The sequence below is a fragment of the Anabrus simplex genome, chromosome X (assembly GCF_040414725.1).
Source record: "Anabrus simplex isolate iqAnaSimp1 chromosome X, ASM4041472v1, whole genome shotgun sequence".
Classification (NCBI taxonomy): domain Eukaryota; kingdom Metazoa; phylum Arthropoda; class Insecta; order Orthoptera; family Tettigoniidae; genus Anabrus; species Anabrus simplex.
In genome coordinates this window covers 176426014-176570192 of record NC_090279.1, presented here as the reverse complement: position 1 = coordinate 176570192, position 144179 = coordinate 176426014, and the positions used below count along the sequence as shown (strand labels likewise).

Below are 144179 nucleotides of genomic sequence, written 5' to 3'. Positions count from 1 at the left end.
CAAGAGTGTTGAGGGTGATTCATTTGTCGGATGGAGGCGTTAAGCTGTGTGCAGGCTTCTTCGGTAGGAGTAGGCTATGTGCCGGTACCGGGACATCTAGTTATAAAACCCGCTATAACAAAATTTATCACGTATAGTGCGATTTAAAATCCTAGTCAGGAAGGGTAACCGGTCGTAAAACTATGGTGTATGATCTAAGAGGCGGGGTGTGCAAAAAAAAGCCAGCATTAAGTAAGGGCTGTTGATAGGGGGGGGGGCGTTAAACCTTGTGCAGACTCCTTCGAAAATGATTTTGAGTACAAGACGTTGAGGGTGATTCATCTGTCGGATGGAGGCAATAAGCCTTGTGCAGGCTTCTTCGGTAGGAGTAGGCTATGTGCCGGTACCGGGACGTCTAGTTATAAAACCCGCTAGAACAAATTTATCGCGCATACTGCGATTTAAAATCCTAGTCAGGAAGGGTAACCGGCCGTAAAACTGTGGTGTATGATCTAAGAGGCGGGTGTGTAAAAAAGCCAGCATTAAGTAAGGGCTGTTGATAGGGGCGTTAAACCTTGTGCAGACTCCTTCGAAAATGATTTTGAGTACAAGACGTTGAGGGTGATTCATTGTCGGAGGGTGCGCGTTAAGCTGTGTGCAGGCTTCATCGGTAGGAGTAGGCTATGTGCCGGTACCGGGACATCTAGTTATAAAACCCGCTACAACAAATTTATCGCGTATACTGCGATTTAAAATCCTAGTCAGGAAGGGTAACCGGTCGTAAAACTATGGTGTATGATCTAAGAGGCGGGTGTGCAAAAAAAAAGCTAGCGTTAGGTAAGGGCTGTTGATAGAGGGGTGTTAAACCTTGTACAGGCTCCTTCAACAGGAGTACCCTACATGCCGGCGCCGTGCAGGCTCTTTCGATAGGAGGGGGGCTATATGCTAGCACTGTGTGTTTTAACCTCTCCGTACAATCATGATAATTTATGTTAGGAGCTTACACAGGCTACGTGAGTTACAAGTCGCTCATCAGCACACCGTTTCTTCGTTCAAGGTTAGTGCTTCCGGAAGCCGAGTGTACAATTTCAGCTAACACATGCATTCCATACCTCGCTCTGAATGACTGCGCCGATACAACTTCAAAGATAGTGTTATATGCAGTAGAACAAAAAATGTAACCCATAACCCGTTCCTAAAGCTTAAAACTGTAAATGTTTGAAGCTCCTGTTTTTACAGCTAGATGTGGTTCCTAACGTAGCAGGGCCGGAATTAAAAATATGTTTTAAAGCCGAGTGCCTCCTCCTGACGTAGGAGTTTAAATCGCAAGAATTTGTTTTACGACCGGTTGCCCTTCCTGACGCGAGATTTTAAATCACAAGAATCCGTTTTACAACAGGATGCCCTTCTAGGATTTTAAAAAGCAGTATCTAGCCTCTTACATCATACGCTATTGTTTTCGACCGGTTGCCCTTCCTGACGTCAAAGAACTTGGATTAAGAATCTCTTTTACAACTAGATGCTCTTTTTAACACGAGAATCGGTGTTTTACAGCTAGATGCACTTCTTAGATTTGAGATCGCTGTATCACGAACTATTGTTTTACAGCCGGTTGCCCTTCCTGACGCAAAACTAAGATTTTAAATCGCAAGAATTTGTTTGAAGACTAGTTGCCTTCCTGATGCAAAACTGGCAGTATCTAGCCTCTTACATCATACGCTATTGTTTTCGAACGGTTGCCCTTCCTGACGTCAAAGAACTTGGATTAAGAATCTCTTTTACAACTAGATGCTCCTTTTAACACGAGAATCGGGGTTTTACAGCTAGATGCACTTCTTAGATTTTAAATCGCTGTATCGTGAACTATTGTTTTACAGCCGGATGCCCTTCCTGACGCAAAACTAAGATTTTAAATCGCAAGAATTTGTTTTAAGACTAGTTGCCCTTCCTTACGCAAAACTGGCAGTATCTAGCCTCTTACATCATACAATATTGTTTTCGACCGGTTGCCCTTCCTGACGTCAAAGAACTTGGATTAAGAATCTGTTATACAACTTCTAACACGAGAATCGGGGATTTACAGCTAGATGCTCTTCTTAGATTTTAAATCGCTGTATCATGAACTATTGTTTTACAGCCGGATACCCTTCCTGACGCAAAACTAAGATTTTAAATCGCAAGAATTTGTTTTAAGACTAGTTGCCCTTCCTGACGCAAAACTAGCAGTATCTAACCTCTTACATCATACACTATTGTTTTCGACCGGTTGCCCTTCCTGACATCAAAGAACTCGGATTAAGAATCTGTTTTACAACTTCTAACACGAGAATCGGGGATTTACAGCTAGATGCTCTTCTTAGATTTTAAATCGCTGTATCACGAACTATTGTTTTACAGCCGGATGCCCTTCCTGACGCAAAACTAAGATTTTAAATCGCAAGAATTTGTTTTAAGACTAGTTGCCCTTCCTGACGCAAAACTAGCAGTATCTAGCCTCTTACATCATACACTATTGTTTTCGACCGGTTGCCCTTCCTGATGTCAAAGAACTCGGATTAAGAATCTGTTTTGCAACTTCTAACACGAGAATCGGGGATTTACAGCTAGATGCTCTTCTTAGATTTTAAATCGCTGTATCATGAACTATTGTTTTACAGCCGGATGCCCTTCCTGACGCAAAACTAAGATTTTAAATCGCAAGAATTTGTTTTAAGACTAGTTGCCCTTCCTGACGCAAAACTAGCAGTATCTAGCCTCTTACATCATACACTATTGTTTTCGACCGGTTGCCCTTCCTGACGTCAAAGAACTGGGATTAAGAATCTGTTTTACAACTTCTAACATGAGAATCGGGAATTTACAGCTAGATGCTCGCCGGATGCCCTTCCTGACGGCATAAGTTGCCAGGATTTGAATCGCGGTATCCATCATTGTATCTGACTTGCATGTATGCAAGCTCACGCGTATTTTTTTTTTTTTTTTTTGCTGAGATATCATGCTACTTCCGTTCGCCAGCTATAGCGGAAACTCGCAGTACTGCGTCTATTTCGTCTTACAACTTGGAGGAGACAACATGTGTACATATAATTTATGACCTTTCACACACAATATTTTTTTTTAAAAAAAACATGTAAGTATGTAGTTTCTCGCAACATTCTTATCCGTGTGTGTATCAGTGTTCTAGTCGTGTTGCAATTACTAAGCGAGTGACCCGAGCGAGTTGGCTACGCAGTGTGCTTTCTTGATTTTCGTATGACATATATCAGTGTATTTGCAATTACTAAGCGTCTTAGCAGTGCGATGAACGAGTTAGCTACGCGGTATAGATTTTTTTAATTTTCGTACTAAGCAAATCATCTGAAGTGTTGCCGAGTTAGCTATGCGATATGTGCACAGTGTGTTTTTGATTTTCATACTAGGCAAGTGATAGGCGACATAGCTATGCGATATGTGCACAGTGTGTGTTTTACACTAGGTAAATCATTGAAGTTGTACTTTTGCTCTGAACACATCAAACAACGTTCTTACAGTGTTCGATTCTAGTCTTGCTATGCTTCAATCTAATTTTCTTAGAACAAAGGTATCCCCTAACATGTTGTATCGGATCACATGTTAAGGTTAACAACATCGAGTGCAGTGTTCGATTCTAGTCTTGTTATGTTTCAATCTAATTTTCTTAGAACAAAGGTATCCCCTAACATGTTGTACAGTGTTCGGTTCTACTTGTTTAGTGATCTGAACACATCAATCAATGTTCTGATCACATGTTAAGGTTAACGACATCGAGTGCAGTGTTCGATCCTAGTCTTGTTATGTTTCAATCTAATTTTCTTAGAACAAAGGTATCCCCTAACATGTTGTACAGTGTTCGGCTCTACTTGTTTAGTGATCTAAACACATCAATCAATGTTCTGTTCACATGTTAAGGTTAACGACATCGAGTGCAGTGTTCAATTCTAGTCTTGTTATGTTTCAATCTGATCTTCTTAGAACAAAGGTATCCCCTAACATGTTGTACAGCGTTCGATTCTACTTATGTAGTGTTCTGAACACACCAAACAATGTTTTAATCACATGTTGAAGTTAACGACATCGAGTACAGTGTTCGATTCTAGTCTTGATCACTTATTTTGTGTTCTGAACACATCAATCAATGTTCTGATCACATGTTGTATCGAGTACTGGCTGTCTCATAAGGAGCTATGTATAACCGCCATCTTGCGTCCGCCATCTTGCGCAAGCATCCTTAGGGGTGGGGGCGGGGGGGTCTCTAGCCATCTTGTGCAAGGATCCTTAAGCCGCCTCATAAGAGCAACCACCATCTTGCGCAAGCATCCCTAGGGTGTCTCATAAGGAGCCTTGTATAACCAATCTTGTGCAAGCATCCCAAGGGCGTCTCATAAGAAACTATGTATAGCGATCATCTCGCATAAGCACCTTTAAGGAGTCATGTATAGCCACCATCTTGTGCAATTAGCGTCGAGAGATGACTGCTGTAGAATTTTTCTTTTTAAATTATCCGCCACCATTTTTCAACTAAAGAGTGTAGCACTGAGGTTTGCGATGTAAGATGGCGGATGACAGCTGACAAAAAGCGCGTGAGTTTGTTTACTAAACAAGAGCACGTGGAATTTGCCGCCACCACAGTTCAACTAAAGATGGCAACACGGTGCTCTCTTGATTAAAGATGGCGGATGACAGCTAACAGAACTTTTCAAATTACCCGCTACTACAGAGAGCAGCACGGTGCTCTGTGGATTAAAGATGGCGGATGACAGCTGACGAAATTACCCGCAGCACAGTGCTCTATTGATTAAAGATGGCGGACGACAGCTGTCAAAAAAGCACGTGGGTTTGGTTACTAAACAAGAGCACGTGGAATTTGCCGCCATCATATTTCAAAGGTATCTAGCTAAAGAGTACAGCACTGAGGTTTGTGATGCAAGATGGCGGATGACAGCTGTCAAAAAGCACGTGGAATTTGTCACCGGCACAAAGAGGGTAGCACGGTGCTCTCTGGCGGTTGATAGCTGTCAGGAAAGCACATGGGTTTGTTTCCAAACAAGAGCACGTACAATTTATCACCACCACATAGAGGTCAGCACGGTGCTCTCTAGATTAAAGATGGCGGATGATAGCTGCACGTGGCTTTGTTTCCAAACATGAGCATAAAGAATTTTTCAAATTGCCGCCACTACATTTCAAAGGTATCTAGCTAAAGAGTGCAGCACTGAGGTTTGCGATGCAAGATGGCGGATGACAGCTGTGACGTACCACATTTCAAAGGTAAGTAGCTAAAGAGGGCAGCACGGTGCTCTCTGTATTAAAGATGGCGGATGACAGCTGCACGTGGATTTGTTTATCTCACGCTAGTGAGGTTAAGTTGGTAGCACTAAGGTTTAGGCCCGCCAAGATGGCAGCACTGCTGATGACAGGTGACGAATTTTACATCTACTACGATACAGAGGGCAGCACAGTGCTTTGTGGTTTAAATATGGCGGATGACAGCTGTCAAAAAAGCACGTGGCTTTGTTTACTACACGCAAGTTAGGTTAAGTTGGTACTACTGAGGTTTAGGCCCGTCAAGATTGCAGTACGGAGGTTAGCGATGCGTTGTTGTCTGTCAAAAAGCACGTGGCTGTCAAAAAACACGTGGCTTTGTTTATCTCGAGCTAGTTAGGTTGAGTTGGCACTACTGAGGTTTAGGCCCGTCAAGATGGCAGCAGTGAGGTTAGCGATGCGTTGTTGTCTGTCAAAAAGCACATGGCTGTCAAAAAACACGTGGCTTGGTTTACCTCACGCTAGTTAGGTTAAGTTGGCACTACTGAGGTTTAGGCCCGTCAAGATGGCAGCAGTGAGGTTAGCGATGCGTTGTTGTCGATGACAGCTGTCAAAAAGCACGTGGCTTTGTTTACAAATTCAAATCTCCCGCCAAAATTCAAATTTCCCGCCAGAATTCAAATTTCCCGCCAGAATTCAAATTTCCCGCGGGAGGAGGCCGCAGAATCCCTGCATTATACTACTCACGACGCGCAGGTCACCGACGGGAGTCAAATAGAAAGATCTGCACCTGGCGAGCCGAACCCTTCCTGGGATAGCCCTTACTAGAAGCCATACGACATTTCATTTTTGTCAGTAGTGAGCTGGCCCCGTCGTGTAGGGGTAGCGTGCCTGCCTCTTACACGGAGGGCCCGGGTTCGATTCCCGGCCAGGTCAGCGATGTTTATCTGAACCTGAGGGCTGGTTCGAGGTTCACTCAACCTACGTGATTACAATTGAGGAGCTATCTGACGGTGAGATAGCGGCCCCGGTCTACATAGCTAAGAATAATGGCTGAGGGGATTCGTCGTGCTGACCACACGATACCTCTCAATCTGCAGTCCTTGGGGGCTGAGTAGCGGGCGCTTGGTAGGCCAAGGCCCTTCAAATGCTGTAGTGCCATAGGGTGGGTGGGTGGGTGGGTGGGTGGGTTGGTTGGTTGGTTGGTTGGTTGGTTGGTTGGTTGGTTGGTTGGTTGGTTGGTTGGTTGGTTGGTTGGTTGGTTGGTTGGTTGGTTGGTTGGTTGGTTGGTTGGTTGGTTGGTTGGTTGGTTGGTTGGTTGGTTGGTTGGTTGGTTGGTTGGTTGGTTGGTTGGTTGGTTGGTTGGTTGGTTGGTTGGTTGGTTGGTTGGTTGGTTGGTTGGTTGGTTGGTTGGTTGGTTGGTTGGTTGGTTGGTTGGTTGGTTGGTTGGTTGGTTGGTTGGTTGGTTGGTTGGTTGGTTGGTTGGTTGGTTGGTTGGTTGGTTGGTTGGTTGGTTGGTTGGTTGGTTGGTTGGTTGGTTGGTTGGTTGGTTGGTTGGTTGGTTGGTTGGTTGGTTGGTTGGTTGGTTGGTTGGTTGGTTGGTTGGTTGGTTGGTTGGTTGGTTGGTTGGTTGGTTGGTTGGTTGGTTGGTTGGTTGGTTGGTTGGTTGGTTGGTTGGTTGGTTGGTTGGTTGGTTGGTTGGTTGGTTGGTTGGTTGGTTGGTTGGTTGGTTGGTTGGTTGGTTGGTTGGTTGGTTGGTTGGTTGGTTGGTTGGTTGGTTGGTTGGTTGGTTGGTTGGTTGGTTGGTTGGTTGGTTGGTTGGTTGGTTGGTTGGTTGGTTGGTTGGTTGGTTGGTTGGTTGGTTGGTTGGTTGGTTGGTTGGTTGGTTGGTTGGTTGGTTGGTTGGTTGGTTGGTTGGTTGGTTGGTTGGTTGGTTGGTTGGTTGGTTGGTTGGTTGGTTGGTTGGTTGGTTGGTTGGTTGGTTGGTTGGTTGGTTGGTTGGTTGGTTGGTTGGTTGGTTGGTTGGTTGGTTGGTTGGTTGGTTGGTTGGTTGGTTGGTTGGTTGGTTGGTTGGTTGGTTGGTTGGTTGGTTGGTTGGTTGGTTGGTTGGTTGGTTGGTTGGTTGGTTGGTTGGTTGGTTGGTTGGTTGGTTGGTTGGTTGGTTGGTTGGTTGGTTGGTTGGTTGGTTGGTTGGTTGGTTGGTTGGTTGGTTGGTTGGTTGGTTGGTTGGTTGGTTGGTTGGTTGGTTGGTTGGTTGGTTGGTTGGTTGGTTGGTTGGTTGGTTGGTTGGTTGGTTGGTTGGTTGGTTGGTTGGTTGGTTGGTTGGTTGGTTGGTTGGTTGGTTGGTTGGTTGGTTGGTTGGTTGGTTGGTTGGTTGGTTGGTTGGTTGGTTGGTTGGTTGGTTGGTTGGTTGGTTGGTTGGTTGGTTGGTTGGTTGGTTGGTTGGTTGGTTGGTTGGTTGGTTGGTTGGTTGGTTGGTTGGTTGGTTGGTTGGTTGGTTGGTTGGTTGGTTGGTTGGTTGGTTGGTTGGTTGGTTGGTTGGTTGGTTGGTTGGTTGGTTGGTTGGTTGGTTGGTTGGTTGGTTGGTTGGTTGGTTGGTTGGTTGGTTGGTTGGTTGGTTGGTTGGTTGGTTGGTTGGTTGGTTGGTTGGTTGGTTGGTTGGTTGGTTGGTTGGTTGGTTGGTTGGTTGGTTGGTTGGTTGGTTGGTTGGTTGGTTGGTTGGTTGGTTGGTTGGTTGGTTGGTTGGTTGGTTGGTTGGTTGGTTGGTTGGTTGGTTGGTTGGTTGGTTGGTTGGTTGGTTGGTTGGTTGGTTGGTTGGTTGGTTGGTTGGTTGGTTGGTTGGTTGGTTGGTTGGTTGGTTGGTTGGTTGGTTGGTTGGTTGGTTGGTTGGTTGGTTGGTTGGTTGGTTGGTTGGTTGGTTGGTTGGTTGGTTGGTTGGTTGGTTGGTTGGTTGGTTGGTTGGTTGGTTGGTTGGTTGGTTGGTTGGTTGGTTGGTTGGTTGGTTGGTTGGTTGGTTGGTTGGTTGGTTGGTTGGTTGGTTGGTTGGTTGGTTGGTTGGTTGGTTGGTTGGTTGGTTGGTTGGTTGGTTGGTTGGTTGGTTGGTTGGTTGGTTGGTTGGTTGGTTGGTTGGTTGGTTGGTTGGTTGGTTGGTTGGTTGGTTGGTTGGTTGGTTGGTTGGTTGGTTGGTTGGTTGGTTGGTTGGTTGGTTGGTTGGTTGGTTGGTTGGTTGGTTGGTTGGTTGGTTGGTTGGTTGGTTGGTTGGTATTTCATTGGCTGTCGCTTGAAGAGTAGGCCCATTGATCGGCACATCATTTGTTCTTTTCTGCTGAAACCATCCAAGTAAGTATTCTTCAATATCTTCGTGCTCAGCTGATCCGGCTCGCTTCATTTTTAAAGTATTGTCTTTGTAAAGAGACTGCATTTCCTCCCTGCCCTTCCTGTCTGTGCCAGAAGCATGTGTTCGATTAAATGCCAATAACAGAGTTCCTGAGGACTATGGTACATTTAACCTTCTCAACCAAAGGAGACCAGGAATTAATGATTACCTACGGCATTTGAAATGCAAGTATACTACATCCAATACATTTTATATAATTACATGAAATATTTAGCTTCTACAAATTTTATTCCTTTAATGAAGTGGCTCCAAAATTAGAAAATACGTGAGTGATAGCACGCAGACACAATGGACAACACAGGAGAATGGCAGCGCGAGAGCATGGCACATTCACCCTTCCCCACATTGCGCTGTGGCTCTACCTGTTGAACTTCCTACCAACTAAACTAATGACCTCAGGCACATGCACAAGTCACTACCATATGCGGCATGGCTAATACACAAAAAAATAGTATTGTTCATATTTTGACACTTTCGCCGTTTTCCACCCGTGGCCCGCATTTGTAGACATCGTTCAGCGTGATACAGTTCGCTCAGTCATTCCCAATGCTGACATTTGTTTCTCCATTTTCTAATCGACATATTAATGTGTGTGATTTGTCCTTTGCGACATCTTCAGAGCGATATTTCCCCCTGTGGTTGGGGGCGGTAGAATAACATCCACGGTAACTCCTGCCTGTCGTAACAGGCGACTAATAGCGGTCCCGGGGGCTCTGAACTTTGAAGAGTGGATTGGCGACCATGGGACCCTCAACTAAGTCCTGGCATTGCTTCCACTTACTTGTGCCAGGCTCCTCACTTTCATCTATCCTATCCCACCTTCATTGGTCAACTTTCATTCTTTACGATCTCGACGCTATTAGATTTCCTAGGGCCAGCGAGTCTTTCATTTTCACGCCCTTCGTGGCCCTTGACTTTCTTTGGCCGACACCTTCATTTTTCGAAGTGTCGGATCCCTTCCTTTTTTTGTCTCTAATTAGTGTTATATAGAGGGTAGTTGCCTAGTTGTACTTCCTCTTAAAACAATAATCACCACCACCACCACCACCACCACTCGCAGCGACATATAAGCGTGACATTGTTATCAGCAATCCCCAAGTACGTAACAAACAAAAATCAACACTGGACGTTATAGCTGATATATTCTCCGAAAATGTGATCAAAATACGCCGTTTTATAGGCTACGTTATGTCGTTATAAGCGATATCGTACTAAGCGATGTTTGAATACAAAATTGGACGTTATAGCCAATATATTACCCGAAAATGTGATCAAAATACGCCGTTTTATACGATATGTCGTTATAAGCGATATCGTACTAAGCGATGTTTAATACAACACTGGACATTATAGCCGATATGTTCTCCGAAAATGTGATCAAAATACGTTGTATTATACGATATGTCGTAATAAGCGATATCGTACTAAACCATGTTTAATACAACACTGGACGTTATAGCCGATATATTCTCCGAAAATGTGATCAAAATACGTCGCTTTATACTATATGTCGTTATAAGCGATATCTCACTAAGCGATGTTTGAATACAACACTGGACGTTATAGCCGATATGTCGTTAAAAGCGAAGTCGCAATAAACGGTTTCGATTGTGTTATAATTTAACAGTACTCCCAATGACTGTAGAAGAAATTAACAATTAACAAATTTTTAATATTTTCACATGACAATCGTCTCCTGATGTCATGAGGAATGTTTCTTTACTGTGAGATGTCTTTCAACATCACATGAATGAGCACTTTTACTATGTCTTTCGTTGCAAGACCCTGTCAGACTATTCCCTGATAGCGGCTACCTTCCTAGATGTTTAACTTCTTTCTCACTCCTAATAGACCCCGTAAGGGGCATGCCCCTGCTCCCCAACTCTGTGATGGCTCCCCGCAGCCTGCTGAATGCTGAAGTTACCTTCAAGAACGTGGTAGGAGGTGTTTGACAAGGAGTCCCCGAAGAGCTCAACTGCCTATGGGCCCATATAGGGTTCAATCTGGCACTGCTTCTAGCTTATGAATAAGCTATCCTCGGTCCACCCAGCTTTCACTCTCTTACAGAAAAGAATCCGGACAAAAAAATCAGTTTATCTTAGGTATTCCTGAGATCACTGACGCCTCCCAAGCGCTTTTGTGATTTTGACGCCATATATGACTCACTTTTGATTATTGGTGTCTCCGCCCGCAAACTCCCAATTACTCTTCATTAGAAGTGGATGTAAACTAATGCCATTGCTAGAGCCTGGATATGCCTTTGCTGGCGAGATCTAGTGTTTAAGTGCACTATGTCTTCTGGTATGGGCTATATCAAATTTGTTACTTCCATTGACCTGTCTCAGACAGCGGCATCGCTGACGGACTGAACATACATACATACATACATCTCGGAAAACTAAAATGAAAGAAAAAGAACGATTGTCTTCATGTATGCGCAATTCGTACATACTTACCCTTTGGAGATGTTTACGTACAGCTCATGTATGAAGAAATGGTCAAAAATGACTATTCACGCAACTCGAGTAGCCTTAAGGTAGCATAAGATTTCCGCCAAAGCTTCAGCTATTTCATCACATAATTTGTATATTCCCATTATGTATTCAGCAATTCTGTGAAGCAATAGATGGTAACTATTAAAAGGTGATAAACCAGAAGGAGTTATAAGAAATGTCAATTAAAGTTTAGAAGTTATATATCATTTTCTCAGAGAAATAAAGTGCCAAGTATTCAATATTATAATTTCTATTATAATTTCTGTAGTTGTTAAATCAGTCTGGCGTATTGGTGTTACCTCAAGAGTCAACATAACAAAACCCTCAAAGCAGTAAAAGGAAAACGAACAGTTTTATGACTTTCATGAATTATTATTAGACATTCATCATTTTCTTAGTGTTTGTCCCGCAGTAGAGCAAGGTCCGCTCTTTTGCAAGCCAATTTACACATGATTCTATTAAGCGCATCCCTTGGAGCAAGATGAACATAGAGCAAGTCTTCTTAAAGGCAATCAAGCCAGCGTTTCTTGGGCCGACCACGTGGAAAGATGCGAAGTGCCGTCTGTACAATCTATACATTACGTGGCCATACCATCGAAGTCGGGTCTCACGCAACTTGCCTGTGACTGGGGCAACTCCCGTGATTTTCCGGACTTCTAGGTTGGTGATATGATCTAGCCGGGTCAGTCCAAGTGAACAGCAAAGCATGCGCATCTCTATGAGATGAAGTGCTTGTTCGTGCTTGACTGTAGCTGGCCAGCATTCAGAGCCGTACAGAACAAATGGGCGAACAACAGTCCTTTAAACCTTGGACTTCAGGTGGATTGGTATCCGACGATCGCAGAGAACACCAGTATTATTATTAAAGCCCGGATTTTTATGCAGTAACAGGTTAGATTGCAAACTAATTTGGTTAGTATTAAGTGTCGGCCACCCGCTCTTCGATAATGTAGCAAGAGTAACATAAATTATAGGGGTTCCGGTGGGCAGTAGCCCTAATGTTTATGCAAAACCTATAGCATAACTGTTGTGAAGGTAGACTATACTTGCTACTCGCTTCAGTAAGTTAGCATTCTAACCTATTACTGCATAAAATTCCGGGCTCTAATTATTATTGCTAATGACTTAACGCCGCATATTGAATGTTTTCGGCAATAGAAGGATGAGAAAGGATTAGAATTGGAAAGGAAGCGGTCGTAGTCTTGATTAAGAATTTGCTTTGTGTGAAAATGGGAAACCACGGATAACCAACTTCAGGTTTGCCGACAGTGGAGTTCGAACCCACTATCTCCCAATTGCAAGCTCACAGCTGCGCGCATCTAACCGCACGTCCAACTCGCTTGGCGAACTCGAATAGAAATTGAACAGTGTCATCATGGCACTTTTCCGACTTCAATTTCACAGCCATTTGTGAATAAAATTGTATTGAATTTATTATCTACAGCGTTCTTCATTATTTTCACCCACTGACAGAAATGCATTGCACGACGTTGTTACGAAAACCCATCAGATTTAATCCCTCTCCTGAGTCCAGCCATATGTTTTGAGGGAAGTCAAGGGGTAGGCTTATTATGGACTAGCTGATGTACCCGTGCTTCGCTACGGGATTCTCAGAAAGACTGACTTTGTGGTTTTCCTAACCTGAAATCAACATAGGTCATTACAAAAACGTAAGTATGAATGTAGCGATTAAAAGCAATGCTATCATATACAATACTCGATCAAATGGAAAGCCGCACGTTTTATCACTTTTAACGAACAGTGCTGCGGTTAGATTGCGGTGCCAATCTAATAGTCCAAAGTTCTAGAGCTGGGATGACCTGGCCGCAGATTGCCACGAACACTCATCTGCCAGTATTCCGCTAAATATGCACACTGTTCATTCCAATCAGTGCCTCAGAGTAGGGATTGAATAGCCCGAATGCTATGATGATCCAGTGTGTTACGTACCAGTAGCATCAGAAAATTTATAAACCAGGGGAATGGCATGCTAAAGAAGAAAGTTATCTAACTCCTCAGCTACTTCCCATCAATATTCAGACAGGCTGTTACACTCTGTACGACTGGGAGAGTTGACCGTGTGGTTAGCGGTGCATCCGAGAGATAGTGGATTCGAACCCCATTGTCGGCAGCGCTGAAGATGTTATTCCGTGCTTTCCCACTTTCGCACCAGTCAAATGCTGGGCCTGTACCTTAATTAAGGCCTAAGGCACTGGTAGTCCTTTCCTATCCCATCGTCGCCATAAAACCTAATTATGTCGGTGCAACGTAAATCAAATAAAAAATACTCTGTACGCAGCAGTAATCCTGTCTACCGGAGATGAGGGGCAACAGAAGACACAAAGCACATCACGACAAACAATGGTCAATGTAATGTTATTGTTGATCAATGTTATGAGCTTTCTATATTGTAGGCTTTCACATTTAGTTTTCTTTCGACTCTGTGATTTGTAAAATATTTTATAGCATAAACTGTAGTTTCTTATTCTCCGACTTTACATACCGATTTTCATTAAATACTGTTTACCCATTTTCTCGTTACTCGGCGCTTTCCAAATTCATGAATATATTTGTGATCATACCAGTACGGTAACAATGTATAAGACATGAATAATAGGAAAATTAATACTATATAACCTTAGTTATGTAGCATTCATCGATTACACCTCTAATAAGAAATATTTGAGAATTACATTTTAGGCCTTCCCCTAAACTACCATTTCACTCAGCGTGAATAAAATAATTTACAGCCTAGACTATAGCGACTTATTTCCTGACTTTGCATACCGATTTTCATCAAGATAGGACTACTAATAACAACAATATTTGAGAATTAAATTTTAGGCCTTCCCCTAAACTACCATTTTTCTCAGCGCGAATACAATTATTGATAGCTTAGATGGTAGCAACGTATTCCTCAATTTTTCAAACCCATTTTCTTTAAAATACGACCACTAATAACATAAATAGTTAAGAATTCAATTTTAGGCCTTCCCCTAAACTACCATTTCACTCAGCGTGAGCAAAATGATTTATAGCCTAGATTGTAGAGGCTCATCCCCCGACTTCACATACCGATTTTCATTAAATTCTCTTCAACCGTTTTCTCGTGATGCGTGTACATACAGACAGACAGACAGACAGACAGACAGACAGACAGACAGACAGACAGACAGACAGACAGACAGACAGACAGACAGACAGACAGACAGACAGACAGACAGAAATTACGGAAAAATAAAAAATGCATTTTCTTGTTACTATGGACATGACCGATACAGAAATACCATTATTATCAAATTCTGAGCAATGTACAGACAAAACTCTTATTTTATATATATAGACTAGCTGGAGTACGGATTTTTGAGAAAGAAATTAAGTGGTTAATGGCCCCAAATGAAATGTGAATAAATATGAATCCTAAAACATTGTACACAATATTAAAAAAGATAGAAACACGGAATATACGAGTAATACAGTGACGATGGTAATGGACATGGAATAAATGCACTACAGGCCACAGCAGTTCTCAAATATAGATGAGCACGCTTAGTACTCTCAACAATACCATTGTAGCCACCAAAAGCTTTCTGCAGAATGGCGCGCTTGGCCTGTTAACAAAGAATAACGAGTACGCACGAAATGAGTAGCCTGTTCATTAGTGAAAGTGACCTCTGCAAGAAACACAGCAACACTGACTTTTCTCGACAACCGGTATAGCAACAAAGACGTTTCTTCCAGAAAATTTAATTTTAAGGCCACCGAATACACTTCATTTTCCGATAGGGCCAACTGCTTATCCGTTATTTTAGTTCATGTTTAGTTCATTTTCCCATATTTGAGACATACCCCTGTGAAATACCCCACTGGTTCGAAACGGTGAAATATATCAAAATCTAAAGTACCTCTTGCTAGAGTAGGGATATAAAGTTATATCCTTACTATATTTCAGCTCACTCGCTACAGTAGTTTTCGAGCCTAACCCGAACAAACAAACAAACACCATGTCATTTGTATTAGTAGTACTGTAAATAATATGTAGGCTGGAGAAGTTGTGTGGAAATGAAATTAGCTCGGAATAGGGTGTAGTGGATAAAACAGTTCTATGGAATATTGATGCGAACAATAAAAACAACAGGTATACTCTCTAATGTCTAAGGGTATTCAAACTTTTTGTCTGGCGTACCACACAAAATCCAATTTTTTTAAACTTCGTACCCCCAAAGTATGAGTATATTGCAATTATACCAGAAATAAATAAAAACATGATTGTTGTTGGATGCCAAATAATATTTACTATAATTATCATCATCAGCAGCAGCTTATCCCGTTGCTCAGGGTCACTGCGCACGCTGAGGTATGAAAGAGTTGTGGCCAGGAATTTATTTATTTATTTATTTATTTATTTATTTATTTATTTATTTATTTATTTATTTATTTATTTATTTATTTATTTATTTATTTATTTATTTATTTATTTATTTATTTATTTATTTATTTATTTATTTATTTATTTATTTATTTATTTATTTATTTATTTATTTATTTATTTATTTATTTATTTATTTATTTATTTATTTATTTATTTATTTATTTATTTATTTATTTATTTATTTATTTATTTATTTATTTATTTATTTATTTATTTATTTATTTATTTATTTATTTATTTATTTATTTATTTATTTATTTATTTATTTATTTATTTATTTATTTATTTATTTATTTATTTATTTATTTATTTATTTATTTATTTATTTATTTATTTATTTATTTATTTATTTATTTATTTATTTATTTATTTATTTATTTATTTATTTATTTATTTATTTATTTATTTATTTATTTATTTATTTATTTATTTATTTATTTATTTATTTATTTATTTATTTATTTATTTATTTATCAAACCACGTTCGCCGGGATGACAGGCAAGCAGCTAAGCGCTGGACCATCCTGTTCCCCAATAATAACGATAATGTATAAAATCGTTGCTGGGTAAAGGAAACCTCGTAACTCCTTCGGACCAAAGTTTACAGAAGAAGGCCAAAACTGAGCGGTCAGCAATGACCGGAGAACTGCTCCAGGCATTTTCAATTATTCGACCGTTGGAGTTTTCTGTTCCCTTCTCAGGCAACGCGGCGCCACAACGAGGTAGAACCTCTTGCTCACGGCCTCAGTTGCTGTTCGCATGGAAAAGCTCTGCGAAATAATGGGCACCATAAAATATCATCTCCCATTGCTCAAGAGACTCAGGTTTTACAGTCTTCGAGAAGGTTCACGGTGACTCAGTTACAGGCAGCACCCGTCGAATTGACGCGATAGTCTTCAAAGACCATAGAAAGAGCTTTATAACGACGATCAGATTCGAGACATCCGAAACACAACCCAATGGGGTACATGAAGAAAAGAAAACAACATATCAACCAGTGGCGGTGGGCTCTCACGAGCACATGAGCACTTGAACACCCATTTGTAACGCATGCATTCATGGACACCGGCAATTCAAAATTGTTTCTTTTCACGACCTGATTTCGTCAATCGATCCTTACACTGACAGCTGTTCGTTTCGAGTGACAATGTCAGGGAGCACACTAGAGATTTTGCTACGAACCTTAAGACTATACGCATGCTCATGGAGATGACGTCATGGTTTATGCAGAGATATATCCATAAGCGAGGAGCACGGTAAGGAATGTGCCTTTCCGTCTACAACCACCCTCAAACCAGATATAGTATTACAGTTGACCAGAAGTGTCCCCCACCTCCCCTGTTATTGTTGGCCACAGCTCCCAGAAGTTTCTATTGCATTACATCACCGGAAGATTTCGCTAGTAACTAATTCTGAAGAGGTTTCCGTAATCACGGGATCAGAAAGCCTGAGCCAAAGCCTCAGCTACTCAGCCCGGCAGTCGTAATTTTACTTTTCTTGTACACTCACTAAACTAAGTTTGGGAAAATGCATCCTGGTTATAAGGGAGTAGAGTAGAGAAGCAGCCGTACAAGGAACTTTTAGGGAAATGATTTAAGTAAGTAATTTTTTTACTTATTTGCTTTGTATTTTGGCATATTTCAGACGTAAACACTAATTCTGTTGTGAACCTCCTGAAAATTTGGTCACGAGCCGCCGCTGATATCAACCAACCATGCCATTCTATCAGTAAGAATACCGGCTGGATGATATCGAAGTCAAAGGATTAATGGTTGGCGCTAGAGGAACCATTTCTCTCTTTGTTTGGTTCAGTTCTGCAAATCTACCTCAAACAGGCATTAATCGAAGAAATTGCATGACTACCTTGAAATATTCTGACCAAATCCTGAAGAACCATATCTCCCAAACGTTTTAATACAACAGCATGTAATATGTCAAATATGCTAAGAGCTCACACTTAATTTTAATATTCATACTTTTGTATACTTTGTCCTCAGGTGAATCTCCACTTGAGAAAAATCGGAATAAATAAAATATTAATTCAACAATTACTATTTTAATATAAACACTGCTACTAAAAATAATTGAAGTTTGATTTCGAAACAAAATATTTAAAAGGAGCAATGCAGCTTAAGTAAGAATTTTTACATATCTAGCCAATGGGGGAGTACAAAATGACACATATTTTAGAATGAATAGTTGGGAAAGGTGACACTGTGTAGTGGTAGACAAAAACACTACATAAAAACAAGATTTTATTGAAAATGAGTAGGCTCACTGAAAATAGTTAGAAGCTACGATAATTTTTTGTACCCCTGAGACCACCCCGCTGACCCCTAGTGGTACGCGAACCACACTTTGATTACCACTGTCTATCTGGCAAGCTTAGATTCAACCTTGTACAGTATGAGAAAAGGGTAATGTGCGCGTACATCACTTGGATTTACAATTCCAATTTACATGCTAATATACTAAACATGTTAAAAACATGAGGTTTAGACCTCTACTCTGCAATATGTTACTCAATATCCTCCTCCAAACCTTGACCTCAGAGTTAAATAACTACTTGTGGAAAACGAAAGTCACGTGAAGGTGTACGATGCTGTGGAAAAACACCTTCTGGACACGGTTTGTGTTAGCACTAAATTCATGGCTTTCAAGTGACACTGTTATTAATCTTAAGGCAGTGCTGAGAGATTTCTCCTCAGGTTCCGATGTGAAGGTCAGCAAGAACGTGATTACGATGACCTAGATATTTTTAGAACACAGATTAGTGACGTAATAACAGGTTTCTTCTATAGTACCCGCAAAGGAAATAATTAACTTCCACAACTTCCCTATCATCTATTGTTGCTCTCTCTTCTTAATTTATCGGCAGAGCTTGGTGTTTACACGGTGAGAGAACGCAAACTAATTTGACTAGTAGAAGATATAGGCTAGCCCGCTCTTCCATAACGCAGTGACAGTAACATAACTTCTAGGGGTTATAATGAGCCGCGCCCCGAATGTCTATGTAAATCTCATAGCAGAACTATTGTCCGGGCTAACCTATACTTGTTACTAGCTTCAGTTTTCATTCTAACGTATAAATGCCTAAACATCTGTGTTCTAATTATTGGTAACTCCTGAATAAATAAGAACTAATTTTCTTCTGGCCTTTTCCCAATTACCAATTGAATGCTTTACTGCTGGATGCCCTTCCTGATGGCAACTCTATGTGGAGGGATGTACTCAGTATGGCGTGTTTCTGTGATGGTTTGTCGTGAGATGTGTGTTAAAACGAACACAAACAACCCAGTCCCCGGGCTGGAGGAATTAATCAGCCGTGATGAAAATCTCCGGCCCTGTCCAGAATCGAGCCCGTGACCCTTTCAATCGAAGGCCACTACGCTGACTATTTAGCCAAAGCGCAGGACATTAAATTATAAATAATAATAATAATAATAATAATAATAATAATAATAATAATAATAATAATAAATATCTACCGTTTTTCCCATATTTGCTGGGTCATGGATGCGGACTCTGTTGCATATGTGGATTTGGCCCTGTTTTCGGCCGCATGCCCTTCCTGACACCAACCTTAGGTGGAAGGATATAATCACTATTGTGTGATTCTGTGGGGGTTTGTATTGTGGTGCGTTGTCTAAATATGAAGAGGAAAGTGTTTGAGCAAATACAAGTATCCAGTACCCGAGCCAGAAGAATTAGTCAGACGCGATTAAAATCCCCAGCACGGCGGGAAATCAAACCCGAGACACTCTGGACCGAAGGCCTTAACGCTGACAATTAAGCCAAGGATTCGGACAATATTAATAATAATAATAATAATAATAATAATAATAATAATAATAATAATAATAATAAAGATATAACTACAGTAAAATAAACAGGAAAATAGTAACATATTGTGTACCACCAAGATTTTTACCTCCACACGCAACTGGTAATACATTTCTGTTAGAGGAGCATTTGTCTTCTACTTTCACTCACGTTGTCTGCAGTATCCCTTAAATAATATTTGAAGTTAAAGTTTCGATCGTGTGGGTTCCCATTCAATTCTACAGTTCTCTGATTTTCCTCGTTAACGATAGCGACTCAAACGTTAATCAGTTCCAACCCCCCTAACCAGATTTATGACTGTCTACAATTATCTCTGCTGTGACCAATAGCAGATATCTCTTGACCAATAGCATGCTTGCTTTGTCAGTGACAGTGCACGAGGAGTGCTTCAAAAGCGTGCCGATCCTGGAGCCGACTCGCTTGTCAGGTCTTCTTTGTTGCACAGCTGCACGCAGTTCTGTCCAGTCTAGCTGCTCACTCTCAGAGGTTAAGTAGCTAAAACGGAGAACTGACAACGCTGTGTATCGAATTGGGAAATTCCTGGCACTCCATGGACAAGGAATGTAAACGCAGCCAGTCAGCTAGGCTTCAAAAGCGTGCCGGTCGTTAACTAGAAAATTGCAAGTACTATACCTGTATATTTAGGTTGTGAGTAGTAAAGATATTTCACTAAAATGTATAGTTATTTGCGTTATTATGTTGCCATATTATCACTGTTGATGCATAATGCGCGTGGTGTTTTGTTTCAGAGCGTGAGATCTAGGAAGGCACGGGAATTCCGTTCCACGGGAAATTAAACTACTTCGAATGGCTTGTTGCAGAAGGGCAATTGACGCCCTTGCTGTGTGGGCTGCAGTTCCATCTTTCTACACCCGTTGTCGTTACAGTGGCAATTTTTGTTTCATCATACGGAACAAAGCCTACTCGGCCAGTGTATTTGTAAGTAACGGATGTATTTGTTTTGTTTTTTGTTAGAATGCAGGAGACATAAGGCCCTTTATAACTTTCAGTTGTCCTGATGAGTAGGCCTTAGAAAAACAGGAGTGAAAGGCGGATTATTTGAGGTAGGGTAAGATCAATCCTCGGTGAAGTTGTTTTAAATCCGCAATCCAATATCAGAAAGAAATGCATAGAATTCGAGGTAGGCAGACTGGTCACGTTTGTGGGGAATTGACGTAAGAATAGCGGTATTTGGTTTCCCCATGACATTATTTCAAAGACCTCCTAGGAATAAATAGGGAACCAAGAAATCAATAATGTTCAGGGAAAAAGAAAAGTATTTTTTGATTTTTTTTCATGGTATACACTACATGAAACAATTGGATATGTAAGCGTACAAATTAGTTCATCTATAAAAACAATTTCTTATTGGTATAATTGAAAGTTTAAAAATAATGTATGAAATGAAAGTGATTCAATTAAAAAATAATTTGCAAGTATATCTTACGTTTGTATACATCAGAAGAGAAATCCGTGCATATACTTGGAACATTTATACTACATACGGTTATGAGGGTGTTTAGGGGTTGTAGTAAGGATGTAAAGGAGAGGGCATATATGTTCCGAACTGTCTGTGGAGATATGGCGTGGAATGACATTAGTAGAGGAATAAGTTCTGAGCGGTGTCTTTAAAAGTAGGAAAGACCACAGTATGAAGATACAGTTGGAATTCAATAGGAAAAATAGGGGCAAATATTCGTTTATAGAAAGGGGAGTTAGGGATTGGAATAACTTACATACGGAAATGTTCAATACATTTCGAATGTATTTAAAAAACATTTAAGAAAACGCTAGAAAAACAACAGATAGGGAATCTGCTACCTGGGCGACTGCCCTAAATGCAGATCAATATTGATTGTTTGATTAAACACAAATGATAACGAATAATATTAGTGTAATAATAAAAATAACAACGATAACAACAAATTCAAGAAAATACTTCAAAATATGGATGTGATTTCGTCTATGCCCTTTATATAAATGATCTATTACACCTGGTGATGTACCAACACAAGCACCGTGCACCATCTTGACAGATGTTCCATCCTCACACTGCTGAGCATAAAGTTCTACTGGTTCTAAACCAGCTTGACGTTCAAACGTAATACACAAGATGATAATACAGCATAGAGGCGTAATGATACACCCTATTTCCCTGAAATCTGTTGGTTACATCCTTATTCCGGCGAGATCTTCAATTTTTCTAATGGGCAAGTAGTGTGAGAAAATTGCTGTGGACATCCAAAGAATATGTAATCAAGATCTGCAACGGTGACAGGACGACCGTGACGAAATTTCATTCTTATTATTTATCTGATGAATTGGCGCGAGTAGGGACTGTGCCAGATTTCTGGCAACATTGAGTACATTTTCAGAGTACGTTGGTAATTTTAGTATTGTCTGGTGTGTAAGATTATTGTGGTATGTTCATCATTTTGGACAACAAGCCTGGAGGAGGAGCGATCCATTGTGGCTTCACCACTAGTGACATCACCGCGCTGGAGCCTCACTACTCGCTGCACAGCCAACCGTAAGGGAAAGAGCCGGCGCGCATTGGTCAGACCCTGCTACAGTTACTGTTATTAGTCACTACGTCCCTGGAGTCCTTGAGGAGTGCAGAAACGATAAGAACCGTGAACCGAGACCCCTCCATATGCAGAGGTTTCCACGGACTTCTAGTACCCAATGTATCTCAAAGGGCCGCCCAGCTATTTGACCCTCAACTACCCGGGCGCGGTCCTATAGAACGCCCGAGATCCCTAATATTTCGATAACTTCCCTTCCATAGTTAATGGGGACTTGTCCGCCTTGTAATCGGTTGTAATTGCTTAGCTCGGTAATTCAAAATAACAAGAAGTCGAGGGGAAAAATATCACTTGTTATAGCGCTATGTACGTCTCACAGACTGGACCCGGATGTAAGTGTAATACGGTGGGCTACGTGGATGTCGGAAACTTTTACGTTTGGTGACAGTAATTTTGATAAAATAATACAAGAGTGTGTAGATGATGTTCCAGGAAGCGAGGCATCTGGAAAAGAGGACATGTGTTCGACCTCAGATCGTGGCAGTGCTTTGGAACAAGAAGACTGATGTGTAGGAGGAGCAAATTCTGAAAATAACAGTGATGATGGTTCATGTAATTCATCAGATGATACTGGTGGCTTCTGCACACATTTTATAGCAAAAAAATATAAAATTGAGACCCTATCCCTGCGTTAGCCACTCAAGAATAAGGAAACATAACATCTTGGTGAAACTTCCAGGACTGTGATGTAAGTCTGAAAACATGAGAGAGTAAAGCGCTCGTAGTTTTCAAGAAAGCATTGTGTATTTCAAGCTGTCCTTTGCATTGTATTTTATTAATGTATTAGCTTTTCAGATATGCTTAAATGTCGTCTCTACCGTAATGTAAATTTTTATTATGTGCCAGGAGCGTAGGCCAGGGGGTTACTGGGGCGTTAGAACTCCCTGCCCCCATGGAATTTTTCCAAAGAGAAACTGACAATAAGCTGTAACATTGTCAACTCATCTCGACCATATTCATCATTTTCCGTTGCTTTCTTCCCGGAGTTTGACGTTCGCACACTGCCACAGCTACAGTACTACTGTCAGACGATTACCTGTATCAGACTCTGCTGGCGTCATCGGCTCTGGATTCTAAACCTTATACACTCTTTATGGATGTTCTCGGAGTTTCTAGTGCTGTGTGTTATGATTTCCCCTGTACCTCCCCTCTCCAAATGGCCTATATAACTATCTCTCTTTGCCTACTACTTCGAGGCCTTCTTCGGCTGTTGGAGAGAGGGCAACATATTTATGTTATGCTCATGTAAATTTTCGCACTAGTATGGGACTTATTCTTTGACCGTGAGGTATTGTAAACTTTGCATGACTATGTTCTCGAGTGGTTGTACTCGATCATGCATCCATAAGGGAGCAGCTGGATGTCTAATTTCATTGCTTGGAACCTTATTGGAATTTATGTGAAAATGTGAACTTTCTGTGTATCAGTACTCTCGAAAACTTCTGGTACTTCAAAATTTGTTTACATTCTTGTACTGCGTAATACTCTTAACTTGAACGTGTTTATGTTTATCCTGTTAGGCTAAATGCATCTGTGTTACATCCAGTGTTTTCTAGACTTGTTGTTTGAAATAGCTCACAATTTTCTAGTCAGGTGAATTCTTACTCTATGCCCGGACTTTGTAATTTGTAAATTAAAATGCACCGAGCTCGATAGCTGCAGTCGCTTAAGTGCGGCCAGTATCCAGTATTCGGGAGATAGTAGGTTCGAACCCCACTATCGGCAGCCCTGAAAATGGTTTTCCGTGGTTTCCCATTTTCACACCAGGCAAATGCTGGGGCTGTACCTTAATTAAGGCCACGGCAGCTTCCTTCCCACTCCTAGCCCTTCCTTGTCCCATCGTCGCCATAAGAGCTATCTGTGTCGGTGCGACGGTAAGCAACTAGCAACAACAAGAAAAATTAAAATGCTAATATTTAATTAATTCCCTTATTCTATTATTTTTCCTATTTTCCCTAGTGTTTTTTTATTTCACGTTGTACAGTTGGTTGGGAGACATCTCTTCTGTTTAATGAATGTAATTGTAAATGTTATTTGGATGAAATCCAAATTGTCGCATTTACTTATCTTTGTAATATTTCCGCTGTAATTGATGTGAAAAGTCTTCTAATCTTTTGTTATTTTAGTGCTGTACTATTCCTAACTTGTTGTGTCTTGTTGTTTCAAATCTGTCACCGGTGCAGAGTTGATAGAGTCGGTGGAATCATTTAATTCTTGACTTGTAATGAAACCGTCATTGAAAGAAACAAAGGAACTGACATTTTTGAAGAATTTTATTAAATATTTGTTTTTGTTTTGTTGCTGTATATTTATATAAAATTTTATGTGTTTTATTTCTGGTGAAATTTTGTGATTTTAAAGAATTTTCAGGACTCACAAAAGAGACAATTGTTTAATTAATCATTGAGTGTTAAAAGAAAAGACATTCATTTTGTAGTGGAGATCTCCAGTAATATGTTTGTCGCTGAGTTTCGCAATCGAAACCTATAGAATAAATTTCCCACATTACCATATATGGTGCTATAATGCTATTGGCGAAAATAACGATAAACTGTATTGGTGAAACTTCGGGTCGAAACATAGGTAGCTTCCCTGATTGGCTGTTTGAGTATTTCCTTTTGGCTACTCGGTAGTAGCAAGGCTCTGTTCAGCGTCTTTGGTTCTCGTACGTCTTAACGATCGGATGCACAGTCTTACTTACCGCTTAATATAATCTTTGATTTTTTAACATTTATGGTATCTACTCGAAGGGAAGCAAATGCAAGTGCTTTATTATACTAACGAATGTTCCGGAAGTAATATTTGGTTTTAATATAATTATTTTCTTAACTGATAATTATAGCATGTTATAATGTCATAAAATGTGAAGTGAAGTGGACAGCAATGATAGCGCGTATTTTCCTACAGCAACAGTATTTGCAAATCGCACACTTCGTACATTTTTTTAAAAGAAATTATCGATATTTATGAAATGAGAGTGCAATTCGTCACTGATAATGTACATTCTCTTTCTTTTGAATGCTCATTTATCGAGTTCGATAGTTGCAGTCACTCAAGTGCGGCCAGTATCCAGTATTCGGGAGATAGTGGGTTCGAACCCCACTGTCGGCAGCCCTGAAGATGGTTTTCCGTGGTTCCCATTTCCACACCAGGTAAATGCTGGGACTGTACGTTAATTAATCCCACGGCCACTTCCTTTCTACTCCTATCCTTTCCCGTCCCATCGTCACCATAAAACCTATCAGTGTCGGTGCGATGTAAAGCCAATTGTAAAAAAAAAAAGGAATTCTCATTTGTTACGATCGGTGACCTCTGAGCGCGTAGGTTCCTACAGCAACAGTATTTGCAAATCGCACACTTCGTACATTTTAAACTTTTTTTAAAGAAATTATCAATATTTATGAAATGAGAGTGCAATTCGTCACTGCTAATGTCTATTCTCTTTCTTTTTAATGCTCCACAAAAGGGATCTATACTACTGAAATAATATAAATGATACAACGCTACTGAAAAGTTGATGTGAATGAGAGGATTTCGAAACAAAAAATTAAACAAGAGCAATGCAGCATAAGTAAGCATTGTACGTACCTAGTCAATGAGAGGTGCAAACTGATACACATTTTAGAATGAATAGTTCGGAAAACGAACTCTGTATAGTGGTACATTAAAAAACACTAAATCAAGACAACATTTTATTGAAAATGAGCAGGTTCTGCTCTTTTATGAACTACTCACTAAAGACAGTTAGAACCTATGATAATTTGCCGTACCCCTTGAGATGACCTCGCGTACCGCACTTTGAAAACCTTTGTTGTAGAGAGTGTACGTTCCACATGTCTGTCGCCTTGTGTAGATCTCTTGGGCCAGCCGCTGTGTAGACATCGTGTGTGCTGTAGCGGTTTGGAATGGAACACTGGATATCGGCAGAGGACAAGGAACGCCAGAGCATCACAATGCCTTCTGGCTCTCTGAGGAATGTCAAGAGAAAATACTTGGACTTTCTACGACAGGAGAGGTGATGGTGGAATCGTTGAGAATCCAATCTGAGGACTCAACATTGATACAATTCCTATAAACATACACCACATTTATTACAATACTGAATCGAACTTATTTACAAATAGGTTTTGTTTCGAAGTCAATCATTATTAGAGAAATCATTTTTAGGCTTGAATAGATTAGAATGCAAACTATAGTTATTTCGGTGAGTTGCATACATTTCAGAAGTTCTGATAGTTCAGATCCCTGATATATGCTGCTCAAAAAATTTAGATGGACAAGAATTTGATCGCGTGTACCATGTAAGTAGTCTATGTTTAAGATATATACTGTTGCTCTTATTCTACCGACATGTTTTAAGAATGAGAGGAGTCCTCCACATTTCGTTCAAAATCCATGGCTTTGTGGCAGTACTCAAATGTATTGTGGTATTCCACAGAGTGAAATAGATGAGCAATGTCTCACTCTGTCCTCTAGTGAGTGTGAGTAAAGAATGCGTCTCTATTCTACGTAGGTCGAGTCATAAGTCATGGCAACTATTTCTTTTCTCGCGAACAGGAGACAACACGGAAAATCTAAGATATGCATTTGGAAACGTACGGTATGTACTTGCGTATGATGCCACTAGAAGGTGTATGAAAACAACAGTGCGGGTCTAAGCATGCCCCCAAGTTCAGTGTGTGAGTGAGAGCGTCACAAAATGGAAGTCAACAAGCAGGAGCAACGATCGTATATTAAAATAGCAGTTCTCCGCGGAAGAAATGCACGCCAATGCCATGCAGAACTGCGGGAAGCATTAGGTGTGCATTCCATGTCCTATAGGACAGTGGCGAGGTGGGTGGAGACGTTCAAACGGGGTAGAGTATCAACTTCCGATGGACAAAGGTATACCGCTGACAACGCACAGTGGAAACCTTGGGTGATTATTTCGAAGGTCTGTAACCAGTGGAGACCTGTCCTTTGTACGTAGTGTTGTGTATTTGCTGTCTATACCATAATAAAACAATGTTTACCAATGGACTGTGTTCTGTCACTTTCCTACGAGAATCTCCTGAAGTCAGAATTTGTCTTCAAGCACTATGCATAAGTACATGCCCTATATTTCCAAATGCATATCTTAGATTTTCCGTGTTGTCTCCTGTTCGCGAGAAAAAAAATAGTTGCCATGATTTATGACTCGACCCTCCTATTTGTGCACGTTTCATCCGTCGAAATGAGGTATCTGAATGAGACAGAACGTGTTTGGGCAGTGACATTACTGCAGGAAGGTTGGACTATTCGTACAGTGTCTACAGAGCATAATGTAGCTTCATCTGTTGAGTTTGGAAACGATTTCGTGAAACTGGTACATACACATGAAAGCCAGGAGAAGGGAGAAAACGGAAAACATTGGTGAATTGTTCTCTCCGCCGTTGCTGCTAAATGATCAAATTGCAGCAACTGGTCGCAGTGTCAGTTACCAAACAATACGTAACAGACTCCGAGGGGCAGGTTTTAAGACCATGGAGACCTCATCAGGTCCCTTGATTAACTGTTCGGCACGAGAGAGATCAATTTCGATTTACTGAGGACCATAGGAACTGGCAGCTGCGTCACTGGCTCAATGTAATGTTTACAGACGAGTCCCGCTTTCGCCTAACACGGTGCGAAGGACGTACACGTCATTGTGTTGAACAATATAAGGAATCAGCAGTCCAGGAAATGGACAGATTTTGCTGTGGCTCAGTCATGGTGTGGGGTGGCATCACATTTGATGGCTGATGGGACCTTAAGATAATCAGAGGCTGACTTAATGCTCAGAGGTACATCAACGAGATTTTACTTGATCATGTTATGTCTAGAGTTCAGATTATTAGGTACTGATAGGTTAGAATGCAAACTTACTTAAGCCAGTAACAAGTATACCCTACACTGTACAACGGTTATTCTATGAGCTTTGCATAGATATTAGGGGTAAAGGCTATAGAACTCCTTGAATGTATACTACTCTTCCTACATTGTAGTACAACGGGTTGCATCACACTTTCTACAAACCAAATTACTTTGCATTCTAACCTATTACCACCTAAAAATCCGAGGTATAGTTATGTCCATTGCAGTTGTATTGGGTCCCCAGTTTATCCTGCAACACGACAGTGCGAGAGAGCATTCACAACAGCCACCATGGCAACTCGACAGGACTTTGTGATTCATACATACATACATACATACATACATACATACATACATACATACATACATACATACATACATACATACGTACGTACATACATACATACATACATACATACATACATACATACATACATACATACATACATACATACATACATACATACATACATACATACATACATACATACATACATACATACATACATACATACATACATACATACATACATACATACATACATACATACATACATACATACATACATACATACATACATACATACATACATACATACATACATACATACATACATACATACATACATACATACATACATACATACATACATACATACATACATACATACATACATACATACATACATACATACATACATACATACATACATACATACATACATACATACATACATACATACATACATACATACATACATACATACATACATACATTATCAGTATAGATCGTTATGCCTTTCAGCGCTCAGTCTGCAAGCCTCTGTGAATTTACTTAAACGTCGCCACAATCCTCTATTTGCAACAAGTGTTGTGGCCTCATTTAGTTCTATACCTCTTATCTTTAAATTGTTAGAAACTGAGCCTAACCATCGACGTCTTGGTCTCCCTCTACTTCTCTTACCCTCCACAACAGAGTCCATTATTCTCCTACGTAATATATCCTCCTCCATTCGCCTCACATGACCCCACCACCGAAGCCGGCTTATGTGTAAAGCTTCATCCATCGAGTTCATTCCTAAATTAGCCTTTATCTCCTCATTACGAGTACCCTCCTGCCATTGCTCCCATCAAACATTAATAAATAATGCTGTTTGCTTTACGTCCCACTAACTACTTTTTACGGTTCTCGGAGACGGCGAGGTGACGAAATTTAGTCCCGCAGGAGTTCTTTTACGTGCCAGTAAATCTACCGACACGAGGCTGACGTATTTGAGCTCCTCAACCGTGTGAGCGACTCAGTCCGGTGATTCAACATTAGACTGGCCTGCTCTGAATGCTGACTTTGTCCCGTTGAGCATTTATGGGATATGCTGGACAGACAACTTCGGGCCCGTCCTGTAGCACCTCAGACTGTTGAATAACTTGCAGAGGTTTCCACAAGAAACTGTTCGTAGATTTGTCGGGAGTATGCCTCGAAGATGAGAGGCAGTAATGCGGGCACATGGAGGATCTATCAGATATTGAAATGTTTCTTTCTGTGCTCTATGTCACTTAACTGAAGGTCCGACTCATAAGCTGAGTGGTCAGTGTTGAGGCCTTCGATTCAGATGGTCCCGGGTTCGATTCCCGACTGGGTCGGGAATTTTAATCTCCTCTGATTGATTCCTCTAGCCCGGGGTATGGGTGATTGTGTTTGTCCGAACACTTTCCTCTTCGTGTTCAGACAACACACTACACTACCGACCATCACAGAAACACGCAATAGTAATTGTATCCCTCCAAATAGGGTTGGCGTCAGGAAGGGCATCCAGCCGTAAAACACGGACAAATCCATATATGCGACACAGATGTGGGAAAAGCGGTAGAAAAAGAAAGGTGTGACTTAACTGAAGGATTTTCCACTTTGGTTGACGACACTGTGTTGGATTTCTGGTCATAGCACCAAGATGTATGATAAGAAGTGAACGGGATATGTGCATTTCAGTTTTTTTATTTCGTTTTCCAGATAAAATGTCGGTTTCACTCCAACCATTCATGAAAATATACTAATGCAGGTGTTTAAAATGTTGTCTGTCTATTTTTTTAATCAGTGTATATGCAACTCTCACTGCAGATCCGTTATGCGGGTAGAAGACATTTGCGCCTTGGTGAAATGCGTTTGCATTCCACAGTAAATTATACGTGACTAAAAAACTTTCCCTGATCGTCATTGTCTTTTGAAAGTACGCGGCAGTAAGTTGGTTTGCATTCTAACCTATTGCTGCCTAAACACCCGGACTCGAAAGCAGTTGATACTGGGAGGTAGTTGCAAGAAAGTATCAGTCTATATCGAGCTTCTTGAACGATCCTTCCAGACCGAACACTTCTCCTGCACTCTTCGCCTTGCCTGGCCTCTTCGTCTCGTCCACTAGCAGCTTGTCTTGCTCCAAGAACCAGCTCCTGTTCGTCTCCAACCTCTTCACGTTAGCAGCTGAAATAGACGAGAATCAATCTAGATAAAACTAATAAGAAGGAGGCAATTTAACCTTGTATTAGCAGCAAAATCATGGCTGTGGTGTCAAAGACTCTCATCAGGTAGAGCTAGGAACTTTAGGTACAAAATTTGGAATTCAAAGGTGTAATAATATACAGAGTGGCCCAAAAGTCCGTTAACATTTGAGGAGGCATTTTTTCAAGGAATACTGGAGGTAGAGATGTAATAATTGACACACATAATTGGCATGACATGGAGTTTTACTGACACCAAAATAAAGTAAATAAAGCTTCACTAAAAGTGACTTTTCTGGTAATGTCAACACGTCGCAATTGCAGGCGCATCTGATTCCCTCTTTCACGACAACTCCTCTTATACCATACACGGGTCTCATACGGCATCACTGATGTGTTGCTGTCCAGCGCCATCTGTTGGTCGTAAACAATGTGTGTCTGTGGGAGACAATATGTCTAGATGGCTAAATACTGAGATGGGGGTAGCACAGGGTGGGGTGTTATCACCGCTTCTGTTCTCCCTATACATGAATGACCTATCAGAACAACTGACGAACTGTAAATATCACTTATACGCAGACGACATCCAATAGTATATTCATACCAAGCCGAATGACATACAAGAAGCAACCATGAAATTAAACGAAGACCTATTTAACATTAACGAATGGACTAGTAGCCACTGCCTGAAGGTGAACCCATTAAAATCGCAAGCCATCATAATAGGATCTAAAAAAGCGCATGCCAAGTTAGAAAGTATTAATATACCGTTTATCAAGATCAATAAAACACCTATAATACTGAAAGACTCCGTTAAGAACCTTGGAATAATTTTTGATAAGTGTTTAATTTGGTCAGAGCACGTAACAAGAATTTGTCAACGTGTATTCGGCTCATTACACTCACTGCATAAACTGAGGGACTTTCTTCCTGTCAAAACCAGGAAACTGCTCGTTCAAGGACTAACTCTACCAATAGTTGATTATGGTGACGTAGTCTATGATAACATAAGTTATTCACGTGCTTCTAAACTTCAACGGGCGCATAATGCCTGCATTCGATTCATTCTAAATGTTCCGCTCCATTCCCACATCAGCCCATTCCTCCATCAGCTGTCCTGGTTAAGATTATGCGATAGACGTAAGCACCATGCTGTTTCTCTTCTGCACAAAATACTGCGAACAGGTAAACCAGACTACCTGAGAATATATTTCAGCTACCTCTCTCCCTCAGATAGAACACCGCAAGGTCATCAACACGATCCCTGTTGTCCATCCCCATTCACCACAGTAGGATGTATAACAACTCATATATACCGGGGACCATACGTACCTGGAATTCCCTCGCGGCTGAAATTAGAGACATAAGCAACCTAAAGGTATTCAAAAGAATGTGCTGGAACTTTTATCTACATTCAGAATAATTTACTCCAAGAAGTACCCTCAAATGTTAGATTAAGTCAAATGAATAAAATGTAAATTTAAATTAGTAACATTGACAAATTTCGAGGTGTACCGGTATTTTTAATAATAGTAAATACTATAAATTCATTTTAAAATGTTAGAAACAAATTATGATACTTAACATTTCAGTTAAATTACATTTAACTTTAATTTTAAATTATATTAAACTTATTTTAATTTTAAGTAGTTATAATGTTCTGTTTACACAGGTGTACAATTATATGGTTTGGCATAATAGCAGGCTTCATATCCTGAGCCCCGCCATGTACAGAAAGACATTCATAAATAAAATAAATAAAATAAATAAATAAAAGTGGGATTTCATGGAACACACTATCCCCCGAATGCAATCTGGAAGTTACGTAACCCGAACCGCACAGTCCCTTGCTAGATTTCCGCCCAACTGCAGTACGATGAAGCGCAAACTGATCTGTGGAGCTTTTGCCTAATGGGAGTTCATTGAGACTCAAACTAATCTGAAAATTTTCGCTTAACATGACGGCACTGAAGCAAAGGTAATGTGATACCACCCTGAGAAGAGTAAAATTCTAACAAAAACGTACAGAAAGTAGAAGATATTTTCTATTTATAAAACAGTAACGGGAGAAAATGTATTAAGCCACAGACGTTCGGTTTCCTTTTTTGGAATTTATGGGAAAGGAGTTAAAACATGAATTGACAGAGAGTGCGAAAAGGTGCTGACTTTGAGTAAATATGTAAAAAGGTGCGAATAGATGCAACCAAGACAGTGTAAAAATTGCTCCGCGTCTTCAGAAGAAAGTCCCAACTCTTACAATAACGGGGGTTTGAATTTAAGAGTGCTTTACCGTTGGTCTCTGTAAGTGGTGCGCTCATTCGTCACCAGACGGCTCGCCGTATGCTGGCACAGCGCTCCAAGCGGGAGCTGACGATAACATTAAGCCCCAAACACGGCCGGCTGGATCCTTCGCTGCGCTCCGCTAGAGCGACGCATCAAGTCGGCCGTGCTCCAATTGAGACCTTCTATCACACCGTGTGTGCGTGAGGAGTAACAGAGAGGACATCAGTTGAATCAGGGAAGAACGTGGTAGAAAAAATAAATAGAAAATAATGAACACACAACATCCCTCGATCACAAAAATGAAGCTATTCTTGTTGTTTGGATTCCCAGCATGCCTGGCGGCATAGCGCGCACCATTGATACTTGATTGTGTCAAATACTTAACAATTCTTTGATCGATTAGAACATGTTCTAATTCACTTTAAATATTTTTAAAGACTCTTTAATTATTGCAAGCGATTTGACAAGCAAACTTGTGAAGTATTGAAAATTCTTGTGAATTCTTGAATTTGACAGACATTTGTTCGTGTATAACAGACAGGCTTTACACGGTAGAAAAATTCCACCTTCGTATGCCAGTAAGAGATGTTCCTAATTACTTCTGTGCTTGGATTATCGTAGTACCGGTGGGGGAGGGGAGCACACGCCGGGGTCTGAAAAGGCAATCGTAATGGAGAGAATTATCGTTAACGACAGTATTGTTAACCCCTTCCACGAACCTCCTACGCTGACGTAGGAGGGGGAAAGGTGATACTCCCACGTGGCGCGTCCCAGGTGGCGGATAGGGGTTCTAACCGGCTTGCCGGCGGACTTGAGGGAAATAAAGTACCTCTCACGGAGCAAACACACAACCCCCTGTAGGTGGGGGACGCAGACGAAGAATACACCCACGGTATCCCCTGACTGTCGTAAAAGGGGCGACAAAGTGATGATCAAATTAGAACCATGACACTACTTGTGATTTGTAGCACCACGCGGGGAACACCATGGGTCGCTTTTACTTGCGGGTAGTACCACTATGTTAGGTACCAAATAGGTTTGTGATTAGTAGCAATAGAGTGCGTTACCAGCTTCTAAAGTACCTGTGATTCGTACCCCTATATGAGCAACACCCTGAGATGAGCGACACCATGATTCTTCCTTGCCTATGATTAGTACCCACTGTGTGAGGAACACCCCGTGATGGTGCGGGTCCCTGTGGTTAGTCCACTTATGTGAGGTACGCCATACGTTTGCGTTACCTGTAAATAGCTCCGCAGTTTGCGAAACACCATAGGTCTGTGTTACATCTGCGAATTTCATTACCTGTGAGTAGTACCATAATGTGTGGAATACCGCGAGTCTACGCTACTTTTGATTAGTAACGTAACATGACAAATACCATGGTTCTATTTTCCTAGCGATAAGTACCATTATGAGGGTACGAAAACCCGAATTTTGGACCCGTTTCGACTACAAGCATCATCAATTCAGTATTGTGCTTTAGAATCAGTCCCTTGGTCAGTAATACCATTGTTTAACGCTAGTTTCTGGGAATGTGGGGCATTGCGGGTAGGATGCACTGATTGTTTTAACTTCATATCCATCCATTCATTCTTCGTCCTCACGTTTTCGAATCTGGTCAGTGGAGGATTCTGGATTTTAAATTGCCATACCATTTCGTCTCATTTCGTACCATTAGGGGCTGATGACCTAGGCTCCTTTAAACAACAAGCATCATCATCATGTTAACCCCTTAATAGGCAGTGTTCCTCTGAAGCAACATTTCCTAATTTCTGTGTATAATGTAAATAAATGTTTGTAAACACATGAGAAAATTCAGCGAGTCAATTTGGTGCCAGAAATATCCTTTAAAAGTGTTTCTTTGAAAATATATGTGGTTTCCAATCAAAGGGTTAAAAAGAAAGAATGTTACATTCAATTACAGGAATTAGAGCCGGTACCGGAATATTAGATCGTTACAGAGAGTATTGTCGTTATATCGGTATCACTGCTTTGGACTGTCATATAAAAGATGTTACATTATTAGGACCCAGATGTTTATCACATGTCATATTTTATTTCCATAGAAAATACAAATTAAGCAATTTTCACGGGCCATATAAAATCATAATTTGGCTCTTTTAACGTGTTTTGCCATTTTCCGGCAATTGTTCATATTATGGTCATATTTGCCCGTGAATTGTCGTGTTTTTGTGATATTTTTATATTTTTATTCCACTTCGCATATCTGCTTTCAGTCTTGTCAAAGACGGATTTTTCACATGTCCTAATTGTTGTCTGTAATTTCTTATAATTATCTTTCTTAGAAATATACACTTAAATGAATTAGGAGGTTAGGCTGTATAGAAAGAGACAGATGCGTATAAAGTGACGGAATAGTGAGCCTCAATTGAACTCTAATGGTTTGACGTATTTCAAATATTTCCCAACAACATCCTGCGATATTGAGTGGTCCTTTACCCGTTACAAGTCAATGTTGCGTAAAAATAGAAGATAGTTTATATTTGAATACTTTAAAATATATGTAATTTGCTATTGTGATTCTTTCTGATCACCCATCAAAATGTGATATTTCATTCTGTGCAGAGTCGATAGTTACCTCTGGATTGAGTAATTAAATAAATTCGAAACATAGTAATACAATTAATATTAATACTTATTTATGATTATTATTGAATATTGTAGGTTTTAAAGGTATATGTTCAATATCAAGTTAAATTGAAAGAGCGGCAAGATTTTTGAAAATTTCGAAAATGTGAGCAAAACACTTTCGTCATATTTATTGTTATATTTTAATAAATGTTTAGGTCATAAACATCCGAGCTCTATATATTATACTCTACCATGTATCTCCTTCAGGTCACTTAGTTCTCCTTCGAAGTCCTTGGGTAGGATATCCTTGGGAAATATCTTGTAGAACGCTTCCATTTCCCCAGAATGCAAATGAATCTGAAACAATGTGAAATAAATATCACTAGCTGACAACAGCTGCTGTAGGAAATACAATATCATTGCATTCTTGCATTTACTTGAATATTTCGATAACAAGACACATAACAAAATATTTCCATTTGAAGATATTCAATTTTAAGTTAGTTCACGCTTTCAAAGTACCCTTTTTTTATTTATTAAATACTTCCTCTCATGCAGAGGCTGTCTTGCGAAGAAGTATACTTTTACATTCATTTTTATAAAAGAAATAGATACAGTTGAGAAAATTAGATGGTAACCAAATTGTAACAATGATTTCTTACAATTATTAATGGACCCCTTAAGGCAATGATAGCAATTTCCCCTAACGTTGTTACTGGCAGTTTCCAGAAATTAGCGGAAAAAATGGGAATTGTTCCCCTCCGTCCAATCATCAGCAAAAAATTGTCGGTAGGCTGTCACTATTATAACGACCGCAGGGTTTTGAGTGGTAGGTACACTTACTTATTAGAAATAAAAGACGAATATTATTTGGATAATATATTTTAGTCATTAGAACATGGTACACTTGGAATGTGAGTAATAACTGGGTGTAGTATGGGTCTGTGATATGAAAAATAACAGACATAATTTAAGAGTTTGAGAGTAATATTACGAGCAATATACAGCTGACCACGATGTATTCACAACGACAACTGACCTCCAACTTAGTACGCGATTTTTTTTCGGGAGGCCCCCAAAGCTCACTCCCCCCGCGTGGCAATCAGCTCAATCTAAATTTCTAAGAAAAAAGAAATAGCAGGGAAGAGTGGGAAGTGATATAAGGAGTACCTGCCGTTTTCCGAGTTAGACTCGCTACCACGGCGAGAGTTCGTGTTTGGTAAGGTGGTGTTAAGGTGTGGTATTAAGGGTCAGGGAAAACCACAGGGGCAGAAAAGAGAAAGAGCCTACATTTAAAACCTGAGTTAACACAGCGCCATCTTATAACAGAGTATGCGTGTGACGTCACATTTTAGCGCAAATTGTGCCTTAATTTAAAGCGCTATTTCATGAAAACTACGATTCAGATTTTTTTAAATCTACAAATTGAGATGTTAAACATAATCGTAAGTTAGATACTCTCGGGGATATACGCGTTCTAACCAAACACTGTAAGTCATAAATGTTTTGTTTCCAAGTACCAGTTGTCGAGGAAGGTAAGTCTACATTAAAAGTGTACAGATACAGCATAATGAGGTAATTATGGTCACTTTTGTATTTAGTATATAACGTATGTCCTTTCTGAAAAGTAAGATTTCTTTAAACATTCAATTTGAGATAAAGTATTGAAATCAACCTTGTAAACTGACACAAACGGTTATTAACTTTAGATCATAATCTCGAATAGATGTAACCACAGAACACATAATATAAATTGACGAATTTGTCATAAGTAAAGCCCCAATTTTTATGCAGTAACAGGTTAGATTGAAAGCTAAGTTTTTTAGTAGGAAGTGTCGGCCGCCCGCTCTTAAATAATGTAACAAGAGTAACATAAATTATAGGGGTTCTGATGGGCGTACCCCTAATGTTAATGCAAACCCCGTGGCACAGTCGTTGTGAAGGTGGACTGTACTTACTACTCGCTTCATTAAGTTTGCATTATAACCTATTAATGCATAAAAATCCGGGCTCTAGTCATAAGTCTGTACAGAGTTCTCCTCCATATTAAAAAAACAATATGAATATGGCTACATGAAGGCATGAATGAGATAATTAATGAATTATTCCATGACTGCATTGTCATGCATGCATGAATGAGTGAGTAAATACTTCTCTCCCAGTCACAGATAACCACCGACTGAGGAGAGAGCATTCGAGTAGATGGATAAATGCATGGGTGGATTTATGAATGAATGCATGAATAACTCTATAATCTACCCTAATTTGTGACTGTTTACACGGGCGGAAAACCATTCCACATGCAAGGGCCACGCTTATAACTACTGCCTGGTCGTGTTATCCACCCCTGTTGAGGAAAGGAGCCACCTTCCCAGGGATAACACGCTCGGCCCTTTCTCCTGAGACCCAAAAGGAAGACCCCCACCTAATCTAGCAGCTGTCAAACACTTTCTCACCATTACATATTTCAGCAGAGCACATGTAAGCGGAAATCCTGCTCCCCATGTGCTCCCCTCTCTTTCCTCTATCTCGACATTTTCCCTGGTGCATTTACTGACACCTACCCCATTCGTTTGGGATAGGCCCGTCCTATCCCGTCCTCCCTCGGTTATGTCCTTACGATTTTATATGACTACATGAAAGCATGAATTAATTAATTAATGGTTCCCTGACTGAATTGTGGATAAAAGTATGGATGGATTTATGAATGAATGCATGAATAGATGGATTATTGCACTCATCCTGTAACTACAGACCGCCAGCAGTTACGGAGAGATTATTACCTTCAGAGTGGATGAGTGGCATTCATGCACGCATGAAAAGCTAATGAAGCTATTCAGTCCCAGTAACGGATAACCAGTAACTGCGGAGGGAGCCCTTATTATCGAATAAATGAATGACTGAATGAATAATGAATGGGTGAATGAGTAATGAATGAGTGAATGAATGTTCTCACCCTACAGCTACGGAACGCCAGCAGACGAGAAAGAAACATTCCAACTATATAAATTGACAAATACTAATAATAATAATAATATGTATTATCAACAGACTCAAAGCTCAGGCACTTCAATGCTGCGCTGAGGAACGTGGTACTGTACGCGGCCGAAACGATGACGCTATCAAAGTATGGCGCAGAGCAATTAGAGATAGAAGAAAGTAAGATTCTGAGAAAGATACTGGGACCAGCAAGAGGTGGGGAAAGGTGGGAACAAGAAGATAAAGAGAGGAACTGTACCGAAATATGAGGACGATCTCCGAAGAAATAAGACTCCAAAGAGAAAGATTTATTTGACATGTGATTAGCATGGACATGGATAGTACGGGAGACAAGAGGTAGGACGAGAGGGAGGACTGGACTGAGATGAGGATCAAGGTGGAAACGACAGAGAACTGGAGAATATGTCAGAGCTCAATGACAGAGAAAGTTAGAAGAATATGATAGAAAAACACCAGTGAGGGAGGCAAGAGATGAGGATACTGAAAACATCAGTTGAAGAACGGAAGAGAAGGTGAGAGAGAGTGAAGAGATTCTGGGAGGAGAAAAAGAAAGCACAAATCATGACAAAGCTGCCTGTGGTACTACAGAGGCCGTAACGAAAGAAGAAGAAGAAAAAATAAAAAGATAATGTAAAATGTGAATATAAAGTTATTGAAGGAGCATGTTGAAAATAAGTAATCAGTAGAGCCCAGATTTTTATGCATTAATAGGTTGGAATGCAAACTTACTGAAGCAAATAACAAGTATAGTCCACCTTCACACCGATTATGCTATGAGGTTTACATAAACATTAGGGGTACTACCCATCAGAAACCCTATAATTTATGTTACTCTTGGTACGTTATTGAAGAGCGGGTGGCCTATACTTCCCACTAACCAAATTAGTTTGCAGTCTAACCTGTCACTGCAAAAAAATCTAGGCTTTAGTAATCAGTCACTCTCTTGTCCTTCATTAAACCCCATTTCCCCCATCGTTTTTGTTGGCCAATTTAACATAATGTTGTAGAACCTGCTGCATCCTGCAAGTTTCTGTGTATTGGGACTAGCGCCAGTGGCGTATGGTTTCTCAAGGGGTAGACTTGGAGGATCAATGTAGGATTGAAGGCTGAATATGTTTCATTTATTCATCAATATACTCAGCAGAAACAATCCTCCCTTTCATATCTGATTTGTATTCAATGTGTTTCATTTTGGTCAGTTAAAAATACATCTTATCTTTCATCTGAATGCCTCTTCCAGATGTCTCATTCGACAGACATACTTAAAATAATTCACAGAAAAGAGAATGCATGAAATATAACGTGAAAATTAGCATCTAAAATAGGAACGCTTTGCGGAATATGTATCAAAGAAATATTAGCAGCAGTTCACATTCATTACACCTATTCCCAAGAAATCAGGTGCTGACAAGTGTGGAAACTACTGCAGCATATCTCAGGACTGCAAAATTTCAACACGTATTATTTTCAGAACAATGGAAAGACGAGTTGAAACTGAGTTGGGATTAGATCAGCTTGGCTTCAGAAGAAATGTAGGGACAGGCGAAGCAATTCTGGCTTTACGTATGATCTTAGAGGACCAAATTCAGAAGAACAAGCTCACGTACATGGCATTCATAGATCTAGAAAAGACATTCGATAATGTTGATTGGACGAAGCATTTTGAGATTCTGAAGGTGATTGGGATCGGATATCGAGAAAGAAGGATGATCTACAATCTGTACAAAAATCAGTCTGCAGTGATAAGAATCGAGAACGTTGAACAAGAAGGAGAAATCCAGAAAGGAATGAGACAAAGCTGCAGTTTTCCCCCTTCTCCTTTTCAGTGTTTATATTGAACAGGTGGCAAAGGAAATCAAAGGGGAATTTGGAAAGGGAATCACAATCCAAGGAAAGGAAATTAAAACTCTAAGATTTGCCGAAGATATTGTTATTTTATCTGAGCCTGCAGAAGATCTCGAGAATTTGCTGAATCTTGGGGGAGGAGTACAAGGTGAAAATTAATCATTCCGAAACAAAAGTAATGGAGTGCAGTCGAACGAAGGCATGTGATGCAGTAAATATTAGATTAGGATACGAAGTTTTAAAGGAAGTAGATCGATATTGTTACATGGGTAGAGAAACGACTAACGATGGCAGAAGAAAGGGGGACATAGAATGCAGACTAGCAAGGAAGGTCTTTCTTAAGAAAAGAAATTTGCTTACTTCAATCATTGATATAGGAATTAGAAAGACGTTTTTTAAGACTTTCGTCTGGAGCGTGGCATTGTAAGGAAGTGAAATATGGACCATAACTAGCTCAGAAAGACAGAGAATAGAAGCTTTTAAAATATGGTGTTACAGAAGAGGGCTAAAGGTGAGATTAGTAGACTGAATCATGAAAGAAGAGATCCGGAATCGAATTCGCGAGGGAAGACCGATTTGTCTAAATTATACGGGAAGAAGGGATAGAACGACAGGACATATCTTAAGACAACCGGGACTTGTTCAGTAGTTTTTTAGGGAAGTTTAGGCTGTAAAAACGGTAGGGGTAGACCAAGGTGTGATTATCACAAGAAGATTAGAGGAGATTCAGTAGTTACGTAGAAATTAAAACATTAGCACAGGACAGGGTAGCATAGACGGTTGCATCAAACCAACCTATAGACTGATGACTCAAACAACAACACATTATTTTTATGGTTGTAGTTAAATGTACATAACATTTAGCTTTTAACTCATGTACATGGATCACTCTTTATTGCGATACTTGCTTTTCCGTCACTTTTATTATGTATTGCGTTCTGTTTAAGAATTATTTATATTTTCCGTTTCGTATTTTACTTTTTTTTATTTTATTTTATGTTCACTTTTTCGCTCCGGATTATTTTTTTTTTTGAGTTTTGGTTTACTTCATTATATGTTTTTAAAATATGTTATTTGGCTAAACTGTCTCTGATTTTATATAGAATAGTATATTTCTCCTATATGTGTATTATCATGTAATTTAGGTGGGTAAGTGTGGGAGCAGGCCATGAGTCCTAACAACGCCACTGCTTAAGTCAAACATGTACTTTGTTGACAAGGATGATTGCAATCACAGAAGCCGTCAGTGATTATCCAGAAATTAATTTTTCCTATTTATTTTCTTGTAAACTTATATAGCCCAAGAATATGAGCATGCGCGACAGATCTATGACGTAGTAATCATATACTGGCCGGACATGTTCCACCTGGTGTCAGTAGCGCAGCAGCAGTGGCCCGTATTCTTTCTCCCGCCGCCTCAAGAAGTACCTATCCTCTTGTCATCATTTTCACACGGACGAAGAACTGAAGACAATAGTCACATGGTGGTTCTACCCCCAGGTGGCAGACTTCTACGACACCGGCATACAAAAGTTGACCCTATGATACGAAAAGTGTCTCAATTCTGGTGATGATCATGTCGAAAAGTACACGGTGTATTATTTAAGACTTCGTAGTGGAATACTGAGGCATAGAAAAGCAGAGAAGGGGTGACTGCGAGCGGAGTACTCGCAATTTGTGAACGGACGTAGTATAGAAACTAAACGAAACTGAACTCACCAGCTATATACATGCTTATGATAAATATATAAAAAATAAATAAATAAACTACAAAATGAAACTGAACTCACCACTGAACGAGTCCGGTAGGATCGTAAATGTAATTATTTTATTTGCAATACGTGCCAACGAATGTGAAATACCACTTTCTTGAGCTACGCTCCGAAGCGATTTATGTCAAATCAAATCAAAATCTCTTTATTTGCAAATGAGGTGTCTACCTCGGTGCCAAATGGTATATTAAAATACATTATTGTCAAGCACTAAATTTTAAATTAACAAGAGATGAAGAAAATATTCCTAGAATACAATATTATACAATTTACGCTAATAATTGTTTCTATTAAACACACACATCATCCTTAATTAATTTATATTGTTTACAAAATTCTACTTATAATATATCCTGTACTTACAAACATAGTCAACTCATATACAGTACGTGAAATTACTACAAATAATACTATACAACTGGTATAAGATTAAAATTAACATTGTATTTATTTACATATTTATGTTTTACCCATTTTGGAACCTAAGTAGCATAACAACCTGCTGCGTCTTAACCAAAGCCCCTTTGGCCACCACTTTTCAGAGTTCCTATGTTGATTGTTTACTTTCTAAGCTCTCTTGTGTGAGAGCTGTTTACCATCGCTGTTTTTCTTCTTAGTTAAGGCACGAGTAATGCGCCATTTATGAACGAATTGTTGCACGTAACGTTTTGGTGGTACTGTAGATGTGAAAAACAGTCTACGGGATTTTCGAAAGCATATTTTAACTGGTTTATTTTTGTTGTGTAAATAACACTCGACCAAATGTGTTTTCTGCGCTGTAGTGTACTTAATCACCGCGATAACAACCTCACAACACGCCTTAAAAGTGCAATAGTTTCTAACGAATTTCTGCGTCAGTTGTCAAGATTTCCTATCACGAGAACCTTGACACAAGCAATATGACGCTCGCTTGAGGATTCCCGCGGCCTGTGAGCAGAAGTGCGAAGTCTTAAATTACATTCCCCGTACGTCTAGCATTGCTCATCGGGTGTCAATCAAGTTTCCATGTAACTTTGTCTTTTCTAAAAAATAGGGAAACTTAATTTCTGGATGACCATCGTATATAGATTTTTTTACTTACCATACTCATAAGTTCTTTGTGCAAGAACGGTTTGATAATCCTCAATATCGTGTCCATTAACGCACTGCAATAAATGACGTGGAGTTCCTTTATTCGGCACGGTGTCGCTTCCTGTAAATGAAAGGACGTATTTTATATAGCTAATTTAATAAATAGTAATAAATACAAAACATTTAAAAATTAATACAATCATATGCGCTCTACAGGAAGGGAATCATATTAGTAAAATGATCCAAAGCAAAGCAGCATATTTATTCTGGGTGTTTTCCGAAAAAGCAGCATATTTATTCTGGGTGTTTTCCGAAAAAACAGCATATTTATTCTGGGTGATTTCCGAAAAAACAACATATTTATTCTGGGTGATTTCCGAAAAAGCAGCATATTTATTCTGGGTGATTTCTGAAAAGGCAGCATATTTATTCGGGGTGATTTCCGAAAAAGCAGCATATTTATTCTGGGTGATTTCCGAAAAGCAGCATATTTATTCTGGGTGATTTCCGAAAAAGCAGCATATTTATTCTGGGTGATTTCCGAAAAAGCAGCATATTTATTCTGGGTGATTTCCGAAAAAGCAGCATATTTATTCTGGGTGATTTCCTAAAAAGCAGCATATTTATTCTGGATGATTTCCGAAAATGCAGCATATTTATTCTGGGTGATTTCCGAAAAGCAGCATATTTATTCTGGGTGATTTCCAAAAGAGCAGCATATTTATTCTGGGTGATTTCCGAAAAAGCAGCATATTTATTCTGGGTGATTTCCGAAAAAGCAGCATATTTATTCTGGGTGATTTCCTAAAAAGCAGCATATTTATTCTGGGTGATTTCCGAAAAAGCAGCATATTTATTCTGGGTGATTTCCGAAAAGCAGCATATTCATTCTGGGTGATTTCCGAAAAAGCAGCATATTTATTCTGGGTGATTTCCGAAAAAGCAGCACTATTTATTCTGGGTGATTTCCGAAAAAGCAGCATATTTATTCTGGGTGATTTCCGAAAAAGCAGCATATTTATTCTGGGTGATTTCCGACAAAAGAGTAATGTTACGGAAATTATGCAAACTTTGCACTGAAAAGACTTGGGAGAAAGGAGACGAGCTGCCCGACAATGTGGTATGTTCCGAGCTGTCAGTGAAAAAAAATTGAATGGAATTTTTAAAAGAAGGAGAGAAATAGATGAATTTAAAACTGGGATTCAGGAGGGAGAAACTGGGGAAAATATTCGTTTATGGGAAGAGGATTTAGGGACTGCAGTAATTTACCAAGGGGTTATGCTAGATAAGTATTCAACCACTTCGAAATCGTTTAAGAAAAGACTAGTAAACAATTGATTGGGAATCTCCCACCTAGACGACAGTCCTAATGTGGATTAGTGGCTGCTGATTGAACGTTGACGTAACAATAGCAAGATAAATGTCGGTTTGGAAGGAGCACCAAATATGAAATATAATTTACTCCTCAGTTTTGTTTTTCAGTTATAAATTCGTTGCTTTTCTTTATTGAATGTATTAAAATGATTTCCACTGTGATTGGATGCACCGTACACAGGGGAGAGTGATTTGTTCTTTTTCCCCAGAAAATTATGCTCCCGCCATGTTGAATTTATGCCCTTTCTTTGCTCTCCCAAAGGAACACGATTGTATACAGAATGGGAGGGGTTTGTTTTGGAAGTTGAAGCGTACGATTCCCCAGGCTGGAACGAGCCGAAAGACGGTAATAGTTACAGTAAAAGTCAGTGGCGTGCCCTGAACCATAACTACTCCGCGGCTGCTGGGGCAAATAATGTTTTCATTTCCATTTTCTTATCATTCCCAAGAACGTTCCTTCATCGAGGTAAAAAATGCAAACAGCTAAGTGAAGGCAAGTACAGCTGTCTCGATAACCCGTTCGCTCTACTACAGTCCAGATCTTTCCAGCGAGCTCGGGTTTCTTTGCCGGCACGAAAGAGAGTTCTCTGGGTAAAATCTGTATAGCGAAATTCAAATCGCTTGGTTGACGGATGCGCTTTAAGCCTCTTTCTCTTGGGGAGGTGGGGCGATAGCTGTTGGCCTCGCTTGAGATTCCTAGAGTCTACGGCGGCCGAGCAGGTAAAGTGTTCAGCGCCTACAAGAAGAAATGCTATAGCCACTTGAGCATAGTCCTGTTAATAAAAATAGCCATTTTATGAAATCAATTGTAATAAAATTATCTCGGTCATTTACTTTTTTTTGTACCCTTTCTCAACACCTATGCCGAACGGGACTGAACTTGTACTTCAAGAAAAAATCTGGAGTGTCACTATTCATCTCTGCGACCCCGAAAACTATGAATTTCGCACTATTTTTTAACATTTTTATATCTCACTCTCCTCCCTTAAGGGTGTCTTACCCCCAAGCAATTAGTCTTCTGATAGTCAAGGAAAAAATATAGGCATTTACTTAAAATTCGCTGTCTAGTGATGAGTCAACGATATGCAGATAAGATGGGCGCACCTGCCGGCCAATCGATGAGACAGACTCTCTGTATATTCCAGCGGTATTAAAGATGGCGTTATGGAAAATCTCATTAGGGGATTTGAAATTGAGGAATTTTTAACCCTGCAGTACCCACGTCAAAATAGCGAACGTGAGTTACCACATGGAGTGTTGACAGACCCCAATACATTCCTGGTATTTAAGAAGTCTAAAATGAAACGTAGACTTGTGCAAATATATTTTATTATTAATACCACTTACATTATATTACAAAACAGTGTTGGTTCGTGCATGAAGGCTCTTTTGAGCGCCGCCCCACCGCCTTTTCAAAAACATTTACCCTTATTTCACTCTGTAATTGATTACGTAAAGAGATGGGCAAATATAGCGAAGTGCAACTTATAGTGGTGTGCTGTTCATTACACAATGTTATCTTTATTATTTCGGCTGTAAGCATTTTGCTTTTCTGTTGTCAAGAAAATGGCAACGGCTTTCAGACCGTAGCTGGTGCCCAGCACGCTCGATGTTTTCTCTTTAGTCGTGAGGCGTTCAGACTGTGGCAGCAGAGCCCTGAATACAGGGAGTAAAGAATACAGGGAGCTGCCCGCTACACTACTCTCTGTGGCTATCGCTTGAAGCCAACGGCCACGCCCCCCATGGTTACCAAAACATGGCAGTTCTTACGTTGGGGATATATAAAAACTAAGACATTTTCTCGGGAGTAGGGAAACTTCGAATCGCTCAATGTGCAGGTCTTTCTATTTGACATCCGTAGGTGACCTGCGCGTCGTGATGAGGATGAAATGATGATGAAAACAACACATACACCCAGCCCCCGTGCCATTGGAATTAACCAATTAAGGTTAAAATCCCCGACCCGGCCGGGAATCGAACCCGGGACCCTCTGAACCGAAGGCCAGTACGCTGACCGTTCAGCCAACGAGTCGGACAACAGACCTATTAATGCTTTTTTACTAAGCTCTAATAAAGCTTTTCTCATGACCCGCAGCCTTAAATCTACCCTCTCGCTAGTTGAATATCGGTACTACAAATCCAGTATATTAAAAACAGTAGATGCAAATCTTCACCAGATATCAGTATAGATAAGGAGTAGGCTATTAATAATGGCATACCGCAGTCTGAATGCTTTAGGGGAATGCGCAATAAATCACCAAACTGGACTCAGCAACATTGCTTAGGCCTACTACATACTTTGGAGTGGTGGTGGTGATGAATGTTTTAATAGGAAATAAACCCATGAAGTAAACCATTCTCTGACACAAGTGGAAACAACGCAGGACTCAGTTAAGGCCCCCTTGGACGCCAACCCACACTCCGAAGTTAAGACACCTTTAGGCCTTTAATCGCCTTTTACGACACGTGGTGGTGATTATTGTTTTAAGAGGGAGTACAACTAGGCAACCATCCTCTATTAACACTAATCAGAGAGAAATGAAGATATCGGCCAAAGAAAGACAAGGGCCATGGAGGCCGAGAAAATGAAAGACTCCCTAGCCCTCGAATCCTCTTATAGGCTTGGGGTCGGAAAAGAACAAGACTTGACCATCGGAGGTCGGACATGCTAGATTAAAATTAGCCTGGCAAAAGTAAGTGGAAGGAATGACATGACTCAGCTAAGGGTCCCGTGTTTGTCAACCCATGTTCCCAAACTGAGAGCTCCTGGGGCCCCTTGCAGTCGCCTCTTGCGAAAAGCAGGGGATACCGTGGGTTTTGTACTTCTACCCACACCTCCCCAGGGACTTTTACGACAGGCAGGGGATACCTTGGGCCTTATTCTACCGTGCAGGAAGTACAACCGGGCAATCATCCTCTATTACACTAATTAGGAAGAAAAATGGAAGGGATCCCATACTTCGAAAAATGAAGGTATCGGCCAAAGGAAGATGCGGGCCATGAAGGGCGTGAAAATGAAAAATCCCTGGGCCTCGAGTGCTCTAATTCTGTAGGTAAGAAGGGAACGCTTCAAAAATAGTAGGTACTGCATTCACCTACAAAAAAACTTTCTTCATAGACCGATAAAATGATTCCGGTTTGAAATGTGCTGAACATATTCTGGTGTAAGGAGAAGGTATCCAACTTTCCCTTCTAATGGCCTTAATCCACTCTGCTCTCCTTTCTTCATGAACAGGAAACCTCAGGAAGAATTGACGATAAACAACAAGTCTAACCTAAAAATTCTTACAAAAGTGGACGGTGCTTCTGAGACTCCGAAATACAATGGAGGTAGTATAATGTACATATTAAAAGCCATACTTAGAATCTTACCCGTGAAATGTTATTCCAGGAATATTTTTGGATTTCCGATTCTTGCAACCGTATGCACAACACGACATTGTAAGAGCTACAACATCAACTAAATATTAGTATCTCTTTTACATTTTTGCGTGTCGTACAGTGTTTGCATCTGAAAATTCCCGCAAATACAATTTGCGTACACCGTATTCACTCCAATGAGCTGTAACAGATTTGACTATCAAGAAAGAGCATGCGTTCTCGCGCCTATTTACGACCACGCCCCCTATGTAGACCACTGTCATTGGGCTTCACTCTCAGAGCTCCAAGGCATCTCCCTGTATTCTTTACTCCCTGCCTGAATAGGTCGCACTCTTTGCAAGTGTGCGGGGTGCGGGAGGAGCCTGGTGTTGGTGGTGGTGGTGATTATTGTTTTAAGATGAAGTACAACTAGGCAACCATCCTCTATATAACACTAATCAGAGAGAAAAACTGGAAGGGATCCGACAATTCGAAAAATGAAGATATCGGCCAAAGGAAGACAAGGGCCACGAAGGGCGTGAAAATGAAAGACTCCCTAGCCCTCGCAAACCTAATAGCGTCGGGGTCGGAAAAGAACAAGAGTTGACCAAGAGAGGTCGGATAGAATAGATGAAAGTGAGGAGCCTGGCACAAGTAAGTGGAAGCAATGCCAGGACTCAGCTAAGGGTCCCGTGGTCGCCAATCCACGCTCTTAATTTCAGAGCCCGTGGGCCCCTTTTAGTCGCCTCTTACGACAGGCAGGGGATACCGTGGGTGTTATTCTACCGCCCCCACCCACAGGGGGGCCTGGCCAGGAATCGAACCCGGGTTCTCCAGGTAAGAGGCAGGCACGCTACTCCTACACCACGGGGCCGGCATCTCAATATACAACACACTAATATAATCACGCCGTACAAACACGCAAGTGTGGCCACGTGTTGTCGTCAAGTTGGTGAAAAACACGCAAAAATCCAGCGTGAACAAACCGCAAGTGTGGCCACCCCCCTCGCAGGTCGTCCAGCTGCGTGAAAAACACGCCAGTGTGGCCGTAGCCTTAGTCGTGTGGCCTTCAGACTGGGGCAGCAGAGCCCTGAATAGGTCCCACTCTTTGCAAGTGTGCGGGGTGCGGGAGGAGCCTGGAAGAATGACGTGGGCTTGTCAGGGGAAGGAAGAGTACAGGCGGGTGTGTGGTCTGTCTGGCAAAGCCCTCAGTAGGTTCCTAGAATTCAGCAAGGGTGCGGGGCGCGGGAGGAGCCTGGAAGAATTGACGTGGGCTTGTCAGGGGAAGGAAGAGCTCAGGCGGGTGTAAGTGCTGAACGGCGGAGTCCTCAGCACATCGCCAACACTTTACAATGTACCTAGGCTTCCCCCCCCCCCCCCCCCACGTCTTATATTAACTGTTGTTTGCGATTCATTCCAAAACATTTTGCAAAACAATGAATTTCATTATAGTGACCATTTAAACAATTCAGTTCTATAAAAAAAAGCTAAAATAAAGGTTCAAAATGTAACGATAACGTGACGGCACTATTCGTAGTGTGATTAAATTGTTAAATACGTTGTCATGCTTTGAAATTTGAGTAAGGAGAGAGAAATTCGGGAGTGCACTGTTTATTTGCTTTCATGAATGTTGTTATTATCACTTGTGATTGTGATCAGTGAAACAGTGCAGTTCCATAATAGTCGGGATGGCATTAGCTGTTAGAACAGGGCCTCTCAAACGCCCAAAATCTCACGCGTGCAGAGCGAGGCGCAAGAGCTCCGTGCACTGTGCATCGGTGCCGCTCGGTGCCGCTCGGTATGGCTCGGATCAACGCTTCGTCTCTGGGCTACTCGGCTATGCTCGGCTCTACTCGGCTATACTCGGCTCAACTCAGCCCGGATTTGGAGCGCTACGGCGGAGCGAGCGAGACAGGCGTGAGGAAAGAGAGAGACAGCGCTATTGCTCCAAATCGAGGAGTGGGGGGTCTGCACTCTGGTCAACCAAGCCAAGTCGTCTTTTGCACCGTGCACAGTGCATGCACCACGCGCATGCACCCTGAGAGGCCCTGTGTTAGACTATTAATGTGTGTGCATAAATGCCATTGTAGTGTAGTTAATTCATTCATTAATATTGTAATGCAAACAGATTTCTATTCAGCTAGTGCCATCAGATTATTATTATTATTATTATTATTATTATTATTATTATTATTATTATTATTATTATTCGTTCGTTCGTTCGTAATCTGTTTACCCTCCAGGGTCGGTTTTTCCCACGGACTCAGCGAGGGATCCCACCTCTACCGCGTCAAGGGCAGTGTCCCGGAGATTCAGACTTTAGGTCGGGGATACAACCGGGGAGAATGACCAGTAACTCGACCAGGCGGCCTCACCAGCTATGCTGAACAGGGGCCTAGTGGAGGGATGGCAAGATGGGATGGGACAGGCAAGGAAGAGGGAAGGAAGCGGCCGTGGCCTTAAGTTAGGTATCATCCCGGCATTTGCCTGGAGGAGAAGTGAGAAACCACGGAAAAACCACTTCCAGGATGGCTGAGGTGGGAATCGAACCCACCTCTACTCAGTTGACCTCCCGAGGCTGAGTGGACCCCGTTCCAGCCCTCGTACCACTTTTCAAATTTCGTGGCAGAGCCGGGAATCGAACCCGGACCTCCGGGGGTGGCAGCTAATCACGCTAACCACTACACCACAGACGCGGCATTATTATTATTATTATTATTATTATTATTATTATTATTATTATTATTATTATTATTATTATTCATCTAAAAGTATCGTGGTGCTGGTCAGTGAAAATTCGACCGATTGGGGAGGGGGAAGAGATGGCGGCATAGCCCTGTCAGAGTAAAATATCACGAACCGCCACTGCTACAACATTTTTAAAAATGCAGTTATCACCCCACAATACCAGTACCACATAACATAGTTCAGAAAAATTCACATTCATTCGCTATCACTTTCCATCTCATGGGTGGCTTTCAAACAATCATCACATATTATTTTCATGTGCTTCAGGCACATTTTTCTGTAGCATTTGCAACAATATGTCTTGGTTTCTATATCATTCTTTCTTGAGCAGACAGTGCATCTTCATTTAGAAACAATTTATATTGTTGAAGCGATCCCAGCTGTTTCACTGCTAAGTGTAAGCTGATATAAAAGTGTTTATAAACAGAGTCTAATTGAAATGACTCATAACAGGGTATCTTGTAAAAAATCAGAACCAACAGGCAGTAAGTAACGCCATTTCTTACCTAATAATAATATGATGTGCTGAGTGAGAAATGTTGCGTCTGTTACCACGTGTGGATCTACTTGAATCTTGAATTTATTGCCAATAATGCGCTTTGAACACGTCAACAATGGACAAGGACAAGTAAAGCACTGTTGAGTCACGCTATTTCAGGAAGCTACCTAGAGTCACAGCTCTACTGGCAACTTTTGAACGGTAATAAGCGTGGGGGTGTGTGAGAACCCCACGTGGTCTTTACAGGGGTAAGGTAAAAATAGAAAATTTGGACTTTTTGGTCCAAAATCGCTACATTTCAGTCACGAACCGGCCGGGAATCGAACCAAGGACTACCTGAACCAAAGGCCAGCACGCTAACCATCTAGCAACGATGATATCAGAGATGTTACTCACCTGAATGTAAGTTAGTATGACCTTTATTGAGGACACACTTGATTTAGCAATGTGTCCCATGGACGTCTCTCTCTGGTCCATTATGATAATGAACCCTGGACACGTTGGGTCTTCCCTCAGTTCCTGCTCGATCGTCATCAGAACTACTTTTATCGATGTCTCGAATTCCATCTCGTTTGGATCAGGATTGTTCCAGCGTGTAGTTATGATCTTATATCCCCGGGAATCTCTCTTGCTTAAACGACCGAGATTTCTAGAAACAGAAAACATATCGATTGATTAACCTATTACATAATGGTACATTCAACTTAACTGCAGACTGTTATGTATTTCAGCTCTTGTTAATTAACTAAGCAACTCCACAGACCTCTATTTGTAACTAGCGCTCTGGCCTGTTTTGCTCGCAACGATCTTATCTTAAAATAAGATTTAAAACTGAGCCATAACCGTCGTTGTCTTCTCCTCCATCTATTTATCATCGCGAAGTCGGTTATTGTCGGTAACCCTAAATTACACTAACGACGGTGAAGAAAGAGAGGTTAGAAATCTAACATGGCACGGCTCGTATGACGTCACAGTAGGCTGCGTATGACTACTAACTTCGGCGTTGCAAAACAAGCGCCTTGGTTTGGTTAGCCCATTGGCTAGCAACAAGATTATTGGTCTGCTTTGGTTATCCCATTGGTTAGCAACAATATAACTGACCTGGTTTGGTTAACCCACGGGCTAGCAACAATATAACTGACCTGGTTTGGTTAACCCACGGGCTAGCAACAATATAACTGACCTGGTTTGGTTAGCCCAATGATTGGCGACAGGACTATTGGTCTGGTTTGATTAGCCCACTAGCTAGCAACAAGATTATTGGTCTGGTTTGGTTAACCCACTGGATAGCAACAAGACAGTTGGTCTGGTTTGATTAGCCCACTAGCTAGTGACAAGATTATTGGTCTGGTTTGATTAGCCCATTAGCTAGCAACAAGATTATTGGTCTGGTTTGGTTAACCCACTGGATAGCAACAAGACAGTTGGTCTGGTTTGATTAGCCCACTAGCTAGTGACAAGATTATTGGTCTGGTTTGATTAGCCCATTAGCTAGCAACAAGATTATTGGTCTGGTTGTGTTAGCCCATTGGTTAGCAACAAGATTATTGGTCTGGTTTGATTAGCCCACTAGCTAGTGACAAGATTATTGGTCTGGTTTGATTAGCCCATTAGCTAGCAACAAGATTATTGGTCTGGTTGTGTTAGCCCATTGGTTAGCAACAAGATTATTGGTCTGGTTTGATTAGCCCACTAGCTAGTGACAAGATTATTGGTCTGGTTTGATTAGCCCATTAGCTAGCAACAAGATTATTGGTCTGGTTGTGTTAGCCCATTGGTTAGCAACAAGATTATTGGTCTGGTTTGATTAGCCCACTAGCTAGTGACAAGATTATTGGTCTGGTTTGATTAGCCCATTAGCTAGCAACAAGATTATTGGTCTGGTTTGATTAGCCCATTAGCTAGCAACAAGATTATTGGTCTGGTTTGGTTAACCCACTGGATAGCAACAAGACAGTTGGTCTGGTTTGATTAGCCCACTAGCTAGTGACAAGATTATTGGTCTGGTTTGATTAGCCCATTAGCTAGCAACAAGATTATTGGTCTGGTTGTGTTAGCCCATTGGTTAGCAACAAGATTATTGGTCTGGTTTGATTAGCCCATTAGCTAGCAACAAGATTATTGGTCTGCTTTGGTTAACCCACTGGATAGCAACAAGACAGTTGGTCTGGTTTGATTAGCCCACTAGCTAGTGACAAGATTATTGGTCTGGTTGTGTTAGCCCATTGGTTAGCAACAAGACTATTGACCTGGTTTGGTTAGCCCAGTGGCTAGCAACAAGATTATTGGTCTGGTTGTGTTAGCCCATTGGTTAGCAACAAGACTATTGACCTGGTTTGGTTAACCCACTGGATAGCAACAAGACAGTTGGTCTGGTTTGATTAGCCCACTAGCTAGTGACAAGATTATTGGTCTGGTTGTGTTAGCCCATTGGTTAGCAACAAGACTATTGACCTGGTTTGGTTAGCCCAGTGGCTAGCAACAAGATTATTGGTCTGGTTGTGTTAGCCCATTGGTTAGCAACAAGACTATTGACCTGGTTTGGTTAGCCCAGTGGCTAGCAACAAGATTATTGGTCTGGTTGTGTTAGCCCATTGGTTAGCAACAAGACTATTGACCTGGTTTGGTTAACGCACTGGATAGCAACAAGACAGTTGGTCTGGTTTGATTAGCCCACTAGCCAGTGACAAGATTATTGGTCTGGTTGTGTTAGCCCATTGGTTAGCAACAAGACTATTGACCTGGTTTGGTTAGCCCAGTGGCTAGCAACAAGATTATTGGTCTGGTTGTGTTAGCCCATGGGTTATCAACAAGACTATTGACCTGGTTTGGTTAACCCACTGGATAGCAACAAGACAGTTGGTCTGGTTTGATTAGCCCACTAGCTAGTGACAAGATTATTGGTCTGGTTGTGTTAGCCCATTGGTTAGCAACAAGACAATTGACCTGGTTTGGTTAGCCCACTAGCTAGTGACAAGATTATTGGTCTGGTTGTGTTAGCCCATGGGTTAGCAACAAGACTATTGACCTGGTTTGGTTAACCCACTGGATAGCAACAAGACAGTTGGTCTGGTTTGATTAGCCCACTAGCTAGTGACAAGATTATTGGTCTGGTTGTGTTAGCCCATTGGTTAGCAACAAGACTATTGACCTGGTTTGGTTAGCCCAGTGGCTAGCAACAAGATTATTGGTCTGCTTTGGTTAGCCCATTGGTTAGCAACAGGACTATTGACCTGGTTTGGTTAGCCCATTGGTTAGCAACGAGACTATTGGTCTGGATTGGTTAGCCCATTGACTAGCAATAAGACTATTGATCTGGTTTGGTTAGCCCATTGGTTAGCAACAAGACTATTGACCTGGTTTGGTTAGCCCATTGGTTAGCAACAGGACTGTTGATCTGGTTTGGTTAGCCCATTGGTTATCAACAAGACTATTGACCTGGTTTGGGTAGCCCATTGGTTAGCAACGAGACTATTGGTCTGGATTGGTTCCCCCATTGGCTAGCAACAAGATTATTGGTCTGCTTTGGTTAGCCCATTGGTTAACAACAAGACTATTGGTCTACTTTGGTTAGCCCATTGGTTAGCAACAAGACTATTGATCTGGTTTGGTTAGCCTATTGGTTAGCAACAAGACTATTGACCCGTACTTAGTCATATCCCACCACCCGACCTGAGGAGAAAGGAAGCTCTGCTGAGAGAAGCAAAGAAGATCTGGTCATCTCCCCTATTACCAGTTAACCAACAATTTTGTTACCCATCGCCACAACAACTTCGATCTAGGAGACAGCAAGTGTATTGGCCGACCGACTCTTGAGGGATAATTTTAATCTAAATCAGAGCTTGCGGGATGAGTGCCAAATTCAGTATATGGAACTAATGCTCATGAGCTAAATCCAACTCGGAAAGTAAAGGGATTCGATCTCCCAAGAAAACTATGGTGTCGCCTCAACAGACTGAAAACAGGACATGAACGCTGCAATTTCTTACGCCATAAGTGGGGTTGGATGTATTCTCCAAGTGTGAATGCAGTGAGGAGGATCAGGTCATGGTCCATGTCATCCTGCGCTGCCCTCTTCATGCCTACTCTGGAAGTCCCAATGATCTGTTTGATCTTTCAGAAAGTGCTATTGAGCGGATGAAAAACTTGGACCTGGACTTATGAATTTATTGTTATAATTACCCCACGATTATTTAAATAGGTGGATGAATTTTAGAATTTTAAATTGTCGTTATATTTCGTACCATTAGGGGCCGATGACCTAGATGTTAGGCCCCTTTAAACAACAAGCATCATAACCATCATCATCACAAATTGCAATCAAGATTTCCAAATATCATGCCAGCATTGAGGATTTACTAAATACTAAAACTGTAAACCTAAATTAACTTACATAATACTGAGGTGCTTCTTCACCGCTGGATCCAGAGCATCTCTGTTCAGGAACATATCTGGAGCGTGTGTTCGAATCGTGAAGTAGTTCTCAATCGTAGTCTTCGTCTTTTCCAGAGAATAGTAATTGCTGTGCAGGAATGGTACCAACTGTTCATCTGGAACATACAAAGCTACAACGTCGTCGTCGGCATATACGGATGTCCTGTCTGGACAGGCAGGGGTTTCCAACTTGTGAGGCTCGAGGGCCGCACTGGAAACCTTACGCAGGCCGCGCTTTAATAAGAGGCCAATATTCGTAAAATTCCGCAAATAGAACAGAGGTACCAGTTATGCATACTTCAATTGAAACAGGGTACAGGACCGTTTGGACTGCAGTTTATTGAAACCAAACTTCACCAGCACTCAGTTTCTTTCGGGTCACAGAAAATTTAAATTTTATTTATATAAATTCAAAATTAGTATTAATAACAGTTGTGTTTGTGAAGATAAAGAAACTTCAACTCACCTTATTTTTGACTGTCCATTCTTCACCAAAGCTAGATATATTTTGGAACAACATTTAAATTGTTGTACAGTAATATTAGTCAAGCCTATTTTTAGCATATTTCACAAGATCTGTAGTTTGAATGAATTTTTTAAGTTCATGCAGTTTATTTTACAAAAAAATTAAGTATAGTTTTTCTTTTTCTCCCAGTTTAGTTAATGTGTGTGTAATTACGAACTTCAAAAAAATTATTATATGTTTGCAGTATTTAAGGTAACTAGTTATAACCTACAGCCCTAATATGCTAGACAAACTAAGGCTTTTTCATGGATAGTAAATAAATAAATAAATAATCTGAATAGCTTAAAACAATATTTTACAGTTCTATAAAAAAGTGAATACTTAGGACAATTTAATTTCGAGTAAGAACACCCAGAAATACCAGTTCATTTGAATTAATATTTTGACAAATGAATCGTTTATTTCAGAAACAACCCAAGTTACATTTTCTTGGCTTTGTGAATAACCAAAAAGTGTCCCTTTTGAGTGAAACTTAAGCACCACTCTGAGTGTTAATATGAATCAATGCAGAGTTCCACTTAAGCCCTTGTAATTACATTTGGTGTGGACATTTTAAACAGCCTGAGTGTATTGAACCAAGGATTACGTTACAGAAAGAATTACGAAAATAAGTTCAATTGGCTGGGATTTGAATAAAAAAGAAGACGAATAAAGAAATAAGCGATTGTAGGCTGTTTTTCCGGAACTGCATTTAGGCCGGAAGTGATTTTCCATTCTTAAGTTTGATAGTTCTATCCAGGACTCACAATTTGAAAACTTAATTTTACGTTTTTCGTAGTATGGTGACCCCTACTTTGTGTGCTACGAACTACTTTCAGTATTAAAAGTATAAATTTGTGTGTGGTTTTTGGAGGATAGGTTACCTGGGAGAATGAAGAACTCGGTCATGAAGGGTAAGGGAAACAGAGGTAAGCGAAGACAATGGTTAGACTCAGTTTCTAATGATTTAAAGGTACAGGTGATTAGAGTCGGGATATTTAAGCAGTAATAGTTTAGAACACAAACTAATTTCACTAGTAGGAAATGTAGTCTAGTCCGCTGTTCCGTAATGTAGCGATACCAACATAACTCCTGGGGTTCTAATAAGTTATGCAAATCTCATAACAGCCTCAGAGCTACTTTCAAATAGGGGCTTCTCCAAGCGTTTAGAAGATTCACCAAGACCGAACGCTGGAAGGCATAACAGTCTATAATGAATATGTATCATTCCAAAATCGAATATGTTGAGGACGTACCAGGAGCGGAAATTCATAGAAGACTTTCAACATAATACGGGGCCAATGTTTTACCACAGCGAAGTGTTTACCAGTGGATTGAACGGTTCAAAAGGGATCGCACGAGCGTGAAGGATGAGGAAAGATCCGGGCCGTAACTGATGCCAATATTGAACAAGTGTGTGATATGATCCTGAATAAGAGATGAGCGACTGTTCTATGAATTTCCGCTCCTGGTACATCCTCAGGGCACCAAAAACAAAACGGATTACGAAGCGCTATTCTTTCTTGATGCAAACAGAGATGGCGCGGCCATCTTTACGTCGCAGCAGTGCAAGCTGTACTGATCTGATATCGCTGAAACATACCACAGACGTAGACAACAGTGCTATCTAGCGGCTGGTGAGCACACAACGCCATAGAGACAACCTAAATACAATTACAACAAATTTCCATATACTTATAAACTTGCCCTCGTATATATAAATAATACAGTGATATAGTAAACAATGTGTATTGATTAGAAGGATCAACCCCTTACCACAGTCATCCAACATATTATCACTAAGTGTCCGCAAAGAAAGTACAGTGGCTACATCAGTCATAACACGCACGCATTTCCAGAGACAATTAGTTACATAAACAACCTGGATATAAATGATGTATGTATGTATTGTACCCGTAAATACATACGCTAAATAAAACCCCAGAACACTGGGTGCAAATGATCAAATCATCAAAGTGGGAGAATTCTGATTTTAAATTGATCAAGATGAGACGGGAATTCTAACACACAAAGGCTTTGGACGAAGCAATAAACAATAGAAAAGTGATTGCTAATGGACAGACCTTCAATTGGCTAAAAAATAAAGTGGTTAAGACTGGTGAAAGATTCCCCTTTGAAAATATTTTTCAGACAAACTCTGAATCAAGATATGTCTTTCTTGGAGATAATTATTACGCAAAACAAGAGTGCAGGATCATTAGTATCATTGTCACCTGTCATTCAAGAGACACTGTGTGGAATTCATGACATGTCCTCTTTAAATTGGAACATAACGGAAATTGCTAACTTGTACAGAAATTCTGATCATAGTTCCCACAATGAAGAAATGCTAATTTCTTAGGTCATTTTCGTTATTTTTTGCCATTTTGTTTCTTAGGTCATTATTTGGCAATTTTATGGAATTTATTACACTATTTTTATATTTTTCAGTCATTTTCTTACATGTTTGAGGATTTTGAAGTATTTACGCGTGTGGTATTGGATATTATTAAGAGAGGATGAATACGAAAACTTGAGAATCTTCACAACGCTTTGTCAATCTGGGAACTAAAGAAACTGTGTTCATTACTTACTTGTTGGAAATGTCCACATTCCAGGAGAAACACCTCCAACTGGAGAAGTCTCCCTCTTGAACAGTCGAGATTTTCTTTTGGAACAAAGTTCTCTGCGAAATGTAAAGAATTTCACCCTGTTTTCTTGACATGGCATAAGCTTATTATAATGGCTGTAAAAGAAATATAGGCTATACCAACTCGATTAGGAAATTGATACAACATTTCATCTAAAATTTATGCCATGTTTTCGGATCATTTCACTGGATTTTGCCATCATTTTATAGATCTTTTTCAAACATTTTTAAGTCATCAAAATCCTGGCCCTGGTCGTGATGCTCTTGCCCTACATACCTCCAATCCATTCTCATTGTCACTTCTTCAAGAATCTACCTTTTGAGATTACTACAAGGTCAACTGATATTGTCAATAACGCGGAAGATCACAATGATGAATTTGTATACACCGACTGAGTTAAATTGTGCTGATGTGGTTGTGTGAAAAACAATCAAAAATTTATATTTTTGTATTAAATTATGTTACAAGAGCAAATAATGGTCTGACTGTGATGGCTATTAGAAAGGAAATTGAACATTGCAATACACTGCTTAAATTATAGTTTTAATGTTGAAAAACGTAAAATTAACGTATTTCCTCAGTTGTGCCGAAGGTTGAAGGACTAAAGGGCCCGGAAAGGTTTTAAATTGTGGGTCTTAGATATCTCTAACAAACTGAAAAACAAACACATTTTGAAAATCACTTCCGGCCTAAATTCAGTTCCGGAAAACAGCCTAAAATCGAATGTTTCTTTACTCATTTTCTTTTTTATTAAATTCCTAGCCAAATCAACATATTTACATAATTTTTTCTGGAATATGTTCCTTTGTTCAATACCCTCAGGCTTCTTTTGATGTTTTGAAACGTATCCACGCCGAATGCCGTTGTTGTTGTTGTTGAGTCATCAGTCCATAGACTGGTTTGATGCAGCTCTCCATGCCACCCTATCCTGTGCTAACCTTTTCATTTCTACGTAACTATTGCATCCTACACCTGCTCTAATCTGTTTGTTATATTCATACCTTGGTCTACACCTACCGTTCTTGCCACCTACACTTCCTTCAAAAACCAACTGAACAAGTCCTGGGTGTCTTAAGATGTGTCCTATCATTCTATCTCTTCTTCTCGTCAAATTTAGCCAAATCGATCTCCTCTCACCAATTCGATTCAGTATCTCTTCATTCGTGATTCGATCTATCCATCTCACCTTCAGCATTCTTCTGTAACACCACATTTCAAAAGCTTCTATTCTCTTTCTTTCTGAGCTAGTTATCGTCCATGTTTCACTTCCATACAATGCCACGCTCCACACAAAAGTCTTCAAAAACATATTTCTAATTCCGATATCAATGTTTGAAGTGAGCAAATTTCTTTTCTTAAGAAAGCTCTTCCTTGCTTGTGCTAGTCTGCATTTTATGTCCTCCTTACTTCTGCCATCGTTGGTTATTTTACTACCCAAGTAACAATATTCATCTACTTCCTTTAAGACTTCGTTTCCTAATCTAATATTTCCTACATCACCTGCCTTCGTTCGACTGCACTCCATTACTTTTGTTTTGGACTTATTTATTTTCATCTTGTACTCCTTACCTAAGACTTCATCCATACCATTCAGCAACTTCTCGAGATCTTCTGCAGTCTCAGATAAAATAACAATATCATCGGCAAATCTCAAGGTTTTGATTTCCTCTCCTTGGACTGTGATTCCCTTTCCAAATTTCTCTTTGATTTCCTTTACTGTTTGTTCTATGTAAACATTGAAAAGGAGAGGGGACAAACTGCAGCTTTGCCTCACTCCTTTCTGGATTGCTGCTTCTTTTTCAAAGCCCTCGATTCTTATCACTGCAGACTGATTTTTATACAGGTTGTAGATAATTCTTCGTTCTCGGTATCTGATCCCTATCATCTTCAGAATCATAAATAGCCTGGTCCAATCAACATTGTCAAATGCCTTTTCTAGATCTACGAATGCCATGTACGTGGGCTTGTCCTTCTTGATTCGATCCTCTAAGATCAGACGTAAAGTCAGGATTGCTTCACGTGTTCCTACATTTCTTCTGAAGCCAAATTGATCTTCCCCCAACTCAGCTTCAACTTGTTTTTCCATTCTTCTGTAAATAATACGTGTTAAAATTTTGCAGGCATGAGATACTAAACTGATAGTGCGGTAGTTTTCACACCTGTCAGCACCGGCTTTCTTGGGAATAGGTATAACAACATTCTGCCGAAAATCGGATGGGACTTCTCCTGTCTCATACATCTTGCACACTAAATGAAATAACCTTACCATGCTGGTTTCTCCTAAGGCAGTCAGTAATTCAGAGGGAATATCATCAATTCCAGGTGCCTTGTTCCTATTTAGGTCACTCACAGCTCTGTCAAACTCTGACCTCAAAATTGGGTCTCCCATTTCATCAGCATCAACAGCCTCTTCATGTTCCAGAAATAAATTATCTACATCGTTACCTTGATACAACTGTTGGATATGCTCCTGCCATCTTTCTGCTTTGTCTTCTTTTCCTAGAAGTGGCTTTCCATCTGAGCTCTTAATATTCATGCACCTAGATTTCCTTTCTCCAAAGGTTTCCTTGATTTTCCTGTATGCAGCATCTACCTTTCCCAGGACCATACAGCCTTCGACATCTTTGCACTTCTCCTTCAGCCATTCTTCCTTAGCTACCTTGCACTTTCTATCCACTTCATTCTTTAATCGCCTGTATTCTTTTCTGCCTTCTTCATTTCTAGCATTCTTGTATTTTCGTCGTTCATCAATCAGGTCTAGTATCTCCTGAGTTATCCACTGATTCTTAGTTGATCTTTTCTTCCTTCCTAACATTTCTTCAGCAGCCCTACTGACTTCATTTTTCATGACTCTCCACTCTTCCTCTACTGTGTTTCCTTCGGCCTTTTCATTTAGTCCTTGTGCAACATGTTCCTTGAAACAATCCATCACACTCTTTTCTTTCAACTTGTCTAGATCCCATCTTTTTGCATTCTTTCCTTTCTTCAATTTCTTCAACTTCAGATGGCATTTCATGACCAACAAGTTGTGGTCAGAGTCCACGTCTGCTCCTGGGAAAGTTTTGCAATCCAACACCTGGTTTCTGAATCTCTGCCTAATCATAATGAAGTCTATTTGATACCTTCCAGTGTCTCCAGGTCTCGTCCACGTATACAGCCGTCGTTTGTGGTGTTTGAACCAAGTATTGGCGAGGACTAAATTATGGTCAATGCAGAATTCAACCAGCCGACTTCCTCTTTCGTTCCTTTGTCCCAATCCAAATTCTCCTACTGTGCTACCTTCTCTTCCTTGGCCTACCACTGCGTTCCAGTCTCCCATCACAATTAGATTCTCGTCACCTTTGACATATTGTATTAAATCTTCTATCTCCTCATATATTCTTTCAATTTCTTCATCATCCGCTGAACTAGTAGGCATATAGACCTGCACTATTGTGGTGGGCATTGGTTTGGTGTCTATCTTGGCGACAATAATTCTTTCACTATGCTGGTCGTAGTAGCTTATCCGCTGCCCTATTTTCTTATTCATTATTAAACCAACTCCTGCATTACCCCTGTTTGATTTCGTGTTGATAATTCGGTAGTCACCTGACCAAAAATCCTGTTCTTCCTGCCAACGTACTTCACTTATACCAACTACATCTAACTTTAGCCTATCCATCTCCCTTTTCAGATTCTCTAACCTACCACAACGATTCAAACTTCTAACATTCCACGCTCCGACTCGCAGAATGTCAGTATTCATCTTCCTGATGATCGCCCCCTCTCGTGTAGTCCCCACCCGGAGATCCGAATGGGGGACTAGTTTACCTCCGGAATATTTTACCCGGGAGGAAGCCATCATCAGTACATCATTCATACAGAGAGAGCTGCATGTCCTCGGGAGGTGGTTACGGCTGTAGTTTCCCGTTGCTTTCAGCCGTGTAGCAGTATCAACACAGCTAAGCCATGTTGAGTATTATTACAAGGCCGTATCAGTCAATCATCTAGACTGCCGCCCTTGCAACTACCGAAAGGCTGCTACCCCCCTTTCGATGAACCATTCGTTAGTCTGGTCTCTCAACAGATACCCATCCGATATGGTTGCACCTGCGGCTCGGCTATCTGCATCATTGGGACATGCAAGCCTCCCCACCGCGGCAAGGTCACATGGTTCGCAGAGGAGGAATGCCGTTATGAGGGCTTAAGTGAAACTATGCATTGACTCACATTAGCGCTCGTAGTGGTGCTTAAGTGAAACAATGTTTTGACTCACATTAGCGCTCGTAGTGGTGCTTAAGTGAAACTCTGCATTGACTCACATTAGCGCTCGTAGTGGTAGAAAAAAAAAGCAAACTGCTAATCTAATCAACCGGATAACAATGATTAAGAAAAGGATTCTAATTTTATGGAATAAATAGAGAATATATTATCATACTTTAATATATTTTATTTACCTAAAATTCGTAAGTCATGTCCCTAGCATGTTTTCAACATTGAGTTGCTTGTCTGAAGAGCTAGAACTGTGGATTTTTGTTTCATCCAATAAAATCACAACCAGAGTGAACCAAGTCCATTTGTTTTTAATGAAATGAAATTGTTCACAAGGGTTAATATCACTTGTCGTTTTATATGTATGGAAAAAATAAATTAGAAAATACCTTAGCTATTAAGCATTTTTAAAAATTAATTTAAATTTTCAGGAATTAATTATGAACCATAAACGTTAGAACTCAATTTCTCTAACTATTCCAAACGGACTTGGTTCACTGTGGCTGTGAACCTCCCATACATGGAGTTGTTGGCCGGGATGTACTGAGGCATTAAGCCCCTTACACACAGTAACTATATTACTTTATTACCTGTTAGTTTTGGTAAATGTGGTTGCTTTCTCATCCAGTCTTGCAGGTATTCCAGATCCGTTCTTGACAACTCAAGGTTTTTCTTCAACATCTCCTCCAAGGTTGGGGGTGACGAAATCGTTCCCGAATCAGGAGTAGGTGCCATGGTGATACTGTGTAAAGAGAACACGACTTTACTCTAAGAACTGAAAATGAAACCACCCTACAGACTCACTCCACTCTCCGGAAATATATATTAAGGGGACAGTTGTTGTTCATTTTTTGTATATTTATTTATTTATTTATTTATTTATTTATTTATTTATTTATTTATTTATTTATTTATTTTATCGTTTCAAAGATCCCATGAGCTGATGCTCGTATTGGGACTGTACATTAAAGAGCTGGCACCGTTACAACATTAAAGAAAGAAGGAATTCTTCATAACTAGCCAATTTACCCGTGCTTCGCTACGGTATTCTACATTGTATATGGATATCGAAGAAAATTACTGTTCACGCAGTGAATAGAATTTTTGAAAATTGCATGTATCTTAGCGTTATCCAAGAAACAGCATGGGGAGGTCCCCATACGTTGTTTCCAATGTAAAGTGCTAGCTGCGGAGTTGTGTTCATAACGGCAGGCTCACTTGCTTACTGCCATTCACAATCGGTTTGGGAAGTTTTTATTGTAATAGAAGGCCCTCTTGTCCACTGTGCGGTCATGACTTATACGTGTATAAACTGAAAAATTTACGTACAATCGAGAAACACAGCCAAATCTAACGCATAGGGTATAGAGATATGAGAAAAGTTATAAGACCAAAGTTGTAGATCACTCCAAATTGAACGGAGATTGTGCCGTCCGTTCTGTGATACGACGTACCGTTTAGCCACGAAATACATCGAAACAAAGGTCTGCACCGTCATTAAAATTGCCTCCATATTTCGATATTTTCCGGGGGTAAAAAGTGAAAAATTTAAAGCTCTTAGAATTTTCCCTCGGTTACAGGCTGAAACCTATAATTTTGGCAAATTTTCAATTTTCTTGCTCGTCTGGCACATTGTGCTGCTATCTTGAATTCGGGGAGAGGGCTTTCAGAAAAGGAAAGCTAAAATATATGCAGATGGTCATTATTACACCTGAAACGGATAACTGTACGATAATTTCGACAAAATAGTCAATGTACAGACACATGGTCGTTACGATTTTATTTATATAGATACAAACCTGTTAAAAAATATAATAATTGAAATCTAAAATACAATATTCTTCAAGGATACAATTGTTTTTTTTTAACTTTTTACATCAACAAAACCATATATTTCTAAATAAAGCCTGATAAGAAGTTCATTTAAACAGATCAAATCCTAGAACATTAAATTTTATCCATAAATGTATCTTAATATTTCTTTTGAATTTATTAAAATTCTGACAAGTTTTCATCGATTCCGGAATGGAATTAAATGCTATTATAGCCCCGTACAATACACTATTTTTTCCATACTTTACTGTATTCATTTTATGGACAAGAAAGTTTCCAGATTGCCGAGTTGTATGATCGAGAAACAGTATGCCTAATCTTCTTGAAACTTAGCAGTCTGTTATACAACATTTACTTGTGGCTGCAGGAGAAAATTCATGTTAGTTAGTGGAAATCAACTTAGGAGGCGCTGGAAATTTCTGAAAAATATTTCATGTATCAAGATAAGACTGCGAAGAAATATATTTCTCCACTTCTGAATACAATAAGATAATAGATTTGCTTAAGTAATTCATTAATCATCTTTTAAGGGGACGCAGCAACGTTCCCTCAGTATATTTTACGTAATTCACCAGAATTAAATGGGGCATTTCATACAGTAGATCATGGGAGACTACTGGCAAAAATGAGTGCAATTGGACTTGACAAAAGAACGACTGAATGGGTGACTGTATTTCCAGAAAATACAACTCAGATAATTAGAGTAGGTGAAGTATTATCTGATCGTGTAATCATTAACAGGGGTGATCCCCAAGGAAGTATTATTCGACCTCTATCTTTTCTTACATACATACAACCTGTGACAATAAAGTTCGGTGAATTAAGTCAGAACGGTCGATCCTGCAACACTGGCGACACGCGACGCTGCACCTGTGTAGCAGCAGGTTTTGACCACCTGCTCCCAACGTTGTTCAGTTGAACATCGTGTGTGTGCCGTGTAAGACCTGTTTGACACAGTGCGTGTTTAGTGCGTTGGTTCTGAACTGCGAACAGGAACATGAACGACCAAAAGGTCAATGTACAGTTTTGTTTTAAGCTTGGCAGGACACCGAAAGAAACGCATGCGATGCTGGAACGTGTTTATGAAGATCAATCACTCTCCTTGAAGCGTGTGTACGAGTGATTCACCCGTTTTCGAGGAGGCTGGGAAAGTGTTTCTGACAACCCCCGTAGCGGAAGACCGGCTACCGCCGTCAGTGACGAAAACATTGAGAAAGTGAGGATATTAATCACGAACGATCGGCGATTAACTGTGCGCATGATAGTGGATGAACTGCAGATTAACCGTGAATCCGTGCGACAAATCGTTACCCACAATTTAGGGAAGAGGAAAACGTGTTCTCGTCTTGTGCCACATCACTTGACGGACAATCTGACGCAGGCACGTTTAGAGGCATCACAGAGTTTTGTCGAAACGGCGGATGCGACAGCAAATTTCTTGAACTGTATCGTCACTGAGGATGAAACCTGGTGTCTCAGGTACGACCCTGAAAGGAAACGGCAAAGCATGGAATGGCGTTCTACGGGATCCCCTCGTCCCCTTTTTTGACGATATTCCTGACATCCAACGAAACGGGACGAGGCTTTTGAACACCATCCCGAAGGGAGCCTTCTTGCAATGTTTCCAGGACATGCATCGTCGATCTCAGCAACACATAGTTATGGGAGGGGACTATTTTAAAGGACAGTAAGGTCACTGTCGTGCACTGTTCAACTATGTTGATAGTACAGGACTATTCGCCAAACTTTATTGTCACAGGTTGTATATATGAATGATATGAGTAAAGACCTGGTGAATCACAGACAAGCCTTTTTTGCGGATGATATTATTCTTTATAAAGTAATAAATAAGTTACAAGATTGTGAACGACTGCGGAAAGACCTCGACAATGTTGTGAGATGGTATGATGATAAATGCGGTTAAAAGTCAGGTTGTGAGTTTGACTAATTGGAAAAGTCCTCTCAGATTTAATTACTGCGTCAATAGCGTGGAAGTTCCGTATGGGGATCAATGTAATTACCCACTGTAGGTGTTAATATAAGGAAAGGTCTTCATTGGGGTCATCACATAAATGGTATTGTGAATAAAGGGTACAAATTTTTGCACATGGTTATGAGTAGGGCCCGGATGTTTATGCAGTAATAGGTTAGAATGCAAACTTAGTGAAGCGAGTAACAAGTAGAGTCTACCCGCACGGCGGTAATGCTATTAGGATTGCATAAACATTAGGGGTTCAGCACATAAAACCCCTAATGTTTATGCAAACCTCACAACATTACCGTCGTGCAGGTAGACTCTACTTGTTACTCGCTTCAGTAAACTTGCATTCTAACCTATTACTGCATAAACATTCGGGCCCTAGTTATGAGGGTATTTAGGGGTTGGATTAAGGATGTAAAGGAGAGAGCATTTAAGTCTCTGGTAAGACCCCAACTGTAGTACGGTTCCAGTATACGGAACCCATATCAGGATTACTTGATTTGAGAAATGGAAAAATTCCAAAGAAAAGCAGCTCGGTTTTATATGGGTTATTGATAGGTTTTATACAATTACTTTGTGGAGGCCCTATTTTGTTTCCAGCAGGCGCGCCTGTATTATACTTATGTAACGCCTCAGTTTCCGCCGAAGAAGGACGAGCCATACATTATACTGTCTTAGCTAAAGCCAGTAACTTTCATCATAACATGTTGATATAATTATATTCCCCTCCACTTGACCTTCCTTCCAGGTAAATTTTCTCCCACTTTACCTCCGTGGCCGCAGTGAAGGAGATTTTTCATAGTTACATCAGCACACTCTCAAAGAATATCGCTCGCGTGAATTGTAAAATTTGTCCTTAGATCAGAGCCCAAACCAGTACAACATTTATTTATTTGTTTATTTTTATTTATGTATTTACTTATTATCATCATTCACACTTTCACGGCCCGTGTAACTATTCATGATAACGTTTTTGGGATTATGCCGTGTAATGAAGTATATAAACACACTCAACACGCGTTTCGAAAGGTGTCTTTCTTCATCAGAAGTAGGAAACGTAAACACGACGATCAATGGTTGCTAAGAGAAATCAACAAAGAACTTAAAATGGTGCCCTAAGTTGTAATGGGGACGCCATTTTAGCCCCACGCTAGGGACAACGAATGGCATCAGTAAAGCATCACTTTGTGATGGTTTTGATAATACGTACCCATGATTCACTGAGGTTGCAGCCTGTATCGCGGTTGAAACTATCTGGGTGTTCACGTATTTCAACCGCCTCCCTAAAATCTTACATGGGTACAATATACGAACTGTATTTGGAACTTCAGTTAAAATTAGGCAACTCCTGCGACCAGCTAAGAAGAGTTTCCCTAAACTGCAACAACGGGTATCTACAGAGTTCCCTGTACTTGTGGCAAGGTTTGTATGGGGCAGACTTCGAAAACGATATATACTCGCATTAAGGAATGTAATAGGAGCATCAGACTCAACCAGCATGATAAATCAGCTGTTGCTGATCATGCTTTGACTGGTCATGATGTCATGTTCCAAGGAGTGGATGTTCTTATGATTTGATACAAAAATTTCATATCGCATAACATAGTTGTAATAAGATGCAGTAAAAAAATGAAATGGCGTATGGCTTTTAGTGCCGGGAGTGCCCGAGGACAAGTTCGGCTCGCCAGATGCAGGTCTTTTGATTTGACACCCGTAGGTGACCTGCGCGTCGGGATGAGGATGACATGATGATGAAGACGACACATACACCCAGCCCCCGTGCCAGCGAAATTAACCAATTAAGGTAAAAATTCCCAACCCTGCCGGGAATCGAACCCGCGATCCCTGCTACCAAAGGCCAGCACAACTAACAATTTAGCCATGGAGCCGGACAGATGCAGTAGAAGCACAAAACAAAGAACAAAAGAGTCAGAAAAACAGCATTAACCAAAACTTGGCACTTGTGATTTAAGATATTGAGTACCGGGCGAGTTGGCCGTGCGGTTAGGTGCGCGCAGCTGTGAGCTTGCATCCGGGAGATAATGGGTTCGAACTGCACTGTCGGCAGCCGTGTAGATGGTTTTCTGTGAATATTTAATTTTCACAACGGCATTGCAATCGAAACCGACTTTCAACCTATTAGGTCGTATTACGTACATTTAGTACGCGTTGAAGAGATGTTTTAAGTACAGAACAAAAATGGCCAACCGGACACCATTGGGATCCGAACCCACAACTTCCCGATTTCAGTACGACGTAAAACAAATTGTAAAAATAAAAATAAAAGATGTCCGCCTCTGCGGTGTAGTGGTTAGTGTGATTAGCTGCCACCCCCAGAGGCCCGTGTTCGATTCCCGGCTCTGCCTAGAAATTTGAGAAGTGGTACGAGGGCTGGAACGGGATCCACTCAGCCTCAGGAGGTCAGCTGAGTAAAGGTGGGTTCGATTCCCACCTCAGCCACCCTGGCAGTGGTTTTCCGTGATTTCCCACTTCTCCTCCTGGCAAATGCCGGGATGGTACCTAACTTAGACCACGGCCGCTTCCTTCTCTCTTCCTTGTCTCTCCCTTCCAATCCTCCCATCCCCCACAACGCCCCTGTTCAGCATAGCAGGTGAGACCGCCTGGACGAGGTACTGGTCATTCTCCCCAGTTGTATCCTCCGACCTCATGTCTCACGCTCCAGGACACTGCCTTTGAGGCGGTAGAGGTATGATCCCTCGCTGAGTCCGAGGGAAAAGCCAAACCTGGAGTGTAAACAGATGAAGAAAGAAGGAAAAATAAAAGATATTGAGTAGAGAATGAACAGTCTGAAAGGAGTGTTAGAAATATTACTCTAAGAAATGAAACTTATCGGCATACTATAGCGGTCCATCGGTACTCCATAAACGTGACCCCCCCCCCACTCCACCACCACCACCATGCCATCAGCCGTAGCCGTGTTGAAACACCGGATCCCGTGAGGTCTACTAAGTTAAGAAACATTGGGCGTGGTCAAGATTTGGATGGGTTGCCACGCGCTGTTGGTGGGGTGTAAGGGAATTGAGGAGCGGACAGGAACCGGCCACCCTATCGTACGTAAACTCCGGCTCAGACACACCTCTGCGGAGGTTCGGACCTGTCTTCAAGCTGAATGCACCCTTACCTTACCTTGCCCCCACCATCGTAGTCGTCCTCAATCACTCCATACTATGTCCGACATCTAAAATGAATGTATGAGTATTAACTGTCAACACTAGACTACGATGGTAAGTTAATTACAGAGTGGGTAAAATAAAAAAGCCAGAAAAATATTTATAACACTGACGTGGAATTGAACCATGTTAATGAACAGAACTACTCAACACAGAAAATGCTGAAAACAGCGATTTCGATGCAGGGCCCTGGAAAATAACCTGTGGGAGGGGGGTCTCGCAAATCTGGAGACCTCGACAAATGGGAGTGTGATGCGATGATGCAGGCCAACAGCATCAATAACGTACGAATTCAGAAGAAGAGAAACCTCATAGCCTACCCACTCCAACTCCAAGCACTGACCTGCCCGGGGTATCCTCTGCTAAGCCGAGCAACCGAGTGGAAGGTTGGGTATCTAACCCCAGCGGGAAGCTGGGTCTGTGAACAGACTAGTGTTTAGAGGACTGGGAGTTTCTTTTCTCAGCTAATTCTGTTTTCCCAAACGGTTTCGTACAAACCCCCAGTCAGTTTAGGGATTTAGAAACAATATTGGCCCTAAAACCTACCCAAGGACAGGTCGATTTTAAATATAAAGTTTGGTAGAAGTTTATCCAGTAGTTTTCAAGTTATAAGAACTCAAACAAACAGACAAACAGGCAGGTGCCAAAGCTAAGAAATATGCAGATGGTCATTATTACACCTGAAACGGTTAACTGAACGAAGCTTTCGCCAAAATAATCATTGTACTGATACACGGTCGTTACAATGTTACTGTATTTATATAGATTACCGGGTGAACTGGCCGTGCAGTTACGGGCGCACAGCTGTGAGCTTCATCCGGGAGATAGTGGGCTCGAACTCCACTGTCGGCAGCCCTGAAGATGGTTTTCCTTGGTTTCCCATTTTTACACCAGGCAAATGCTTGGGCTGTACCTTAGTGAGGACACGGCCGCTTCCTTCCCATTCCTAGGCCTTTCCTATCCCATCATCGCCATAAGACCTATCCGTGTCTCTGCGTCGTAAAACAAGTAGCAAATACATATATAGATTATGAAAGAAAGAAAAAGAATGAGGCAATTTTTCGCCCGTGAGTTATTTAAATAAGTACTTAATATTCTCTACTTCATAAATATATTCGCAGGGAGGAAGCACAATGGTGGAAACAGCAATCTCTTTGTAGCCTTCCTCCATTCTCCTTCGGAGTTGCTCTGGTACATGTAAGGCGTAATTCGTTACAATTGCCTGCAGCTTATTACTGTTGAAGAAAAGTCATCTATTTATTACTGTGAGTGTGTTGTAATATTCTCGTACGGTACATCAGTTGCTACTGAAGACTTTGATGCAGCAATACATCACGGCACGACTTGAACTGATACAGGAATTCGCTATGATTAAAGCCCGGACTTTTATGAAGTAACGGGTTAGATTGCAAACTAATTTTTTTAGTAGGTGTCGGCCACCCGCTCTTCCGTATTGTGGCAAGAGTAACATAAATTCTAGGGGTTCGGATGGGGCCGTACCCCTAATGTTTATGCAAACCTCATAGCATAGTCGATGTGAAGGTAGACTATACTTGCTACTCGCTTCAGTAAGTTTGCATTCTAACCTATTACTGCATACAAATCCAGGCTCTAGCTATGATTTTTATCTGTGCTTGTTTTGTTATTTACTGTAGTTGTTCTTTCTATATTTACCACTTCTCTTTTACCACTTTTTTCGCAAGTGCATTTCATTTTTACCATTCTTTTCGTGGGGCAATACGATGGCACAGTACTGTAGTAATCATCGTTGCCTGGGTAATTTCATGAAATGCAATTAACTGCCTCCCCCAGCCCTAAGCCTATGGACATTATTTGTCTATTTTCTCCCCCAGTTTGCCTTGAGATTTTGTATGTGCAGGAGTTTACCCTTGTTGCTGTAAAAACCTTAAACCCTTGTATCCTAGATTTCATAAAATTAATTTGCAGCTTAGTTTCTTCCCCCTTGTATCTTAAAAAAATCCACAAATTTACATGCCGCCGTTTTCCCGTGATACTGTTGAGCAGAGACGTCCGGTATGGCAACCTTCTTATCATAAGAACAGCACTGGTTTCTTAACATAGAATGATCCATAATGGGGGGATTCATTCATTCCATTCCTGATCCGTTCCAATGACTGAAAACAGGCTGAAGATTTTCATTTCCATATACAGAAATTGTTGTAGAAAAAATAATTGATAACGTTACATGGGCGCAAAAGATACGGTTCAAATAATTCCTACCACACGATATAATTTTGCTTTTTCTCTCTAATACTAATTAAGAGTACGCGCGTTACGGCGAAAGTAAAGTAATCGTGATCATTGCAAATCAGTTTTGTTAAGATGTGCAATAAATTTTAAAACCTGGAGGCCACTGTTAGACGGCAGGCATGCGATGGAGCATCAGTAATTGCTCTATTTCCTTTCTTGTTGCAAAATGTAATAAGTATAATAGGTATTTTACTTTTTCCGAGCAAGTAGAGTTGTAACTGGCAAGTATTTATCTCATTTCAGGTTAAAAAAAATTGCAGAAAGTAGTTATGAAGTCAAAGAAATATGCCATTACTAGCAGTTTCCCGCGGGCTCCGCACGCAATATGTCATGTTGTTCCTTAACATATTCACGGATGTACGTGCAAAGTTTCATGGTAACGAAAGTATACTCATGAACTGTTGTTGTAATATTTAATATTACATCAACGAACACATAAACGTACATCACAAATAGAAATTGAATTCCATTTCGGCAGTTTGGCAGCTTCTTGAAGTTATTGAACTGCGAAAACATTCATGGAGTTGAGGTGAAATATTCAGAACAAACTTTACAATTGCTGCAATGCACGGCTGTGGTAAATATATTATCAAGAGGAAATACTTGTAGGATTGCTTTGAAAATTACTTACGTGTGTTCAGAATTCAATATACCCTATACCCGAATAAAACTCACGTTATTATTATCGGTACCAGTAAAAGCCTATATTCCCACCAGCAACGGAACATCTCTCCAATAATTTTAAACAATAAAATCGTACCCTACTCTACTTCAGTTACTGACTTAGGAATTATTATGACTGAGACCCTAAATTGGGCTCAACAGGTGATAAGCAAAATCCTGTAATAAAGTACACAAATGCTTATATTCTCTGAAGTGATTCTGTAATGTATTCTCGGTTCAACTTAAAGTACAACTAATTCACTCTCTGATACTACCTATACTTGACAGTTGTGACACTGTGTTGACGAAATAACCTACGACAGCAATAAGAAACTGGACCTGAGCCTAAATAGCTGCGTAATATATATATTTAATCTGCGATATGATCCCCATGTATCACCTTATTATAGAGAGCTGCCTTGGCCCCGAGTGCACGAGCGCCGTGGACTTCACATGTTATCACTTCTGCACAAAATACTTTCCACTAATACTCCCAACTATCTTTCTGCACCTTTTTCTTACCTCTCGTCCTATCATGACCAGAATTCAAGATCTGGCTCCTCTCTTGCAATACCTGTAAACCGCACTGCTGATTACAACCGCTCCTTCTTAATTTCTGCGTACAGGTCATAGAATCTGCTACCTGCGAACATCTCTGTCATCGCAAGTTTAAAGTGGTTTGCCACGAGTATTTGCTGAGTAGATCCCACGGACCTGCTGGATAATTGTTCAGTGAATGAAAGAATGAATGGATTACTGTAGTTACGTCATTTAAGTGTACTTTACTTAGAGTATTTTCAAATTAAGGACTCCATTATTATTAATATTATTACTATTGTTATTGCTATTAACATTATATGTATTATTTGTGTTTGTAATTATAAGTTATGTACATGTATATTCTTCTAGTGGTTAAGTGTAAGAGAGGACCTTGAGCCCTAACTTCGCCACCAATAAAGGCATTATCTATCTATACATTTATTCCGAGAATAAACATTTCCCCCATAAGGAGGTTGCCCATGAGGACAAAGTACAGTATAATAAATACATTTATGACTATAAAAATGATTTCTCACTATTGACAAGGAACCTTTCAAGGCTTTCAGGATCAAATACAACCTGTGACAATAACGTTCGGTGAATAGTCCTGTATTATCAACATAGCTGAACAATGCACAACAGTGACCTTACTGTCCTTCGAAATAGTCCCCTCCCATAACTATGCACTGCTGAGATCGGCGATACATGTCCTGGAAACTTTGCAAGAAGGCTTCCTTTGGGATGGTGTTCAAAAGCCTCGTCACGTTTCGTTGGATATCAGAAATATTGTCAAATCTCGTTCCTTTCAAAGCGAGTTTGAGTCGTGGGAATAGGAAGAAATCTGGAGGATTGAGATCTAGCGAGTATGGGGGATGTTCAAGTTGCACCACCCCCTATTTTGCCATAAACTGTTTGACGATGTTGGCAGGTTTCATCCTCAGTGACAATACAGTTCAAGAAATTTGGTGTCGCATCCGCCGTTTCGACAAAATCCTGTGAAGCCTCTAAACGTACCTGCTTCTGATCGTCAGTCAAGTGATGTGGCACAAGACGAGAACACGTTTTCCTCTTCCCTAACTTCTGGGTAACGATTTGTCGCACGGATTCACGGTTAATCTGCAGTTAATCCGCTATCATGCGCACAGTTAATCGCCGATCGTTCGTGATTAATATCCTCACCTTCTCAATGTTTTCGTTACTGACGGCGGTCGCCGGTCTTCCGCTACGGGGGTTATCAGAAATACTTTCCCGGCCTCCTCGAAAACGGGTGAACCACTCGTACACACACTTCAAGGACAGTGCTTGATCTTCATAAGCACGTACCAGCATCGCATGCGTTTCTTTCAGTGTCTCGCCAAGCTTAAAACAAAACTGTACATTGGTCTTTTGGTCGTTCATGTTCCTGTTCGCAGTTCAGAACCAACGCACTAAACACGCACTGTGTCAAACAGGTCTTACACGACACACACACGATGCTCAACTGAACAACGTTGGCAGCAGGTGGTCAAAACCTGCTGCTACGCAGGTGCAGCATTGTGTGTCGCCAGTGTTGTCGGATCGACCGAACTTTGTTGTCACAGGTTGTGTTTTGTCAACGACTCTGACAGTTTGAATCTTGAGCGGAATTCCTCGAATAACTTAGGAATTGTTCCTTTTGCACCGATCATGAGGCTTATAACCTCGATGTTATCCAGTCCGTATTCACGTCGGTGGAAGGGGGTAGTTGGTTCGTAAATGCTTTTTTTCCCTCTTGTACGTCACTGGGCTGGTTAGCTTGCGATTCAGACCGAACCTTAGGATCAATAATATATGCATAGTTTTATTTTTGGAGGCTACCATATCAATCCTACGGGTTCTGCCGTACTCCGACACTCCATGGACCTCTTCGTGCACTGCGTAACCAGCATCTCGCAATGACTGAACGATGGTGGTTCGTATCGCATGGTGTCTAGTAAGCCGCAGGGTGCGGTCTGTAGATGCAGAGTGGGTCTCGGCCCTCAAGTGGCCACGGTTGCTCCGTGGTCCAACAGCTCTGCACTCTGACCGGCCAACCGAACAGAGGAGGGGTGGTCACGGCTCTACCGTGGCTTTACGCCTTTGCATTCGGGAGACGGGACAGAGCTAGACCTCACGACTAGCCCCAACCGTCGGCTGTTCCCAGAATGGTTTACCGTGGTTTTCCATTCTCTTGCACTAAGGCGAATGCCGGAACATTTCCTAGTATAGACCACGGCCGCTAACACCCTTACCTTTTCCGTGCATCTCCTTCACCGTAACAAATCCCCCAGCCTGAGAGACGGCGTCACCGTCTAAGAGGCCCGCCTCCCCCTTCAGGGGAGGAATGAATACATTGTTGTAGTAGTAGCAGTGGTGTCGCTACCGGCGTGCTAGCCGGCCAGTGTCTTTGGAAGGGCGGTATCCAACTGATGAGCCCATGCAGCACAGGGGCGAAACACTGGGAATTTTTGACGATTGAGTTTATTATTTAGCTATCTCAATCGGATGCCATACTTTTGGTGATAAATATAAGGTATACCAATTCGATTAGTAAACTGATTGTAAAATTTCATTTAAAATCTATGTCATTTTTTAAGTTTGGCCCTGGTAATAAAGAAAGGTATCGTTTTAGAACTAAGAAACAAAAATGAATGCCACTCTATGATTGAACAAAGTACAGATTTATTTATAGGATTGAGGTTAATTTTCCAGATAGTTTCTAGATAGGGGCCGATGACCTAGATGTTAGGCACCTTTAAACAACAAGCATTATCATCATCAGTTTTCCAGATAATAAATCACTAGACTGTATCGTAGAGCAAAATGCAGGGAAGTACCAATGACGAGGTTTGATCATATTCCTTGCTGTTCCAAGTTCCATGCTTCGTCGGCAGATGCAGAGCGAGTCTCGGCCCTCAGCTCGCAGGTTGGTCCGTGGTCCGACAGCTCTGCACTCTGATTGGCCAACCGAGCAGCCTCTCTGTATTCAGGAGTCTGAGAGGCGCTGGTCACCACCGTCGGCTGTCCTGAAAATGGTTTTCCGTGGTTTTCCATTCTCCTGCATTAAGGCGAATGCCCGAACAGTTCCTAGCATTGATAGGCCACAGCTGCCAACCCTCTCACTTTCTCCTCCCCTCTTCTTCTCCGATACAAATCACCTGACCTGGGAGATGGCGTCACTATCTAGGAGGCCCGCCTCCCCCTTCAGGAGAGGAATGAAAAGATTAAGTAGTAGTAGTAGTTCCATGCTTTTCCTGTGTCCAGTCTATTCCTTACGAGCTTTGGTATAAAAATTTGTGTCAGTACATAAAACCTTCTACTTGCATATCACATAAAATAACAAATTTTACTTGATTATTTATTTATTTATTTATTTATTTAGGATCGTTTCAAACTCCTATGGGTTACGATTACACAACTTCCTTGACTGTTGATGTTCTTTCTTTTTACGCCAATACTCCATCATTCTCTGGCTCGCTTTTGCTCGTTCCTCATCCAAGAACTCCCTTCTTGTTCTCCTGTGTTTCTCTACGAACAAATCCGTCACCTCCGCGATTTTCCTTCTGAACACTGTTCTGTTCTCCCTTCTCAATGTCACATTTTTTTAAGATCCTGATGAACTTCTTTCAGCCATAGTATTTGGGTCTTTCTTCTTTCCTAAAAGATGACGATCTTATATAATAGACATTCCGGTCCCATTCTTCTCAGGTGTCCATAGAAAGTGAGTAGTCTTTTCCTTATCGAGGTTGTAATGTTCTCACATTTTGCATACAGCTCTTGATTTAATCTCAAATGAAAAGTAAACTCATTTCCTGTTCCTTTCTTGGGTCGCAAAATTTTCCTCAGAAAAATACGCTCTTTCTTTTCTATTTCGGCATTCCCCTTTCTGGCAATTGTCTCTGCTGCTTAGAGGCATTCAGGTTTTACCACGGAATTATAGTGTCTGAGTTTGGCTTGATAGGAGAGGGATCTGTACTTATAAGTTTCCTGGCATGATCTGAATGCAATCTCCGTCTTCTTTGCTCTTTCTTCGATAGCTGGCTTCTCGTTGTTGTTAAGAGTCAGAATCTTCCTTAGATATATGAATTTGTGGACTCTCTTTATATCATCATACTTGGTCCTCACTGTCCATGTTGGTTCTTTGGGATCTATATTCATGTACTTAGTTTTATCAAAGGATATTTACAATCCTGCCTTTTCTGCTGTTTCTTTGAAAAAACCTATATTTGTGTAATGGCAGTCACTAGATTTTCAGGGAAGAACACCAAGTCGTCTGCAAATATAAAACATTCAAATTTAAGTTCAGCCTTTTTGTGTCCTATCTTGATTCCATTCGGGATATTTTGCTAACTCATTTCTTTTCGCCGTTCCCTTATCACCTTCTCCAAGATGCAGTTCAAAAGGACTGGGGAGAGGCCATCTCCTTGCCTCACACCTGTCTTGATTTCGAACGGTTCCGATAGCTCTCCAAGCAATTTTACTTGTGCCCAAGTGTTTGTTAATGTTTGTTGTATTATATTAGTTGTTTTGTCATCAATTCCAAATACTTTCAGCACTTTTATTTTATTTTATTTTATTAAATGTTTGACGACCCGTCCAAGCGCCTCAGGACGCGAGTTTGCATGAGACTTGGCGCAAATGTTGGCCCTGATAAGTACATATCTAACAAAAAAACAAACTTATTTTTGATGTTATAGATATAAAGGCTCCATTCGACACACAATATCATATACACTCACTCTATATCAGCGCCGCGGAGAGGTTTGGAATTTAACTCAGGCCCTTGGCACGTACTGCATTGATTAGAAATTTATACCGCCACCTATAGTACTCCACCGAATAATATTTAGATGGTAAAAAAGTATTCAACCAAAGGGACTCAACCAATATAAAACGCTGTGGCAGGGTGACATGACATGACACCGTAACGACCATGACTTGTAAATAACCGTGTCTAAGATTCGTTTGTGTGCAAATCATGTGGTTATTGGGAACAACTTGCTAGTTCGGAAAGTCATTAACAACCGCTTTTTGTCCTGTTATCAGAAGGTTGGAACTATACCAGGTGTATGCATAAATATTTTCCAGTTTCACTAAGAGATGGCGCCAGCGAACAGTACGCAGCGTATGAATTTGACACATACGTCAGTTTGTTCGTCTTACATCAACCTACGAACACACACAAATTGAGTTCGCCAAACACTAGCGTCTGTGTTGTGTCGTTCAGTGGTCATGTCAAGCTTTGTGCCTGAAAAAAATTGCGGCACGCATTGATTTCCTTATTTGATCAAAAGAAAAAGGCTGTGGGAAGTCATCGTTTGCAGGTAGAAACATATGGTGAACCCGCTCCATCGATTAGAACGTGTGAGACACGGTTTCGACTATTTAAACGTGGTGAATTCAATGTGAAAGACCAGAGCGGTATTGTGCACTCTTGAAGCGCGGGGAAACCATTAGTACACAACGCTATCGCCAACAAATAATTAATTTAAATGACGCATTGATTGAAAGACGACCTGAATGGGCCAGAAGACATGACAAAGTTATTTTGTTACACGACAACGCACCGTCTCACACAACAAAACCAGTGAAAGACACATCGCTTGGAAGGGACATCTTTCCGCAGCCGCCGTACTCTCCCGACCTGGCGCCAACAGATTGTCATCTCTTCGCATCAATGGGGCACGCAGAGCAGCACTTCGGCAATTCCAAAGAAGTTGGAAAATGGCTCGACGAATAGTTTGCGCAAAAGACAAGCAGTTTTTCTGGCATGGTATTCATAACTTACGTGAAAGATGGGCGAAGTGTGTAGAGCCGACAGCCAAACAAAATATTAATTTTTCTTGAAAATTACGTGTTTTCTTTACCACAAAAACCAGTAAAAACGTATGCTTACACCTGGTACACACACTAGCTGTCGTACACGGCTTCGCTCGGTCTAACGATTACAAAGGCCCTGAATTTTCTAAATTCCGTCATCTTATTTCAGAGCACATACTGTATGTTGTCAAATTTTATTGTACCAATTTCAAAATGACATGTCACAGGATCATAATTATGGAAATAATTAAAGTAGAAATGATCTAACAGAGAGAAGAAGATCATTACAGGCTGAGGCAATGAATTGTATCATCAGAGACTAAAACTCCTATTCATACACCAGTGTCTATGACGGATGAATTCCTTCTATATCTCGGCCTTGTAAACAGCAAAAGTAATACTTTGATGCTATTCACAATCATTATCGTGATAAGAATTTGATCCAGAATCCTTCCTGTGGATGGTAGAATAACACCCACGGTATCCCCTCCCTGTCGTAACAGACGACTGAAAGGGGCCCCAGGGGCTATGAACTTTGGAGCGTAGGTTGGCGACCACAGGGTCTTTAGCTGAGTCCTGGTATTGCTTCCACTTACTTGTGCCAGGCTCGCTTTCATCTATGCTATTAAACTTCCTTGGTCAACTCTTGCTCTTTTCCGACTCCGACGCTATTAGGTTTGCGAGGGCTAGAGAATCTTTCATTTTCACGCCCTTTGTGGCCTTTGCCTTTCTTTGGTCGATACCTTCATTTTTCGAAGTGTCGGATCCCCTTCCCTTTTTCTTCTCTAATTAGTGTTATAGAGAAGATGGTTGCCCAGTTGTACTTCCTCTTAGAACAGTAATCCCCACCACCACCTGTCTGCACTCACGCACGTGCCTAGTTCAGACACCAGGCCTGTATTCCAATACTTTGCGGTGACGTTGCCATGGTTACAGCGGGAGTGCTGTGGTGCCAATACCTCAAAAACGGTTTCTATTAGCGACATAGCGAGTTTTGCTCTTCGCATCGTGAGGCTTAAAATGAGCTTTGTCGGGTCCTTGTATGAAAAATTCGATATTTCGCCTACATTAACCTTAATATGCCAAAGGGCTTAAAACTATGTAGTGGATAGGGCTGTTCGAATGTCTTGTAGACAGGGTTACCCGCAGAGTCCTAAAAGGGAATTACGCTAAATTTACTTCAGACTGGTGGAATAGTGTAGATTTGTATAAGGAACGGACAGACAGACATTCTGCTTTATTCATTCATGTCATTTCGGCCAAGTAAAGACCAACTGTCTCCTTCCCCGGGCTTTAACATTTGCCCAGTACTACCACATTCGTTTGTGATGTTGTTCCTTTCTTTCTTCGGTCCACGCCTTCCCGTTTTCAGCTTTGGCTTTTCTTGGAAGCTCTTGTGGTCTTGAAGTTTCTTCTTCAGTGGGTTACGCTCCAGGTTATCATCATGTCTGATCCCCACAGTAGACCTTTTCCTACCTCACTGAACCAAGCTACTTTTGTCTTCTTATCTTGGAAGTAGGAGAAGATCCGCTTGGTTGACCTTGCAGGACTCATTCTTGTCACAAGACCATAGAATATAATCCTCTTCCGCATCACATCGGTTATTTTTTCTACGTGGAAATAGAGCTCGTGGTTATGTCACCTTCTATATTCACCTTTATCTTTGATGGGACCCAAGATTTTCCTTAAAATCTTTCTTCATTTCTTTCTTTCTTTCTTTCTTTCTTTCTTTCTTTCTTTCTTTCTGTCTTTCTTTCTTTGATCAGACGCTTTGCTTTATTATGAAGACATTATATTATCGTATAGCATCTTGCAGATGCAGATTCATCACGATGTGCAGCCATCTCGATTCCTACAGATAAGTGCCAGATAAGAGCTTCATCTACCGCTCTATCTTCAGAATACCTTAACTAGAGAATATTCCTCTAGATTGCATATAAACGAAAGACACAGTACGCGTTTTCAACTCAACTTAGGGTTAAATGTCCAATCTGTCGAATAAATTTAAACTGCGCATTTATCTGGCTATCGTAGTACTGGCCTTAAGGAAAGTAAAAGGAATGTTTTCCTACTGTAAAACCCATTATAGTCAATATTAAGATCATGCAGAGCGTTCTTCAGGTATAGTATACTTTCATCCGTTAATGAGTACCTTAATGACTTTTGAACGATGTTTACGAAGTAATATCTCCCTGGAAGCAATTTGTCCTCACTCTCACTGAAACGTGGGATGCATTCGATAGCTTTAGAATGATACGGACTAGAGATTAACTCAACGATATCAAAAGACAAAAGGTCGAAATATATATATATATATATATATATATATATATATATATATATATATATATATATATATATATATATATATAAAATAAGATTTTTGTCTGTACATTGCTCAGGATTTTTTTTTTTTTGCTAGGGGCTTTACGTTGCTCCGACACAGATACGTCTTATGGCGACGATGGGATAGGAAAGGCCTAGGAGTTGGAAGGAAGCGGCCGTGGCCTTAATTAAGGTACAGCCCCAGCATTTGCCTGGTGTGAAAATGGGGAAACCACGGAAAACCATATTCAGGGATATCGACAGTGGTGTTCGAACCCACTATCTCCCGAATGCAAACTGATAGCTACATGATCCAAACCGCGTAGCACTTGCTCGATTATTATTATTATTATTATTATTATTATTATCATTATTATTATTATTATTATTAGCCAGTCATGTGGTGTAAAGGTAGCGTGTCTGTCTCTTATTCCAAACCTTGGGTTAGTTTTTTGGTAAGTTCAAGGATTTTAATTCTCACTGTGGACACCCCTATATCCTGGACACCCCTTTTGATTGGACATATATTGCAAGCACCGTTAATTCCCTGTACATTCACATGTTAATAATCCTCTGTACATTGGACACCCCTCAATTCTGGACATAGGACAGCCATTAAATGGTGACCGAGCTCGATAGCTGCAGTCACTTAAGTGCGGCCAGTATCCAGTATTCGGGAGACAGTAGGTTCGAACCCCACTATCGGCAGCCCTGAAGATGGTTTTCCATGGTTTCCCATTTTCACACAAGGCGAATGCTGGGGCTGTACCTTAATTAAGTTCACGGCCGATTCCTTCCCACTCCTAGCCCTTTCCTGTCCCATCGTCGCCATAAGACCTATCTGTGTCGGTGCGACGTAAAGCAACTAGCAAAAAAAGCCATTAAATGACAGTTTGGACAACTTTTATTTTCTTGTTTTCTTTTGCTGTTTTGTAATGGTTTAAGTGCAAACAATTTTAACATTGTCATTGGAAATGCCGCCTGTCCCAGAACATTTAAAAACAACAATGTAATTTGAATGATAAGTGTAACAATGTAATAACATTTACACGGAGTGTGACGTTCCGCGATGCTTGGATGGACGTACCTAAAGAAACAGTTGTGAAATGTATTTACTGTGGAATTGAGGCGTCTTCCTGAACTCCTTCGCAGTGAATTATGTGACGTTGGTAATTTTAGTCCTAAGGGAGCCGCACATTCGTTAAAAAGCTGTACAGTGACTTAAAGTCCGACTCCATGGCTAAATGGTTAGTGTGCCGGCCTTTGGTCACAGGGGTTCCCGGGTTCAATTCCAGGCAGGGTCGGGAATTTTAACCATCATTGGTTGATTTCACTGGCACGGGGGCTGGGTGTACATGTCATCTTCATCATCATTTCATCCTCATCAAGATGCGCAGGTTGCCTACGGATGTCAAATCAAAAGACCTGCACTTGGCGAGCAGAACTTATCCTCGGACACTCCCCACACTAGAAGCCATACGCCATTTCATTTTTTTTCAGTGTATTAATGAGTTGGAACGTTATGCGTTTGTGTATAACAAATGATTGGAACTCTGTTTGCATTATGTAGGAAAATTGAATCAGAATGAGCACGCACAAAAGTTGAAAAACAAAACAGTCTTGATACTATTTTTATTTTTCGTTAAGCAGTAAACGGTGGGTACTGTACAGTACAATATGCAAAATATATCATAAGGCAATATGCTACTGTTCCTTTTTTATACTTTTAGTACTCATGAAATTCAATGTACTGTACTGTATATAAACTCAAAGAACCACTGTTTATTTATACAGTTCACACTAGCTCAGAAATTCTCCTTTCCTCCACTATCAGTGTACTTTTCAAATACTGTACACCAGTGGCGGCGCGTGGATAAAACGTCTGGGGGTTCAGTGCTGTGGAAAATTAGGTGTTCAGATTATTATTGTTACTTGATGTTTACATATATGTAAAATAGTGACATTGCTTGATTAGAAACATGACTTTGCTTTGCAGAGACACGGCTACAGCTTGAAGAAGTTACCAAAACAATGAAGAATGAAAGTCAGAGGATATGAGGTGCAATTACTTTAAGCTGATCCAATTTCCCCTCATTTTGAAGACGTTGCTTACGTAGGAATAACTTCAAGAACGTGTTAGGCAGACTGCTGTTATTTATTTGTTGACGTATTTTGCTGTTTACTTTTCATAAACACGTATTACTAATGAAAAGTTTCATTTGATTACATAAACTTATGCTACTTACGCCTATTGATGCTACACAAACTGTAGTTAGCAAAATATTCTGGCTCATTGCGGTTAATTACATCAGAATGGCAAAATCGCCAAATTAAAATCCCTTCGAAACCTAGCACATACGGCAAATTTTAACCGCGCGCTCTGACAATGCTTCGGCTAATTTCGGAACTGCTCGATGTAACTCGTGTCTATCGCTGGTCCAGTTGCCAGCGATTCCTGGGCTATGTTTTCCCTGCTCCTCACAGCCCCTCGCCATGCGCACCTTCCACGTCTCACAGCCCCGCGCGTTCAGACCTGAAATTGAACCTCTTCGCTGGTTCCGGAGAGCAACCGAGTGTTGATGTCAAAAATACCGCTACGCGCGCTGATATACAGAGCAAATTTAAGGAATAGGCTCTGATAAATCATTTTACCTAGACTTATCTATTTCTAGGGGGTTCACTGAACCACTGAACATATAGAACGCGCCGCCACTGCTGTACACCCACCCTGTAGACTGGATACCCCTATATGTTGGACACATTTTTAACGAACCGTAGGTGTCCAACTAAGAGGAGTTTCACTGTACCTTCATTTTTTTGAAGTGTCGGATCCATTTCATATTTTCCCTGACATTAGTGTTAATGGAGGATGGCTGCCTGGTAGTACTTCGTCTTAAAACAATAATCACCACCATCACAAACACTGTTGTTTGCCATAGTTTCCGACGCTAAATTAAGACAGATCCCAATTCCAAAGAATAAACTGAAATGGCGTATGATGATGAAATGATGATGAAGACGGCACATACATCCAGCCCCCGTGCCAGAGAAGTTAACCAATGATGGTTAAAATTCCCGACACTGCAGGGATCGAACCCAGGACCCCTGTGACCAAAGGCCAGACAATTCCAAAGAATATCCATGTCAAGAAGCTCACAAACTTCCACTCATTATAATCCAAAAGAGATATTTAAAATACTTGCAATTCAAAACAAAGCCTGTAATTATCCACATATAGCACACAATGAACGTTTGCTAAATTTTGAAATAGAAAAATTGGAACTGAGACGACAAAAAGATGGCATGAAGTTTCTGTACAAAACTGTACATTCTGATATTGACAGCCCCCACTTTTTATGCCTCTTGAGCTTCCACGTGTTCCGCTTTAATGCGAGGACAAATGTAACTTTTCAGAATTTTTTAAAAAAAGTCAGAATAACCGTTCACAAAAATTCTCCACTCCACAGACTATCCAATGTCTACAAGAGTGCAGTTCAGAAAAATAATTCTTTAGACTTCTGTGAATCTCTAGACCTGTTTTTATAACAATTCACTATCCCCGTGAAAACTCTTTAAACTTGTAATGATGATTTGAATCACAAAACGTACATCAAACCTTTTACATTAAGCCCTATTCCATGAACATAATTGCAAGTGTTAGGACTAGAAGAAAATAATAGTTTAGATATGAAATTACGTTTTTTATTTTACTCTTTCTTGTAAAGATTAAATTAGATTAGATATCAAATATTGTTTGAGCCTCCGTGGCTCAGACGGCAGCGTGTCGGCCTCTTACCGCTGGATACCGTGGTTCAAATCCCGGTCACTCCATGCGAGATCTGTGCTGGACAAAGCGGAGGCGGGACAAGTTTTTCTCCGGGTACTCCGGTTTTCCCTGTCATCTTTCATTCCAGCAACACTCTCCATTCTCATGTCATAACATCTATCAGCCATTAATAAATCACTTTGGGAGTGACGACCCCATCGTACTAATAGCCTATATCTGCTTCATTCATCCATCCCTGACCCGTTCAATGACTGGAAAACAGGGTGTAGGTTTTCATTTTCATCAAATATTGTTTCTTTCTGATTGTAAATATAATAGTAGAATAGTTCAGATATTAGGTTATTAGACTAGCTTGGATACGAAAGTGTGTTTTTTATCTACTTGTTTCTTATAAGGATTCGATATGAAATATTGTTACTTTCTCATTGTAAATATATTACAATAGTTTAGATGTTAGGTTATTAGACTGATTTCAATCATTGAAAAAATAAACACATGTAAACAATTGCCACCGTAACTGGAATTAGAAATCCTGTACCAAATAAATAAATAAATAAATATGAATATATGTAAATTAGGCATTTTTGTACTTACGTGCTGGAGTGGTACCTAGCGAGATATATGCTTCACTGACGTTGGATCACTACTCAGCATGTCGACAAGGTCGTCTGGGAGCTTGTTTGTCTGCTGGAGAGGGGATCATGCTGGCTAACCAGCAGTAATCATCAAGGTCATAAAGGTCCCTCACAAACACTACGATAGGATATGCGATTTAATTTAATTGTATATCCTTAAAATGTATTTATTTATTTATTTATTTATTTATTTATTTATTTATTTATTTATTTATTTATTTATTTATTTATTTATTTATTTATTTATTTATTTATTTATACATACATACATTTTCAGATAGCTTGGTGAGATAGTGCAGATGAAAACTACTGAGAAAGAAGCTAACAACAGCAGGCGAGAGAAGATGACCGCAGCTTTTCGTAGGATGCATGTCCTATACAAGAAAACTAATATCTAAGAAAAAGCTAAACCCAGGCACTATAACACAGTGATCAAACCCCAGTGTCTGTTCGCAAGTGAATGCCTCAGAATGACAGGTAAGGCGGGACTGAGAGAAGCAGAGAAGAATAAACGCAAGATCCTTCGCAAAATAATGAGTCGTAAGATAACAGATGGACAGTATGGAGTCCGAGCAAGAGAAGAAGTATTCAGAGATAATGAACGGATGATGGAGTCTATAAGGAAACGACTCAAGTTCTACCGAAGCAGATTTTTAATGTGTTCGACAACAGACCTAACGTCTCGGATAAATGGTTCAAGGAAGTAAGGAAGGAGCTCAAGAGCATGGGACTGAATCAGGAGGACATCTCTAACCGATCAAAATACAGATCAGTGATCAACAACTTAAGGGCTACCACGATGAGCAAAAGCAGAACCGCGGCAGAAGAGAGAAGAGAAAGAATGCAACGTTTATTGACTGCAATAAAGACTTCCAGATATGCCTTACAGTTACTGGACGTGCTCTCTAAAAATGAAATGGCGTATGGCTTTTAGTGCCGGGATATCCCAGGACGGGTTCGGCTCGCCAGGTGCAGGTCTTTCTATTTGACTCCCGTAGACGACCTGCGCGTCATGATGAGGATGAAATGATGATGAAGACAACACATACACCCAGCCCCCGTGCCATTGGAATTAACCAATTAAGGTTAAAATCCCCGACCCGGCCGGGAATCGAACCCGGGACCCTCTGAACCGAAGGCCAGTACGCTGACCCTTCAGCCAACGAGTCGGACGACGTGGTCTCTAATGGCCCTAAACGAGAATAATATTTATTTATTTATTTATTTATTTATTTATTTATTTATTTATTTATTTATTTCTTCTTCTTCTTCTTCTTCTTCTTCGTTTAGGCCTACGATGGACCACGTGGTTCTTAACTCTGGTGAGCTCTTTTCTTCCTCTTAGCCCAGTATTCTTTCATTCTAGCGCTATGGATGTCTTTTCTTTCTTGAGTCCATTTCACTCCTACTCCTGGACGCAGTGATTTAGTTGTTAGTGACTGGAGAGAGTCAGATGTCTTGACTAACTTTCTGAATTTATCTCGGTTGTAAATGTCAATGTGATCAATGTTTAGGTATTGTAGGTCTTTCCGTACTAAATTCGTCCATTTGGCATTTGTTGCTTTCCCTCTAGATACAGTGTTGAAGATTCTTGAAGTGAGTCTCTGGCTGTCCATCCTGACTACATGACCATAGAAGATTAGTCTTCTCTTCCTCATAGCTGTTGTAATGCTCTCTATTTTACTGTACAATTCCTTGTTGTGCCTGATTCTGTAGCCATCTCCTTCTTTAATGGGACCCATAATCCTTCTGAGGATCTTTCGCTCTTTCAGTTCTAGTTTTCTGAGTTGTCCTTTCCGGGTCATGTTTAGGCATTCTGAGGCGTACAGTACAGATGGTCTTACTACGGTGTATTTATTTATTTATTTATTTATTTATTTATTTATTTATTTATTTATTTATTTATTTATTTATTTATTTATTTATTTATTTATTTATTTATTTATTTATTTATTTATTTATTTATTTATTTATTAGTGTCTTTGTAAAGTGGTAAAGTTGGGGGTCTTGGCCCTTTCTTGCACTTAACCACATATAATTTTTACAATTGTATAGTATTAATTTAAAATATCATGGTAAGCAATTACTTTTATGAGATAAGACCAGTAGGTCAGGAAAGGAATGGCAATAGTTCAGAGAAATGAGGTGTCGTGTGGTCAGCATGATGAATCCTGTCGGCCGTTATACTTGGCTTCCTAGATCGGGCCCGCCATGTGACCCTCATATAGTTCTTCAGTTGTAATCACGTAGGCTGAGTGGACCTCGAACCAGCCCACAGATCCAGGTAAAAATACCTGATCTGCCCTGGAATCGAACCCTGGGGCTCCGGGTGAGCCACGCTACACTTACACCATGCGGCAGGCAATAGTCCTTCATACTGAACGTTACATTCAGGTGCCAGTTTTTCTATTAAAGAAAGCGCTAGCTTCGTTCCTTGTAGTATAACCAGATGCGTCTATATTCATAAAAAAAAGTAAGTTTATTAGGCTAATAAAAATATTATTTTCGGTAAAATTTAATAAATACAAACTGTTCAAATATCGATGTAATTCGTTGGAAATTCAATATATTGCATGCTATGAGCAGCAGAGTTAATTTCAGAGATCATTATGAATTCAGTTTGCAACGTGTAGAAATGTTCGACAAGGATTTGCAAGCGGATGAAAACCTATAACCTGTGTTCCAGTCTTTGAATGTAATGAATGAATCAGATATAGGCTGTTATTACGATGGGGTCGCCACTCCCAAAGTGATTTATATTAATGAGTGATAGATGCTATGAAATGAGACTGGAGAGTGTTGCTGGAATGAAAGATGACAGGGAAAACCGGAGTACCCGGAGAAAAACCTGTCCCGCCTCCGCTTTGTGCAGCACAAATCTCACATGGAGTGACCGGGATTTGAACCACGGTATCCAGCGGTGAGAGGCCGACGCGCTTGCAAGCGGATGAATGACGTAAAATGTAAGAATTTACGGACAATAATTTACGAGAGTGTTAATGCTGGCGAGACCTAGTGTTTTTACTGCACTACGCTTTCTGGTATGAGCTAAAGAAAGTTTATTACTTGTATTGGTCTGCATGTCTCATCCTTGGCTTTGACGATATGAAAGTGACTCAGGTATGAGTGATGCTATATAGCCAGTCCCTGTTATGAATGGTGTGCGGTGATGGGAAAAGTACAAGGAAAAAAAGTAATTGGGCTGAGTTACAATTCGTTCGTTCGTTCGTAATCTGTTTACCCTCCAGGGTTGGTTTTTCCCTCGGACTCAGCGAGGGATCCCACCTCTACCGCCTCAAGGGCACTATCCTGGAGCTTCAGACTCTGGGTCGGGGATACAACTGGGGAGGATGGCCAGTACCTCGCCCAGGTGGCCTCACTGCTATGCTGAACAGGGGCCTTGCGGGGGGATGGGAGGTTTGGAAGGGATAGACAAAGAAGAGGGAAGTAAGCGGCCGTGGCCTTAAGTTAGGTACCATCCAGGCACTTGCCTGGAGGAGAAGTGGGAAACCACGGAAATCCACTTCCAGTATAGCTGAGGAGGGAATCGAAACCCCTCTACTCAGTTGTCCTCCCGAGGCTGAGTGGACCCCGTTCCAGCACTCCTACCAATATTTTTTAAATTTCGTGGCAGAGCCGGGAGTTGAACCCGGACCTCTGGGGGTGACAGCTAATCACACTAACCACTACACCACAGAGGCGGACTGAGTTACAATTACCTGTGAAATATTTTATCAGTTTCAAGTAAAAATTACATTTTCAACTAGTAAGCAGTAAAATTACAGTTACTTTACTGAACGCTAGTCTTAAGGAAATAACTGGCACCCCCAGTGCATAGTACAGAGTCTGTAATACTTCATTTTATGTGTGTTTCTTTAGCATAGAGACATTGACTGGCTATCTCACTAGGCGATACTAAACTTCATACATTGGAACATTCGAAATGTCCGTTCTCCGTCATTTTTATTTTAGTTAATGACTTTCAGTGTTTCAAATAATTTGACATTTACTTTGCAAATAAATTAATTGATTCTTAAAATTCTCACCGCTAAGTGTCGACGTTTTTCGAGGAAAGGAAATTTTGCATACCCGTGGAGGAATACCCGTGTTATTTTTTTTTCAATTTGCTTTACGTCGCACCAACACAGGTATAGTACCTGTGAAAAGTTCAGGACCACATTAAATAAATCATGAAGTTCCACCTAGAACTTAAAATACTGTGAGCTTGCATCCGGGGGATAGTAGGTTCCAATCCCACTATGGGCAGCCCTGAAAATTTTTTCCGTGGTTTCCCATTTTCACACCAGGCAAATGCTGGGGCTGTACCTTAATTAAGGCCACGGCCGCTTCCTTCTAACTCCTAGGCCTTTCCTATCCCATCGTCGCCATAAGACCTATCTGTGTCGGTGCGACGTAAACCACCTAGCAAAAAAAAAACTTAAAATAGTGTTACTAGACCTCTGTATTTTTTTTTTTTGACCTCTTGCATCTAATACGATATACGTCGCCTGATTTCATTGATTTACGCCAAGTATTGTATAGGTTATACATTTTTAACAGTTGGAAGGTCACGTCAGAAAGTCAACATTTTTTAAAAATATTATGTACTATGTATTCCTACTGGTTTCATGTATCAGCACCAAGATTCTTTTATAGACTTAACAATAGTTGGGGGCCATTTTAGTATAAATATGAAAATTCCGAAAAAATTCGGCACCGATTTTTGTGCGTCTTATTTTCAAAGCAGCGCTACAATGGTCAATTATTCCTTGTTCTTGCCATAGGTCTCAGTGTGAGCTATGGCATCAGAAATGTGTTCTTGTCATAGGTCTCAGTGTGAGCTATGGCATCAGAAATGTGTTCTTGCCATAGGTCTCAGTGTGAGCTATGGCATCAGAAATGTGTTCTTGTCATAGGTCTCAGTGTGAGCTATCGGTATCAGAAATGTGTTCTTGTCATAGGTCTCAGTGTGAGCTATGGCATCAGAAATGTGTTCTTGTCATAGGTCTCAGTGTGAGCTATCGGTATCAGAAATGTGTTCTTGCCACAGGTCTCAGTGTGAGCTATGGCATCAGAAATGTGTTCTTGTCATAGGTCTCAGTGTGAGCTATGGCATCAGAAATGTGTTCTTGTCATAGGTCTCAGTGTGAGCTATGACATCAGAAATGTGTTCTTGTCATAGGTCTCGGTGTGAGCTATCAGTATCAGAAATGTGTTCTTGTCATAGGTCTCAGTGTGAGCTATCAGTATCAGAAATGTGTTCTTGTCATAGGTCTCAGTGTGAGCTATCAGTATCAGAAATGTGTTCTTGCCATAGGTCTCAGTGTGAGCTATGGCATCAGAAATGTGTTCTTGTCATAGGTCTCAGTGTGAGCTATCGACACCAGAAATGTGTTCTTGTCATAGGTCTCAGTGTGAGCTATCGACACCAGAAATGTGTTCTTGTCATAGGTCTCAGTGTGAGCTATCAGCATCAGAAATGTGTTCTTGTAATAGACCTCAGTGTGAGCTATCGGTATCAGAAATGTGTTCTTGTCATAGGTCTCAGTGTGAGCTATCAGTATCAGAAATGTGTTCTTGTCATAGGTCTCAGTGTGAGCTATCAGCATCAGAAATGTGTTCTTGTCATAGACCTCAGTGTGAGCTATCGGTATCAGAAATGTGTTCTTGTCATAGGTCTCAGTGTGAGCTATCAGTATCAGAAATGTGTTCTTGTCATAGGTCTCAGTGTGAGCTATCAGTATCAGAAATGTGTTCTTGTCATAGGTCTCAGTGTGAGCTATCAGTATCAGAAATGTGTTCTTGTCATAGGTCTCAGTGTGAGCTATCAGTATCAGAAATGTGTTCTTGTCATAGGTCTCAGTAAGAGCTATCGGCATCAGAAATGTGTTCTTGTCATAGGTCTTAGTGTGAGCTATCAGCATCAGAAATGTGTTCTTGTCATAGGTCTCAGTAAGAGCTATCAGTATCAGAAATGTGTTCTTGTTATAGGTCTCAGTGTGAGCTATCGGTATCAGACATGTGTTCTTGTCATAGGTCTCAGTGTGGGCTATCAGCATCAGAAATGTGTTCTTGTCATAGGTCTCAGTGTGAGCTATGGCATCGGAAATGTGTTCTTGTCATAGGTCTCAGTGTGGGCTATCAGTATCAGAAATGTGTTCTTGTCATTGGTCTCAGTGTGAGCTATGGCATCGGAAATGTGTTCTTGTCATAGGTCTCAGTGTGAGCTATCAGCATCAGAAATGTGTTCTTGTCATAGGTCTCAGTGTAAGCTATCAGCATCAGAAATGTGTTCTTGTCATAGGTCTCAGTGTGAGCTATCAGCATCAGAAATGTGTTCTTGTCATAGGTCTCAGTGTGAGCTATCAGCATCAGAAATGTGTTCTTGTCATAGGTCTCAGTGTGAGCTATTAGCATCAGAAATGTGTTCTTGTCATAGGTCTCAGTGTGAGCTATCAGCATCAGAAATGTGTTCTTGTCATAGGTCTCAGTGTGAGCTATCGATATCAGAATGTGTTCTTGTCATAGGTCTCAGTGTGAACTATCAGCATCAGGAATGTGTTCTTGTCATAGGTCTCAATGTGAGCTATCAGCATCAGAAATGTGTTCTTGTCATAGGTCTCAGTGTGAGCTATGGCATCAGAAATGTGTTCTTGTCATAGGTCTCAGTGTGAGCTATCAGCATCAGAAATGTGTTCTTGTCATAGGTCTCAATGTGAGCTATTAGCATCAGAAATGTGTTCTTGTCATAGGTCTCAGTGTGAGCTATCAGCATCAGAAATGTGTTCTTGTCATAGGTCTCAGTGTGAGCTATCAGTATCAGAAATGTGTTCTTGTCATAGGTCTCAGTGTAAGCTATCAGCATCAGAAATGTGTTCTTGTCATAGGTCTCAGTGTGAGCTATCAGCATCAGAAATGTGTTCTTGTCATAGGTCTCAGTGTGAGCTATCAGCATCAGAAGTGTGTTCTTGCCATAGGTCTCAGTGTGAGCTATGGCATCAGAAATGTGTTCTTGTCATAGGTCTCAGTGTGAGCTATCAGCATCAGAAATGTGTTCTTGCCATAGGACTCAGTGTGAGCTTTCGGTATCAGAATGTGTTCTTGTCATAGGTCTCAGTGTGAGCTATCAGTATCAGAAATGTGTTCTTGTCATAGGTCTCAGTGTAAGCTATCAGCATCAGAAATGTGTTCTTGTCATAGGTCTCAGTGTGAGCTATCAGCATCAGAAGTGTGTTCTTGCCATAGGACTCAGTGTGAGCTTTCGGTATCAGAATGTGTTCTTGCCATAGGTCTCAGTGTGAGCTATGGCATCAGAAATGTGTTCTTGTCATAGGTCTCAGTGTGAGCTATCAGCATCAGAAATGTGTTCTTGTCATAGGTCTCAGTGTGAGCTATCAGTATCAGAAATGTGTTCTTGTCATAGGTCTCAGTGTGAGCTATCAGCATCAGAAATGTGTTCTTGTCATAGGTCTCAGTGTGAGCTATCAGCATCAGAAATGTGTTCTTGCCATAGGACTCAGTGTGAGCTTTCGGTATCAGAATGTGTTCTTGTCATAGGTCTCAGTGTGAACTATCAGTATCAGAATGTGTTCTTGTCATAGGTCTCAGTGTGAGCTATCAGTATCAGAAATGTGTTCTTGTCATAGGTCTCAGTGTGAGCTATCAGTATCAGAAATGTGTTCTTGTCATAGGTCTCAGTGTGAGCTATGGCATCAGAAATGTGTTCTTGTCATAGACCTCAGTGTGAGCTATCAGTATCAGAAATGTGTTCTTGTCATAGGTCTCAGTGTGAGCTATTAGCATCAGAAATGTGTTCTTGTCATAGGTCTCAGTGTGAGCTATCAGCATCAGAAATGTGTTCTTGTCATAGGTCTCAGTGTGAGCTATGGCATCAGAAATGTGTTCTTGTCATAGGTCTCAGTGTGAGCTTTCGGTATCAGAAATGTGTTCTTGCCATAGGTCTCAGTGTGAGCTATGGCATCAGAAATGTGTTCTTGTCATAGGTCTCAGTGTGATCTTTCGGTATCAGAAATGTGTTCTTGTCATAGGTCTCAGTGTGAGCTATGGCATCAGAAATGTGTTCTTGTCATAGGTCTCAGTGTGAGCTATGGCATCAGAAATGTGTTCTTGTCATAGGTCTCAGTGTGAGCTTTCGGTATCAGAAATGTGTTCTTGCCATAGGTCTCAGTGTGAGCTTTCGGTATCAGAAATGTGTTCTTGTCATAGGTCTCAGTGTGATCTTTCGGTATCAGAAATGTGTTCTTGTCATAGGTCTCAGTGTGAGCTATGGCATCAGAAATGTGTTCTTGTCATAGGTCTCAGTGTGAGCTTTCGGTATCAGAAATGTGTTCTTGTCATAGGTCTCAGTGTGAGCTTTCGGTATCAGAAATGTGTTCTTGCCATAGGTCTCAGTGTGAGCTATGGCATCAGAAATGTGTTCTTGTCATAGGTCTCAGTGTGATCTTTCGGTATCAGAAATGTGTTCTTGCCATAGGTCTCAGTGTGAGCTATGGCATCAGAAATGTGTTCTTGTCATAGGTCTCAGTGTGAGCTTTCGGTATCAGAAATGTGTTCTTGCCATAGGTCTCAGTGTGAGCTATCAGCATCAGAAATGTGTTCTTGTCATAGGTCTCAGTGTGAGCTATGGCATCAGAAATGTGTTCTTGTCATAGGTCTCAGTGTGATCTTTCGGTATCAGAAATGTGTTCTTGCCATAGGTCTCAGTGTGAGCTATGGCATCAGAAATGCGTTCTTGTCATAGGTCTCAGTGTGAGCTATCAGCATCAGAAATGTGTTCTTCTCATAGGTCTCAGTGTGAGCTATCAGCATCAGAACTGTGTTCTTGTCATAGGTCTCAGTGTGAGCTATCAGCATCAGAAATGTGTTCTTGTCATAGGTCTCAGTGTGAGCTATGGCATCAGAAATGTGTTCTTGTCATAGGTCTCAGTGTGATCTTTCGGTATCAGAAATGTGTTCTTGCCATAGGTCTCAGTGTGAGCTATCAGCATCAGAAATGTGTTCTTGTCATAGGTCTCAGTGTGAGCTTTCGGTATCAGAAATGTGTTCTTGTCATAGGTCTCAGTGTGAGCTTTCGGTATCAGAAATGTGTTCTTGCCATAGGTCTCAGTGTGAGCTATGGCATCAGAAATGTGTTCTTGTCATAGGTCTCAGTGTGATCTTTCGGTATCAGAAATGTGTTCTTGCCATAGGTCTCAGTGTGAGCTATGGCATCAGAAATGTGTTCTTGTCATAGGTCTCAGTGTGAGCTTTCGGTATCAGAAATGTGTTCTTGCCATAGGTCTCAGTGTGAGCTATCAGCATCAGAAATGTGTTCTTGTCATAGGTCTCAGTGTGAGCTATGGCATCAGAAATGTGTTCTTGTCATAGGTCTCAGTGTGATCTTTCGGTATCAGAAATGTGTTCTTGCCATAGGTCTCAGTGTGAGCTATCGATATCAGAAATGTGTTCTTGCCATAGGACTCAGTGTGAGCTTTCGGAATCAGAAATGTGTTCTTGTCATAGGTCTCAGTGTGAGCTATCAGCATCAGAAATGTGTTCTTGTCATAGGTCTCAGTGTGAGCTATCAGCATCAGAAATGTGTTCTTGTCATAGGTCTCAGTGTGAGCTTTCGGTATCAGAAATGTGTTCTTGCCATAGGTCTCAGTGTGAGCTATCAGCATCAGAAATGTGTTCTTGTCATAGGTCTCAGTGTGAGCTATCAGCATCAGAAATGTGTTCTTGCCATAGGTCTCAGTGTGAGCTATCAGCATCAGAAATGTGTTCTTGTCATAGGTCTCAGTGTGAGCTATCAGCATCAGAAATGTGTTCTTGTCATAGGTCTCAGTGTGAGCTATCAGCATCAGAAATGTGTTCTTGTCATAGGTCTCAGTGTGAGCTATCAGCATCAGAAATGTGTTCTTGTCATAGGTCTCAGTGTGAGCTATCGGAATCAGAAATGTGTTCTTGCCATAGGTCTCAGTGTGAGCTTTCGGAATCAGAAATGTGTTCTTGTCATAGGTCTCAGTGTGAGCTATGGCATCAGAAATGCGTTCTTGTCATAGGTCTCAGTGTGAGCTATCAGCATCAGAAATGTGTTCTTGTCATAGGTCTCAGTGTGAGCTATCGGAATCAGAAATGTGTTCTTGCCATAGGTCTCAGTGTGAGCTTTCGGAATCAGAAATGTGTTCTTGTCATAGGTCTCAGTGTGAGCTTTCGGAATCAGAAATGTGTTCTTGTCATAGGTCTCAGTGTGAGCTTTCGGAATCAGAAATGTGTTCTTGTCATAGGTCTCAGTGTGAGCTTTCGGAATCAGAAATGTGTTCTTGTCATAGGTCTCAGTGTGAGCTTTCGGAATCAGAAATGTGTTCTTGTCATAGAAATGTGTTCTTGGATGCCATCCGCAAAGTGCAAATGAAACTATCAGGGCAGATAAGTCTGACGCCGATAGCTCGTCCTGAGACCTGGAGACATACATGACAAAGGCAAAGAAAAATCAACCCTTTTGGCCCTGGTTCGGAAAAATAAAACACGCAAAAAACGGTGCCACATATTTTCGGAATTTTTATACTTATACTAAAATGGCCCCCACCTATTGCTAAGACTACAAAAATATCTTGGTGGTGATTCTTGTAACCAATTAGCGCATACAGTACATTATATTACCATTATTTTTTTTTTTTTTTTTTTTTTGGTGTGGCCTTCCAAGAGTTAAAAGTTCATACCTTCTACAGTATTTGGACTAACTCAATGAAATCAAGCGACATATATCCTATTAAATGTGAGAGCTTCCACCTCGGTGGTGTAGTGGTTAGTGTGATTAGCTGCCACACCCGGACGCACGGGTTCGATTCCCGGCTCTGCCACAAAGTTTGAAAAATTGGTTCGAGGGCTGGAACGGGGTTCACTCAGCCTCGGGAGGTCAAATGAGTAGAGGTGGGTTTGATTCCCCCCTCAGCCATCCTGGAAATGGTTTTCCGTGGTTTCCCACTTCTCCTCCAGGCAAATGCCGGGATGGTACCTAACTTAAGGCCACGGCCGCTTCCTTCCCTCTTCCTTGTCTATCCCTTCCAATCTTCCTATCCTCGCAAGGCCCCTGTTCAGCATAGCAGGCGAGACTAACTGGGCGAGGTACTGGTCCTCCTCCTCAGTTGTATCCCCGACCCAATGTCTCACGCTCCATGACACGTCCCTTGAGGCGGTAGAGGTGGGATCCTTCGCAGAGTCTGAGAGAAAAACCAACCCTGGAGGGTAAACAGATAAAGAAGAAGAGAAAGAAATGTGAGAGCTCAGAAAGAAAATTACGGGGGTCTAGTGGCACAATTTGAGGTTCTAGATGATATTCCGTGATTTCATTATGTGGTTCTAAAATTTGACCGGTACTGCAGGTCTTATGGCGACGATGGGATAGGAAAGGTGTAGTAGAGGGAAGGAAGCGGCTCTTGCCTTAATTAAGGTGCAGCCCCAGCATTTGCCTAATGTGAAAAGGCGAAGCCACGGAAAACCATTTTCAGAGCTGCCGACATTGGGGTTCATACCCACTATCTCCCGAATACTGGATACTGGTCGCAGTTAAGCGACTGCAGGTATCGAGCTCGCTGTTTAATTTTAATAAAAACGTTGGTAAAAGAATGATTTCTCTGGAAGTGCCGGAGAGGTAATAAAGTAGGCCTACCTCATCCAGAACTGGTGAAGTTACTGGTTCTTCTGTAATAGAACTGATAAATGAATCATCATTTATTTCTCCCCGTCTCTGATTCCGCATGATGTACATGAGTTACTAGAATGTAACTCTTCCCGGAATATAACCATTACAATTTTCTTTCAGTGACAAGTAAAAAATTACATTATGTAAAATGTAACAATTACAAGTAAAAATTACTAAGAATATAATCATTATAAATAATTCGATTATTTTTACTCAATTACTTCCCAACTCTGATGGTGTGTAAATGTCGCTCATAGGACCAGTTGGTAATTAATAATAAGAATAAGAAGAAGAAGAAAGGTGTTGCAATAAATTGCCTAGCATTTGCAGATGACTTTGCCATACTTTCAGAAAGCCTTACAGATGCAGCAATGCAAGTCAATCTCCTTGAAAAGACAGCCATCATGACAGGCTTGAGAATCTCTGCCGAGAAAACAAAATTTTTGACGAATATAAAAAGTGCCCCAAAGTTTTTAGTAACAGATATTGGTCAAATAGAAAAGGTAAAGAAATTCAAATATTTGGGTGAGACAATTCAAGAAAATGGTTTAGAAAAATCTGCTATAGAGGAGAGGATACAAAAGATGGAAAGAGCTTACGGTATAACTAAGAATACTTATAACAAAAAGTGCTTATCAAGAAAACTTAAAATAAAGCACTACAGCACAGTAGTAAAACCAGAATGCCTTTATGCCAGCGAATGTCTCGCACTGAACTACAAGCTCGATAAATTAAGAATATTAGAAAGAAGAATTTTAAGGAAAATATTAGGTCCTCTAAGAATTGCAGAGTTTTGGAAATTAAGAAGTAACAATGAAATTTACCAGAACATAGAAAACATATCAGAAACAATAAGAAAAAGGAGATTGCTATTTCTTGGACACATTTATAGAATGGATGACAATAGACTAACTAAACGAATCTTCAAGTACCTTTCGGAAAAGAAATCAAATATCACCTGGATTCAAGAAGTCAAGAATGACCTGGAAAGGAACAACATACGAGAAGAAGAATTATTGGAAAGAAAGATTTTTACGGAAGAAAGTTTTACAAATGGAAGGACTACAAGGGAGGAAGGAAAAGAAAACAGGCACAAAGTGGACTGAAGACAGGAAAAAGAAGCACAGTGAAACAATGAAAGAATACTGGAAGAAAAGGAAAGAACTAAGGAGGAAGAATTGAAATTGTAACGTGGTCCTTAGAAGGCCGGAACGCAAGAAGAAGAAGAAGAAGAAGAAGAAGAAGAAGAAGAAGAAGAAGAAGAAGAAGAAGAAGAATAGGCCTCAGATGCCGTGTGCAGACATTCCAATTTGGCTCTATCTGGCTGTCTGCTCGTCCATTTCGACGTTCCGTTTTACTCTAGGCCTACTAGATGGCAGACAGAGTGAACCGAATCTCTGTTGGGCGTCTATGGCTGAGATTTAATTCATTTTCTCGGGTAAACACCAAATGTGTCACCAGAGATCTTTTACATGCCGGCATCGTACGACATGGAGTGGGATCCGAAGGCTGACACTCTACCACTGATCCATAGAGGCAGCTTATAATTATTTTCAGGAGACTTTAATCCTGATGTAAACATGGTATGGCTAGCCTCCGCCAGAGAAAGAGTTGTGATTCGCTGAGCGTGTAGTACCGACCTCCACCCCGTCAACGTCTCGTTCGTGCAGTGCTACGCATCGCATACGACAACAGTGCGAAGATCTGAACTTCTGAATAAACGACTAAACCTGGATTCTGTTCATTTAGTTGATTGAACACATTTACAATGCACTGCCTATGGTCACTTCTGAGCGGTTTTCTTCTTTTATGCTTTCCTACACGCGATGGTCGTACCTCTTGATCCATTTCTATCACTATGAATACTGACTCACTGACTGCTGGAAGATGAAACACCTTATCTCCACACTGTACAGCTTGGACTTTCCACCACTACGAGAAGATTTTCTGTATTACACCACTCCTCGTGTCTTCATTTCTCGTTATTTAATCACTGCTTTATAAACAAGCATATGTATACACCGTTTTATATGATACCCATATTTTAATTTTATGACGTACTCTTCCAAACTCTCTAAATGTAATAAAATAAAATAAAATTAATGCGACGTACTATTTTTCTTCAAGCTCGCATACAGTCGAGTGAGTGCGACACTTGCTTCTCCAATGAGTTATGACGTGTAAAGGCAAGGTGTTCCGCCTATATGTTTACATCAGGATTAATCTCTTGTGAAAAGAAGTATAGTTCGTAGATTGATATGTAATAGCAACTTCTGGCTCGATGAGGAAATTTGTTAAGAAGGAAGCCTGACTTTCCAGTGTCGACTTTAACGTAAAATCTCTGCAGTCTATCGAACACACAAGTTAAATATTATACCACAACATACCTGTAAAAAACACATTATTAAACAAGGGATAAAAATCCACACTATTAAGAAAGAATGAAATGTTTCGTTCTTAAAGAGGACATCATCAGCTTCAATAAAGTCACACTATAGCAATTTTGTTATTTCTGTTAATGCTGGAGTGGAGACAAAGCAGGACATTATTTAGATAAGTACTAGAATTTATGTTCTTAAATATTAAACAGAGATTAACGTAAATATTATTTCTAACTATCTGAGTGAGACTTGATAGAAACTGATGATGTCCTTTTAAGAACGAAACAAGTCATTCTTTGCTTAGTAGTGTATATTCCTATCCCTTGTATAATAATAATAATTTTTTACAGGTATGTTGTAGTATAAGTTACATTCGGTGAGGAAAGCAACGGGAAGCTACCTCACTCCTCATTTCTTTAGTATGCCTCTTCATAAACGCCTAAGCTACCTTTGCCAGCTTATGGTGAAGCTGTTGAGGATGAAACTTGCCTTCGGGATGAATACGCAACATATACAATTTATGAGAAAAGAATGTCAGTACATTGTGCTGAATGTTCACACACGACCAACTGGCTTAAAGGGTTGAGGGTCATACGTTGAGAAACACATTCCTGGTCAGTTCAGGGCAATATTAAGTGTTAATTGATTGCGCTAAATAGTTCCTTGCTGATTACATTTTTATTGGTACTTAGTCATCCATAGTTTCTCAGATTGATGACTGTGAATCTCTCAGTCTATAATTGGACGTTCAGGATGTGCCCTCCGTGATTATTGACAGTTATTGACGTCATGTTAACTGCATGCGGTAACTTCAATGCTAGGTTAGCAAAGGAACTCTAATGACAAGAGTCAATATTCCCTGGCGCCTTTATAACAGTCGTAAAATATGTGTCCTCCTTGCATAACTCATGAATGTGCATTTCCTTCAGTAAGTCTGCACACCGAGATCAGCAATATTAATGTTTTATATGTCATAACTAGGGTTCGAATCTTTAGGACCTAAGAAAATCCCCAAATATGCTCTTAAAGAAACAAATATAATACAAAAAGGATAAATATGACCAAACATATGTACAGGGTGTCCATAGTTAAACTGACGGTGTTCAGTGTGGCACAGCACAGACTGTAATGATCGTAGGAGTCTGAAATTTTCATACATATGCTAACTATACAATGCGCTCGCGAACTATGCCACAAAAATTATTTGTTCCAAGTCTTGCCACCAGGTGAAAAGAGAGAAGTGAGGTGTATGATGGAGACAGGGATAATGCTCCGCGCGTATGAACAACGTTCGATTCGCACAGAATTGTCCTTGTCTCTTACAGGCAATATTCACAATTCGTTTATTAAACATCCGCGCACACAGTACAAGAATACACTGTAATTAAGACACACTTGTCAGTCAAGGAATGCACCAGATCATTTCTCCTCTCGTCTCTTGGTCTCAGTAACGTTCTTTACTATTTAACATGCTCGAAGATGCAACGCTGCCGCACAACGATTGTGTATTCCTTCACTTACAACATTGTAAATGGAATGAAATACTCACCGAAGCAAACAATATGCCCAATTGTTTGATTACAGTAGATGTTCAATATGCCCCCTTCTATTTCGATACACAGTTCACAAAGGTGTAGTAGAGACCTTTGAACACTGTTCAGGATGTGTGGTATGTCGCGTACGACCTGGAAAGCTGCCTGTATTCTTGGTACTAGTTCATCTCCTCCTTCTACGGGATTCGCATAGCAGTCAATTTGTGCAGAACAAACTGTACACTGCGCAATTGGGCTGGGAAGAAACAATGTGAAACGAACTAGAAACTTGTGCATTCGCACCAAGCATTACCTCTGTCTCCCACTTCCCACTTCCCCTCCCTTCCCTTCCCTGCTCTGATGCCCAGCAACAGGCAGTGGCTGGCTCTCTGGCATAGCAAACAGGGCAAGTTCGTCAATTTGAATCGCGCGCCCGGAAATAAAAAAGTAACCTCATTTTCTAGAAAAGAAGCATATTCTCCACCAATCCGATTACACCGTCGTTCTTAAATGACATGAAGAGTATCCCTGATTTTTTGGTCGGTATAGTTCTGAAACACCCTGTATAATATTGATGCGCGATATGCAATGCGTATTACACAATAATTCTAAAACTGCATGTTAAGTGGCGTCTATCAACTGCATCTTAGTATGGATTCCTGAAAGCGTAAACAATTATCGAGGTTTCACTCATGGGATCAATTAGTATCATTTGTGACGCAATAAATGAACTCAGTTCTATAGGTGAACAAATCATGGAAATATGCAAAGCCTTCCTTCAAAGGAATCCGGTTTATACTAAAGCATTTACTAAACTCGTTGTCTGTATAATCCGGGCTTATAGGCCGTTGTCCAGGAGCAAATGATAGTCCCGAAGCTTCATCGAAGAACCAGTGACAAAGAAAACGAGTAGCCGGCAGGCTGAAGCCTTTCTTCTGTAAATTCGGAAGATAACTGACAGAATAGAGAAAATCCAGGAATTCCTAAATTCCTACTAAATTCCTACTAAAGACAAGCGCCATCCTCTTTCTATAGCAGGTGTCTATTAAACCCCGTGTACCTGCGGCCAGGTTTATGCACGAACTATGAAACACAGCATTGCCACCAGACTGAAGGAGCGCAAACGACAAAGCCGGCTGGGACAAGCAGAACGGTCATCAGTCGTTCAACACTCGCTGCTAACTAGCCATGACATACAGTACAGCAACACCGAAGTACTGTCAACTACTGTGTTTTATCACGTCCGGCTACAAAGGGAAGCACTTGCAATACTGAAGCACACCAACAGCTTAACCGGTAAGGAAGAATCCGAACGAGTCAACAAACTCTGGCTTCCAGTCCTGAAAAATTTAAATCCTAAAGCACACGGTGGCGGATGGTGACCAGAAAAAGCAACGGGCAGTCAGGAGGCTGTCTCTGCCAAGAGAAGTCGACCAATGCTGAGCTCCAAATTTCTTCAATCATTGGTTAAGGGGAGTTTGAAAGGCCTATCCTGCCAATGTTAAATAAGCCAAGATTATGTTCCTATATTTTTGGAACCAAGGAAGATACGACTCTGAATTTTTACAGATGATATTTCTATATTATTTATGTGGACTGAAGCAGAATTAAAATATAGAAACCAAAAGAAAAAGGTGCCATTTTTTACAAAAAATATTTGTAGATGGACACTCCTTACTTCATGTCTATGGAAACTTTGCTATGATTCTGGTTCAGTAAGGACAGAAAGATATAATAAAGCATCTCACAAAGTTGCAAGTATGTATCACAAGTAGTTTTTCAGATAGAGGAACATTAATTGTAAAAAAAGTCATTTTGAGAAAATCAGGTTTAAAACTTGAAATTATAAGAACTCACTCAGATGTTTAAATTAAGGTTCAAAAGCACCCCGCAGCATAGTCAGTATCCTCTTCCTGGTACCCCTCCTTCTCTAAAAACCTTTTACTTCACGATGACTATGATGCTTTGGTGTTGAACTCTGCTGCACGCTGTGCCTTGGCAATTCTTAATTTGTCTAAATATTGCAGTCCCTTCATAGTATGATGGCCAGGGTTGATGTTGAGATGCAATAACACTCTTACTCTTCCCATGTTCCCACCATTGAATGTTAATACAGCATCACTCACTCCCCATTTCAAAGTTCTTAACCCCACAAATTAGTACATTGTTGGGCACTCGAGTCCAGATAATATTCTTGAACAACTCGTTGGGATTCTGAGTGCGAAGGTCTGGATGAGCTAGGTCTCTGTAGATTGGCTTGATAGCTTCCATAACTGCTACAGGTATAGAATTATTGTGCTCAAAATACTCTCCTGAAACTCCAGCCTTCCAGATCCCAGTTCTTCAAAATGTTTACCTAATTTAGATTCACTTGCATTGGTAGGGGGCGTGTCTGTCTTCTTGTTTGGTGTCATATTTTGACAAGCTGTTTCTACACTGTCGGCGGATTCTACCTCTTGTGAACCCAATGTCTTGCGTTTTTAGTATGCTGGTTGCCACAAAACTTACGTTTCCGAAATATACTATCACTTCTAGGCATATTTATACTTTGTTTACCAAAATAAGTGCAATCAACACGGAAGCACTTCCAGTGACACTAATTCACACAAAATTCAACATTCATTACACAAAAGCAAGCATAGCTGCAGATATATTTGAACCAGAAGAGTAACAAAAATTGAGCGCCGAGTATTCTCTATCGATAGGCGAAAACCACGGCCTTCCACGTTCAATAGTTTCAGAGATATTCGTAAATAAAAAGATGCATGTCCAAAATCAATCAGCCTGACGGATATGCAAGCAATGTAATAAAATTAAAAATTAAATACTTCTAGTGCTCACACAGAGATAAATTATATACCATTTTAATCACGAAACACTAAATAATATTGTAGGACTTATTTTGAAAAATGTCAAAATATTCACATTTTTGCCTTTCAAACTCCCCTTAAAGAACAGCCAATCAGTGACCCATACCCTCCCTCACCATGGTGGACCATAGACCGCACTATATGATGAGATGGAAATCGACACCATTCCAATTGAGATACTTCCATAGTATCACATTTCCCAATCCTCCCTGCTGTCTCTTTGTTCTTAGAACTAACGGCATGTCGTAGACAATGTAGATTTGAGCTGATCGCCATGCGGAGGGTGCGAACTTCCGCGGCTCACCGAAAAAAGAAGGAAAAAAGGGATATCACTCCATCCTACTGGGAGCTTTGTAGCCATCGAAGTCATTCGGAACCCTTGAAGATGCCGAACGTCGGGACTATCACATGCTCCTGGACCACGGTCTTCAAGCTCGGAAAATGCAAACATTGTTTATAACGCCGGACATGAAAACTTCAACTGCTATAATTAATCTACTGTTAGTTACTTCCTGAGCGGAGTGACGCGGACACCTCCAGATTCTGTCCGCCACGTATACTGATGTTAGCACCTGTGACCGTTTAAAAAGTCCGCATTCCGCGTTTACGGTCGGTCGAACGAAGGTAGTCGTGTAGTTAAGTCCTGCTCCGCTAGTGAGCGTCGACTATCCGACCGCTTGGCGCTCGACAGTCCGAACAAACGCATCACATTCGGTCCGACTGATTCATATTCGCAGTCACTATGACATTAGTTGCGAACATGGAACCGGAGTCCAAAAACAGGGTGAAAGTAAAACTTGGGAGGAGGGAATATGGATCACTAAAGTAAGAAAGGATGAAGAGCAAAGTGTGGGAATACTTCTTGCTGTTATTAACTGCAAATGGTCAATATGTAGGATATGTGCCATGTAAATGTTGTGCTTCCTTATTGACATTGCGTAAAGTGTGGCCAAATACAATACCACATGCTATCAAACAAAACATTGCACAGAAGTGCGTCAAAATGTGTGCGATAGATCTCCGTCCCTTTACGGTTGTTTCCGGAATAAGATCTATGTCGAAAACGAGTTAATATTTCCTCAGACTATAGACCAACAATCGTTGCCGATATTCTTACCACAATTTATTTATTGAAAGATCATATTTCTGATGACGATCCCTATGCACAGTAAAGAAATAATAGCTCATAATATCCAAGACTTGCGCTGCTAGCTAAGAAAATATTGTCTATTACAAAACGGCAAGTGAAAGAAATTTCAGTTCGGCTGGTAACTTAATTAGTGGCAAAAGGAACTCCCTTATCCAGGATATAGTAAATGATGCTCTCTTGATTCATTCTGTACTAAAACAAAGACAAAGACACCTCCGTACAGGCCATGAAGGCCCTTGGAGGAGTGAAAGGCTTCCACCATTGTTAACCACGGTACGTGATGGGGTAGAGTGGTTAGCTCTACACCCGGCCGCCTTTGCCCCCAGGAATTAAGCTAGTACTCATTTTTGGTGTAGGCTGAGTGAACCTCAGGAACATATGCACCTCCGGAAGTGGAAATCTCGTTTCTTAAATTTTACGACTTCCTGACGGGGATTCGAACCCACGTCCTTCCGGGCGAACCGAGCACGCCTTTACCGCCTCGGCCAGGCAGCCCCTATTGTACTAAAACAAATAACACAATAACGATGAATGTTTGTGACGATGTGAAATACAGGACAGGTTAATGTTCCGTGTCTACTAACGTGACAAGTTGATCTCATAGTGTTTATAGTAAGTTTGTAAATGCATTTAGTGTACCTGATCCAACAATTGTACTCTTCGAACACTGCGACAGTGAGAGTTAATGGCGACCTCTCAGACGTCTTTTCTACTTGTGCTGGTGTGCGACAAGGTTGCATTCTTTCCCCCCTCTTATTTAATGTATACAGTGAGTATATTATGAGGGAGATCCTCGAGGACTGGAGTGACGGCATCACAGTTGGTGGCAGGAAAATTAACAACCTCAGATATGCAGATGACACCGTGATTATTGCAACAGATGATCATGAATTAGAAACCATCATGCGGAGGCTAGACGAGCGAAGCAGAGAATATGGTCTTGAAATCAACAACAAAAAGACCAAAGTGATGATTGTAGACCGTTTTAATAACAACAGACCTGCCATCACAAGAATTGCGGATTATGAGGTTGTCATTCGCTTCGAGTATCTAGGATCTATTGTCACAAATACTGGAGACTGTGAGCCTGAGATCCGCAAGCGCATTGCAATTGCGAGAAATTCAACAGCAAAAGTTACTCGCATCTGGAAGGACACCTCCATCACTTCCAAGACAAAGCTCACCCTCATGCGAACTCTGATCTTCCCTGTCGCGACCTATGCAGCAGAAACTTGGACGATGAAGACGGCGGATCGCCGCAGGATTGATGCTCTAGAAATGTGGTGCTATAGGCGATTACTGCGAATACCATGGACAGCACACCGTACTAATGAATCGATCCTGCAACAGCTCGGCATGAGAACAAGACTGTCGACCCTTATCAACCAAAAACAGCTCAGATATTTTGGTCATATTGCCAGAAGACAGGAGGCAATGGAAATACTTATCATAGAGGGAAAAGTCGAAGGCCGAAGACCTAGAGGACGTGCGCCGTTACGATGGATAGACCAGGTCAAGAACTTGACCAGGATGAGCTTACAGCAAGCAAGTCACCATGCCCAAAGCAGAGACTCCTGGAGGAAGATCACCAAAAGGATTGTCGCGTGATGCCACTACACCCTTACGAAGGGTTGGACTAAGAGAGAGAGATGAGTTTCCGTTCGACAACCGTGTAGTCCTGAATCGGGATGCCAATCAGGCAAAATCGCCATAGCATTGAGACACTCATCCCATCGACGCACCTGGTTGAATATCCCCATGTGTCCTGCTGCGTGAAGAAGTCCGTAACCGCCTGCTGCACATCCTCGTCCCACAGGAAGCGTCCATCCTTCAAGACATTTGAGGGGAGCGAAGGCGTGATAATCGCATGGGGAGAGATCAACTATAGGCCTCATCCACCACCCGCTTGTCATCGTCCGTAATGGATGAGGTTGGCCCCCAGAAGGATCGACGTCTTGTGTCGAAACGCGACCCGCACGGAACTTGGTGCACCATTCCACTACGATGGTTTTCGAAAGAAATGCTGCCCCATTCACAGGTTTCATTATCCTATGGATGTCCGTCCTTCAGCAACCAAGAATAGAATAACAGCACATTGGTCCTGTTTGGACGCATTTGGTAATAACGTCGCCATACAGTAGTTGACGTGGCCGCATTTAACGCACGACACGACTGCCACACTAATCCTTTTGCCTTTTTTTACGGGGGGCCCCCGTAGCCCGCTCCCCCGCCGTGACCATCGACTCAATCTACATGGCTTCCGACATGCTATTAGTTTCTAAGAAGAAAAGAGATAGCTGGGTAGAGTGGGAAGTGATACTACAGGAGTATCTGCCTGTCCCCATGCTCAGCATATTACCAGGCCAGATGTGGTGGTGGGTATCAATAGTGGTGTAATCGGGTGGTAAGGGTCAGGAAAAAACCACATAGGCGGAAATAGAAAGATGCCTACATGTAAAACCTGACATTTTGTAGATAGCACATGCAAGGATGTGGGTTGGAATTTTTCCAGGTTGTGTTAGTGAGGGGTAGGTATCATGCACAAGTCATGTCCATTATCCAGAAATGTTTGTTTGTTATATGGGGATCTGCCTTCTTGGCACTGCGGGATTTCGTGCGCGGGTCCAATGGCTTCTGGGCTTTGGAACCACAGGAAAGGTCCCATTGTCCAGCCGCCACTGTTCCCTGGTGCCAAGCCTCCATTTATGGAGAAGGGATAAGCCAAGCCAGCTGTATTGCTGGGGCTAGCGTCTTCTTCCTTTCTCATCCCTTGGGTGTGTCCCTGCGTTGCGGTGGTGGCCACTCATGTCCCTTTGCCTACATGTCCGTGCCTTATATATCCGCATCGGAGTCGTGCTGCGTTGTATGTCCGCTGCAACAACGTCCTCCAACGGATTCTTTTCATCACGCCTTATTTGCATGGTGTCCAGTATGGTGTCTAATAGTGTATAGTCGGCCACTCTCCTTCCTCGCACCTTTTAAGTCTGTTGTTCATTAACTTCGTTGTCAGGCTCCAGGGCTAAATGATTAGCGTGCTGGCCTTTGGTCACAGGGGTCCCGGGTTCGTTTCTTGTCAGGGTCGGGAATTTTAACCATCATTAGTTAATTCCGCTGGCTGGGGAGCAGGGTGTATGTGTCCTCTTCATCATCATTTCATTCCCATCATGTCGTGCAGCTGCCAACGGGAGTCAAATCAAAAGACCTGTACCTGGCAAGCCGAACATGTCCTCCGACTCTCCCGAAACTAAAAGCCATGCGCCATTTCATTTTCATCAACCGCCTTACTTCAGACTACATGTCGCTAGTCAACCCGCTTAAGGTGACCGTACGAGGTTCGAATGAGCGTAAGCGAACGAAGTAGGTCGTTTGCAGACCTCTAGTGATTGCGTGCAATGTTTAGAGATCATCTATGTTGTTTCCGTACATACTACCTGATCGTCAATAAAACTTACAGTATTTGCCCTGAAAACATGGAAGAATTATCTTGGTAAATTAAATTTCAAGGCTTAATATCATTGAGAATTACACCAATAACTAATTTGACTTCTTGGAAAGTGCAATTTAAATTAAATTAATTTTCTTAAACTATCTTGAATAATTAACAACAATGTTTAACTGCGGATGCTATTTTGATATTACATATTTATAGGGAGTGAAAAATCTCTCATTTTGCGATAGCCGCCAATTGTAATGCGAATAATGCGAAATTAGCAAATACTTGTGATGTTGTAGGTAATTCGTTATAAATGCGTTATTTTTTTACCTACATAATTATGTAAACGTCCAAAACTTGATTTTCAACATTATTATCGATTAGTAGATACTAATTGAATTGATCGATTAATAATCTATTTATACAATGGTCTTACGACTTTTTTTATCGATTATTATTGAAGAGCTATCTTGGCATGAGATAAGTCGTGAGATGCGAGTTTCCACGTCCCGTCATTCCAGTATGAACTTCGTTGCGCACAAGGTGAAGAGAATAAATCTGCATTAATCGTTGAAGTTCTGGGACGCACGGATATAAATGCCTGTGAGATGGCTCAGCAGGATTCAAATGAAGGTTTAGATGCCACAGATTCATTGACAGTGCGTGGGTAAAAAAGGAGAATATTGTAAAACATGTTTTAGTTGAAAAACACGTAACAAAGCGATTTGATTATTTTGATTTGTTGTGGACCCTAACAAACGGTGATGACTGGGGGAGTGTTTTATCTCATTGGGAAAACCTAATTTTCAGAAAATTTGTGCTAATTTAAAAAATAGATACTAATTTTGGTAAAATTAGATGCTAATGTTAACGAAAATAGATGCCTATTTTCATAAAAATAAATGATAATTTTTCCAGTCCCTACATATTTGGTCCATATTTTGAGGTATTTTATTACATATTTACGTACATATTTTTTGGATGAATTTACGCACAGTACGTAGAGTAATAAGTAATTTCTAGATATGACTCAATTATATTAGTCAAACCTAGAATTTTCTAAAGAGGTTTATCTGAACTGGAATGTGCCCGTAAGTTCGGACTTTTATGGATTGTGCGTTCTGTCTGTAATGCATGGATATGCAAGGGGCCCAGTTTCAGGGAGACTGAAACAAATTTATATAACATTAATTAATTCGTAATATTATAGACTAATGTAGAAATTATCCATATAAATAGGAATCTTCGTGTTTGGAATTATGTTGACTTTGTTCCCCCTTCCCTCCTGTAATAATATTCTTAGCGACGTCCCTGCTGTAACGAACATAATGAAGTTGTTACCATTGACGTCAGAGCTTCTGTTCTGGACTGTCGTTGAAGTCACTGAAGTGGAAAGTTTCGCCGGCCAGTTTAAGAAATAACTGCGTAATTACAAACAGCCTTCGGTCTGACATTTGCGTTGGGTACATGAAATGGCTCATGCAATGTCACCCCTCAGAAAGAATGTCAAGCAAGAAGGATGGCTAATTATTCCATTATTTGTTAGTAAATTATGTTAACGTTACGATCCAATACTTTTTACGACATTGTCACTGGAAAAGGCCCCGTCATAGCATGGGTGAAATGTCTGACAGTATATAGTAAGGAATGTGACACGGACCCGACTGCCAAAATAAAAATTCGGGCCCCTTCAAATAAAATGTAAAAGCTACGAATAACAAATAGGCCTATAAATGTAAATGCAGCAGATTGATAATATGCAATATATTGTCAACTTATATAAACAAAGTTATTATTGACTATTGTAAGATTATTAAAAAATAAGTTGAATATGTTTTATTTGGCTGCCTTCGTGGATTAAGGGCTAAGCTGCTGAACCATTCAATACTTAGTTGTTCGTAATTAAAATTGGTTTCACTTTACGATAACTATGGAACTATACTCTGTAACCGATACGGAAGTCTCAATTATAATAATTTATTCGATTACAACATAGGAAAACATACGATCAGAATTAAATCACAACTGTTCAAGTGAAATTTGAACAATATCATACAGCACAACCGATAAGACTTCGTTCAAAGAAAGCTCGTTCGAAACTGAATTGACCGAGTGTTGCTACACCTAATTCTTATTAGCATTGTACAATATTGTCGAATAAATGAGTGATAAAAATTAAATGTTCTGCAAAATTTGTGCCGTATACGTTCTCAGATGGAGAAAGTATCATTTTATAACTAAAATATGATATTATCTTATCAATTCTCATTGCCGCAATTATTTTTAAATAACTTGTTGCAGTTCTCTTGCGAGGACCGTGCCGTGGTGTTGCGAGAGAAACGGCATGGGCAAGAGCTGTGTTATAATAACTACTGCTAGGTACAACCAAATAGCAATTCCTCTACGTACAAATTGTAAAACATTTAGAATGATTCTGTAAAGCTAGCCTCACCATTTGCGTGGAAAGTGACGTTAGGCTATTTATTTATTTATTTATTTATTTATTTATTTATTTATTTATTTATTTATTTATTTATTTATTTATTTATTTATTTATTTATTTTGCGTGGAGTCTGCGGGGCCCCTTAAAGGCCTAGGCCCACCTGTATTGCAGGACCTTCAAGCCCTAATGTTACGTACCTGAATTGACGGGATGTACATTGGAGGATAGTAATGGGATTAGACTCATCAACCACTGAGGGCACTGTCACGTCGATCCAATCCTTCTTCTTCTCGGTTGTGTACTGTCCTCCTCTGTTCAAGACCACGCTATAGATGAAAATCTTCAAAAACATTTTTCCAATATCTATGCTGGAGCCGGGTTGAGTGGCTCAGACGGTTGAGGCGCTGGTCTTCTGACCCCGACTTGGCAGGTTCGTTCCTGGCTCAGTCCAGTGCTATTGGTAAATACGTCAGCTTCGAGTTGGTAGACTTACTCACGCGCAAAAGAACTTATGCGGGACTAAATTCCGGCACCTCGGCGTATATGAAAACCGTAAAAGTAGTTAGTGAAACGTAGAGCAAATAACATGATTATTATCTATATTCGAAGTGAGCAAATTTCGTTTATTAAGAACGGCTTTCCTTCTTTGTGCTAGTCTGCATTTTATATCCTCCTTACTTCTGCCATAGTTATTCTACTACCCAGGTAACAATATTCATCTGCTTTGAGACTTCATTTCCTAACCTAATGTTTCGTGCATAAGCTCACTTCGTTCGACTGAACTCCAATACTTTTGTTCTGGATTTATTTATTTTTATCCTGTACTCCTTCTGCAAGACGTAGTACATACCATTCAGCAATTTCTCCAGATCTTCTGCAGACAGGTAAAATAACAATAGCTTATACAAACCTCAGTTTTGATTTCCTCACCTTGCATTGTATTTCCTTTCCAAATTCTTCTTTAATTTCCTTTACTGCCTGTTCTATATAAACGTTGAAATGGAGTGGGGACAAACTGCAATCAGCTGAACACATATTCTTTGAATGTGAGGCGCTGGGAGGAATCAGAATCTCCACACTGGGATTACCTGGCGAAGAGAGAAGAAATATCCGAGAAGACCCAATAAGGAGAACCGGCAACTGGGCCCGCTTGCATTTCAGGCCCTTCAGGCCCTAATGTTACGCCCCTGAATTGACGAGATGCGCATTGGAAGATAGTAATGGGTTAGACTCATCAACCACTGAGGGCACTTTCCCGTCTATCCAACCCTTCTTCTTCTCGGTTGTGTATTATCCGCCTCTGTTCAACGCCACTGCAAGGGAGCAGGGATAACTAGATGGGAATGAAGGAAAACACATGGTAGTACAAGGTCTTTGAGGTCGACGCTAAAAAGTAAATCGTAAAGAGACCACATGAATAAAGGAATGAGAAGAAGAAGAAGAACTTAAAGCCACAGCCGCTTCCTTCCTCGTTCCACGCCCATCCCATCCAAACTTCGCATTCCCCACAAGGCTACTTTTCAGCATAGGAGGTGAGACTACCTGGGCGAGGTACTGGCCCTCCTCCCATGTTGTATCCCCCGATCCAACTTCTCACGGTCCAGGACACTGCCATTGAGGTGGTAGAGGTGGGATCCCTCGCTTAGTCCGAGGGAAAAACCAACCCTGGAGGGTAAATGGATTAAGAAAGAAAGAAAGAAAGAAAGAAAGAAAGAAAGATGATGGTGATTATTATTATTATTATTATTATTATTATTATTATTATTATTATTATTATTATGTCCGACTCGTTGTCTGAATGGTCAGCGTACTGGCCTTCGGTTCAGAGGGTCCCGGGTTCGATCCCCGGCCGGGTCGGGGATTTTAACCTTTATTGGTTAATTCCAATGGCTCGGGGGCTGGGTGTTTGTGCTATCCCCAACATCCCTGCAACTCACACACCACACATAACACTATCCTCCATCACAACAACACGCAGTTACCTACACATGGCAGATGCCGCCCACCCTCATCGGAGAGTCTGCCTTACAAGGGCTTCACCCGGTTAGAAATAGTCACACGAAATAAAATTATTCTTCTTCTTCTTTCGAATGGGCCACCAGAGGACCACGTGCCAATTTCAATTCCTTCTTCTTTGTTCTTTCCTTTTCTTCCAGTACGCTTTCATCTGTTCACTATGTTTCTTCTTTCTGTCTTCAGACCACTTTGAACCAGTCGTTTTTACTTTCCTACCTTGGAATCCTTCTATTTTCAATACTTTTAACCGAAAGCCTTCTCTATTATTTATTTCTTCTGTTGTTATATTGTTTTTTTCTAAATCCTTTCTTACTTCGTTGACCCAGCTTGTCGTTGATTTCTTACTCCACAAATATCTGAAAATCTTACTGGTTATTATTATTATTATTATTATTTAGCGTCTAAGTGCTTGATTCGCGTACGGCTGGTTCTTTCTTGTCCTGTCGACTGTGTTCTGGCTGTGCAGTATGCTGGTGAATTCGTAACGAAGTCAAGGAGAACCAGAAATGCACACACCTATGGTCACGATATACGTCACAACAACTGACCAAAAAATAACTGAATATTATTATTATTATTATTATTATTATTATTATTATTATTATTATTATTATTATTATTATTTGTTCCACCTCTGTGGTGTAGTGGTTAGCATGATTAGCTGCCACCCTCGGAGGCCCGTGTTTCGATTCCCGGCTCTGCCACGAAATTTTAAAAGAGGAACGAGTGCTGGAACGGGATCCACTCAGCTTCGGGAGGTCAACTGAGTAGAGGTGGGTTCGATTCCCACCTCAGCAATCCTGGAAGTGGTTTTCTGTGGTTTCCCACTTCTCCTCCAGGCAAAAGCCGGGATGGTACCTAACTTAAGGCCACAGCCGCTTTCTTCCCCCTTCTTTGTCTATCCCTTCCGACCTCCCCCCTCCCCAGAAGGCCTCTGTTCACCATAGCAGGTGAAGGCGCCTGGGGAGGTACTGGTTTTCCTCCCCAGTGTTATACCCGATCCAAAGTCTCGTACTCCAGGACACTGCCCTTGAGGCGGTAGAGGTAGGATTCCTCCCTGAGTCCGAGGGAAAACCAACCCTGCAGGGTAAACAGATTAAGGAAGAAGGAAGCTTATTATTATTATTATTATTATTATTATTATTATTATTATTATTATTATTATTATTATTATTATTATTTAGCGTCTAAGTGCTTGATTCGCGTACGGCTGGTTCTTTCTTGTCCTGTCGACTGTGTTCTGGCTGTGCAGTATGCTGGTGAATTCGTAACGAAGTCAAGGAGAACCAGAAATGCACACACCTATGGTCACGATATACGTCACAACAACTGACCAAAAAATAACTGAATAATTGTTGTGTTTTTATATCGATGTGCGAACACGAGAAGTTGTTACTATGTCGAACAACAGAGCAAAAAGAATATAAGTTGTTGTTGTTGTTGTTGTTGTTGTTGTTGTTGTGTGAATATTCCGACAAGATGTACAAATAACTCGAAAACAGCACACTTTCAGTCAATGAGTAATGAATGAACTGTATTTACAGCTTTCGCCCAGGTGGCAGATTCTCTGTTTACCGAATCATTTCATACTTTTTTTCTCAAAGAATATTGAAACTAACATTTCTCTTAATAAATTTTTCTAATCCCATACTTCTCGTCCTATAAATCAATAACTAGCGCTAGCACCCGTCATTGATGGCCAATTCACACTATAGTCTACGTGACGCAGTTGAGCCGACCTACGCTCGATCCCAGTCTATCCCAGCAGGTCCGCTAGTAAACAGTAGTGCCAAAAATTAAAATGCCTTTTTCAATCAAATTATTAATTAAAATTTTCTTAATTTTGGACGAAGATGAGGAGAATAGGCCCAGTCGGAGGTTCAGGGTGCATCGAATGCTGACAAAGCGAAAAAGAGAAGGAGAAATTTTCACCTTATTTCAAGATTTAGTTGACGATGAATCAAAATTCTACCAGTACTTCCGTATGTCCAGTGGCGTATGCTGGGATGAAGACCTGGGCTACTAGACTTACGTTACCCCTTCCCCTTTTCGATGGCTGGTTTAGTGAACGTCAAGCCTTCAGCTTTTCGAGCTGCAACCAACAGCCAACGGATAAGCCTACTGTGTCGTCAAGGCTGCTTCATAAGCTACAACCCTGGCCTCTACTATTGCCAATGCTCAACCCCTGATCAGTGGAGATGGTAGCCTATGGTTTAGCAAATGAAAGTCCGGCTTTGTGCCTAAATGGATAGAATGCTTGCCGTTGGTCCGATGGCCCCGGTTCAACTCTCAGAATCAAACCCCTCATACTGTTAAATCCCCTGGCTTGGTGATTGAGTGTTTATGACATCTTCGCCATTCATTGTATCCTCATTAATACACCACCAAGCCTGTACAGATGCCATGCACCATTATTATTATTATTATTATTATTATTATTATTATTATTATTATTATTATTATTCAATAAAAACGTTGAGTTTTACAGCGGTCGTACCCATCCTTCACTGGTTAATTAGCTTCCTCGGGAGATCAGTGGTGGTGTCCGACCCATGATCACGACGGGTCCCGGATTTTCTGGAAACGGTTGCTCGAAAATAATTCACACTGTTTCATTCTTTGTAAGTGATCCTGTGTTTTTGAAGCGTTTTCGTAACATTTCACCCTTAACATTGACTAGCTAAAATCTATATGATTAAGTGTTGTTCCATGTGCTCTACTAATGATCAAGAAGACGTATAGATCATTTAGCTGTGGGAAAACATAATCAATGTAATGACGCAAGTAACCCGCCAATTGGTTATTGTTTTCTCCATTGTTTGGCGAATGTTGTCTTTCTCTTGTGCGAATTGTGCTAATGTTCATACTTTCTTTCCAAAATTCCGAAACGGAACTGTAAGTTTCCGAAAGAATGTCCGTTTTTCAACACACAAACTTTGGGGAAGTGAAAAGAAGTGGTGTAAAATATGTGTACAATCAGCTGAATAATGAATTTGACAGAGACCTTTTGGATATTGGCTGTGCTGCCCATATAGTGCACAATTGTCTTCAAACAGCAGTGGAAGCTCTTCCTATTGACGCCAGAAAAGTTGGATGGCGCAGCCACGCGGAAGAATGTTGAAACTGCAACATAGTGACTGGTGAGCTTTATTTACATGGCGAAGCATTGACGTCGTGATGGAAATAGAAAGAAAATTGTCAAATTTGAGGAGGTACTGCTCTGTATACGGTTGCAAATCGTATAAAACGGATGCGAAATCTCTTCACTGCTTTCCTGTACAAAAAGTTCAGAGAGAAAGATGGGCTTCCGCGCTGTCAATTGGAAAAGGCGTTACGCGATACATGACAGTGTGCAGTCTGCATTCTCGTGAAGACGACTTCTTTCCACAGCGTAGGTACCGGTACTGTTTATTGTACTCATTGATAGTTATTGTCTCTAATTTGTATTCACAAAGATTTAGCTACATCAAAAATACTGATAAAGTTGTAGCCTAATACTTCTGTGCCGCACATAGAATGATGTAATCCGCTCTTTGTAAACTTCTTCATATGTGTAACAGCAGACAGTAAATTAACTATCTACGTGTGAGTAATATCTTTAACTGGTAGTAATTAAACACTGCATTTAAACTGTCTATAAAATACTTCTTTCAATGAAAGAAAATACGTAGTATTTTGCCATCATAAATTAGCTTTTTTTGCTATTTGTTTTACGTCACACCGACACAGATAGGTCCTATGGCGACGATGGGACAGGAAAGGTCTAGGAATGGGAAGGAAGCAGCCGTGGCCTTAATTAAGGTACAGCCCCAGCATTTGGGAAACCACGGAAAACCATCTTCAGGGCTGCCGACAGTGGGGTTCGAACCCACTATCTCCCGGATGCGAGCTCACAGCTGCACGCTCCTAACCGCACGGCCAACTCGCCCGATCATCATAAATTAGAAGCCATAACCTAATTATTTGGTAGAATTGGACAAACCAAGTATTCTTCAACCCCAAACAGCTGTGACTGTAGAGGTTATAGTATTCTTTAATTATAATTTTCAAACTTTGCTCTGTATATTCTGTGGGTAGTTATAATTTTTATACTTATTATTGTCGGTTCTAAGTTCTAACTTTTGTGCTGATGGTAAAAATGGAAGAATATTAAGATTCGGATGTGGGCTGTTCCAACACAAGCCTGTATAAAGCCTAGGATTTATTTGCTTTACAACATTTACTTAGTAGAATTATTATTTTATTTCTTCCCCAAGATTACAGCTTACAAGACAGGTACCTCCGTCACCTGGCTAAGGCTTTGGCATGGACCTAATCAACAAGAAATTACTCCATAACCTGTAATAGTGGAAAATTATAGCATAACTAAGGTGCATTAGCGTGTCAACGGTAACATTTCTCTGACAAACCCGCTTTACATGTACAGTTGCACTTCACATTTTCACTCCCTTTGTTCAAGACAACATTAACTTTGTGGGGTTTTGAATCGATGTGGGATGACTGTGAACACAACGCTACAACACCAGTTTCATCTTCTGTTTCAAACTTTTTACCTACACATATCAAGTAATTACGCTTGAATATTTCTTCCCCTTCCACTAATGGACGCGTGAAATCTCCGACAACTCTCAACAGTTGCGCACATGACACCAAAGACATTTTGAATGCTTAATAAATCCTACAGACGCACACCCGATCACTGTCGTGTTTATTTCCCGTCACTATCTCGCCGCCATATTGGAAACAGCTGACCGTAGGCTCCTCCCCCGTTTCGGACGTCAATAGATGTTGAAGTTCTGGTAGTGAAAATTCAATTTCAATTTCACCTGCAGGGAATTTGATGAGAAAATCGAAACAAACGCAAGTGTTGTTAGGAATGTTCATTCCAGTGAGAAATATATCTGGTCCTGTAAGAAGACTGAGGCTACCCCTACTAGTTAGAAACTTGACACTGATGGTAATCACAGAAACTATCTTACAAAGTTAACATAGTGAAGTGATCATTAATGGGAACGTCGAACAATCAGCTTTTGTCCCACATGTTTTATTTCTGGATTATTTTCTAACGCCGGAAACTTAATTAATTAAACATCCAACTAGGCCTTCGGAATCGAGGATCTCGGAAAAGGTCTACGCCAAGAAAAGTAAACAAATTCTCATCAATTTTAAAATACCCAAGAAACACAACTTAGTTAGGAAGTTTGTTTATCTTCCCTAAACCGGTACTTTGGTATTAGTTGAGTTACAGTGTTTATTTAAAATGAAATGTTTCAACTGATGATAATGTAATGATGGTGATTAATGAAATTTGTCCTTCGTTCGTTCGTTCGTAATCTGTTTACCCTCCAGGTTCGGTTTATCCCTCGAACTCAGCGAGGGATCCCACTTCTACCGCCTCAAGGGCAGTGTCCTGGAGCTTCAGACTCTGGGTCGGGGGATACAACTGGGGAGGATGACCAGTACCTCGCCCAGGCGGCCTCACCTGCTATGCTGAACAGGGGCCTTGTAGAGGGATGGGAAGGTTGGAAGGGATAGACAAGGAAGAGGGAAGGAAGTGGCCGTGGCCTTAAGTTAGGTACCATCCCGGCATTTGCCTGGAAGAGAAGTGGGAAACCAAGGAAAACCACTTTCAGGATGGCTGAGGTGGGAATCGAACCCACCTCTACTGAGTTGACCTCCCGAGGCTGAGTGGACCCCGTTCCAGCACTCGTACCACTTTTCAAATTTCGTGGCAGAGCCGGGAATCTACCCCGGGCCTCTGAGGTTGGCAGCTAATCACACTAACCACTACACCACAGAGGCAGGAATTTTGTCCTTACGTTTCAAAATTCAAAGTGTCCCGGTTTGTGGAAAAACATATATGGTAACCCTATTTAAGCGGACACCTCGAATTGGGGACAGCGGGCATCTTATCCACTTGTCTTAACCGGATACTTTTCTTACACAGGATTAAGTCATTCTTTCTCTGAAAATCATTCTGCAGGCATACGGAAATTCCTTTTGAATGTTTGTACTATTTCATGTCCAAATGAAAAGAAATGGCGTATGGCTTTTAGTGCCGGGATGTGTCCGCGGACTTGGGCTCTCCAGGTGCAGGTCTTTTGATTTGACTCCCGTAGGCGATCTGCGCATCGTGATCAGGATGAAATGATGATGAAGACGACACATACACCCAGTCCCCCTGTCAGGGGAATTAACCAATTATGGTTAAAATTCCCGACCCTGCCGGGAATCGAACGCGGGACCCCTGTGACCAAAGGCCAGCACGCTAACCATTTAGCCATCATTTCATGTCCAAGAAAAACAGAAAGAAAAGTGGATGACCTGCATAGAAATGCTGAAGTAGCCATGAAATTAATTGCTCTGTACAGAGCTTTTTCCAAACATTTCGTTAGGGTTGTCTTGTGTTTTAATTAGTGTACATTCTGAGAATTCTAGTTATCTGGGAATGTGCAAGTGGCTATTTACTCACAAGTTATTAATGGATTTTCCAACATTTCGGTATTTGAGTGGTTCAAATGTGTTCGAGCAAAGAAAGTATGAGTGAGTGGACCAATGTTACAAGGAAAAGCGCGAGAAATTGTAAATAACCTGAAAGTTGAGGTTAATAAATTAAATGAAGAATTTGTTTGTCATGCCGCGTCGTTTTTCCCTTTTTCGAGAATATTATAGTAAAGAAAAATCTGCTAAATTTGGGCACCCAACTGAATGATTACTTGCCGACGCTATAATGGATGTGGAGGCTATAAAATCATTTGTAATACCTCCCAGGCAAATATTTACTTAGAAACTGTGTAGAATAATCAAAATAAAGATGTATGTAAGGTGGATGTTCTTTGCCTTTAAGATGTTCGACTAATTTTTACAACCTTGTTTTAGCGGACACTTCTCGTAACGGACATTTTTCCACGGAACCTAATAATAATGTTATTTGCTTTACGTCCCACTAACTACTTTCTCACCGAGCTCGATAGCTGCAGTCGCTTAAGTGCGGCCAGTATCCAGTAATCGGGAGATAGTAGGTTCGAACCCCACAGTCGGCAGCCCTGAAAATGGTTTTCCGTGGTTTCCCATTTTCACACCAGGCAAATGCTGGGGCTGTACCTTAATTAAGGCCACGGCCGCTTCCTTCCCACTCCTAGCCCTTTCCTGTCCCATCGTCGCCGTAAGACCTATCTGTGTCGGTGCGACGTAAAACAACTAGCAAAAAAAAACATACTTTCTCGGTCTTCGGAGACGCTGAGGTGCCGGAATTTAGTCCCGCGGGAGTAAATCAACCGACACGAGGCTGACGTATTTGAGCACCTTCAAATACCACCGGACTGAGCCAGGATCGAACCTGCCACGTTGGGGTCAGAAGGCCAGCGCCCTAACCGTCTGAGCCACTCAGCCCGGCTTCCGCGGAACGGACGGTGTCCGCAGAAGACAGGTTCAACTGTAACTAACTGTAATAGCAGTTTCGCTTCCTCCAAGTAGCGGTATGACACGATGCTGCAGTTTTGTTGCACAGTGCTATTACAGTATATTTAAAATAGTGACTTAAAGACTGCTTTACAGAACGAGTTTACGCAGAAATAAATTAAACTAAAATATTCTTGCCAGTCAAGGCTGTACCCAGGCGGGGGGGGGGGGTGAGTTAGGGGGTGAGTTCAAATTCCCCACCCCCCGAAATAAAAAATGACTTGACAAATTTAAACGTCCGCCTCTGTGGTGTAGTGGTTAGTGTAATTAGCTTTCACCCCCGGAGGCCCGGGTTCGATTTCCGGCTCTGCCACGACATTTGAAAAATGGTACGAGGGCTGGAATGGGGTCCACTCAGCCTCATGAAGTCAAACGAGTAGAGGTGGGTTCGATTGCCACCTCAGCTATCCTGGAAGTGGTTTTTCGTGATTTCCCACTTCTCTTCCAGGCAAATGCCGGGATGGTACCTAATTTAAGGCCACGACCGCTTCCTTCCCTCTTCCTAGTCTATCCCTTCCAATCTTCCCATCCCTCCACAAGGACCCTGTTCAGCATAGCAGGTGAGGCCGCCTGGGCGAAGTACTGGTCATTCTCCCCATTTGTATCCCCGACCTAGAATCTGAAGCTCCAGGACATTGCCCTTGAGGCGGTAGAGATGGGATCCCTCGCTGATTCCGAGGGGAAAACCGAACCTGGAGGGTAAACAGATTAAGAAGAAGAAGGAGAAGAAAATCAAGACTTGGGAAAATGAAACAACTTAATTTAACCTACAAAACTGCAAAGGTTTCTTTATGAATAGTTTACAAATTTATTGAAAATATAAATGAATATGTTAATTTTGGGGAGATTTGCTTGTACTTAATGATGTTAATATATTTTGCACTATCATTTAATTATCTACACTCCAGACCAAGTAATTTTTGTCAAAAATGTTTTGCTTAGACCTTTTATTAGGGTCATATGAATACATAAAACGAAAAACATCACGTAAATAGGCTACATATTGTAAGTGCGGAAATACCTATATATTTGAATGCTTATATGCCTAGGAACTTACGATAATCTTCACCTACTACTGCTAAAATGTTATCATTCAGTCCCTGAAGGGGACGGTGGGCCTCCTAGATGATCACGCCGTCTCTGAGGCCAGGGAGATGTGATACGGTGCAGGAGAATGGAAAACCACGGAAAACCATTCTCAGGACAGCCCCTTAGCCTCCGGAATGTAGAACTGCAAGCCTAACCCATGCTAACCGCTGTACCGAAACAAGACCATCTACAGTAATATCAGACCTTAATAAAATAAAAACATGGCCGACGTATCGGTTCAAAGTAAACATGCCTGTGATAAATAACATAACCTTTTGATTATCGTATTGAGTTGCTAAGCTGTCAATAATAACGAACAGAATACTTTACTTTGGGTAAATAGACCAACACTACCTAGAAATAGCGTATATTTAGATAAGCAATATGTGGATAATTCAAAATATAAATATATTCTATGAACTGGTATGGTGAAGGAAATGGGTGATATATCATTGTATTCTAAAATAACAGTCCTGGGGGAATATTTGATGCGTTTCAATTCAGTCAATTACGGTAATTAATCAATCGCCAATGATCCGAATTTAGGGCTGTCGTCCAACTGGCAGCTTACATATCAATTGTTGGAAATTTATCTAATTGGTGTAGATATAGTAAGGGGCACCCTTGGTAAATTATTCCAGACCGTAATTCTTCTTCCTATAAATCAGAACATGTTTTAGAAATACATTTGTTTCAATGACCTTTCTATTACCATACGCTTTTAAGTACGGTATAATAGCCTACCTCGTTCAAGAAATTTGTTAGAAACTTAACCTTATCGCGAGATTCAATTCTCTCATAATAATGTTTATGATAATGGTCCACCAAACTGCTACATCTGTTTCACTTCAGATAATCAATAGGAGAAACTATTTGAAATTCTTCGGTAGCATATGCATTTTTGCATACAGCACTCCAACACCCAAATCGTTGGCAACGTAAATACAGTACTGTAAGTAGCAGTACAGTATATCAGTTGATACCTTGTCCTCTAATTTAACTAGGAGAATATAATATTCATTAATAGATAAAATAAATAGCTTTATCACTTTTTATAACCTCACTTTTAAAATCCTTAAAAGGTATAGTATTTGAGAAATGTACTAGGATTGGCACCAACACAGAGTTTTGGCCTTATGCGGAAAACACAACTCATCAAGTACAAGGAAGACATCCTCTCTATTGACAAATGTATCCTCGAATGTTTTAATGCACCCTAATAAATTACTTGTAACTACGAAATCGACACAATGCATTAAGTACACTTGATCTGAATGTAAGTGCATCTGCTGTCATATGACTTACATCCAGGCGTGCAATACGATCGACACGTCCTAATGTATCAAAATAGTTTTAAAACCAAATTTCAATAAAAACATGACTACACTAACGTTTCCTAATCAACCCCCCCCCCCTCACCCAAAAAAACCGAAAGAACTAAACATATGCTTCGCACATGCTCATGTTTACATTTAAACAAACCGATCGGGGCGCCATTTTAGCTAATACTAGCTGATGTACCCGTGCTTCGCTACGGGATTCTCAGAAAGACTGACTTTGTAGTTTTCCTAACTGAAATCAACATAGGTCATTACAAAAACGTAAGTATGAATGTAGCGATTAAAAGCAATGCTATCATATACATTTTTTTTTGCTAGTTGTTCTACGTCACACCGACACAGATATGTCTTATGGCGACGGTGGGATTGGAAAGGCCTAGGAATGGGAAGGAAGCGGCCGTGGCCTTAATTAAGGTACAGCCCCAGCATTTGCCTGGTGTGAAAATGGGAAACCACGGAAAACCATCTTCAGGGCTGCCGACAGTGGGGTTCGAACCCACTATCTCCCGATTACTGGATACTAGCCGCACTTAAGCGACTGCAGCTATCGAGCTCGGTATCATATATTTTAAAAAATACTCGATCAAATGGAAAGCCGCATGTTTTATCACTTCTAACGAACAGTGCTGCGGTTAGATTGCGGTGCCAATCTAATAGTCCAAAGTTCCAGAGCTGGAATGACCAGGCCGCAGATTGCCATGAACACTCATCTGTCATTATTCCGCTAAATATGCACTCTGTTCATTCCAATCAATGCCTCAGAGTAGGGATTGAATAGCCCGAATGCTATGATGATCCAGTGTGTTACGTACCAGTAGTATCAGAAAATTTATAAACCAGGGGAATGGCATGCGAAAGAAGAAACTTATCTAACTCCCCAGCTACTTATCAATATTCAGGCAGGCTGTTACACTCTGTACGACTGGGCGAGTTGACCGTGTGGTTAGCGGTGCGCAGCTGTGAGCTTGCATCCGAGAGATAGTGGTTTCGAACCCCATTGTCGGCAGCGCTGAAGATGGTATTCCGTGGTTTCCCCACTTTCACACCAGTCAAATGCTGGGCCTGTACCTTAATTAAGGCCTAAGTCACTGCTACCCTTTCCTATCCCATCGTCGCCATAAAACCTATATATGCCGGTGCGACGGAAATCAAATAAAAAATATACTGTACGCAGCAGTAATCCTATCTACCGGAGATGAGGGGCAACAGAAGACACAAAGCACAAAGCACACATCACGACAAACAATGGTCAATGTAATGTTATTGTTGATCAATGTTATGAGCTTTCTATATTGTAGGCCTACACATTTAGTTTTCTTTCGACTCTGTGATTTGCAAAATATTTTATACCGTAAACTGTAGTTTCTTATTCTCCGACTTTATATACCGATTTTCATTAAATACTGTTTACCCATTTTCTCGTTACTCGGCGCTGATATGGACTTAGTAACAAAAATCCAAATTCATGAATATCTTTGTGAACATAGCCAGTACGGTAACAATGTATAAGACATGAATAACAGGAAATTTAATACTATATAACCTTAGTTATGTAGCATTCATCGATTACACTTCTAATAAGAAATATTTGAGAATTACATTTTAGGCCTTCCCCTAAACTACCATGTCACTCAGCGTGAATAAAATAATTTAGAGCCTAGACTATAGCGACTTATTTCCTGACTTTGCATACCGATTTTCATCAAGATAGGACTGTATTAATAACAATATTTGAGAATTAAATTTTAGGCTTTCCTCTAAACTACAATTTTTCTCAGCGGGAATACAATTATTGATAGCCTAGATTGTAGCAATTTATTCCCCAACTTTGCATACCCATTTTCTTTAAAATACGACCACTAATAACATAAATAGTTGAGAATTCAATTTTAGGCCTTCCCCTAAACTACCATTTCACTCAGCGAGAGTAAAATGATTTATAGCCTAGATTGTAGAGGCTCATCCCCCGACTTCACATACCGATTTTCATTAAATTCTCTTCAACCGTTTTCTCGTGATGCGTGTACATACATACATACATACAGACAGAAATTACGGAAAAGTAAAAAGTGCATTTTCTTGTTACTGCGGACATGACCGATACAGAAATACTATTATTTTCAAATTCTGAGCAATGTACAGACAAAACTCTTATTTTATATATATAGATTGATAGCCGCATTAAGGTCAGATATGTTGTAGTTGGTCTCGACCGAAGCCCACTCTAATAGGTCAAGTATTCACGAAATCAAGGCCACATTCCAGTACTCGAGCGCTAAGCATGTTTTATAACCACTCTTTTATTGGTTGAGAATATTGATTGTAAAAAGTATTACAATATTCGATCACTTCATGAACAAATTGTAGCAATACTCGACAAAAGCAGCGAGCGAAGAATAAAATTCCGTACCATAGTTAAAACGCCCGCCTCTGTGGTGTAGTGGTTAGTGTGATTAGCTGCCACCCCCGGAGGTCCGGGTTTGATTCCCGGCTTCGCCATGAAATTTGAAAAGTTGTACGAGGGCTGGAACGGTCCACTCAGACTCGGTGGTTCAACTGAGTATAGGGGTGTTCGATTCCCACCTCAGCCATCCTCGAAATGTTTTTCCATGGTTTCCCACTTCTCCATGTAAATGCCAAGATGGTTCCAAACTTAAGGCCAGGGCCGCTTCATCTTCCTTGCCTATCCCTTCCGATCTTCCCATCCCCCTCCCCCGCAAGGCCCCTGTTCAGCATAGCAGCTGAGGCCGCCTGGGCAACGTACTGGACCTATACCCCAGTGGTATCCCTCCGACCCAAAGTCTTATGACCGGGCGAGTTGGCCGTGCGGTTAGATGGTTAGATGGTTTTTCGTGGTTTCCCATTTTCACACCAGGCAAATTTCCAGCTCCATGGCTAATTGGTTAGCGTGCTGGCCTTTAGTTATAGGAGTCCCTGGTTCGATTCTCGGCAAGGTCGGGAATTTTAACCATAATAGGTTAATTTCGCTGGCACGGGGGCTGGGTGTATGTGTCGTCTTTATCGTCATTTCATCCTCATCATGACGTACAGGTCGCCTACGGGCGTCAAATCAAAAGACCTGCATCTGGCGAGCCGAACTTGTCCTCGGACACTCCTAGCACTAAAAGCCATACGCCATTTCATTTTTTACCAGGCAAATGCTGGGGATGTACCTTAATTAAGGCCACGTGCCACTTCCTTACAACTCCTAGACCTTTCCTATACCATCGTCGCCATAAGATCTATCTGTGTCAGTCTCACGTAAAGCCACCAGCAAAAAAAAAAAAAAAAAAAAAAAAATGAAAGAAAGAAAAGAAAAAACCCAGTCTTACGCTCCAGGGCACTACTGCCCGTAAGGCGGTAGAGCTGGACTCTCTCGCTGAGTCTGAGAGAGAAACCAACCTTGGAGGGTAAACGGATAGAAAGAAAGAAAGAAAGAAAGAAAGAAAGAAAGAAAGAAAGAAAGAAAGAAAGAAAGACACTGGAGTTTCGAAACGGTGCGCAGATACTTGATGAATCCTTGCTGTTATAGTACCACGCTTGGCCGATTCAAGCATCGCAAGCGCTCTGTGTAGCTGTACGGTCAAGGTAAATCCTCGTCCATGCTCTCATTAATACCGCCAGATAGCGCTGCTGTTCTCAGTGTCTCTACTGGTCAACTTCTAGCGTTTGCGCATAGATGTCACATGCTGGCAGGAATGCTAAGGGTATAGCCTACTGCTTTCTGTACATTATTGTAGAGAGCACCGACAATATCCATTCATAATAGGGATGTACTGAAACACTACCGATAGATGTCTCACGTGTAGTACCCGGTATGCGCTTGTCGATCGTCACTTGTTTGTATGTGTTTTTAATGGAAGTTACCTAGTTATATGCTAAAGTTAAAGATTTAATATATCGTTACGACAACAAAGACGACGAGAAAATTGTGATGCCTGACAATTGTTGTGTCCCAATGTCCTAAAATCAAGGTCGACCGTATTCATACCATCAATTTCCTAAGCAAGATGCTTTCCGTAAAAAGTGGTTGCATGCGATTCGTAGGCAAGACCTACGAAATAAAAATATGATTCCTAATATCAAAGTCTGCTCGAAACATTTTACAGTTGAAGATTATGTCATTACTGAAACTGGTAAGTAAGCTAATTGGTACTAATTGAGAAATAATTTTATAATAAGGTAGTACATTCTTAAAAGTTAATATGACCTGTTTCAATAATTTTGGGCGAAAGACGAAGACTTAAGGAGAACGCTGTACCTTCGATATTTTCATGGTGTGCCACCGGTACCTTGGAAATAACTCCGAGAGCAAGAAGATATAGAAGTAGGAAAACAGCCATAACACCATGTGCAGTACGGTACCCTGAATCACACAGTGACCTATAATCTGACACTGGAGCATCATCAATTTCAGACTTCCTGAACAGGAAATAACTCATTACTTCCAAATTTGAAAGTTTTATACCGGTATTTGCCTTATGGTCCGAAACAAGATCCTGAAACTCGTGCGCTACACGGAAATGAAGTTCAGTCGTACTGGATGTAGCCCCAGGCACTGCTGTCACACAAATGTCGTGCCTTATGTACGCCTATAACCGGCAAAGAAGAGAAAAAAAAGCATATTAGGAATGTTTTCAAAATGCTATTTGTACTTTAAAAATTCAATGTAAAAAAACGCTAAAAGAAGGAGTTGCTGCATTTATTCCTTACTGGTACCTTTCAATCAACTCTTGCATTTTTCCGGATACTTTTTCGCCCCTTTTCTTTAATTCTGCTTCCAAATCCGCAATCGCCATTGCACCTATACCATTTCCCGTCTTGTAGAAAACATTAGCAGAATATGGTAACTCCATTTTAGTGCATTTAAAGCAAAAGTTTCGTTTCGATGATCGCAAATGTAGGAATACTCCATATAAGTCTCATGTAAAACAATCGAGCAGCGGAAAGCGCATACCGGGTATTACCATTACGCTGCCTAGCGGACAAGTTTTGCGTGATACATCCCTATACGAACACCGTAGTCGGCCGGGTAGGTGGGTCGCTCAACGTCTCAGCTGGGGTAGGGGCTAGTCCGTATCTTCCAGTAACGGCGATTGCGAATTACAAGTGGGAGTCACAAAAAAAGTAAAATAAAGTACAGACAACTAAAACGTACCCGAGTTTGATTGTAAAAGCACAAAATATGTAAATTGTAACCCAACTGTACAAACTGAAAAGATCAATAAAATACTTAGCCAAGCGGTCGAGACCCCCTCCCCACTCCTTCACCGTATCGAAGCTCCATCCCCCCCCCCCCCCCCCACACACAAACCCCAACAATCCTCCAAACCCGCCGCATCTCCTGGCCAGAGAGAAGGCGTTACCCTCTAGGTGGCTCGCCCCTCCCCTTCGCGGAGGGGTATGTATACATGTATCTAAACTGAATCGTCCACATTTCTAGCCCTTCAAACAAGAAACTCAATGTTGAAAACATCCTGGGGATATGAGGTACGAATTTCAGGTAAATAAAATATAATAAATAGGGCAAGGCATTTGATGATTTTGCATCTTTTTTTATGAAGGCCAAAATATAGCTTAAGTATATGTACATGTGTTTCATGAATTGACTGATTAAATAAGGGCAATTTGTTTTCTTTTCTTTTTGCCGTTTACAAGAGATAGGTCATTTTTGGAGCAATTTATGGTCATTTTTGGCATTTTTAATTGTTTTCTGGGAAGTGTTATATTTCGTTATATTTGGATATTTAATTAATATTATTTATGTTTACAATACTTGTCTATTATGTTTAACTTAGACAAATAACTTGCTCAAGAAAGAACGTAGACTTGCAACATACCCTGCTGCCACTAGTTTTCAAGGAAAGAGTATTTTCAACTCAATTGCACTTCCAAGAAAACATACTATAAGCAGTACCTGCCTCCCCTATATGTAGGACGCATAATGGACTCGCCCAAGCTGGGCATTGCTCCTTATCTTCAGCTAGATAAGAAGGAAGTCAGTCGCCCGCGTGCTGAGAGTCGAGTGAATTCTTTGTTGACAAGTACTGTAAGATGCCCAAAGTTAAAGGAAGTACAATTATTAAATTAAAACAATTTGTTACACAATATGGAGAAAATATATTTTCCGCTGATGGGAAAATATTATTTTGCAAAGTGTGTGATGTGCGAGTTTCAGCAGAAAAGAAGTTTACAGTTGAACAACATGTGTCGCGAGAAAAACATAAACGTGGTGTGTAGCGACTTGAAGATAAAAGAAACCGTGGCCTACACCAGACACTACTGGGTGAATCTTCAACATTTTCTCCATTTTGTGAGAAACTGTGTACAGCATTTTTCTGCGCCTATATTCCACTGAACAAACTGAACCATCCAAAGCTGCGTACATTCTTAAAAGAGGAGACTGGAAAATCTGTACCAGATCCCAGAACATTAAGAAGAACCTACGTTGGAAGATGCTATGACAAAACGTTACAAGAAATAAGGATAAGGGTAGGAGACGGAAACATATGGGTATGCATAGATGAAACAACAGACAGTATGGGACGATATATAGCCAACGTTATTGTAGGCGTCCTGGAAGCAGGGAATGCTGGAGAACCATTTCTACTACATTGTGAGCAACTGGACAAAGCTAACTGGTCAACAATTAGCAAACTGTTTGACCAGTCTTTGAGGCTATTGTGGCCCGATGGCATTCGGAATGACAATGTGCTGCTTTTAGTAACAGCTGCAGCACCCTACATGGTAAAGGCTGCAAATTCGTTACAAGCGCTTACATCGGACCGCGGAAGAGGTACGACATAATTTTCCTGAAGTTGACAAGTTAATTGGGTGCATAAAGAAAGTGTTTTTGAAAGCCCCATCTAGAGTTCTAGCATTCAAAACAGAAGCTCTTGAAATTCCCGTGCCCTTTTCACCTGTTTTGACTAGATGGGGAACGTGGATTGAGGCTTGTTGTTATTACTGCGAGAACTTTGAAGTTGTAAAGAAAGTGGTCGATTCCTTCGACAAAACTGAGGCTGGATCAATAAAAACAGCCAAGGAACTCTTGGCTGACAAAGAAATTGCATGTAAACTTTCCTACATAAAAACAAATTTCGGATCCCTTCCTAATGCAATAAGTGCTCTAGAAAAATCCCAAGTGCCACTAGTGGAGCAGCTGCAAATTGTGTATAAAGTTGTGAATGATCTGAATCGTGTGTGTGGTAAAGTGGGTGAAGTTGTATCCATGAAATTGAAGAAGGTGTTGCAAAAGAACAGTGGGTATAAAACTTTGTGTTCTATTGGCAAAGCATTGTCGGGTGAAAATGTTTCTCTTACCGACTGTGAATTGAATCCGGGAGATATTGCTTGTTTTCAGTATGCACCAATTGTTTCAGTTGACGTAGAGAGAAGCTTTTCCATGTACAAATCGTTACCTGCAGACAATAGGCAATCGTTTTCATTTGAGAACCTACGCAAAGTTTTTATTGTGCATTTCAATTCGAATTTATTGTAAACAGCCACTGAAGTTTGTTTTCTTAAATATTCTTGGTTAATTAAATGACACCTATTTGCTAGGAGAGTATTTGAAGAATATGCCAGTTCTAAAATATTTCATTTTTTTCACCAGGGGTGCAAAGTGGTATTTACTTTGTTAGTAACAAAAATAATTTAAACTTAATGCATTGTCATCCATTAAAATTCTCTCTTAAATCAGCTAATTGTTTCTTAAAGGATTAATAAATAAGTGACTTACGATTAATTTATTGGTCATTTTTTTCAAATTTTGTGTCTTTTTAACCATTTTTTGGTCATAAATGCATTTTTTATTTTGCATTTTATTCCTATTTTTTGGCCATTAAATGCCTTGCCCTAATAATAAAGTGTGAGAAACTTCTTTCTTTCTTTCTTTCTTTCTTTCTTTCTTTCTTTCTTTCTTAATCTGTTTACACTCCAGGGTTGGCTTTTCCCTCGGACTCAGCGAGGGATCCCACCTCTACCGCCCAAAAGGGCAGTGCCCTGGAGCTTGAGACATAGGGTCGGGGGATACAACTGGGGAGGATGACCAGTACCTCGCACAGACGGCCTCACCTGCTATGCTGAACAGGGGCCTTGTGGTGGGGAATGGGAAGTTAGGAAGGGATAGACAAGGAAGAGGGAAGGAAGCGGCCGTGGCCTTAAGTTAGCTACCATCCCGGCATTTGCCTGGAGGTGAAGTGGGAAACCACGGAAAACCACTTCCAGAATGGCTGAAGTGGGAATCGAACCCACCTTCACTCATTTGACCTTCCGAGGCTGAGTGGACCCCGTTCCAGCCCTCGTACCACTTTTCAAATTGCGAGGCCTAGGGAGTCTTTCATTTTCACGCCCTTCATCGTCTTTCCTTTGTTTGGCCGATATCTTCATTTTTGAAGTATCGAACCTTTTCTATTTTCCTTCTGATCAGTGTTAGTAGAGTCCGACTTGTTGGCTGAATGGTCAGCGTACTGCCCTTCGGTTCAGAGAGTCTCGGGTTCTATTCTCGGTCAGGTCGGAGATTTTAACCTTCATTGGTTAATTCCATGGCTTGGAGGCTGGGTGTTTGTGCTGTCCTCAACATCCCTGCAACTCACATATCATACTATCCTCCACCACAATGACACGCAGTTACTTACTCGCCGCCCAACCTCATCGCAGGGTCTGCCTTACAAAGGCTGCACTAGACTAGAAATAGGCACACGAAATTATGTATAGTATTAATAGAGGATGGTTACCTCTTATCTCTTAAGACAGTAATCATCACCAGCACTAAATTTTACGTACGGTAACAAGAACGAGACCTGGCAACACTCTTGACCATTTGGCTTGTGTAAATGATATCTTTTATCTATTAAGTTCAAATGATTTTTCTTTATTAGTACTTACTTAATCTGTTTACCCTCCAGGGTTGACTTTTCCCTCGTGCTCAGTGAGGGATCCCACCTCTACCACCACAGGGGAAGAGTCCTGGAGCGTGAGATATTGGGTCGGGGTATACAACTGGGGAGGAGGACCAGCACCTCGCCCAGCCGGCCTCACCTGCTATGCTGTTGTGGGGGGGGGGGGGTTGAATGATTGGAAGAGGGAAGGAAGCTGCCGTGGCCTTAAGTTAGGTACCATCCCGGTATTTGCCTGGAGGAGAAGTGGAAAACCACTTCGAAGATGGCTGAGGTGGGTATGAATTCCCCTATACTCAGATGACCTCCAGAGGCTGAGTGGACCCCGTTCCAGCCCTCGTTCCACTATTCAAATTTCGTGGCAGAGCCGGAAATCGAACCCGGGTCTCCGGGGGTGGCAGCTAATCACACTAACCACTACACCACAGAGGCGGACTTCTTTATTAATACTCCGGTTTTCCCTGTCATATTTCATTCCAGCAACACTCTGCATTAACATTTCATTTCCTCTGTCAGTCATTAATAGAGATGGGAATTATAGGCACGAATAGGTTAGAATGCAAACGTATTTGAACAAGGCGCAAGTGAAATCTAGCCGCTCTACAGATATGTCGGGGAGTTGCATAAATTTTAGGGGTTCTGATAATTCAGATCGATAATATTTATGCAAATCTCACCGCAGAACCGTCATGCGGGTAACATACACTTGCGCCTTGTTCAAATACATTTGCATTCTAACCTATTCGTGCCTATAATTCCCATCTCTAGTCATTAATCAGTGCCCCAGAGGAGTGCGACAGGCTTCGGCAGCCGGCGCAATTCCTACACTCACCGCTAGATGTGGGCTTCATTCATTCTATTCCTGACCCGGTCGAATGACTGAAAACAGGCTGGTTCGATTCCCGGCAAGGTCGGGAATTTTAACCATAATAGGTTAATTTCGCTGGCACGGGGGCTGAGTGTGTGTGTCGTCTTTATCGTCATTTGATCCTTATCACGACGTGCAGGTTGTCTACGGGAGTCAAATCAAAATACCTGCATCTGGCGAGCCGAACTTGTCCTCGGACACTCCCAGCACTAAAAGCCATACGCCACTTCATTTTTTTACCAGGCAAATGCTGGGGCTGTACCTTAATTAAGCCCACGTGCCGCTTCCTTACAACTTCTAGACCTTTCCTATACCATCGTTGCCATAAGACCTACCTGTGTCGGTCCCACCAAGGACCGAGGGGAATATTTTCATTTCCCTCCCCAAATTCATTGATTAATTTTTATATATAAATAACAGCAGAAAAATCCACAAGTTAGAAAATGCAGAAAAGGCGTTAAACTACCGAATAAGCTACGGAAGCTAAAATAGGCAAAAAAGGCAAAATAATAACTGGTCCTACCGTTCCCAAACGTACGGAAACACGTTTGTCTCTATGTAACACTGCGATATATCCACCCAGATAAAAAGGCATTCAGCCTAACTTCCGGGCTCTAGTCATAAACCTCCTGTAGCTGGGTATACGAAAACATTTGAACTAATTTTCTATAATTTCCTCATTGTGCTGGTTGAGATCACGTTTGTCAGAATACTAAACACACCCATCGTGGTCAGTTACACTTGAAACTGACCTAGTTTCCAGCCTTGTAAATTATAACAGTAACACCTGATACCTAGTTATATAAGTTACTAGTGATCTTGTCAGCTATTCCAGTGAAAGTCTGATTACGAATGACACGTACTGTACTCTATCTGTTTCCACATCCTCTCGTTGAGTCAATACTGGCTATGTTTTCACCTACTTAACCAAGTTATAATGTCTTCTTTTACTTGTAACTGTGTCTGTGGAAGATTTCCCTGAAACAATTGGTGACTCTATCGTGGAGTCCGCCTCTGTGGTGTATGCGATTAGCTGCCACCCCCGGAGGCCCGAGTTCGATTCCCGGCTCTGCCACGAAATTTGAAAAGGGGTACGAGGGCTGGAACGGGGTCCACTCAGCCTCGGGAGGTCAACTAAGTAGAGGTGGGCTCGATTCCCACCTCAGCCGTTCTGGAAGTGGTTTTCCGTGGTTTTCCGTGGTTTCCTACTTCTCCTCCAGTCAAATGCTGGGATGGTACCTAACTTAAGGCCACGGCTGCTTCCTTCCCTCTTCCTTGTCTATCCTTTCCAATCTTTCCATCCCACACCAAGGCCCCTGTTCAGTATAGCAGGTGAGGCCGCCTGAGCGAGGTACTGGTCATTCTCCCCAGTTTTATCCCTCGACCCAATGTCCCACGCTCCAGGACACTGTCCTTGCGGCGGTAGAGGAAAAATCCCTCGCTGAGTGCGAGGGAGAAACCAACCCTGGAGGGTAAGCAGATTAAGAAAGAAAGAAAGACTCTATCGTGGAAAAAAGTATAGACACCCAAGTTAATACGTTAATAAAAAGTTTATCCTTTGTCCCACATAGAAACAAACTACACCAAAATTTAGCTTATTTTATTCTACGTTTAATTATGTGAGATAGAAACTTTTGTCGTACCCAGTTAAAATTTTAGTGCAGGTAGAACAAAAAAAGTGCCGCTACTTTTCCATTTCCAACGAAGCACTCATTTTGAAATTTCATAACTTTAAAAGTATTGATCTGATTGTTACCAAACTTCAATACGTCTTAAAGTAACTGCTGCTTTCTTATATTATTATTATTATTATTATTAGGGGACCCGTGCGAGAAATCTCGCATGTTCATAAATATGTGGTTGAGTAGCCCCCTGGTGAACTGCTGGTGAACTAAGCAATACACACATCAGTACAATATTAGACAGTCTTACCAAATACAGTAGGGATAATACGCGACACTTACGGATTTCGCCTTGCTAAAATGGGAGACAATTCGACGGTGGCGCTCCTAGTGACTTGACCTGAAAAAATCGCGCTAAATTCAAATATCAATGGAAATGTATTTATGGAAATGGATAAATAAATTACGTCTAGAAAGAAAGTGTTATTGAGATATTAACTTCGAAGTTGCTAAAGCAATTCTGGATAAATGAATGAAGAATTATTTAAAAGGTTATTATTCAAAGACTGAAATTAGACACATAAACAAGATATGAAATGGGCTGCTTTGAAATGGCTTGATCTTTCATTTATGCATTACTTTTTTAGCTTTAGCATTCCTGCCTGAACTTTTACGGTTGGATTTGTTCAAAGACTGAAATTAGACACATAAACAAGATATGAAATGGGCTGCTTTGAAATGGCTTGATCTTTCATTTATGCATTACTTTTTTAGCTTTAGCATTCCTGCCTGAACTTTTACGGTTGGATTTGTCTTTATTATCATTTAAAAAACATTTTATCATCACATTAGGACATTTGTCAATAAAAATATCAGCACATTCCTTACACACATGATGCAATGAATTAACAATTAAAATATGGACAATTTTCCTTTTAATATGAAGCCCACTAACAGAAAGAAAATCTACAAAATCCCGGCTTTAATCTGATAAGAGGGATAAAAGAAAGAAAAGTATGAAAATGTTGTCGATAGTGATGCTTTAAGGAATATTTACGTACAATTAGAGCAAAAATGTAACATACTCTTGGCTGTATTGTCGAGGATTTCTAGAGTCGCTGGCCTGGAAATGATCTGAACAGATCTTATAATTCTTATATAAGCGTAACGTCCCTTGTTTCTTGTACACCTTATCCAAATCGCTTCTGTGACATTTCAAAACCCACAGATCACACCTACGACAACACATCGGTATTGAAGGTTAACTGCTGCACTATAGAATAAAATTTGCGTATTACATTTTATGCCAGTTAAAGTATGGGTCGAGCAGGTCAGAAGATTATGACGTAGTATAAAAATCTCTGTCACTGGAAGAATATATATGCAAACACAATATTACTTACATGTTCTTGTCACGAGGGAACCTGAAGAACGACCGCGCATTTTTCTCTAGTTCGTAATTACTGCAGCCAAACACAGCACATACGTTTCCCCTCATGTTGAGAGGAGATATCGAGGAATGACACACGCTACTATTTAATTACGTCAACTCACTGAAAACGCATAAATAACACCAAAAACTTCACACAAAAATACACGTGCTCTTATGAGAGAATCAGTACTGTTCAGGTCTATCCGCTAGAGTGAGCTCCAATAGTTGTCCCTCGATATCTCGCTCAGTGTCTACTGTACTACTGTATTTGGTCTTACTTACCACTTAATGTAATCTTTGATTTTTTTTTTTAACATTTATGGTATCCACTCGAACGGAAGCAAATGCAATTGCATTATTTTGCTGACGAATGTTCCGAAAGTAATTTTTGGTTTTACTATGATTATTTTCTTAACTGATAATTACAGCATATCATAATGACATAAAACAGGCGTCCCAGCGGCCAGAATATGAAGTGGATAGTAAAGATTGCGCGTATTATCCTACAGCAACAGTATTTGCGAATTGCACACTTCGTACAATCTGTAATCGGGAAAAGGAGAATCCTTTCCAAATTTGAAGTCCTTAGGTTTAATGGTTGCGGAGTGTTCCTGATTAATGTATCAGTGAATTGAGATTTTCTCTGCCACCCCCCTTAAACGCATTTGGGAGTCGGTGAAAATTTATATTTAATAATATAAAATATAGCCTATAGCACTCAGGGATGGTGTATCTTTCTATTAATGAAAGAATTTTTTGAATCGGTCCAAGAGTTTCTGAGATTACCCTCCATACAAACACAAACTCACAAAATTCGCACACTCTCTTTATTACCTCAGTACAGATATTTCACTGACCACAATTACTTCTTCCAAACTCTTCTGTGCCTTGCTGTTCCCATCAACCACTCTTCAAAGTATAATAAATCCTTCGTTGTAGCTGGGTCACGACTTCGGAATTCACTTCGAGCTGCTGTCAGAAACTCTAAGTCATTATCAAAATTTAAAACTGCGTGCAGAGATTACCTGAAGAATACCGCTGATTCTTTCGTGTGATTGATATGATAGGTTGCGTAATGGTGGTAGGTAGGCTACTCTTCGTCTTTCTTCTTCTTTTTCTACCGCTTTTCCCTCACCTGTGGGGTAGCGGGCGCGAACTGTGTCACACATTTGGATTTGGCCCTGTTTTACGACCGGATGCCCTTGCTGACGCCAACCCTATATGGAGAGATGTAATCACTATTGCGTGTTTCTGTGGTGGTTGGTAGTGTAGTGTGTTGTCTGAATATGAAGAGGAACGTGTTGGGACAAACACAAACACCCAGTCCCCGGGCCAGAAGAATCGGGAATCGAACCCGGGACCCTCTGAACCGAAGACCTCAACGCTGATCATTCAGCCAATTAGTCGGACGGTAGGTAGGCTAGTAATATTGACAATTTACTGTATAGCTGAAGATCACTGTCATTCTAATAATTAATATTAAGTTATTACTATACTTGTATTATTATAGAGTAGGCCTAAATGTACGTAATATTTAGCTTTTATCTCATGTACATAGATCACTGTTTATTGGCACACTTGTATTACCGTTACTTTATTATGTATTGTATTTTGTTTGGGCATTGCTTATATTTTGTTGTTTGTATGTAACTTTTTCATTATGACATTTTCTCATTCTTTTTCACTCATTTGCTCCGGTTTCTTTTCTAACTTAGTTGTATTTATTGAGCTTTGCCTTCATTCTCCATAATATGTTCCCCATATGTGCTATTTAGCTTAGTTATCTTTGACTGTAAAATAGTAGATTTCTTTTATATATGTACCAGGGGACACGTACTTCTTCGCAGCATTCGTTATAAATAAATGTCATAGTTTTATTGTTTTTTCTGCCCTTTTCAATGGTTTTATGAACGTTTAATAGGAAGCGTGTTATGGTATACCACACTTCGTGGTCAGAATTCTTCCATTTTGCGTGATAATTCTGTCTGTTTGGTGAAAATATATCCATATATTCACTTGTTTTATCGTGCAGTTCTGATGTAAAGCTCGGTATTGTGTCGTAGAAGGCAATAGAATTTTTAATTACAGTTCTGCAATATAGAACGGTTGTCTTGTGAGCTCATAGATAGTTTCGAAAGAGTGGTTTTTGCCAGGCAGAGAACATTTTGAAGATACATGGCCTTAACTCTTTCTAGTGTAGCTAGTTTATCCTTCGATAGATGTTCTCAGATAATGTCTAAGTCATGATGGGGTCTGTTTGTACGTAGACATTTTTTCCTTTAGCAGCATTTAAATTATTAGGAACGCGCTGCCATCTGTTGAATGTATTTGGAACCTGGGGAAGGTTAGAAAATCAAAGAGTATCTAGTAGTGAATAGTATTTTTCCGTGATCAGAGGAAGTGTTTACTCTCTGGCTTGACAGATAGTAATCAAATATGGCGGCATGCAAAGACATTCCTAAGGATGAAAATCACATACTGTATATCCGAATATTAATAAAAGTGTTTGTCGCTTAGCAACATGCTAAGTGCAGTATGTATTGCGGGTTAGGGTAAGCTTTCGCCGGAGTGATCATTTTAATGATTTGATTTTATGATTACTCAAAGTTGGCTAAACTTAGAGACCTGTCAATGTTTCATGATTCACGGGCAGGTAATTCCGAAGAGAATAAAACAGAAATGAAGCAAATCGGTCCACTAGAAGGGACGGACGGATTTGCCAAATCTGTTTCTAGTAAACTCTTTTAATATGTAGACGATCTTGTAATTTACGTGTTTAAGTGTAAGAGAGGGCCACGAGCCCAACTTCGCCACTGATTAAGTCAAATATATCAATTAATTAACAACCAAATAGTCCTACATTTGCAACCTATCGAACAGATGTCCCCCCACGTGAACTGAAAATGCAATTTATCACCTTGGCTAGGCGAAACATCTACTCTGTTCATTCAAACTATTGATATTCTAGTAACATTTCCTTCGCCCCACAAAAGTCATGTCTAACTTCTATCGTGACACCGAAAATGCCAGATGATGAAGAACAGAGATGTGATGATTGCGTTCTTCCAAGTAACACCGATATTGTCAAAGCTGTTACACTTTTGGAGTGGAAAGTTTGTTGAGGTAACACTGGAGAAATCCAACCTCAACATACTGTGAATTACTGGGAAGAGGCGTGTCCTTTGTTAGCTGTTTCCTGTGAAAATACAAGTTAGGAGGAATTCCTAAAAGTCAGATATATGGCAAGGTAAACAGGCGGTTATTTCTCTGGGATATCCCAGATGTAAATTTCAGAATAACCTGTTGCAGACTTCCTAATAAGAACTGCAAATTTCATCTCCCAATGGCTTAGATCAAAGGCTACAAGACGTTGTTCGCATGCAAATGGCAGTCATAAACATACTTATTTTTCTTCTTCGTTTTTACGATGAGGCTTACCAGGGAGCACATGCCAATTGCAGTTCATCCTTCCTTGTTGTTTCCTCCATCATTGCACTATGCTTTATTTTTCTCTCCTCAGCCCACTTTGGACTGGGTTTTCTTTCCATTCTTCCTTGGATTCCTTCCATTCCTAAAACTTTATTTTTAAAAAATTTCTCTTTCTATACTTTTCTCTTATTTTTACCAGGCGAGTTGGCCATGCTGTTAGGGGCGTGCAGCTTTGAGCTTGCATCGTGGAGAGAGTGTATTCGAACTCCACTGTCGGCAGGCCTGAAGATATTTTTTCGGAAGTTTCCCATTTTCACACCAAGCAAATGTTGGGACTGTACCTTAATTAAGGCCACGGCTGCGTCTTCCCACTCTTAAGCCTTTCGTATCCCCTCGTCGCCATAAGACCTACAGTATCTGTGTCGGTGCGATGTTAAGCAACTTTGTATTCCCTTATTTTATTTTATTCCTTTTTAAATCTTTCTTGATCTCTCGCATCCATTCCTCCAACACAACTGCTAATTGCTTTAAGATATGTCTCGAGTAAATATGAATTACTAGACGTTATTTATTGTAATGTTTGTACACGTAACTGATTTAATTTATGTTAAATGAATAAGCGCAACATTTTAGTTGCTATTTTTTTTTTTTTTTGCAAGTTGCTTTACGTCGCACCGACACAGATAGGTCTTATGACGACGATGGGATGGGAAAGGCCTAGGAATGAGAAGGAAGCGGCCGTGGCCTTAATTAAGGTACAGCCCCAGCAGTTGCCTGGTGTGAAAATGGGAAACAACGGAAAACCATCTTCAGGGCTGCCGACAGTGGAATTCGAACTCACTATCCCCCGGATGCAAGTTCACAGCCGTGTTTCCCTTACCGCACAGCCAACTCGCCCGGTACATTTAAGTTGTAGGCCTAATACTGTGTTTGTTTGTTTGTTCGTTCGATCGATCGATCTTTCGTTCGTTCGTTTTGTAGCCACTTTTCAGCTAATTGTCCGGCTCCATGGTTAAATGGTTAGCGTGCTGGCCTTTGGTCACAGGGGTCCCGGGTTTGATTCCTGGCAAGATCGGGAATTTTAACCATCATTGGTTAATTTCACTGGCACGGGGGTTGGGTATGCGTGTCGTCTTCATCATCATTTCATCCTCATCACGACGTGCAGGTCGCCTACGGGAGTCAGATCAAAAGACCTGCACCTGGCGAGCCGAACCTGTCATCCGACACTCCCGGCACTAAACACCATATGCAATTTCATTTCAGCTAGTTTCTACTAAGTTTAAGTCAGCCAACAGTCAACAGAATAATTAGAAGAGTATCTGTACTGATCCGTCTCTGTGGTGTAGTGGTTACTGTGATTAGCTGGCACCCCCGGAGGCCCGGGTTCGATTCCCGGCTCTGCTACAAGATTCGAAGAGTGGTGCTAGAGCCGGAACGAGATCCACTCAGCCTCGGGAGGTCAACTGAGTAGAAAGGGGGTGGGGGTCGATTCTTACCTCAGCATCCTCGAAGTGGTTCTCCACGGTTTCCCACTTCTCCTCCAGGCGAATGCCGGGATGGAACCCAACTGAAGGCCACGGCCGCTTCCTTCCTTTTTTCCTTGTCTATCCCTTCCAAACTTCCCATCCCCGACAAGGCCCTTGTTCATCATAGCAGGTGAGGCCACCTGGGCGAGATACTGTTCTTCCCTCCCAGTTGTATCCCCCGACCCAAATTGTCATGCTACCTTGAGGCGATAGATGTGAGTCCGAGGGGAAAACCCAGTGGCGACGATAAGGACCCCGCAGACCCCGCGGGGCGGCGGGGGAGGTGGGGAACATGGCTTGTGAGGCGCTCATGACTTTTTTCGTAATTTAGTAGCTGAAGAGTGATTTTACATATTGATAAAGCTACAGCACAAGACATTGTATTATTGGTATTACAGAGTGTTATTTCAAATCAGGCCGCCGTAGTGCATAGCTTGTTTCATCAATAGGAGTACGGTAGTTATTTCTGAAAGAATGTGTGTTTTCCAACGTGTTCCAATAATAGCCATCCCTTGCTGCCACTCACAACAATCAACACGGCTTTTGAAGTAATCAGCCAGTTCTGAGAACCCAGCAGTCAGCGAAGATGCAATAACAAAGACGCCCTCCTTATCTAAACTCTAAATATTGAAGTTTCGAGCCTGTTTATAACTCTCGGCAGTCAATGTAGCCAAGTAGTCCTACGATGGACGATTGAGTTGTAAATTATTTGGTCCTAGGAACGAGATTAGTTCTTAATATTTTGACAGTCAGCGTGTTTTGGTTACTATAATAATTGGAATATGTATTTCTTGTGTTTGTGCATGTGTGTTCATACCATATAAGTGCAATATTTTAATTCCTTCGGATTTGAATTTATTTCGTGAGATTAGTAAATCTTTCTACACGTGACCTCAAGGTCGTTCTGTGAACGAGGAACGACTTGTGGTCCGGATATTTCCTAACCGCACCTTGCCCAAAAAACCAGTTCAGAGGAGACTATTGTGTAGTGATGCACACCGCACGTGTCATCTTCAGCCAAGTTCACGAGCAAGAACAATGGCCTTTGTAGAGAGAAAAGAAAAACCAGTCGAACTCCGATATCTCGAAGTGCTTGTGAAGGCTAAAAATAATTAAAGGTATTATGTAGAAGAATGTGGATGCTACTTCACCTCCACAAAAAGTATCACCTGCACCGTTATTTACTTCCTAATTTCAGTCACCAGTGCAACTCTCTCTTTTATACATCTTTCTTTCTTTCTTTCTTTCTTTCTTTATATGTTTACCTTCCAGGGTTGGTTTTTCCCTCAGACTCAGCGAGTGATCCTACCTCTACCGCCTCAAGGGCAGGGTCCTGGAGCTTCAGACTCTGGGTCGGGGATACAACTGGAGAGGATGACCAGTACCTCACCCAGGCGGCCTCACCTGCTATGCTGAACAGGGGCCTTGTGGGGGGGAATGGGAATATTGGAAGGGATAGACAAGGAAGAGGGAAGGAAGCGGCCGTGGCCTTAAGTTAGGTACCATCCTAGCATTTATCTGGAGGAGACGTAGGAAACCACGGAAAACCACTTCCAGGATGGCTGAGGTGGGAATCGAACCCACCTCTACTCAGTTGACCTCCCGAGGCTGAGTACACAGTTCCAGCCCTCGTACCACTTTTCAAATTTCGTGACAAAGCCGGGAATCGAACCCGGGCCTCCGGGGGGGGGGGGGCAGCTAATCACACTAACCACTAAACCACAGAGGCGGACTTCTTTTTTTTTACAATTCGTTTTACGTGACACCGACACAGATAGGTTTTATGGTGACCATGGCATAGGAATGGCCTAGGAATGGACTTAATTAAGGTGCAGCCCCAGCATTTGCCTGGTGTGAAAATGGGGAAACCTCGCAAAAGCATCTTCAGGGCTACCGACAGTGAGGTTCCAACCCACTATCTTCCGGATGCGAGCTCACAGCTGCGCGCCCCTAACTGCACGACCAACTCGCCCGTTGATGTATTTGGTACTAGGGTCATTACTACAGGAGAAAATCCGAATTATGAGTTCTATGAGATTCGTGATTTTGACAGAACTATTCGTAGCCAGCTTCGTTTATCCTGGCCGCTGTCTTCTTCACAGATCAACACGGACAATAACAACCACCGTTACTTTTCGTTCCAACCCAGCTGTTGTTCTCCTTCCAGCGACCTCCTTATATTGTAATCACCTCTTCAGCCAGAACAAGCCCGACCTTCTATAACGCTATTTACAAGTTTCCTGATAAATGGCTCAGATAAATCGGCCACAGAGCCCGAGCTTGAAGATCGATAACAATAGAATATAGCTGCTAGCATAATCCCTTCTTTATGAGCTCTAAATTAGGCCTACTTAACAGGATCCTTGAAAATGACCGACTTACTTCCGAGATGTACACCTGTGCAAGCCACTGAGCGTACAATGATGATGATGATGATAATAATAGGATTTTAATCTTCATTGGTTAATTCCAATGGCTCGGGAGCTGGGTTTTTGTGCTGTCCCCAACATCCCTGCAACTCATACCACTATCCTCCACCACAATAACACGCAGTTACCTACACATGAGAGATGTCACCCACCCTCATCGGAGGGTCTGTCTTACAAGGGATACAATCGGCTAGAAATAGCCACAAGAAATTATTATTATTATTATTATTATTATTATTATTGTTGTTGTTGTTGTTGTTGTTCCGAGGTTTCTGTGGAACAGCAGAGGTGATAGAAGGTGCCGGGGTGAATGGGTCTAACTACAAAGCCGAGGTATGAATTAAAATTTCATTAAAGGTTATATTTTCGAAAATAGCAAACCTTAACAATTTTCACATAGAATTTCAAAATTTAACAAATAACAACAAGTCAACAAATAACCGACACTCAGGTACAAGACCAGGAAAAGCCAAGATTTAGAGACAATTTAACAATCTGGGCTTCAAGCCCCAAGTTTTACCATTTCTGAGCTCTCAGCTCACAAACACATATTTACCAAAGGGCAGAAATCCCCTAATAACATGGAGCACTTGCTCCCACCTAGCAATGCCAAGCCTCCTAGAGGCACATTTCCAATACTTAAGAGAACTGACCCGCTCTCAGTTTTCCAAGCCTATTGAAGGCAATACCAGGCTTTATACTAAATTGCCATCAAGGCACAACTTACACTAAATGAAACGGGGGTATC

General features: G+C 40.9%; 1 protein-coding gene across 1 annotated transcript; it reads right to left on the bottom strand.

Annotated features, from left to right (window-relative positions):
- Positions 1 to 29931: 29931 nt before the first annotated feature.
- On the bottom strand, positions 29932 to 85834 carry LOC136886822 (alpha-tocopherol transfer protein-like). Its single transcript, XM_067159655.2, has 7 exons — positions 85763 to 85834; positions 63351 to 63502; positions 55313 to 55469; positions 51316 to 51568; positions 42949 to 43059; positions 35502 to 35607; positions 29932 to 30355 (listed from the first exon to the last, which is right to left on the bottom strand). Exons 2-7 carry the CDS (start codon positions 63493 to 63495, stop codon positions 30204 to 30206), a joined length of 924 nt encoding a protein of 307 aa, XP_067015756.1. The 5' UTR covers positions 63496 to 63502; positions 85763 to 85834; the 3' UTR covers positions 29932 to 30203.
- Between the last annotated feature and the right edge of the window lie 58345 nt (positions 85835 to 144179).

Excerpts from the sequence above, each read along its gene's own strand:
- LOC136886822 (XM_067159655.2), bottom strand. The coding sequence starts at position 63,495 with ATGGCACCTACTCCTGATTCGGGAACGATTTCGTCACCCCCAACCTTG. Across the intron at positions 55,470-63,350 it reads ACATTTACCAAAACTAACAG|ATGAACAGTTGGTACCATTC; the intron begins GTAATAAAGTAA and ends TGTATGTTCCAG. Across the intron at positions 30,356-35,501 it reads TGACCTGAAGGAGATACATG|CTGCTAACGTGAAGAGGTTG; the intron begins GTAGAGTATAAT and ends CGTCTATTTCAG.